Raw genomic sequence first — 144,179 nt, forward strand, 5'->3', positions numbered from 1 at the left:
ATACATGTATCACTAGCCACTTTAAACTATGCCACTTTATGTTTACATACCCTACATTACTCATCTCATATGTATATACTGTACTCTATACCATCTACTGCATCTTGCCTATGCCGTTCTGTACCATCACTCATTCATATATCTTTATGTACATATTCTTTATCCCTTTACACTTGTGTGTGTAAGGTAGTAGTTGTGGAATTGTTAGGTTAGATTACTTGTTGGTTATTACTGCATTGTCGGAACTAGAAGCACAAGCATTTCGCTACACTCGCATTAACATCTGCTAACCATGTGTATGTGACAAATAAAATTTGATTTGATTTGATTTTTCTCAGCTCTCCAGAACGCCTGCTCTCAGCTCTCCAGAACACCTGCTCTCAGCTCTCCAGAACGCCTGCTCTCAGCTCTCCAGAACGCCTGCTCTCAGCTCTCCAGAACGCCTGCTCTCAGCTCTCCAGAACGCCTGCTCTCAGCTCTCCAGAACGCCTGCTCTCAGCTCTCCAGAATGCACTCAGCTGTCTCCTGACAATTGTTGTTCATTCATTATTTCATTCTGTGAATTGTTTTCCCTTTGATTGTATTTAAAAAAAAAAATCTATTCCCTATTACATATGTCACCAGTAAGCCAAGTAAATGTACCGTTAATCCCCCGTCATTTGGTTACATACATTTCTGTTAATACGTGTATTAATTACAGTCATGTACCTGGCCTGCTGTGTGCACATGCAGGACAGTGCCCCTTTGGCAGTTGTCTTAACTCCCCACAGTAGAGAGGTGAATGTGATTAAAAAAAACAGAATTTTCATCAGGATATTTTTGACTGTTTATCGGCTTTAGGCTTATGCATTTTACTTAGTTAAAGAAACCTACTGCTGCATTGGCCTATAGGCTATGTATCTCTGAGGTCTATGCGCTTATTTCTTTAGCCGCTTATGGACCACGGTGTATCAATGTGTCCATATGACAGAGCCTGTTGCTCTTGCTTTAGTTGAACTTTAACTTATAGATTTTTATAATTGTATTCATTGATTAACCACGTGACAATGATTTTGCGATACGAAACGTTTTTACTAAAATGTAACTGTTCCACAAAAATGCACATAGAAAAATGGTCATAACTGTCACTCAGATCGGTAGAAATGGTAGGCTAAAGCTTAGCCAAACTTGAAAGCTTATTACAAGCTTAGCCAAACTTGAAACTCACGAGCTGCAATGATCTACTATAAGACCCATGAAAAAAAATTTGTAAACACACAAGCGCATGCACACACAGAAGGTCCCGTGAAAAAAACGTCCCCACCTATGGATATCAAAGGCCCGTCCAACTGATTCGCTCTGTCGCCGGCCCTGCCTCAGACTCTAACCGAGCCTCATCTATCCTGAATGGACGAGGCATCAGGACCACTCTCTCCACAAACTGCAGTGGTGCAGGCTTTTCAAAGAATTCAACCACGGTCTATGTAAAAAGCAGTGAGTCTGACGCAAATAAAAACGTTCAAAAGGTTTCTCCGTTTGACCTTTTATATAGTAATGAAAAGTTTACAATGAAAATGAATTTAACATGTTCAAAAACGGTATTCTTCTCATCTACTGATTGAAGCAGTGATGTCAGGGATATGACGTCATTTGGATTAAACCAAATGGAGCATCTAATCAAATCAAATCGTAGAGGGGGGTGGCAATGCAAATAGTCTGGGTAGCCATTTGATTAGCTGTTCAGGAGTCTTATGGCTTGGGGGTAGAAGCTGTTTAGAAACCTCTTGGACCTAGACTTGGAGCTCTGGTACCGCTTGCCGTGCGGTAGCAGAGAGAACAGTCTATGACTTGGGTGGCTGGAGTCTTTGACAATTTTTAGGGCCTTCCGCTGACACTGCCTGGTTTAGAGGTCCTGGATGGCAGGAAGCTTGGCCCCGGTGATGTACTGGGCCGTACGCACTACCCTCTGTAGTGCCTTGTGGTCGGAGGTCGAGCAGTTGCCAGTGATGCAACCAGTCAGGATGCTCTCGATGGTGCAGCTGTAAACCTTTTGAGGATCTGAGGACTCAAGCCAAATATTTTCAGTCTCCTGCGGGGGAATAGGTTTTGTTGTGCCCTCTTTACGACTGTCTTGGTGTGCTTGGACCATGTCAGTTTGTTGGTGATGTGGACACCAAGGAACTTGAAGCTCTCAACCTGCTCCACTACAGCCCCGTCGATGAGAATGGGGGCGAGCTTGGTCCTCCTTTTCCTGTAGTCCACAATCATCTCCTTTGTCTTGATCACGTTGAGGAAAGTTGTTATCCTGGCACCACACGGCCAGGTCTCTGACCTCCTCCCTATAGGTTGTCTCGTCGTTGTCGGTGATCAGGTCTACCACTGTTGTGTCATCGGTAAACTTAATGATGGTGTTGGAGTCGTGCCTGGCTGTGCAGTCATGAGTGAACAGGGAGTACAGGAGGGGACCGAGCACGCACCCCTGAGGGGCCCCCGTGTTGAGGATCAGTGTGGCGGATGTGTTACCTACCCTTACCACCTGGGGGCACTATGGCGTTGAACGCTGAGCTGTAGTCAATGAATAGGTTCTCACATAGGTGTTACTTTTGTTCAGGTGGGAAAGGGCAGTGTTGAGTGCAATAGAGATTGCATCATCTGTGGATCTGTTGGTGCAGTATGTATATTGGAGTGGGTCTAGGGTTTCTGGGATAATGGTGTTGATGTGAGCCATGATCAGCCTTTCAAAGATGTTCATGGCTACAGATGTGAGTGCTACGGGTCGGTAGTCATTTAGGCAGGTTACCTTAGAGTTCTTGGGCACATGGACTATGTTGGTCTGCTTGAAACATGTTGATATTACAAACTCAGACAGGGAGGGTTGAAAATGTCAGTGAAGACACTTGCCAGTTGATCAGCGCATGCTCGGAGTACACGTCCTGGTAATCCGTCTGGCCCTGTGAATGTTGACCTGTTTAAAGGTCTTACTCACATCGGCTGCGAAGAGCGTGATCACACAGTCATCCGGAACAGCTGATGCTCTCATGCATGTTCCAGTGCTACTTGCCTCGTAGCGAGCATAGAAGTGATTTAGCTCGTCTGGTTGGCTTGTGTCACTGGACAGCTCTCGGCTGTGCTTCCCTTTGTAGTCTGTAATAGTTTGCAAGCCCTACCACATCGAGCTTCGGAGCCAATGTAGTACGATTCGATCTTAGTCCTGTATTGATGCTTTTCCTGTTTGATGGTTCGTTGGAGGGCATAGCAGGATTTCTTATAAGCTTCCGGGTTAGAGTCCCGCTCCTTGAAAGCGGCAGCTCTGCCCTTTAACTCAGTGCGAATGTTACCTGTAAATCCATGGCTTCTGGTTGGGGTATGTACATACAGTCACTGTGGGGACAACGTCCTCGATGCACTTGTTGATGACTGATGTGGTTTACTCCTCAATGCCATCGGAAGAATCCTGGAACATATTCCAGTCTGTGCTAGCCTATACAAAGGGGGATTCATATACAAATAGATATACATATTCTAAATATGAACAAATGTACAAATACATAATACTGTAATAACTTAAAATATAAAAATGCTATTTTCTACATCATGGCTCTGACATCAATACCACTAACTGCGTAAAATATTTAGGCAGATGAGTTTTGACAGGCAGTCTAAGTGAGATAATGACAAAGACATTTAGTTCTCTCCCTGCAAGAGAAACAATCTCCTCTGTTTGATTTGGAATGAGTGATTCCCTCCGTACTCAGACAGAGTGGTCTCTCGCTTGATTAGGGCACAAACAATCTGCCTAAATACCCATATTAATCCAAGTGTTCTGCCTAATCACTACACCCCTTGTCCATTGGTCCATGGAACAAACTCTGGACAGACACCTAGGTCAAATCATTTGCCAAACAGTGTACACCTGGCCAGTGGATAGAGCCGTCGGGCCTCATGTCCGCTTGGCTGGCACGCTCAGTCTGACACACTGATTGTCTCAGTCTTAAAGGGCTCCAGTTGAACTCATTACAATGGCTCACAGCACATCAGTTATCAAGTATCAAGGTAAGACCCAAGTGCAGACTGTATGAAGTAACAATGTTTATTGTAACAGAGACAGGCAAACGACAGGTCAAGGCAGGTAGGGGTCAATAATCCAGAGTAGGAGCAAAGGTACAGGACGGCAGGCAGGGACAGCCAAAGTGGTCAGTCGAGCGGGTACACGGTCAGGACAGGCAAGGGTTAAAAACCAGGCGGACGAGAAAGGAGAGCCTGGGAAAAGACAGGTGCCGACAGGACAAACGCTGGTAAGCTTGGCAAACAAGACGAACTGGCACAAACAGACAGGAAACACAGGTATAAATACCCAGAGGATAAGTGGGGAAGATGGGCGACACCTGGAGTGGAGAGAGAGAGAGAGAGAGAGAGAGAGAGAGAGAGAGAGAGAGAGAGAGAGAGAGAGAGAGAGAGAGAGAGAGACGAACACAACGTCCTGAGCAGAAGCCAGATTGGATTTCTAAATTTTTTTCGTACAACAGACCACATTTACATCCTCCACACTCTAATTGATAAACAAGTTAACCAAAACAAAGGCAAAATCTACTCGTGTTTTGTAGATTTCAAGAAAGCATTTGATTCAATTTGGCACGAAGGTCTTTTTTATAAACTAATAGAAAGTGGTATTGGAGGGAAAACATATGATTTTATTAAATCAATGTACACTAAAAACAAATGTGCGGTTAAAATTGGCAACAAGCAAACAGACTTCTTCTCTCAGGGCCGGGGAGTGAAACAGGGCTGCCCAATAAGTCCAACATTATTTAACATCTACATTAATGAATTGGCAAAAACATTAGAAGAATCGGCAGCACCTGGTATCACCCTACACAACATTGAAATCAAGTGTCTGCTGTACGCAGATGACCTGGTGCTGCTGTCTCCCACTAAAGAGGGGTTACAGCAGCACCTAGATCGTCTTCACAGGTTCTGTCAGACCTGGGCTCTGACCGTTAACCTAAAAACAACAAATATAATGATATTCCAAAAAAGATCGGGAAATAAGAATGACAAATATAAATTCTATTTGGACACAGTTCTATTAGAACACACCAAAAACTACACATATCTAGGACTAAATATCAGCAACACAGGTAGCTTTCACATGGCTGTGAATGAGCTGAGAGACAAAGCAAGAAGAGCATTCTATGCCATTAAAAGGAACATCAAAATCGAAATTCCAATTAGAATCTGGCTCAAAATTTTTCAATTAGTTATAGAACCAATTGCTCTATATGGCAGTGAAGTATGGGGTCCACTCTCTAATAATGAATTTACTAAATGGGACAAACATCCAACTGAAATATTGCATGCAGAGTTTTGCAAGACTGTATTGCAAGTACAAAGAAAAACTCAAAATAACGCATGTAGGGCAGAATTGGGCCAATACCCCCTCCTCATTCGAATAGAAAAAAGAGCCATCAAATTTTACAACCATTTAAAAACAAGTGACCCTAAAACATTCCATCACACAGCTCTACAATGTCAAGAGATGAAACCAGAGAAGAGTCCCCTCAGCCATCTGGTTCTGAGGCTCAGTTCACCAACCCAAACCAACCCCATAGAGCCTCGGGACAGCCCTCAGAAAATCTGGCCCAACCAAATCATCACAAAACAAAAAGAAAAATATATAACCTATTGGAAAGACACCACAAAAAATCAAAGTAAACTTCAATACTATTTGGCTCTAAACAGACAGTACATGGTGGCAGACTATCTGACCACTGTGACTGATAGAAAACTGAGGACAACATTGACTAGGTACAGACTCAGTGAGCACAGTCTGGCTATAGAGACCGGTCGCCAGACAAACCTGGCTGCCCAGAGAGGACAGGCTGTGCTCACTCTGCTCCAGGGGAGAGGTAGAGACAGAGGTGCATTTCCTACTACACTGTGACAAATACTCAGACCTAAGAGCATATTTCTTTCCCAAAATTATAACTCAATACAAAGAATTTGAAACTATAAAATATGAAGAAAAAATCTAATATTTATTGGGTGAAAAGCCAAAATGTGCAGTTTTGGCAGCCAAATATGTGTCCTCCTGCCACAACCTGAGGGACAGCCAGTGAAAAATGCAAAGTAATGTTGATAATATTTCCCATTTGTTTTGTCTTTCATACCAGGTCATGTGTCTTCTCAGTCATGTTGAGACTGGTCTACTACCAGGTCATGTGTCTTCTCAAGTCATATTGACACTGGTCTACTACCGTTGCTTTAATGTATTGTTGTTCTGATTAATATTGTTGTTGTAGTTGTTGTTAATGGTAATCCCATGTCCACTACTACTAGTATTATTACTGTTGGTCCCACCATTTATTTATATATAAATATATATATATATTTTGTATATACATATATATTTTATTTTTATTTTTCGATATGTATACTTTGACAATGTAAGGATATGTATGAGGATGAGGATATGAAGCATCAGACCAGGAGAGTGAGGGACTCATTTGAAACACAGTCAAGCTGTTACTGTGAGCAAGACCTGCCCTCTGGTGGGGGTTCTTCAACATCACAACTATTTCAGTCATAGTTTAGTCATGATATAACAAGGCAACCGTAAACATCTCGTCCCCCCACAATAATGTGCATATAATGGTGTAACTAAAGTACCAACAACTTATGAAATAATTCTATTGAGAGTCATTTAGCCAACATATATTTTATTAATTTCATATAAAAACAACAAATATTTAAAAAATCAAAACAGGTGCTTATTTGAACCTTTCTTCACAGGGATTCAAATTTTAGAAGCCCACCACAGTCACACAGTCAGTCCCAGATAGGGCAGAACACCAGGGCCAGACTCACACATCATCACTTTGTAGGCATCTCCAACTTGTAGGCAGCTCAAATTCATTACAACCAGTTAGGCAGTCGTTTGGAAGCAAGATGCTACAGCAACCCTCCACTAGGAGGCAGGGTGAACCTATGACATTTCACTTCTCTCATCTCCATTCCTCCCTCCCTGCCCCTTTCTTTCCCCATACGTGCCTGCCTGTCAGTCTCTCTCTCTCCCTCCATTCTTTTCCCCCATTCTCTCCCATTCTCTCACCCTTCTCTTTCAGCCCTGAGCTCTTTTGCTCTGATTGGTTCCAGACCTGCCACTGAGTTCTTCTTTTCGACTCAACATTACATTCCACAGTTGGAGATGACAACACACACACACGATCACCCCCCCCCCCCCCCTCCATCTCCATCTCCTTCCATCTTCCCTCCCCCTCTCTCTCCTCAGCCCCATTCGTCCGCTTTACAGAGCAGAAAAGAGCTGGTTTTGAAGCGTGGCTCACTGGCCCACCGAGAGTTTCTATCTCAAACTTCTCCAAAGAATTCCACGGAGCAGGAGGACAGAAATCCGGTCACGAGAAGGAGGGAACCGTAGGAGGAGGAATGTTATGTGGGGGAAGAAAACATCTGTTTTTGCCTCCTATTCAAATGGGAACCCAGAAGTTAGGGTTTTGGTTGATTCCCTGCATTGAATCTAGTTGTGCTCTGTTAGAAACCTTACTTTCGTCCACCCAATAATGTACAACACACGGTTAAGACATGACAAGGGGAAATAAGATGGATGAGTTGCTCTTTCTATTTCCTAATATATAACGTATGTGGTGGATCATTTCCCTTTTCAAACTAGTTCTTTGGTTTTCCTAGCTGTATTTTGCATTGATATAGAGGTTGCCCCTTAAGTAAGGTTCTCTAGTACCTTGTGGAACATACCACATACAAACGACAAGTTTGTGGCAACATCCAGAACTGTAATACTGTATATACAGTACCAATCAAAAGTTTGGACTCATTCAAGGGTATTTCTTTATTTTTACTATTTTCTACATTGTGGAATAATAGTCAAGACATCAAAACTATGAAATAACACATATGGAATCATGTAGTAACCAAAAAATTGTCCTGTTGTTTTTTTTTAACACTTTTTTGGTTACTACATGATTTCATGTGTGTTATTTCATAGTTTTGATGTCTTCACTATTATTCTACAATGTAGAAAAAAGTCAAAAATTAAGAAAAACCCTGGATTGTGTAGGTGTGTACAAACCTTTGACTGGTATTGTACATGTTGACTCATGTCAGATGTGTCACTTTCAAGTGAACGACCTACAGGTGACCTAAGTTACATGACATGACCAAAAGTTTGTGGACACCTGTTCATCGAACATCTCGTTCCAATATCCTGGGCATCAATATGGAGCTGGTCCCCCCTTTGCTGTTATAACAGCCTCCACTCTTCTGGGAAGGCTTTCCACTAGATGTTGGGACTTCCATTCAGCCACAAGAGCATTATTGAGGTTGGGCACTGATGTTGGGCGATTAGGCCTGGCTAGCAGTCGGTGTTCCAATTCATCCCAAAGGTGTTCAATGGGGTTGAGGTGAGGACCTCGCTTTGTGCACAAGGGCATTGTCATGCTGAAACAGGAAAGGGCCTTCCCCAAACTGTTGCCACAAAGTTGGAAGCACAGAATCGTCTACAATGTCATTGTATGCTGTAGCGTTAAGATTTCCCTTCACTGGAACTATGGGGCCTGAACCCTGAAAAAACAGCCCCAGACCATTATTCCTCCTCCACCAAACTTTACTGTTGGCACTATGCATTCGGGGAGGTATCATTTTGCTGGCGTCCGCCAAAGCCCAGATTCGTCCGTCGGTCTTCCAGATGGTAAAGCGTGATTCATTACTCCAGAGAATGCGTTTCCACTGCTCCAGAGTCCAATGCCGGAGAGCTTTACACCACTCCAGCCTACGCTTGGCATTGCGCATGGTGATCTTAGGCTTGTGTGCGGCTGCTTGGCCATGAAAACCCATTTCATGAAGCTCCTTACAAACAGTGATTGTGCTGACGTTGCTTACAGTTACAGTTTGGAACTCAGTAGTGAATGTTGCAACCAAGGACAGACGATTTCTACACACTACGCGCTTCAGCACTCTGTGGTCCCATTCTGTGAGCTTGTGCGCCCTACCACTTCGCGGCTGAGCCGTTGTTGCTCCTAAACGTTTCCACTTCCCAATAACAGCACTTGCAGTTGACCGGGGCAGCTCTAGCAGGGAAGAAATTTGACGAAAGGTGGCATCAAAGTCACTGAGATCTTCAGAAACGCCATTCTACTGCTAATGTTTGACTATAGAGATTGCATGGCTTTGTGCTTGATTTTATACACCTGTATACATATACAGGTGTGGCTGAAATAGCCGAATCCACTAATTTGAATGGGTGTCCACATACTTTATATATATAGGGTATGTTTTCCATGGCTGCAGGTCAGTGTGTAATCGTACCACCAACAAACACAGACATTAACATGGGAAACCTAACCATCCATACCAGTCATGAGACTAACACAGACGTTCACATACTTTACACCATGTTACCCATCCAAAAGTCAAAGGAAGGAAATAACACAAAAACAATTGAAAAGTACCTTAGTAATAATGCATAAACAAAGGAGTAAATGCACTGTCCTTTGTTTAAAGTAACTGACTAGAGGCCTCCTGAGGTGCCACTACAGGCCCAGGTTCAATACCAGCCTGTGTCACAACTGTTCATGCCCGGGAGTTCAATAGGGCGGCGTACAATTGGCCCAACGTTGTCCGTGGAGGGTTTGGCCGGGGGGCTTTACTTGAGTCATTGCGCTCTTGTGGCAGGCTGGGTGCCTGCATGCTGACTTGAGTAATTAGTTGAACAGTGCAGCTGGCAGGTGGGTGTTGAGAAGTGTGGTTTGGCAGGTCATCTTTTGGAGGACGCATGACTTGACCTTCGCCCCTCCTGAGCCCGTGGGGGAGTTGCAGCGGTGAGACAAGATCAACAAAAAGGAACTGTCTCGTGAAAATCTCACTTTTTTTCTCTTCTGTTAACTCATAACCAAGTAATGTTGTTGACTTATCCTATACTCGTATTTGTGGTCAAAGCATGAATTGGAGAAAAACTACTTCAAAAACCGCACCTCAAACCTGTATCTCAAACGGACTGTTTAAAAAACGCTTGCTACTTCCTCATAGAAGATGATTTCATCCTCCTGAGGAGGATGTGCTGGCCAATCAGCGGTCTACTCGCATGAATTTTTTTTATGACCCGATATACTCCCACACCATTTTGTTGTTGGGGTACGCCCACACCATTCCAACACAGAAAAGCTGCTTTTTAACATACCTAATTACAATTTTTATAAGGAAAACTATTTCACTCATTTTGTAATTCATTTTAGGTACTATTTCATAGAAATCTGGAAACACTGGACAGTTACTTAAAGTAATAAATGTTGGTTCTGCTCATGATGGTGGTAGAAAGTACTAAAACAAAACCCTCTAGAATGTTACATACTGAAATATAATGGGTGTCATACCCTTATCGACCCCATCACACTGTGTCAAGACAACAAAAGACGGTATTAGTCTGTATCAAGTCAAATTTCTGTCTCCCCCCCTCTCTCCTACTGTATGTGCAGTTGTGGTGAACAGGCCAGGGACCCTTTAAAATCACTCTAAATTCATCACTCTAAAAATCACTGTCCTCTTCTCTTTCACACCGAAGTAAGTATTGCTTTCCAACCAGGCTCTGCTGACGTGTCAGTCAGAACAGAAGGGAGGGAGGGACGGGGACAGGCAACAACAAAAGCTTCACTACAACAACCAGATTTAGAAGGAGGATTCACTACAGATTCACTACAGCTGCACTGGACAAAAAACACACAAACAAACCAAAAGGAAATATACAAAACAAACCTGATGTTAACCTCAGGTAAATACTGTCACGGTCTCGAAGGAGGTTGTGTTGATATTTGGATGATACTGAGTCTCCTGACAAGGGAAGAACTGGTGCAAAGCCTTTGTCTTTGGCTTTTGGCATCTGCCTTTTAGACTTAGCGACCAAAAAGAGGAACTTGTTTGAAATGAAATGTGAAACTGACATCAGAAACATTATTGCTATACTACTAAGAAAAGCAGTTCATATTGTAATTTGCATATTATTAACCCCTTTGGAGAATGACTGTTTAAATGGAATTTGATTAGCATCTGCTGCGCTCCACACAGCACAGACATTCAGCATCTTCAACATCTTTTCAAACAGAACAGGGACATAAAACGTAGAAGCAGAATGTGAATCAGTCAGACAGTGGGTCAGTCAGTATTAGGAACTCCCAGGTGTTTTCTGCCCCGGGGGGAGGGGCCAGCCCTGGTTGGCTGTGCTACTCCGGCTGCTCGTTGAGCTCCATGTCAGACACCAGGATGTTCTTCTCGGCCTGTTCGGAGGGGTTGGACTTGGTACGGCTGTAGCGCGCCCCCTCGTAAGATCCCCGGGAGCCTGCCTGGCGCCGGCGGTACAGGTAGATCACGCTCACGATGAGGATCACCAACGCCAGGCCCGTCACCATGATCACAATCAGAGTGGGCAGGTGGTCCTCTTCAGCTGAGACAGACAGGGAGGGAGGGGGATAGAGAGAAGGAGAGAAAGAGTGAGAGCGGGAGAGAGGGAGAGAGAGAAAGAGGGACTGTTTTTTTTTGTTTTTTTTACAGATTAGCATTACAGATTTAAACAAATCTAACATTTGATGACTTGAACAAACATAATAGGATATCCTATCCATACTTACAGACTACCGCCAAAGCCTCAGCACCTGCAACGGAAAAGATAACATTCAAGTTGTGTTGTCAGTTCAGAGATTGCTGTTTGCAGTTTTAAGTGAAGCACAATAGGGGGTCATACATCTTTGCTATCACTGTGTACAAGTATGACATTTTCCATAGTGTTATTTGTCTGCGCTACAGGGTGAGGCCTTCCTTACTGCGTGGCCGTTTGCAGATGACTCCGTGTGTGTGGTTCTTGCAGGAGCCTGGTTTCCAAAGGCCTGTGTTGCTCTGGATCCAGAAGCAGGTGTTGGGAAACAGCATGCTCAAGTTGGTGCCCTGCACCTCCCAGTTAGTGAACTTCACCTCTGCACTCTCAGACCACATCAGACTGCCCCCTGCAGGACAACACCAGGAACAACACACACACACACACACACACACACACACACACACACACACACACACACACACACACACACACACACACACACACACACACACACACACACACACACACACACACAAACACACACAAACACACACACACACACAGACACACACAGACACACACAGACACACACAGACACGCCTCTCTGAAGAATACCTTGAAATATCCCTGGAAAACCCTATTGCAAAAAGTTGTGTACAAATCATGTATGTAATATATGAATGAGTATATGGATAGCATATGTCACTTTGACAAATGACTCTTCTTACAGTGCCTATTAGATTATATGACCTTGCAGTATATGATAGTTACATGTTTTTAACAGTTGGAGTCATCTGTGTATACTTTTCCCTGTGTACATCCTGAGGAGCTCCTTACCTTTGGAGTTAAAGGTCATACCCAGCCAGGCTCCGTGGGCCTGCTCCTGGTAGCCCTGGATGTGCTCCCACACAAAGCCATTCTCTGTTTCATCCAGGACCGACAGCAGCTGGCCACCCACTGGAGGGGAGAGAGGGGGGTATAGCGAGAGAGAAAGAGAGAGAGAGCGAGAGCGCGAGAGAGAGAGAGAGAGAGAGAGAGAGAGAGAGAGAGAGAGCGAGCGAGAGAAGATCAGATAACCATATTGAGATAATTAAATGCGGTCAGAGAGGAGTTGACAGACAGAGGGAGGTGTGAAACAAGGAAAGAGAGGGGTGATAAGGAAAATGAAAGTGGGAAATCGTGAGATAATAAAGCGAGTGCATTTCAATAACAGCTCAATGAATCACTGCTAATTTAGACTTATTGACGTATTTGGTCATTGACGTCAGTGCTGAGCGCTGAAAGCTCTCTCCGTGACAACAGCGATTGAGTGGAAAGAGCTGTAATGTACTCTGTGATCTTTTAGTGTCACAATGTGCATGTAAAGTGTCACATATAGAGACTGTTTGTATTTGTATTTATTATGGATCCCCATTAGCTACATATAGAGACTGTATTTGTATATATTATGGATCCCCATTAGTTATATATAGAGACTGTATATGTATTTATTATGGATCCCCATTAGCTATATATAGAGACTGTATTTGTATTTATTAGAGATCCCCATTAGCTATATATAGAGACTGTATTTGTATTTATTAGAGATCCCCATTAGCTATATATAGAGACTGTATTTGTATTTATTAGGGATCCCCATGTCACGCCCTGGCCTTAGTTATCTTTGTTCTCTTTATTATTTTGGTTAGGTCAGGGTGTGATGAGGGTGGTTTGTGTGTTTTTGTCTCGTCTAGGGTGTTTGTACTGTCTAGGTTTCTTTTGTAGAGTTATGGGGTTGTGTTCATTATAGGTGTTTATGTAAGTCTATGGTTGGCTAGATTGGTTCTCAATTAGAGGCAGGTGTTTATCGTTGTCTCTGATTGGGAACCATATTTAGGCAGCCATGTTCTTTGGGTATTTTGTGGGTGATTGTTTCCTGTGTCAGTGTTTGTGCCACACGGGACTGTTACGGTTTGTTCACGTTTATTGTTTTGTATTGGTGTTCATAGTTCAGTTTTCTATATTAAAACATGGATACCTACCATGCTGCGTATTGGTCCGATCCTTGTTACACCTCTTCAGAGGAAGAAGACAGCCGTGACACCACATTAGCTATATATAGAGACTGTATTTGTATTTATTATGGATCCCCATTAGCTATATATAGAGACTGTATTTGTATTTATTAGGGATCCCCATTAGCTATATATAGAGACTGTTTGTATTTATTAGGGATCCCCATTAGCTATATATAGAGACTGTATTTGTATTTATTATGGATCCCCATTAGCTACATATAGAGACTGTATTTGTATTTATTATGGATCCCCATTAGCTACATATAGAGACTGTTTGTATTTGTATTTATTATGGATCCCCATTAGCTACATATAGAGACTGTTTGTATTTGTATTTATTAGGGATCACCATTAGCGGCTGCCAAGGAAACAGCTACTCTTCCTAGGGTCCGGCAAAATGAAGGCAGGTATACAATTTAAAAAAACATTACAATACATTTATAAAAGATTTCACAGCACACTAAGTGTATGCCCTCAGGCCCCTACTCCACAACCACATATCAACAACAGATAATCCATGTGTATGTGTGTATGTTATCACCTGTGTGTATGCATGTGTCTGTGCCTATGTTTGTGTTGCTTCGCAGTCCCTGCTGTTCTATAAGGTGTATTTTTATCTGTTTTTTAAATCTGATTCTACTGCTTGCATCAGTTACCTGATGTGGAATAGAGTTCCATGTAGCCATGGCTCTATGTAGTACTGTGCGCCTCCCATAGTCTGTTCTGTGAAGAGTGTGAAGAGACCTCTGGTGGTATGTCTTGTGGGTTATGCATAGGTGTGCATGGGTGTCTCAGGGCTCCCCAGTAGCGCAGCGGTCTAAGGCACTTCATCTCAGTGCTAGAGGCGTCACGACAGACCTTGGTTCGATTCCAGGCTGTATCACAACCGGCCGTGATTGGGAGTCCCATAGGGCGGCGCACAATTGGCCCAGCGTCATCCAGATTAGGGTTTGGATGAGGTAGGCTGTCATTGTAAATAAAAATTTGTTCTTAACTTACTTGCCTAGTTAAATAAAGATTAAATAAAATTAAAAGTCTGAGCTGTGTGCTAGTTGTTTAAACAGTCAACTCTGGCATCTAGGTCCCCAGGCTGCTCGTTAGGGCGCACACCTGTCACCAGCGTTACGCGCATAATGACACTCACCTGGACTCCATCCCTTCCTTGATCACCTGCCCAATATATGGCATTCCCTTTGGTTTCTTCCCCAGTTGTCATTGTTGCTGTTTCATGTTGGTGCGCTGTTTGTGTTTCTTGTTTTGTTCATTTATTTATTAAATGTATTCACTCCCTGAACTTGCTTCCTGACTCTCAGCGTACATCGTTACAGAATGACGACTCAAAAGCATCAGAGAGTTTTTTGTTTTTGTGTTGGAGGTGATATCGGGTCCGGGTATTGGAGCCAGCGCTACCTGCCTCAACCGGTTTGTAAGCTCCCATGCCTAAACTGGGTGAACAGGTTCCTGTACCTCAACCGAGGCAACCAGGAGGTCTCAGCCGGTTCGTCAGGTTTCTGTGCCTCAGCGGAGGCAACCAGGAGGTCTCAGCCGGTTCGTCAGGTTTCTGTGCCTCAGCGGAGGCAACCAGGAGGTCTCAGCCGGTTCGTCAGGTTTCTGTGCCTCAGCGGAGGCAACCAGGAGGTCTCAGCCAGTTCGTCAGGTTTCTGTGCCTCAGCGGAGGCAACCAGGAGGTCTCAGCCGGTTCGTCAGGTTTCTGTGCCTCAGCGGAGGCAACCAGGAGGTCTCAGCCGGTTCGTCAGGTTTCTGTGCCTCAGCGGAGTCAACCAGGAGGTCTCAGCCGGTTCGTCAGGTTTCTGTGCCTCAGCGGAGGCAACCAAGAGGTCTCAGCCGGTTTGTCAGGTTTCTGTGCCTCAGCGGAGGCGACCAGGAGGTCTCAGCCGGTTCGTCAGGTTTCTGTGCCTCAGCGGAGGCGACCAGGAGGTCTCAGCTGGTTCGTCAGGTTTCTGTGCCTCAGCGGAGGCGACCAGGAGGTCTCAGCCGGTTCGTCAGGTTTCTGTGCCTCAGCGGAGGCGACCGGTCCGCTCCGGATCATCCCTTCGGTTGGCGTCCTGCAGCCGCAGCCGAACGCGCCGGGGAGGGGGTACTGTTACGCATGCTCTTTCTCCGGGGCTCTAGGTCGTCATGCTCCCGTGCCTCAGCCAGATCGACAGGTTCCCGCGCCTTAGCAGAGGTGACCGTTCCGCTCCTGATCCCCGGGATTGTCTTCTTGGTCGGCGTCCTGCGGCTGGTGCCGCGCGTCGGGTAGGAGGTCCTGTCACGTGTGCTCCCCTCCGGCCTCTAGGTCACCAGGCTGCTCGTTAGGGAGCACACCTGTCACCAGCGTTACGCGCATAATGACACTCACCTGGACTCCATCCCCTCCTTGATCACCTGATCATCATATGTCCCTCCCCTTTGGTTTCTTCCCCAGTCGTCATTGTTGCTGTTTCATGTCGGTGCGCTGTTTGTGTTTCTCGTTTTGTTCATTTATTAATTAAATGTATTCACTCCCTGAACTTGCTTCCTGACTCTCAGCGCACATCGTTACGTTTCAACATGTCAATACCTCTCACAAATGCAAGTAGTGATGAAGTCAATCTCTCCACTTTGCGCCAGGATAGATTGACATGCATATCCAAGGGCCAGTTGTGCTGTCCTGTTCTGAGCCAATTGCAATTTTTCTAAATCCCTCTTTGCAGCACCTAACCACAAGACTGACAGTAATCCAGGTGCGACAAAACTAGCCTGTAGGACCTGCCTTGTTGATAGTGCTGTTAAGGTAGAGCAATGGTTTATTATTGACAGACTTCTCCCCATCTTAGCTACTGTTGTAAAAAATATGTTTTGACCATGACAGTTTACAATCCAGGGTTACTCCAAGCAGTTTAGTCACCTCAACTTGCAATTTCCACATGATTTATTACAAGATTTAGTTGAGGTTTAAGGTTTAGTGAATGATTTGTCCCAAATACAGTGCTTATAGTTATTTCTGAAACTAATTACAGCTCTTAAGTGTTGCAGTCATTTCAGCCACTGTAGTAGCTGACATGTATAGTGTTGAGTCATCCGTATACAAACACACACAATGGCTTTAAAGCCAGTGGCTTGTTGTTAGTAAAGATTGAAAAAAGGGGCCTAGACAGCTGCTCTGGGGAATTCCTGATTCTACTTGGATTATGTTGGAGAGGCTTCAAATTAAATAACACCCTCTGTGTTCTGTTAGACAAGTAGCTCTTTATCCACATTATAGCAAAAAAAGCCATAACACATGTTTTTCCAGCAGCAGACTGATCAAAAATGTCAAAAGCCGAACTGAAGTCTAACAAAACATCCCCCACAATCTTTTTATCATCAGTAATTTGTGTAAGTGCTGTGCTTGTTGAATGTCCTTCCCTATAAGCGTGCTGAAAGTCTGTTGTCAGTTTGTTTACTGTAAAATAGCATTGTATCTTGTCAAACACAATTTTTTCCAGAAGTTTACTAAGGGTTGGTACAAGGCTGATTGGTCGGCTATTTGAGCCAGTAAAGGGGGCTTTGCTATTCTTAGGTAGCGGAATGACTTTTGCTTCCCTCCAGGCCTGAGGGCACACACTTTCTAGTAGGCTTAAATTGAAGATATGGCCAATGGGAGTGGCAATATCGTCCGCTATTATCCTCAGTAATTTTCCATCCAAGTTGTCAGACCCTGGCGGCTTGTCATTGTTGATAGACAACAATCATTTTTTCACCTCTTCCACACTCACTTTACAGAATTCAAAATTACAATTCTTGTCTTTCATAATTTGGTCAGATATACTTGGATGTGTAGTGTCAGCGTTTGTTGCTGGCATGTCATGCCTAAGTTTGCTGATCTTGCCAATTAAAAAAATCATTAAAGTAGTTGGCAATATCAGTCCGTTTTGTGAGGAATGAGCCACCTGATTCAATGAATGATGGAGCTGAGTTTGCCTTTTTTCCCCAAATTTCATTGAAGGTGCTCCAAAGCAATTTACCATCATTCTTTATGTAATTTATCTTTGTTTCATAGTGTAGTTTCGTCTTTTTTATTCAGTTTAGTCACATGATTTCTCAATTTGCAGTACGTTTGCCAATCGGTTATGCAGCCAGACTGATTTGCCATCCTTTTGCCTCATCCCTCTCAACCATACGATTTTTCAAATCCACATCAATCCATGGGGATTTAACCGTTTTTACAGTAATTTTCTTAATGCTTATTAGTAACTGGGATAAGCAATTTCATAAATGTGTCAAGTGCAATGTCTGTTTGCTCCTCATTACACACCATGGACCAACAAATATTCTTTACATCAACAACATGGGAATCACTACAAAAGCTATTGTATGACCTCTTATACACTACATTAGGCCCAGCCTTTGGAACTTTGGTTTTCCTAGATATGGCTACTATATTGTGATCAGTACATCCAATGGACATTTCTGCAATGCACATTTCTGCAGCATTAGTAAAGATGTGATCAATACATGTTGATGATTTCATTCTACCCTGGTAGGTTGACTGATAACCTGAATCTGGTTACAGTTTGAAGCTTTTTCTTGAGTGGGCAGATTGATGAAAGCCAGTCAATATTTAAATCACCCAGAGAATATACCTCTGTTGATATCGCATACATTATCAAGCATTTCACACGTTATCCAGATACTGACTGTTGGCACTTGGTGGTCTATAGCAGCTTCCCACAAGAATGGTCTTTAGGTGAGGCAGATGAACCTGTAGCCATATTACTTCAACTGTATTCAACATTATGTCCTCTCTAAGCTTTACAGGAATGTGGCTCTGAAAATAAACAGCAATCCAGAGCAGGGACGGAAGGTTGCAGGGGTCAACTTCAAAATCGTAGGGGAAGGAGTAGGAGTAAGCACTGTCTTTGGTTCCACGGCTCGAGACATGCGACCATCGTTGACTGCCATGCTCCTCTTGCTGTGCTCCTTCGACTCCGCTATCAGAAGGGGGAGGAGAGGCAGGAGATGGCTCCCCTGGTGAACGAACGCCTGGCAACACCGGCCTAGTCGGATCACGACAAACGACAAGGTCGGAGGTGCATCCAACAAGGCCGAACGCCGTCCAGCCACCGTCGTAGGAAAGGTAAACATTCCGTTTTCTCTAGTTTTTTACGTGGGCTGGCGACCTGCGTAATCAAGGAAGCCACTTCAAGCCTATAATCCTCAGCAGCTCCTACAGGGCTGGCACCGTTCGTTCACTTCTCCGGACAAAAGGGGCCCATTGGAAAACTAATCTGGGACTAACTTTGTTAGCTTGATGGCTAGCAGCTTTCAAGCAGACTTGAAACCTGTCAGTTAAGCGGGATTCCAGGACAAGAAATAGCGGTCCTCGCTGCTAAAATCTAACCACGTCACGGAATCCACTGTTGTGCGTCCAAAATGTCCAAAATGGCATCCTATTCTCTATAGGGCTCTGGTCAAAAGTAGTGTATTACATACGGAAAAGGGTGCCATTTGGGACACACTCAATGTGCATGTATAGAGACTAAGGAGTGTCTGGCTGACTAAGGTCATATCTGGACTGTGTGATTGGCAGTTGACAGAGTGTCCTCCTTACCCTTCCTGCAGGAGGAGTGGGCGTCGGTCTGCAGCCGGAGGCTCTGCAGGTTGAAGGAGTAGCAGTGGTTCCTGAAAGGCACCCAGGCCCAGTCGCCCAGAGAGTGAGGGCACTGTCCTGGGAAACTCCACTTGTGCACCAAAGCCTCCTCTGGGGGGGGGGGGGGGGGGGGGGGGGGGGGGAGGAGAGAGAGAGAGAGAGAGAGAGAGAGAGAGAGAGAGAGAGAGAGAGAGAGAGAGAGAGAGAGAGAGAGAGAGAGAGAGAGAGAGAGAGAGAGGACAGGGCTTACACACACTATATACACACATGTTCATATACTGTATTACACACACGGATGCGCACACACACACACCTGTATTCATCTGACAGATGGCAGCATCCAGTTTAGCGTCACAGGGGGTCATAGTCCACTGCCCCACCGTGGTCATGTGACCACATCCAGACAGCGTATTAGGCTCCCCAACCCGCCAGGCAGTGTAACTCAGGTCCTCCTCGCCCAACCAGCTGAAGCTCCGTCCCTGAGTGTGGAACAGAGGAGGAGTTAATCCTAATCTTCTGACCCCAAGTCTTACCTCATTGGTCAATCTAGTTAAATCAATCTTTTGAAGATCTGATTATATCAATGTAATATTGATTTGTAGTGATGCAATTATCTCACCCTACATGTTACCATGTTGTTGTATCAAAACAAAGCAATAAAAGATCTCGTAGAAGTGCATAACTCCTCCCAGCTTGTCATGTCCAGGGCCTCACCCCATAGTTGTAAAGGCCGATCCATGCTGGGAGGTGTAGGCTGTTCATCAGCAGGGTGAGGTAAGCCTGTTGGTAGGGGTCTCTCACTGAAGCCAACGTCCCGTTCAGAGACTCGCACACATGCAGCGCCCCCATCCAGTCCAGGCGCTTCTTCACTATGCGGTACGACACTCCACCCAGGTCCAGGGCTCCGGACAGGGAGGAGGGCAGGAGGGCAGCGCCAGGGGGCAGAGCTGGGTCTAAGGAGACCAAGATATATCAGTATATAAAGGAAACTGTTTCTGCTGACTGATATAAACACAACTGTTTAATATATCGGGTATGTGTTTCAGTAGGTACAGTACTATGTACTAGATTCACACAGGAATGCTTGTCCGTTACATCATTCACTGGTTAGTTATGTCATGCACTGTTGAATTGCGAGTGGCTGTGCCGTTTGGAGGTGTGACATGTCCTGTACCTTGTTTCTTCCGGCAGATGTAGCCATGTTTCTCCATCTCACAGGCCCGGGATGCCCACATGCCAGTATTTTTAGCTGGGTTCCCATGGATCATCACCACACAGTTCCTCTGTCAGGTGACAATGATGAACAATGGACATGACCAAGACTGGACCCACGGACCAAACGTGCGTCCCAAATGGCACCATGTTACATATATAGTGAACTACTTTTGACTAGTACCCTGGTTCTGAAGTAGTGCACTATGTAGGGAATAGGGTGCCATTTGGGATGCCGCCCAAAGACTGGATTAATACAGAAAAAGATTAGACCAGGGTGGTATGTACCGGAGCCTTGTTGTGGAGTGGTCCACTGTTGTCCAGGGGTTCTCCAGAGGCCCAGTTGGTGTAGCTGAGGAGTCCAGGACGAGCCCACTGGAAGTGGCCTTTAGAGTCAGACGTGAGCCCCACCCACAGGTCAAAACTCACGTTGGACAGCAGAGTGGTGACAAAGGCTGTGGGAGACAGCATGCATGATGTTATTCAGTGCTTCCCAAACTTTTTCAATCAAATCATGCCCCTCTTTCATCGTTGGGGAACTGGGACACGTTACAAAAAGCTCTCTAGGGCAATAACTGACACAACAAGAGCAAAACTGCCGATGCATCACCCAATTTCGAAACTTTCAAGGGTATGTTGAAAGACCGACTGAGTTCCTTAAAAAGTATGTTTTCCTGTATGTTCATCTCCCCCTACCTCTCCGCCCCCCCTCTGCCGACCGCCCGACAGTTTGGGAACCACTGATGTTTATTGATGGTGTATGTGTGTGTTTGCCCTTGTGTGTGTATGTGAAACCGTGCGTGTGTTTGTTTGGTTGTGTGTGCGTGTGTGAGTGAGTATAAAACTACCTTGCTCCACGTGATTGGGCACCACAGCCAAGGCTCCTCCCTGTGACTCACACATGAGCCTGGCTCCTGACCATGTGGCCCTCCGGCTCTCCTCATGACCAAACACCTTATAACACTACACACACACAAACACACAAAGGAAGGTCAGAGGTCAGGAAGGACCATCATGCTCTCACACATAACATAACCCAGGAGAAACCAGTACCTCAGGTCAGAGGTCTGTTTGAGATCTAATGTGAGATCTGGTAACAACTGAGAGGCTAAAATGGAAGATCAAATCATAACATAACACCGTCATGTCACATTCATGTAACTGGCATATCTTCATCAGCACAGTAGAAACTACATAACCCAGAAGCCCTACCTTGTGCAGGAAGGGGCCCCAGCCATCGGGGCAGCCCGCGAGGGGCAGGGGGGTGGAGGGTGTGGGTGGAATAGTGCCTGTGACATTCACTCTCTTACAGATGTAGGGCAGGTCTGAGTGACATTTCTGATCTGCCCACTCCGCTGTAGAACGTTTTAGAAGGAAAGATTAAATATTGTTAAAAAAAACAAAACACTAAATATGCTATAGACGGGACAAACATTACAGCATCCCACAATCCTCACCTTTGCTGACTGACATGTGGACACACTTGCGGTCGCGGCTGAGTGGGTGTGGCCTGCCGAGAGCCCAGGACACATAGTTGAGCACAGAGTGGTCTGACCAGTGGAAACGGCCATCGTTCTCATACGTATGAAGCCCCACCCACCAGTGGTCCCCCTCTACCTTGGTCATCTGCAGGTGAGAAAACACACACGGCCTCTAGTCGTACACACTTGACCTCCAGTGACATGCAGCGATGTACAGTACAGCATAGACTATTGGCTTGGATAAAATAACACGTGGTGGCTGGTAGAGATATGAAAATGCCCACGTGGATGTTTCATCCTGTTACGTTCTTCATGAACATGAAGTAGCTATAAAACGGTTACAACTTGATTTATGAAGGATTATAAAGGTTATGTTGTGCACCTTGTGCAGTATGTCAGCCAGGAAGGCCTCCTTCTCAGCAGTGGATGTGTTACTTTATGAAGAGTGATAAAGTTGTTGTAACGTTTTTGTAAAAGCTTGTGTGTGGTACCTTATGCAGTGTGTTGGCAAGGAAAACCTCCTCCGCAGAAGAGTGGATGGAAGCCAGAGAAGCATCGAACCAGGAGCAGATCCTCTGGGCTTGGTCCCACGTAGACCGGTGGTCAAAGAACTTATACTCTGCCTCCTGGAAGCCCACCCACTCACTGGCAGTAGGGGCTGGGGGGGATGAGGAGAAATAGGAGAAAGAAAAGAAAAGTTGGTGGTAGTGGGTTATGATGGAAGACTATGAAAATAACCGAGACAATGAGAGGAGTGTGGTTTTCAAACTGACCTTCAGTGGGGTTTGGATCCTGATCAACTTTTCCTGAAACACAAAACAAAAAGTGGTCTGAATTCATAATTCAGAACAAATGCATAACACTAGTGCTGAGTGATTAGTGCTTTTTGAGGTCGGTTCGGTTTCGGGTTTTCGATTTCAGTTTCGGTCATTTTTTAAAACATTAAATGCATTATGAAGTAATGAATGACATTAAAATGATTTTAGAGCGTTTTAATGGAAATTACAAAACCCAAAAAATTGTGAACATTCAATTGCCAAAACATTGAAAATATTCCATTGTCTTGTCAGGTCCACATTGGGTAGACGTCAATAGAAAAGTAGGAAATTACTATGAAATAATACAATATTTCAGGAGTGTACAGTGCATTTGGAAAGTATTCAGACCCCTTCACTTTATCCACATTTTATTATGTTATATTCTAAAATAGATTAAATACATTTGTTTCCTCATCAATCTACACACAATACCCCATAATGACAAAGTGAAACAGGTTTTAAGTATTCAGACCCTTTGCTATGAGACTCGAAATTGTGCTCAGGTGCATCCTGTTTCCATTGATTATCCTTAAGATGTTTCTACAACTTGATTGGAGTCCACCTGTGGTAAATTCCATTGATTGGACATGATTTGTAAAGGCACACACCTGTCTATATAAGGTCCAACAGTTGACAGTGCATGTCAGAGCAAAAACTAAGCCATGAGGTCGAAGGAATTGTCCTTATTTTGGGCTTATTTTGGACCGATTTGGGCGAGAGTGAAACCTCTCACTTTGCCTCTTCTCTGATCCTGTCTTTGTCCGAGTCAGAAAAAACTGGCGCAGTGGCTTATGGTCATTGTAGTTAATTACAACATTTTTGTGCTGAACTAGGTTGAATATGTGACTCTGTGATGGAAATGTAATACTTGTGCTTTTCTGTCTACCAAATTCTATGTTGCATGTTTGTGCTTTTCTGTAAACTAATTTCTGTGTTCATGCAAGTGACTGACTGTCACACCCTGACCATAGAGAGCTTTTTATTCTCTATGTTGGTTGGGTCGGGGTGCGACTAGGGTGGGTCATCTAGGTGTTTGTGTAGGTGTTTGTGTGTCTATGTTGGCCTGTTATGGTTCCCAATCAGAGGCAGCTGTTTATCGTTGTCTCTGATTTGGGATCATATTTAGGCAGCCATTTCCCCTTTGTGGGATCTTGTCTATGGATAGCCTACCACGCTGCACCTTGGTCCATTCATAATGACGATCGTGACACTGACTGAACGAATCCTCACATCCTCATCAGTAGCTGCAATTTGGCAGTACGCCCAGACCTTTGTTTTGAGAACGAAAGATATCTTAGTTTCAAGGTCTCAGCTTAGAGAGAAGAAGCCTTGTGAGGTATTGGTATGTCACATGTTATAAACCAGTATCGGTCGGTCGCATAAATGAAACAAGACGATAATGATGAATGAATTATGCTAAATCATGCAAATATAACTTGTCTGTGTAAAGCCACATATAAGACAACTGCTGGGACTGCCCCAGCAGAGCTTCTGACAGACATTCCACTATGGTGCATTGGGTTTGTTGGAACCTCTCCAGCACAGTGTCAATAAACAACGATTCATTTAGAATTGACTTTGATTGTCCCTGTGTAAGAATTTCCACAACATCTCATTTCAGGAAACTAGGCGTATGTTGTATGTATGTACTACTTCACAGGAGAGACATTTGAACGTAAACATACATTTTTTATCAAAATGCGTTTTTTAGCAGAAATGCCTTCTGGAACATGTGAACCTTTATGTGCCTTAATAACAAACGTGTTTGATATCTGTAAATACGAATACAATTGTTAATTTACGAGCCTAGTTGGTTTAGACACGGAAAAGACAGGAATCTTCCGGCTAGCCATAATTGCCTGAGATAATGGATGGGTTGGAATGCCGAGAGTTCGGATTGGTCTGCCATGTAACAGGCTTTTGTCTACAGTCGTGGCCAAAAGTTTTGAGAATGACACAAATATTCATTTCCACAAAGTTTGCTGCTTCAGTGTCTAGATATTTTTGTCAGATGTTACTATGGAATACTGAAGTATAACTACAAGCATTTTATAAGTGTCAAAAGCTTTTATTGACAATTACATGAAGTTGATGCAAAGAGTTTGCAGTATTGACCCTTCTTTTTCAAGACCTCTGCAATCCGCCCTGGCACGCTGTCAATTAACTTCTAGGCCACATCCTGACTGATGGCAGCCCCTTCTTGCATAATCAATGCTTGGAGTTTGTCAGAATTTGTGGGTTTTTGTTTGTCCACCCGCCTCTTGAGGATTGACCACAAGTTCTCAATGGGATTAAGGTTTGGAGAGTTTCCTGGCCATGGACCCAAAATATCGATGTTTTGTTCCCCGAGCCACTTAGTTATCACTTTTGCCTTATGGCAAGGTGCTCCATCATGCTGGAAAAGGCATTGTTCGTCACCAAACTGTTCCTGGATGGTTGGGAAAAGTTGCTCTCGGAGGATGTGTTGGTACCATTCTTTATTCATGGCTGTGTTCTTAGGAAAAATTGTGAGTGAGCCCACTCCCTTGGCTGAGAAGCAACCCCACACATGAATGGTCTCAGGATGCTTTACTGTTGGCATGACACAGGACTGATGGTAGCGCTCACCTTGTCTTCTCCGGACAAGCTTTTTTCCGGATGCCCCAAACAATCGGAAAGGGGATTCATCAGAGAAAATGACTTTACACCAGTTGTGAGCAGTCCAATCCCTGTACCTTTTTCAGAATATCAGTCTGTCCCTGATGTTTTTCCTGGCGAGAAGTGGCTTCTTTGCTGCCCTTCTTGACACCAGGCCATCCTCCAAAAGTCTTCGCCTCACTGTGCATGCAGATGCACTCACACCTGCCTGCTGCCATTCCTGAGCAAGCTCTGTACTGGTGGTGCCCCGATCCCGCAGCTGAATAAACTTTAGGAGACGGCCCGAGCGCTTGCTGGACTTTCTTGGGCGCCCTGAAGCCTTCTTCACAACAATTGAACCGCTATCCTTGAAGTTCTTGATGATCCGATAAATGGTTGATTTAGGTGAAATCTTACAGGCAGCAATATCCTTGCCTGTGAAGCCCTTTTTGTGCAAAGCAATGATGATGGCACATGTTTCCTTGCAGGTAACCATGATTGACAGAGGAAGAACAATGATTCCAAGCACCACCCTCCTTTTGAAGCTTCCAGTCTGTTATTCGAACTCAATCAGCATGACAGAGTGATCTCCAGCCTTGTCCTCGTCAACACTCACACCTGTGTTAACGAGAGAATCACTGACATGATGTCAGCTGGTCCTTTTGTGGCAGGGCTGAAATGCAGTGGAAATGGTTTTGGGGGATTCAGTTCAGTTGCATGGCAATTAATTGCAATTCATCTGATCACTCTTCATAACATTCTGGAGTATATGCAAATTGCCATCATACAAACTGAGGCAGCAGACTTTGTGAAAATTTATATTTGTGTCATTCTCAAAACTTTTGGCCACGACTGTATAACATGAGCTGCTCAGTATGTGTAGGTAATCCTTTTTAATGCAACTTTTTTTGAAAGATACCACGAAAAAACTGCAAAAGTGTTGCTAATGCTCTCCACTTTCAAGATGAAGCGAGTTTTGAAATCAGTGGAATGTCCGGTGGAAGCAGAGTATGATAGCTAAGGAGATTCTGCCGTTTGAAAATTCTGCTGTTCAAATACGCGGTGGGAGTCAAAAGGGATACAGAAGGCTGTTGTATAAAACACCTGTCTCTGGATTACATCTTTAAACTAAGGACAACCATGGCATCTGTAACAGGGAGGGAGAAGCATTCATCCATGTATACGGATAAGAGAGTCTAGCTTGCTACATTTTCAGATATTATACGTTTCTCTAATTTTGTCATAAAGTTGTTTTCATTGCATGTTGAAGCGCACTGTTAGCTAGCTAGCTAACATTAGCTGGATGGCTCACTAGCTAACACTACGTGTATGATCTGTGTAGTAATATTATTTGTATCTCAGAGCCATTTGCATTGCTAGATATATAGCCTAATGTGAACAAGCTAGCTATCTTTGAACCTAGTTGTTTAGCATTAGCTACCTGCAGATTCATGCATGGTAGTAATATTATGAGTTGGGATTATGGTTCTTTATTTAGCTAGCTAGCTACATGTCTAAACAAAAGACTCAACTATACAAGTAACCATTTCACTGTACCGTTTACACTTTCTATATCCTGTGCATGTGACAAATAAACGTAGATTTTATTTGATATAGTGTGTATTTACCAGAGACAGTAATGTGAGAACAACATGACCTGCACCAATGTCAAATTAGTATATGATGTTAGGCCAACAAGACAATGTCCAAGTTCTAAAATTCTCAGGTAGTATGTCCTGCTTTTATTTGTGACCGTAAGCTATTTTCTGTCATTAGCTCGCCAATAACTTGTAAATAATGATCTTGTTTTGAGTTTACTTTCCTGTAATAATGAATAAAAATTGGCTAAAGTTAAGACGTCAGCTATATGATATGGTCATTATTTGAACTGGCTAGCTAGCTAACTTAACTTAACAAACCAAAACATTGTTTCGAAAGTTGCTTTTAGTTGCCTAGTTTGCTAGATTGACATATACTAAATTCATTTTTAAACAGATGGGTTTATTGGTGTTAAAATAGACAAGTTATGCTATTTTAGGCCACCAGACTGCTCATGTTTGTGTTTATACTTTTTAATAACGACATCGAAAAGATAATAGAATATTGAATAGAATATTCATGATGTCACTTCAACAACTGTCGATAGAAGTAGTATAAACCATCCTTTAGTCTTAAAATCTTTGGTTGTTTAGTACACTACCGTACTCAATCTGTTTAGCACATGGCCTCACATGTGAATCTTTAAAGAGATGGGTGGGGCTAAGGCTTAAGAGAGTGTGAACAATGCTAAATGGGTGTAGATAAAGAAGAGCTCTCCTGTAGGTGTACCAAATATTCAAGGGCCATTTTCTCAAAAGTGGTGTTACAAGTTTATCAACTTCCAAAGCAGAATTACTTTCCTATTGTTCCTCAACTGTAACCAGTGCTTAATTTGAGCTAATGGAACAGGATCCGGGACCTCACTGTTTTGGACTATTTTGATCCCGAACCAATTTGGCCGAATCCGGTAAAAAATTGCAATGTGAATAAAAGCGATCGAAGTTCATTCGAGTTGCCTCTTCGTTAATTCTCCTGCCCCCACAAACAAACGTGGTGCAACATTGTAACCTACTCTATGTGTGAGACGAACAGGTGGTGGCTGTGTGAGACGCATGCCTGTATCTCTTACATACGTAACTAGGATGAGATTCACTTTCTATTTTCTCTCTCCCTCTCTGCTCTGATAGACATGAGCCTGCAACTCTCATCTCTCAAGTGTTGCACTTCATAATTTATTTCCTTATAGAAGGGTTCTAGAATAACTGCTGTCTGTTCATAAATAAATGAAATCATTCCGAATAGCCTACACCATGAGAAGGATCAATAGCTTACATTTACATTTACATTTTAGTCATTTAGCAGACGCTCTTATCCAGAGCGACTTACAGTAGAGTGCATACATTTTATTACATTTTTACATTTTACATATTACATATTACATTTTTACATACTGAGACAAGGATATCCCTACCGGCCAAACCCTCCCTAACCCGGACAACGCTATGCCAATTGTGCGTCGCCCCACGGACCTCCCGGTTGCGGCCGGCTGCGACAGAGCCTGGGCGGAACCCAGCCCAGCCTGGGCGCGAACCCAGAGACTCTGGTGGCGCAGCTAGCACTGCGATGCAGTGCCCTGGACCACTGCGCCACCCGGGAAAACCACCCGCTTCTTGTGGGTTGTTGCCCAATAACAAGGAATAGCCTACAGTCGCAAACGAGTGGCAAATTTGTCAGTGAACAAGCAGCATGCAGACAAAGACAAATACAATCGAGGGAAAACAGAGGTTGGAAAGCAAATGGCTCCTGCTGAAAAGAGAAGACTATGTTGCAGGCTACCAACATATTTGATCAACTTCCAAATATTGTTTTACAAAGTTAAACAAGCGAGAGACAGGCTTTTGGCACGAGCGCATTGGCCATCACCAGCAAGTGAGCTGCATGTCATTGGGTGAGTCAGTGAAACTGGAAAGTATTTTTAGGACTGTAATTTCCTCCTCATATTGTAGCCTACAACATGCGTCTCCACACACCTAGGCCTAGGTCATTTTTGTTGATCTCAGATTCTCATTTGTGCTGTATTAGAAATATCCTGCCAAAGTCTCCCGTCACTTAGAATTGCATGAAATGTGTTTAGAAAAGGCCACATTCTTACCGGACCCTAGGCTACGAAAATGTTCCCCAATGTGTACAACTTCTGCAAGTGCCTCGACTCTACTGCTCGATATCACTAACGCAAATGTGATGATATGCATGCAACACTTTATTATAAAGGTGGTTTTATTTTCTCATGAGTTCCGGTACCTCAGAACTCTTCAACACCCCTCTCGTGCTCCATTTTTGTTCCAGCACCTCCCGAGTTACAAATTAAGCGCTGACTTGCAGTGCAAGACATCAAATGTTCAAGCTCCGAGTCTCTACTTTTATCCAATGTAAAAAACACAATTTCCAAATTTTGCTACATAACATCGAATCGAGCCGGCCGGTCACATGTTTGCTTAATGAAAACTACAACTCCCTTCAACATCCCACAAAGTTATTGACTGGATTTCTCTCCTGAAGTATTTGATTTCTCTCCAGAGAAACGGTGCATTTGGCTCCACCCCCCCCCCCCCCCCCCCCCCAAAAAAAAAACTAAATGGAATTCAAGTAATTGAACCGACGTCAGACAATTAGTTGTTAAATAACCGATATAAAAAATGTTGGGGGTTAATCGCTCAGCACTACATAACACAGACTTGAATATTCAAAATGAAAGCTTTCAGGCAATAACAAGGGCCCCTTGTGTCAGCGTGTCTCTATAGTGTCTGCATACAGCAGTAGCGTAGCACTGCTTTGTGACTGTATCTGTGTCTATGTGTGGTTCCGTTGTCTTGCTGTTACCTTTGGGGATCTTGCAGATCCAGTCCAGTTCAGTGCCGCAGTCCATGGCCAGCCAGGTCATGGTGCCCAGGTCTGCTGCTGCACACTGACGGACGTTGTAGTAGTAACGTCCAAAGTTCTGGTACGTATACTGACATACAGATAAAGATGGGTTAGAGGACGTTACAAAATGAGCTTGAAAAGCAGGTAGCTATATCTCTAAGCTTTGAGGCACACGTATATGGTGCAAGAGGCTGTATGTTGTTGCAGCTGGGCTGTAGCTATCGGTAAATCAAGGTCGCTGTGTTAAGCTGGGTCAATAATAGAGAGTGCTGTGGTTTGGCTACTCGAATTAGGTCCATGCTGTGATGTAATGCTGTGGCTGGATGACTGGATGGTGATGCTGTGACTCACGGCCAGTCCATCGCTCCACTTCCAGCTCCCGTTGTCCATGGGGTTCCTGCGGTTCAGGCCGATCCAGAACCAGCGTTGCTCATGGTCCTCTGACTCCCTGTGGACCATCATCATCATCATCAGCAGCAGCAGAGTCGTCGGCATCATCATCATTGTCATTATGATCATCAGCAGCAGCATCATCATCATTACTATCATCATCACCATCATCAGCATCCTAGTCTTCGCCTGTGACCCCACTCCCTGAGGGTATCTCAGGGGGAGTTGGGATATGGAAAAAAACATTCCCATTACAGGCTGTGTAACAAGACAAATATAAGCACCCCCCGAAATTCTTCTTATATATATTTATTATTTTCATCCTCATCATTACCACCACATTCCCTCTTTAAATTACAAACCCATCCCCTTTTCAAATAAGAACCACATTCTCCCTCCATCCAGTCTAGGCCCCTGTAATAGAGACCCATTCATACAACCCATGCATGATCAAGGTGGAGTGTCCACCCACCCAAAGGCTTCGTGTAGTATCTGCAGTATGAAGTGCTCCTCCTCTGGGCCACTGACACTCAGCAGGTTGGCTCCATGGTGTCTTTGACAGGCTAGGTGGGCCTGCAGCCAGCTCAGCTTCTGGTCCATCTGGGCTGAGCTGAACACCTGGGATACACACACATGTAGGCAGACAGGCAGGCACGCACACACACACACACACACACACACACACACACACACACACACACACACACACACACACACACACACACACACACACACACACACACACACACACACACACACACACAGAGAGAGAGGCGTTAGAGGCAAATAAATGGTATCGATATTGACTAAACTAATACATATCCTTAAAATAGACACTACCGTTCAAAAGTTTGGGGTCACTTAGAAATGTCCTTGTTTTTGAAAGAAAAACACATTTTTTGTCCATTAAAATAACATCAAATTGATCAGAAATACAGTGTAGATATTGTTAATGTTGTAAATGACTATTGTAGCTGGAAACTGGTGATTTTTAATGGAACATCTACATAGGTGTACAGCGGCCCATTATCAGCAACCATCACTCCTGTGTTCCAATGGCACGTTGTGTTAGCCAAATCCAGTTGATCATTTTAAAAGGCTGATTGATAATTAGAAAACCCTTTTGCAATTATGTTAGCACAGCTGAAAACTGTTGTCCTGATTAAAGAAGCAATAAAACTGGCCTTCTTTAGACTAGTTGAGTAACTGGAGCATTTGCATTTGTGGGTTTGATTATAGGCTCAAAATGGCCAGAAACAAATAATTTACTTCTGAAACTGGTCAGTCTATTCTTGTTCTGAGAAATGAAGGCTATTCCATGCGAGAAATTGCCAAGAAACTGAAGATCTCATACAACGCTGTGTACTACTCCCTTCACAGAACAGTGCAAACTGTCTCTAACCAGAATAGAAAGAGTGGGAGGCCCCGGTGCACAACTGAGCAAGAGGACAAGTACATTAGAGTGTCTAGTTTGAGGAACAAACGCCTCACAAGTCCTCAAATGGCAGCTTCATTAAATAGTACCCACAAAACACCAGTCTCAACGTCAACAGTGAAGAGGCACCGCCGGGATGCTGGCTTTCTAGGCAGAGTCGCAAAGAAAAAGCCTTATCTCAGACTGGCCAATAAAAAGAAAAGATTAAGATGGGCAAAAGAACACAGACACTGGACAGAGGAACTCTGCCTAGAAGGCCAGCATCCCGGAGTCGCCTCTTCACTGTGTAGTAATATCAAGCAGTGGTAAAGGCGTAGGATACCTTGTAGCAGTGGTGCAGCTTGCCGTTTGTCTTCCACCCGTTGGGGCAGGATCCAGTGAGGCTGGGGGTGGGGTGCGGGGCGGGGGGCTCAGAGCTGAGGGACGTGTCCTGGTTCAGTCTACAGATGAACTTAGCCCGGGCCGACGCACAGTCCTTAACCTCCCATAGGCCTGTGGCGTAGCCTGTCTCCATGGTTACACAGCCCCCTTTGATGTTTCCTCCTGACAGAGGAGATGGGGGAGAGAGTGGTCTATGTTACGTAGTTGTATGAGCCTGGGTCTGGGAGTAACTGACTGACTGGCACACCAGTGGGGATGGTAGAGATCATGGCAAAAGATGGTCTTGAAAACGCCAAACAAATCACCTGATTAAGTCATTGGCAATTTATCCACAATGAATACTCAAGAGATAAGTGTTTATACCATATCTAGTTTTGACTTTGCTCTGGGAATATGGCACAGACAGGTATCCTGAAGACTAGTACAAGACCAACGTGTCCGTCATGATAGCTCTGTGGGCAGATAGAGAGACAGAGGTCCATGTCCCACCTGGCTGGTCTCTGTTCCAGTTGGTATAGGCCACTTCATCCCCGCTGAGCCAATGGAATTGCCCGGGGCTGTTCTGGTCAAGCAGGGCTATCCAGAATGAATCCCCAGAACGGCCAAACACCAGACTGTTGACAAATGCCTGCTCAAACCTACAACATCGCACATGGACAAGGCTCAGGGGTCAGAGGTTACACTAGGTATGTGTGTTTGTGTCTGTGCGTGCTTGCGTGCGTGCATGAGTGTATGTACAGGAACGCATGTCTGTGTGCGTACCTATTGGTGATGGTGATGAGGGTAGCTCCGCTGCCAGCGCAGGCCTTCCTGCCCTCCTCAAAGGTCACCTGCTCCTCTCCCACCCAGTAGCAGGCCGGACTGTGCCATTTCCAGCCCTGACGAGAGAGAGAGGTAGGTGGAGAGAGAGGAGAAAGGTTGAGTAGGCGTAGAAATAATAACTAATAACTGTCCAAAGAGATCTATCTATGTCCAGAGACTTGCATGAAAACACAACCAGATGAGATGGGAACGTATAAACGCATAAAGTACTATAAACAACACATGGCTAACGAGGAGAGGGCAATTATTTGTCCCTACTTATAAACCCGGGGCAGGACAGAACAAGTCCAGGCTCAGAGCTATGCTCTCTCTCCACCGCTCTCTCTCTCTCTCTCCTCTCAGTGTTTATCTGCAGACGTGTACAGACCGAGAGCACAGCCAACACACAAAAAGGTCCCAAGGGTTTGAGTGTGTAGTCGTGTAAATGTGTGCGTTGAAGTGAGTGCGTACGTGAGAGATGGAGAGAGGGGGGGCGGGGTCACTTTGTGTGATTCAGTCCAACTTCAGGCGTTTGCACAACTGCACTTGGCAGGGAGGGAGAAACCTCAAATACTTCCAACTGGCGAGCAGCACTCCTCTATACGAGAATCACACTGGAGAGGCAGATGCGTATGTTATCTATTTCTCTCTCTCTCCTGTCACATGACCCACAATGCAACACTGTCTGGGGATCTCGAGTGTTACAGTTCCCTGAGCCGATGAGCCAATGAGCTATGGATCACATAGACCCTATAGTTCCGACAGAACTGCAGAACCGCAGAACAATTAAGTCCGTAACTTGGTTGTCTCACACCTTCTCTTCAGACGTTGAGTTAACTCAAAAAAGAAGCGAGCATTAACTCAGACAAAATCGCACAATGCACTCAACTCCACGGAGAAGTTGGCCAAGCAGGAGCCAAGCTTACAGCAGTAACTCATTTGCCACGAGGCATTAGCTGGGCTATCCATCATGTCTAGTGAGGGATGGAGGGAGCACATAAACACAAAATTACTGAAGCATCAGGATCAAACAGTAATACCTCTGCCTGAGTAAACGTTTTTACCCTTTAAACAGGAGGAGAGGGTTGAAATATAGCAGGAGAGGAGAGCACGCAACTACGAGGGAAACTAGTCAAAGATAAGAAGAGAATTACAGTCTGTGAAATTGCAGAGAGACAGACAGAGAGACAGAGAGAGAGAGAGCGAGAGAAAAAGAGAGATGGGTTCACCAGATGTGAGACCTGTGGATATGGTTCATTTATGTGTGGGTATTTTTGTGAATGTGAACACATTTGTGGGGTTGTCTGGGGGTAGGGTTTCTGGCTGATCTCCCTGGCCCTGAGGGAGTGATTCAGAGCAAACACAGACTGGGGCGGAGGGGTGGTCAGAGGGCAGAGGGGCGGAAGGTGGAGGGCGGAGGGGTGCACAAGGAGGGGGGAAGTGTGTGAGGGGGTGCACTCAAATATTTACAATCTGCATTCAGAGTGCCAGTGCTGACTGTCTGCATCTGGTGTTTGAACAGCGTGACGCTGCTAAAACTGCGAATAGAACGTTTCTAGACAGACGGAGAGGGGGACGGAGAGACGGAGATAAAGGGAAACAGATAAAGGATGGCAGGGAGCGACAGATTAGAGAGAATAAGAAAGATACAATAGATACAGGAGGGGAATAACAGATGGAATTGTTTGCCTTCAGCAAGCACACTAATGAGTGGGGGAGTGAGAGGAAGGAGTGAGAAAGAGAGAGAGAGAGAGAGAGAGAGAGAGAGAGAGAGAGAGAGAGAGAGAGAGAGAGAGAGAGAGAGAGAGAGAGAGAGAGAGAGAGAGAGAGGAGTTAGAGAGAAAGAAAGCAGAGAGAGGGGGGAGGGAGAAACAGAGGAGAGACAAAGAGAGAGGGAAAAAGAGAACGTAGAAAGAGTGAAATAAAGAAAGGCACTACAGTAAATCTTACTGGTTTGCACCCGTGGTTCTGTGCCTGTCCGTCAGTCTTCTGGGCTGCTTTCTTACAGATGGATGGCAAGGTCTGGTTACAGGGACTGTCATTCCAGCGGCCTTCCTGTACACACACACACACACACACACACACACACACACACACACACACACACACACACACACACACACACACACACACACACAGACACAGACACAGACACAGAGAAAGAGAGAGGGCACAGCTGCAGAGTATAAACAATAGTTTTCTGTAAGGCTTGTTGGCAGTGAGAACACACTGCTGTGAGATGACGAAGGGTCCAGACTATAGGGGTCAAAGGCCAAGGGTCACTCACGGGTCCCCAGATGGTGACACAGTCCTCGGGGGTGTTTTGGAAGTTGTTGGGCTCAAAGGGGTGCCAGTAAGTGAAGATGACGGGCGTGTGGTCTGTCCACTGGAAGTCCATCTGCATAGCCGTGTCATGGAGACCAATCCACAGCTCCTCCACATCTGACACACAGAGATATGACGATAACTATCACAGAGCAGGGAGGAGGAGACACTACAGCAATCACATTAGGACAGAAACAAGATGGGAGAAGCAGTGAGTGGATTGGAGTATTAGACGATCTTCAACAAAAATGTTCCAAAAGGTTTCTTCGGCTGTCCCCATAGGAGAATCATTTTTTGTTCTAGGTACATCCCTTATGGGTTTCATGTAGAGCCCTGCGTGGAAAGGGTTCTACTTTGAACCCAAAAGGGTTCTACTTGGAACTAAAAGGGTTCTTTCTACCTGGAACCAAAAAGGGTTCTTCAAAGGGTTCTCCAATGAGGGTAGCCGAAGAACCCGTTTAGGTTCTAGATAGCACCTTTTTTTCGAAGACTGTAGGTAGGGGGGAACTACAGCGAACCCCTGTCCTTATAGTGCGGTGGTGCACAAAGTTGTAAATAACTTATTATATTCAGTACCAGTCAAATGCTTGGACACACCTACTCATTCAAGGGTTTTTCTTTATTTCTACTTTGTAGAATAATAGTGAAGACATCAAAACTATGAAATAACACATATGGAATCATGTATTAACCAAAAACTTTCCAAACTTTTGACTGGTACTCAAATTTTTTATTTCATTTCATTTTTGTTGTTTCAGGTAAACGACCTAAACAAATTGTACATTGGTGCTATATATAAAAACAAAACAATAAACAAGATCAACTGTCTCCTATGAGAGAAACTGTTGACACTGAAGTTGAAGCTTCCTTTCGTGACATGTACATTGTTGTACTATCTGTGTAGCTACCTGTCTTCAGGTTGAGGTACCTTTCCATGACGTGCTGTATTATCTGTGTACCTCGCTTGATGTTGTTGATGATGAACTCTAGTTCAGGCAGGGTGTGGAGGCTGACCAGGTTGGCTTCCATTTTCTGACAGGTTTTCTGAGCAGTGTCCCAGTCCACCTTCTCTGACGTCAGTCTGTAGCAGCCTGCCTGGAACGCCTGCCAGCCCACATCACACTCGTACTTCTCATCATCCGCCCACGAGTCTGCAGCCCACAGAGCAGAGACAGAGAGCAAACAGAAGGGAAATATACCCTATATTAACTATTTGTTAATACAGTAGCGAGCATATAACCAGATGGTAACACAAATCGATGATTTATTTTATGACTCTAACTGCTCACATACAGGGGATGTAACTATCCATGAAACAACAAGCTACAGATGTATCTTAACTTGAGACGGTTTGCTACAGCGGAAAAATAAGCCCGCAGCAACAGGAAATGTAAATTCTTATGTGGATTGTAACAAATTTACATTTTGTAGGGGTTGATACATTTAACGTAAGGGAAAATCAAGTCTGAATTTTGAAAGTGGAAATTACAAACATTAAAAGCCTTTCTAAAACTCAAATATACAAAAAAAATTGCTTTTCCTGCTTTGCAGGAAAATTCTCAGCAACTGAAGAGTGATCAAATTAAGCTCCTACAGCTGTAAAAACTTTAGCAGAGAGGATTTGATAAGGAGGTCTAGAGTCTCGACCGGTGACTAGGCAGACGTACCAGTGGTGAAGGGGTCCAGGGTGGCATTGGGTCTCTTCTTACAGACATAGGGAAGGGCGACAGAGCAGTCTCTGTTCTGCCAGCGGCCAGACGACTCTGTCCTGATCACCGCACAGTTCTCCTCCTCCACATGGCTCGGCTGGTCTGGGATTGAAATAGAATAATAATTGTGAGATAGAAAGAAGGGAACGCTTAGATGTTATCTGTGTAGTCTGTGGTGTTAGTGTTGTAAACAGATGGTAGAGGTTGGGTTGGGTTAAAAGGGTGGTTGAGGATGGTTGAGATTGGGTTAATAGGATGGTTGAGGATGGATGAGGTTGGGTTGGGTTAAAAAGATGGTTGAGGATGGTTGAGGTTGGGTTGAGTTAAAAAGATGGTTGAGGATGGTTGAGGTTGGGTTTAGTTAAACTGATGATTGAGGATGGTTGAGGTTGGGTTGGGTTAAAAAGATGGTTGAGGATGGTTGAGGTTGGGTTGGGTTAAAAAGATGGTTGAGGATGGTTGAGGTTGGGTTGGGTTAAGCAGATGGTTGAGGATGGTTGAGGTTGGGTTAAAAAGATGGTTGAGGTTGGGTTGAGTTAAACAGATGGTTGAGGATGGTTGAGGTTGGGTTGGGTTAAAAAGATGGTTGAGGATGGTTGAGGTTGGGTTGAGTTAAAAAGATGGTTGAGGATGGTTGAGGTTGGGTTGGGTTAAAAAGATGGTTGAGGTTGGTTGAGGTTGGGTTGAGTTAAACAGATGGTTGAGGATGGTTGAGGTTGGGCTAAACTGATGGTTGAGGATGGTTGAGGTTGGGTTTAGTTAAACTGATGGTTAAGGATGGTTGAGGTTGGGTTGGGTTAAACTGATGGTTGAGGTTGGGTTGGGTTAAAAAGATGGTTGAGGATGGTTGAGGTTGGGTTGGGTTAAAAAGATGGTTGAGGATGGTTGAGGTTGGGTTGGGTTAAAAAGATGGTTGAGGATGGTTGAGGTTGGGTTGAGTTAAACAGATGGTTGAGGATGGTTGAGGTTGGGTTGAGTTAAACAGATGGTTGAGGATGGTTGAGGTTGGGTTGGGTTAAGCAGATGGTTGAGGATGGTTGAGGTTGGGTTAAAAAGATGGTTGAGGTTGGGTTGAGTTAAACAGATGGTTGAGGATGGTTGAGGTTGGGTTGGGTTAAAAAGATGGTTGAGGATGGTTGAGGTTGGGTTGAGTTAAAAAGATGGTTGAGGATGGTTGAGGTTGGGTTGGGTTAAAAAGATGGTTGAGGTTGGTTGAGGTTGGGTTGAGTTAAACAGATGGTTGAGGATGGTTGAGGTTGGGCTAAACTGATGGTTGAGGATGGTTGAGGTTGGGTTTAGTTAAACTGATGGTTAAGGATGGTTGAGGTTGGGTTGGGTTAAACTGATGGTTGAGGTTGGGTTGGGTTAAAAAGATGGTTGAGGATGGTTGAGGTTGGGTTGGGTTAAAAAGATGGTTGAGGATGGTTGAGGTTGGGTTGGGTTAAAAAGATGGTTGAGGATGGTTGAGGTTGGGTTGAGTTAAACAGATGGTTGAGGATGGTTGAGGTTGGGTTGAGTTAAACAGATGGTTGAGGATGGTTGAGGTTGGGTTAAGCAGATGGTTGAGGATGGTAGAGGTTGGGTTTAGTTAAACTGATGATTGAGGATGGTTGAGGTTGGGTTGGGTTAAACTGATGGTTGAGGATGGTTGAGATTGGGTTGGGTTAAAGGCAGTGTTCTCTCACCGTTCTCCCAGTTGAGGTATTTGAGCGGGGAGGAGTCAGCCCACTGCCAACCTCCGCTAATGTCCAGGTCATTCAGACCGATCCACAGAGCAGCACTGTAACCAGTCAGCAAACCTACAGCAGCAGGGAGAGACTTCTCTTAAAAACGTAAGATGTCCTCATATAAACAGAGACAAGATCACACTCTACCTCTTTAAAACTATTAAAGATGTAAGTTGGGAAGAGATGGTAACACTTGATTTTAAGGTATGCTTTTAAATGGCTTATAAACGCTTAATACATAGTGGTTTACCAGTAATGTTTGATACCAGTTCATAACAGACCTATAAACACATTTCTATCAAACCGAGAATAAGGAAGAAAACCGCTCCCGTGTTCTAGCATAGAGTACTGCATTTTAGACTCTCCTCTGGTCTCTTACCGTTGATGTAGGTCTGCTCATGCAGCTTGGTGATACTGAGCAGGTCTGCCCCCTGCTGTTGGCAGCTGATGCGAGCCTCGCTCCATGACAGGGTGGCCTGGAAGTTGAACTGGTAGCAGCTGTCTGTCAGGGGGTCTGTGTCCCAGAACGTCTCACAGTCATTGCCTGGGAGGGGGCGAGAGAGCGAGGGAGAGGGGAGGAAAAACAGAGATCATTGTAAGGGGAAAAATCCGAAAGAGCCATAGAGTCTGTGGTGTGTGTGTGGAGGAGGAAGACAGTGACTCACTCTTAACAGGACAGAAGCCCCAGCGTTCGTCCTTGCCATAGTCGAAGGTGGTGGCACACCACAGGTGACCGTCCTCTCTGCCAATACTGGTGCAGTTGTGGAACCACTGGCCATCGTACATGAAGGGCAGGTAGCAGGGCAGACCGCGAGAGTTCCCCTGGATAGTATAGATCTCTGCAAAGGCACACGATGGAAAGACTTCACGTCCCAGGATGCACTGAAGCGCCACTTTCTGTCCCATGTTGATTTGTGTGGATCGTTTTACTGAGTAAACAAATCTGTGTACTCAAAGACGTGCAATTAAAGGTGATAAATAAATATAAGATATATTACAGGAAATGAAGACACACGCCAAAGTGTGATTTTGGACCAAAAGGTATGGGAAAGCTCATCAGAGGTAAACAATAAGCCAAAATAGACCAGATAATGGAAAAATAATCAAACGATTTTCATCTGAAAAATAAATACATCAGGACAAAGCTTTATAAAAACTCAATATACTGTCTATGTATGCCAGAAAAAGTTATTTTTACTAGCAATTGACAAGGGTAGAAAGGACACTTTTTCCAAAAAACCTTCTCTAAAATAATAAAATAATGAGTTTAATTTATAAGCAGCTGTTTTAGTTATTTTCCCAGTCTATTATGAGACTGCCATGTATAAACTAAACTCCATTATTCTTTGAGAGGTGAATGAACATTATTTTGAATGAAACCTGATCTCCACAGTTTGACAAAATGCCCAGGGGTTGCCACGGTAGCCTCTGCATTCCACTGGACGGCGGGGTATGAAGGAGAGGGCAGAAGGGGGAAAATGCAAATCAATTCTCCAAGACATGGTGGAGAAAGAGAGAGAGAGGGAAGAGATCGAGCGAGGAAAGATAGATAGAGCGAGGAGAGAGAGAGAGAGAGAGAGAGCGAGAGAGAGAAGAGCGAGGAAAGAGAGAGAGAGAAAGGGCGAGGGAGAAAGGGAGAAAGAGAGCGGTAGAGAGAGAGAGAGAGAGCTGTAAAAGAGAAAGACTAGAAGGGTGTTTGCGTGTTACCAAAACACACAGAGAACTAGCCAGGCCCATGGAAAGTAGGGCATATGTGTTAAAAAAGGGGGAAAGGCCTAGAAAGTTCCTTCCCTCCCTCCTTCATTTCCCTCTCTCCTCCACCAGTGGCTGGTTCGTGTCAAGCTGCTAGCCTGCTAGCTACACAGCAGGATGACTAATGTCCGTGGCATTCATTATTCAGCAGCCTGTTGACTTCACAATAGCAAGTTGTGAGGAATGGCAGTTAAAAGTTACAAATGCCTTTTGCCTCGCCAAAAAAAAGGAAAGAAAAGGAGAGGAAAGATAGAGGACAGTGAAGAAGGAGAGGAAAGATAGAGGAGGAAAGTAAAGAAGGAGAGGAAAGATAGAAGAGGAAAGTAAAGAAGGAAAGGAAAGATAGAGGAGGAGAGGAAAGAAGGAGAGGAAAGATAGAGGAGGAAAGTAAAGAAGGAGAGGAAAGATAGAGGAGAGGAAATATAGAGGAGGAGAGGAAAGAAGGAGAGGAAAGATAGAGGAGGAAAGTAAAGAAGGAGAGGAAAGATAGAGGAGGAAAGTAAAGAAGGAGAGGAAAGATAGAGGAGGAGAGGAAAGATAGAGGAGGAAAGTAAAGAAGGAGAGGAAAGATAGAGGAGGAAAGTAAAGAAGGAGATGAAAGATAGAGGAGGAGAGGAAATATAGAGGAGGAGAGGAAAGAAGGAGAGGAAAGATAGAGGAGGAAAGGAAAGAAGGAGAGGAAAGATAGAGGAGGAAAGGAACGAAGAAGAGGAAAGATAGAGGAGGAGAGGAAATATAGAGGAGGAAAGGAAAGAAGGAGAGGAAAGATAGAGGAGGAGAGGAAAGAAGGAGAGGAAAGATAGAGGAGGAAAGTAAAGAAGGAGAGGAAAGATGGAGGAGGAAAGTAAAGAAGGAGAGGAAAGATAGAGGAGGAGATGAAAGATAGAGGAGGAAAGGAAAGAAGGAGAGGAAAGATAGAGGAGGAAAGTATAGAAGGAGAGGAAAGATAGAGGAGGAGAAGAAATATAGAGGAGGAAAGGAAAGAAGGAGAGGAAAGATAGAGGAGGAAAGGAAAGAAGGAGAGGAAAGATAGAGGAGGAAAGTAAAGAAGGAGAGGAAAGATAGAGGAGGAGAGGAAAGAAGGAGAGGAAAGATAGAGGAGGAAAGTAAAGAAGGAGAGGAAAGATAGAGGAGGAAAGTAAAGAAGGAGAGGAAAGATAGAGGAGGAGAGGAAAGATAGAGGAGGAAAGGAAAGAAGGAGAGGAAAGATAGAGGAGGAAAGTAAAGAAGGAGAGGAAAGATAGAGGAGGAGAGGAAATATAGAGGAGGAGAGGAAAGATGGAGAGGAAAGATAGAGGAGGAAAGGAAAGAAGGAGAGGAAATATAGAGGAGGAAAGGAAAGAAGGAGAGGAAAGATAGAGGAGGAAAGTAAAGAAGGAGAGGAAAGATAGAGGAGGAGAGGAAAGAAGGAGAGGAAAGATAGAGGAGGAGAGGAAAGAAGGAGAGGAAAGATAGAGGAGGAGAGGAAAGAAGGAGAGGAAAGATAGAGGAGGAAAGTAAAGAAGGAGAGGTAAGATAGAGGAGGAAAGTAAAGAAGGAGAGGAAAGAGAGGAGGAAAGTGAATAACTCGTTTTCTGGACTTAGGTTGTAGGAGATCTGGTTTTAATTGCAGTCAGACAGGCTAGAGACAGTATTTCACAGACTAAGCCCGGCAGAATGACTGTCAGTGCAACTTAAATTATGACATTTGATATCTGTATGAATAATAATAATAATAATAATAGCAGGGGCTTCAACTCCTAAGTCCTACATAAACACTAACATACCGTAGGCTAGAGCTGGGCGATATGGACAAAAATCCAGATCGTGATAAATTGCCTGAATTGATACGATGACGATAAATAGAAGGATAGTTAATAACATTAATGTGCAACAAGTTTTTTAAACATTTCATTTAAACTACTACTAGATTGATGGTTGTAACCATCAACTGTCCCATTAACAATCACCATATTAACACACTTATTTCAATTCAAACTTCACATTTCTCTAGTACAGGCTACGTATCGTAATGAACCATATCAGGAAAATGCCCGCGATAAATGATTGTTATCGTCGGTGTCGATAATTTCCAGTATAATGTCCCAGCTCTACCATAGTCTGTGAGGGCATTCCACTGTTTACATCTTGAGTTTACGAACACAGAGAGAGAGGGCTTTCCTTAGCTGTCTAGCTGGCGGGCTGCCAGTCAGTCATACAGTCAACAGAGAGGCCCAAGGCAAAAAATTGCAGCATGCGTCTGAACAGATACAGCTGTACCCTCCTCAACAGTACAACACAGCTGACTAACCCTGCCTCAGCATTTAATTTACAAGCACTGTTGGGAGAAATAGAGACAAACCATATCCTGGCTTGTATTTTCTATTGCAAAATGGCTGACTCCCCCGTTCTACCAGATTCAAACTAACGTCTTGTTGCTCCATACCGAAACAAAATACTGTTATTTTACTTGTCAACCAACAAGTAACCACCACCATCACTTTACATAATTACAGTTGAAGTCGGAAGTTTACATACACTTAGGTTGGAGTCATTAAAACTCGTTTTTCAACCACTCCACACATTTCTTGTTAACAAACTATAGTCTTGGCAAGTCGGTTAGGACATCTACTTTGTCATTTTTCAAAAAATTGTTTACAGATAGATTATTTCACTTATAATTCACTGTATCACAATTCCAGTAGGGTCAGAAGTTTACATACACTAAGTTGACTGTGCCGTTAAACAGCTTGGAAAATTCCATAAAATGATGTCATGGCTTTAGAAGCTTCTGGTAGACTAATTGACGTCATTTGAGTCAATTGGAGGTCTACCTGTGCATGTATTTCAAGGCCTACCTTCAAACTCAGTAACTCTTTGATTGACATCATGGGAAAATCCAAAGAAATCAGCCAAGACCTCAGAAAATAAATTGTAGAGCTCCACAAGTCTGGTTCATCCTTGGGAGCAATTTCCAAACGCCTGAACGTACCACGTTCATCTGTACAAACAATAGTACGCAAGTATAAACACCATGGAACCATGCAGCCGTCATACTGCTCAGGAAGGAGACGCATTCTGTCTCCTAGAGATGAATGTACTTTGGTGCAAAAAGTGTCAATCAATCCCAGAACAGTAAAGGACCTTGTGAAGATGCTGGAGGAAACAGATACAAAAGTATCTATATCCACAGTAAAACGAGTCCTATATCGAAATAACCTGAAAGGCTGCTCCAAAACCACCATAAAAAAGCCAGACTATGGTTTGCAACTGCACATGGGGACAGAGATCGTACTTCTTTGAGAAATGTCCTCTGGTCTGATGAAACAAAAATAGAACTGTTTGGCCATAATGACCATCGTTATGTTTGGAGGAAAAGGGGGGATGCTTGCAAGCCGAAGAACACCATCCCAACCGTGAAGCACGGGTGTGGCAGCATCATGTTGTGGGGGTGCTTTGCTGCAGGAGGGTCTGGTGCACTTCACAAAATAGATGGCATCATGAGGGAGGAAAATTATGTGGTTATATTGAAGCAACATCTCAAGACATCAGACAGGAAGTTAAATCTTGGTTGCAAATGGGTCTTCCAAATGGACAATGACCCCAGCATACTTCCAAAGTTGTGGGAAAATGGCTCAAGGACAACAAAGTCAAGGTATTGGAGTGGCCATCACAAAGCCCTGGCCTCAATCCTATTGAAAATTTGTGGGCCGAACTGAAAAAGCGTGTGTGAGCAAGGATCCGACAAACCTGACTCAGTTACACCAGCTACATTAGGAGGAATAGGCCAAAATTCACCCAACTTATTGTGAGAAGCTTGTGGAAGGCTACCTGAAACGTTTGACCCAAATTAAACAATTTAAAGGAAATGCTACCAAATACTAATTGAGTGTATGTAAACTGCTGACCCACTGGGAATGTGATGAAAAAAATAAAATCTGAAATAAATAATTCTCTCTACTATTATTCTGACATTTCACATTCTTAAAATAAAGTAGTGATCCTAACTGACCTAAGACAGGGAATTTGTACTCGGATTAAATGTCAGGAATTGTGAAAAACTGAGTTGAAATGTATTTGGCTAAGGTGTATGTAAACTTCCGACTTCAACTGTACATGTCAGTCATTTCCTGGCCAAAATGACTTGCTCAACTTACACTTCAATTTATCAGACAAAGAGTGCCGAAATGGCCTCATCAACCTTTTGTAATCCACTAGAATTACTTTGTAAACCAGAAGCAGAAGCTTTTCTCCTTACCACGATAGGTCCTAGAACAAAGGTCCTGATCGTCCCCAAAGAGCCTCCACTTGAGCCCCTCTCGCGGGGGCTTGACATCCCAGGCCACCACTGAGGAGTTAGCGGAGGGGTTAACAGGATGTGAGGGTGACGGCAGGTACAGGTTGAGGTTCTCCAACACATGGGCACAGTACCAGGTCCAGCGAACCCCTGGAGGCTCTCTGTCACAGGGGTAGACACCCAGCGGTGAGACGTCCTCCCTGGAGCTGTAGTTGCCTGTTGTCAGGCCCAGGCACAGAGAGGAGCCTAGGTTGAAGAGCCGGCCCCGGGTCACCCACTTCCACTTCTGGGCGCCATCCTCGCAGGACTCGGACAGGGACAGGGAGTGACCCTGCACCCCTAGACAGCCCTGAGCCCCCTCGTGGAAGAACACAAACACATCACCATTCACAGGCTCTGTGAAGAGAGAGATAGAGAAACCGAGAGAGAGAGACACACACATAGAGAGATACAAAGAGAGAGAGAGAGAGAGAGAGAGAGGACAGTCAATAACACTGTTCAGAAATTATTCCATCTTTAGCTGCTAATGTGGAGAGAGCCAGAACACGATCAATATCACTGTTAATGGATGTCCTGCTTTGTTAGAACAAGCACATTTCAGCTGGCTGTGGTGCTGTCGAAAGGCTAGCTTTCTCACAATGATACCTAGCCCACTGTCATATCTCCTCTCACATCTATGACAAAACAGACAAGAAAGTTGGAGAAAGAAATCATTTAATTTGCGTATTTAAATGACCATAGGAGGCTCACAAACCTGTATCAACTTAAGAAGACATTGACCCAGGTTATGTGTCTAGACACGTGTTAATTGGACGGGCCTGCTGCTTTGAAAATGTGGTTGCACGTGTTTGTTCACGCGTCTATTAACGTTGGTAATGTCTATGTGTTTGTTATTTCCTGTCAGATTCTGGGATATTTGCCCCCATTTCAGACGTGTGACCTGGAATGGCCTTTCTCCTCACGGGGAGTCTGTGGTCTGAATGTCATGTGAGGGAAGGTTGGCTGAAGAACGAAATGAGGACTGGGCGGTCTGGGGGTTTTGGGGGGACTGGTTTGGAACTTTATCAGGAGAAAATGTCTGGTTTCATATTTGAAGATGTTTTTGTTGTCAATATCGGATAAAATACATGTCATTACTTTACTTAATTATGGCAGTGATTTACCCAGACCGAGTGACCCTACAGTTAATCCTCAAAAAAAGTTACAATGAAATGTCTTGAACTGTACCTTGGCTTCGTTGATCCTTATGTAGTAATGTATATGTCAATGTGCCATGCGCATTGGGTCTCTACTGTAAGCTCTGTGTAATATAAGAGTAAGTATACTGTACACACTGCAACCCTGTATGAACTGAAAAGAGGAGGAGGTAGAGAGAAAGTGAGATATTTAACTCTAAGCTAGCTAGGCGATACTGGCTGGACTCCAGCCTCTATGACTGGAATGTCGGGAAGAGAACCCAACAGCCTTCCCAAAAACCCAGTGTGGTTTTCTCTCATTCCCACTTCTTCTCCAATATTTTATTTTTATTCTCCTGCAAAGGGGGGGTTATGGGGATTGGGAGGTTAAGGCCAGGTGAATCAAAAGTGTGCGCACTGGTGGAAGAGAGCGAGAGATGGAGCGAGAGAGATGGAGCGAGAGATGGAAAGGGAGAGAAAGAGAGGAAGAAAGAGAGGATGGGGAGTGCTGCTGTGATGTTAAGTGAACACAAAGAGCAAGGAGAAAAAAGGAATGACTCCAAAACAAACAGAAGGTCTCCTTCGTGAATCTGGGTCCAGAGAAGAGAAACAGAGAGAGAGACCGTCAGCATTCCTCCTTCACGGGGCCCTCCGAGGGGCCAGGATGTGAGGAAGGTGGGAAAGATCACTGGGCGTTGGGCTGAACATAGGGAAAGGGGGATACCTAGTCAGTCGCACAGCTGGAGGCATTCAACTGAAATGTGTCTTCCGCATTTAACCCAACCCTTCTGAATCAGATGGCTCTGGTATGGGGGTACTTCAGTCCACACACAGAATAGGTGTCCTGGCCTGTAGTACAAAAACCTCCTCAAGTCATCTACTCAGTCCACTGTAGCTCTCTCACAGAACTAGCAACACTAAAACGATGGAGAATCTCCATAAAAAGAGTCCCTCCAAAGTGGTTATGAAGCAGACCTTCAATCAGTGTATTGCACTAGCTTTTCTCAGACTCACACAACCTCTGTTGCGACGTTGTTGAGAAATAATAGTCAGCTTGTGGCCTTGGTCGGCTTCCAGATGCTGCGAACGCTGTAGTTACAAAACACAATGGCTGAGTGGTTCCACAGAGCTGTGAGAGCCTCCACTGGCAGTGCTTTGTACAGTGTAACCAGACACAATTACCAGCTGGTGCTGACTGCTGCAGACGTGTCGTTGTAGCAACCTGTTGTTAGTCCTGTTTACTGTCCACTAATTGTGATGCAATAAAGAGTCAGAAGTCAAAATACCCTTTTTTTCACATGGTAATGGTGCACCTCTGGAAAAATCTTTACTCTGCACTCATAGAAAAAAAGGGTTATTTAAAAAAAAATAACTAGGCAAGTCAGTTAAGAACAAATTCTTATTTACAATGACGGCCTACACCGGTCAAACCCTAACGACGCTGGGCCAATTGCGCACCGCCATATGGGACTCCCTATCACAGCCGGTTGTGATACAGCCTGGAATCAAACCAGGGTCTGTAGTGACGCCTCTTGCACTGAGATGTAGTGCCACTCGGGAGCCCAGTTCTGCAGTTGTCGCCATTTGAAGAACCCTTTTTGGTTCCAGGTAGAACTATTTTGGGTTCCTCTGTGGAAAAGGTTCTACCTGGAACCAAAAGGAGTTCAAAGGGTTCTCCTATTGGGACAGCCGAAGAACCCTTTTTGGTTCTAGATAGCACCTTCGTCATTGAAGTAGAAGAATGAGGGGCAGATTCCAACAGACAAAAAGCAACTGAATGTCTTACCATTGACAAGTCTGCCTTTCCATGAGTTTATAATGTCAGACTCCTATTATTAACGTAACACAATCCATTAACAGTCTGGAATAAAAAAACTTTCCATGGATTCATTTCTCTCCAGGGAACTCATTGTCTGTCATTTCCATTAAACGGCATGTGTTCAATAACCTTGCTACAGTTAGTCAAGCATTCTCTACAGTTCTCCAACAGCAGAGACAAACTGAGTCCTGTTAATGCCGTACCGTATGGACCCTGTAGATCAGACAGTTCAGCAAAGTCACTCAGTCTGTGATGCCTCTCAATTCAATGATCTTTCTTAGCTTGTGGTCCATGCCAAAACTTTTAGCAGTGCTCCCAGCTACCTCGGTCTGAAAATCCAACCATTCTATTTGTTCTTTTAATTGGCTCTACTCTGTCATGACAGGCAATCCACCCCAGCTGTGCGCAGATTACAGGATCAACTTCGCCCCTCCTAAATTTGTCAAAACACTGTACAGAACAATGAATTCATTTTGGACATCTACAGCGCTGACTTAAGCCGGATGCTCGGAAGCAAGCAGCGGTGCTTCCAGTGGTGTGTGATTTCCTTGACACGGCTTACAATAACGATAGTTGTGGCCATGCTAACGCTTGGCTTAGCAACACTCACGGCGGTGTGGTAAGAGGAGTTTTTAGGAGACGTGCATTTTTATTAAAAGCCGCCTGGTGTCATTTTGTCTTTTGTCATGATGAGAATAAGAGCCACCACAAAAGGAATGTTGGTTTTCTATTGCTACCAAGGCAGTAAAACGTAGACCTTGATTGTTAGACCTTGATTGGACTTGATGACTAATTTCCCACAGGCCACGACTAGTACCCAACAAGCTGGGTGCTGATGTTACTGGTGTTGTGAAGTAGTAGCTCTTAACATCTCAAAGTGTTCAAACCTGGGCCCTGCAGCTGTGTTTTGAAGTGCTGGTTCAACCTCAGACGGCTCTGCTAAGTAAAAGACAAACTTTGAATGTAATTCCAGAAGCGGATTTGAAAATGTTTGATGCAAATACAGTAAAGCACAGATCAACAGCTTCACTGAATCTTGGCGAAAGTTAAACCTTGGGGAAATACAACTAGAACAACACCCATCTAGCCTGATCCCTCCTCTCCCTCTCTCCCACTCCCTGCCCCGTCACCCTACTTAGACCCACGCCAGTTTCCTGCTGCAAAAGAGAGAGGCTTAAACCTGCAGCCAAGAACAACGGAACACAAGGAGCCAAGAGCAGAGAGGTTGATGTTCCCAGAACCACCTTCTTCGCCTCCAACTCTGGCTGGTGTGTTGATGAGGTCTCTCTGGGCGTAGGGGTGTGAGCAGGGCACTGGAGCTGGAGCACAGAGGTCCAGTGGAGGCTGAGGTACATGAAACAAAGGTGACTGACTTGATCCACACTGAGGTGAGACGTACTGTAGAGATGGAGGCACTGGGACTGGGAACCATATTGTGATAGAAATTTGAGATAACAAACATTTGACTCCCGTAGATTTTAAAGCAAAGTGGAGTAACTGTGTGGCTGGATGTTAGTGGATAAGAACAACAACGATGATAGATTCTGGTATCAGGTTAAAGACCCCCAGGTCTAGATGAAGGTGTGGTGGTGGGACCAAAGGATTGTCCTTGAACCTTTTTCTTATTTTGACAGATGTTTGAGATGAAAGGGGACGCTTGTTTTCCGGGTAAGCTTTATAAAACAGAACATGTCCTTGTTCAGTAAAAACAGCAACCAACAAATTGACAGGAAATTCCAGCCTGTTAGTGTGTTTGTTTCTGTTTATTTTATGACGGTCCAGGCCAGCCTCTGACACTGCTGAAGCTGTGGTAGGCCCCCACCCAGGAAACATCTCAGTGGGAGGGGAGGAGAAGCAGCAGTGAGTGGGTGGGATTTGTTAGGGGCTGATCAGCCCTTTAGTGGGTGGTTGGGGGGGGGTGATCAGGCTGTTGGCTTCCTGCTTTCTGTTCAGCTTGAGTCCAAAGACACAGGGGTGGTACCTGAAATTCCTCCATGATCCTAAAGGTAAGCCCGAGCCCCAGGAGATAGGGATTGTTCTGAGACCTGTACACTCAGGAAGACCTCAGGGTGTGAATAAGTGTCTAAAAGACAGAATAAATAGAAATGGTGGAAAACAAGAATGAAAGCCTGTGAATGAGAGATCTGCCTTGCCTTTGCAGTTGGCAAACAAACCCAGTAACATCTGCACTGCGACACAAAAACATATCTGGCCCTACATGACGTTGTGTTGAGATGAGAGCTGACGCAACTGTGCTTTCAGAGATATCACACGGAAAACAAAAACAATGACTGTAATAATACAGTAATAACAGAACCTGGTGAATTACAGTATATGATTGTCTTATTTACTTCATCACCTTGAATCATCATGCTCAGCTTTGTTTACACCCCTCCCTTGTACTAACTGAACTCATTCTGACCCCATAACACACGGAGTAGACCTCCATATTAAAGAACTGAATACATCTTGTTGAAAGTTGAAATCTCTCTGGATTTGTGATACAGGGTTGGCCAAGTAAGTTTAAGTTCTGTTTCCACTTGGGAGGAATTGAGAATTTCAGTTTTTAGTTAGGCCCACCTCGAAAAGTTGTCTACACTGTCAGGTTGGTTACTGGGCCTACTTTGTCTTCATTTCAGAGAGACAGTGCGGTATTTCTCGAAATAACTGTTATAACCTAGTGTTATCCGTCTTCATTATCATATTATACCTTTTTTTAACCTAGATTTAATCTCTACAAATCGACCCATAGCATGCCTTGGAGTGAGGCAGGTCAGTGTTCAAAAGCGAGAGGTCACTGTCGTGCCAAAAGGCCTACAAGGTAGTGAGAAAAACTCAAAAGGGGACCGAGAAGAGATAGACATAATTGTATAACAGGATGTAAAAGTTACATCTGCCTGCGGGGTGACAAATACATGCAACGCGTCAGTCCCATATCAGTTTACAGAGGAAGGACACGGAGGTGTAGGACATGTATACCATTTTAAGTTTCCAAAGATGACAAAGTATATTTGCACTTCACTTCAAGTTTCCAAACGAGAACCCCCCCCCCCCCCCCCCCCCCCCACGCACACGCACACACACACACAGAGACACACACACACACACACACACACACTCACACACACATCTGGTTCCACTCAGAATTTGGACTTTCGTGGCATTCCAATGCATCAGGGAATTTCAGATAAAAAAGTACCAGTAAAATCCCACCAGGTCTCCTACCCCAAAACAAAAAAGCTAAATACGCTTTAGGTGGATATTCAGACGTGCCATAACAAAGAGAGTCTACGACTCTCGGTCTCCAGAGTTTTCCTTGAATGAAAAGCCGAGAAGCATTCGACAGCAACATATTGATCTTACCTGAAGCGCTGCTGTTTAGTTCCAGACTAAAGATGAATAAATATAAAGTGCATTTGTAAAAGTGAAGGCATTTTTTCCATGTTCTCCTCGAATCCTTGTTTCGGTCGCAGCGTGGCATGCCCGCTATTGCTCAGCAAATTGTAAATCGGAGCAAATCTTTTTGAAAGCTTTCCTTTCGGGACGGATGGGTAGAGTGGTGGTGAGTATGATGGGGTGCAGAAGAGAGGAGGAGTAGAGTGGGCTCTGTGTCTTTTTAGTGCGTCGTTAAAAGTGAAGTTAGCAGACGTGTTGCGTCAGCGTCACCATACTCTAGCCCGCCTCACATGCATACACAGTTGTGCACAAACTAGATACATTGTATTGCAAATATGCAACATTGTATCTCAGAATCGCAGACTTGCAACATTGTTACCTTGCATCTTCTTGAGATTTGCCCCGCTGTTACATTGTAACAACATCCCTGCTTGTGATACGCTACATGCTGCAAATATGTAGCCTAGCTAGCCTAGGCCTATTTGTTTCCTTCAAAATAAGGTATTGGCATTACAAATATAATTTAAAATAATTGTACACCTATATACACTCGATTTAGCTTATTTAAAACTACAGTAAAGATTGAAAACATAAATGTTTTATTTTACTAGATTCTGACTCAGAATCATTCCCCAAGTCAGCAGTGGGGTGACAGTTATGCACACAGATCATCCACGTGAGATTGCAACAAGAAACACGTCCAAAGCCAGAGACCCAAAACCAACTCATAAATATGTGTAATAAATACTAAAGTGATGGCTTCTTGGCCTCCACTGTTGTGAAGAAAGTATTGTGGATGATTTAATTATCACAGTATTGCTGTCCCTTCCTCGTGAATCAATGAAGATGCCATGGTGCACATAGTTTCACATGGAATCGTCTTTATTCACCCCTGGAATGATTCCGTGTTGGGTATTGTTAGTGGTGGATGTGGGGGAGAGTTGAAACAATCCAATGTCAATCTGTTGGGAAATGCAAGAATGATGCATCAATCAGAACAATCTTACATTGGTGGATAATGTGTGTGTGTGTAATTTTACATTGGTGGATAATGTGTGTGTGTGTGTGTGTGTGTGTGTGTGTGTGTGTGTGTGTGTGTGTGTGTGTGTGTGTGTGTGTGTGTGTGTGTGTGTGTGTGTGTGTGTGTGTGCGTGCACAATCTGCACACGTAGCCTATCAGTTCAAAGCTGGTGTCACTGATGTGTTAGCTTCATCCTCTCTCTTGTGAACACAGCCGTTGTTGGACCATTAGCAGTATGCATGGCTTAGGGCCCTGGCTGTCTCCCTGTCCACTGATCATTATTGATCTGTGGCTTTGGCAGTGCACTGCACACAACCACACTCAGTTTAATTAACACACATTTTAAACAACGTGCGAATGCACCGTGCAAGGTAGTAGGCTACCCACAGAACTAGATTGAGCTTCTATCTCTATGGCCTACCCATACATTTTATACCAGTGTGGTTCAATGGTAGAGTGATCATCGCTCATGGCATCAATTCAGCACTGCGTGAGCCCAATCATTCATTCAATAATGTGACAGTTGTATTATAGATAATTACTTCAGGGTCTCTCAAACGTTTTTTGGGCCGGGGACCCCTTTTGTGATAGCAAATTCATCAGGGACCCCGTCATAATCAGAACACAACTGGAGTGGGATAAAAAATAGAATACAAGGAGTTCTACTTTGACTTTGGCAGTGCATGGCTGGACAAACCATTTTAAAGCTCCATCTCCTGGCATCGGAGAGAAGCACATTTCCTGCAATTCTACATATTTTGTCATGGGGCAGAGATTTTTTGTTGTTTCAGCTTTAAAGCGTATATCCTGCAATTCTACAAATTTTGTCATGAGGCAGAGAGAAAACGTTTCAGTTTTAAAGCTTAAAGTACAGTGCATTTACGTAAACTAAAATAGAATAAGGATGGAGTTGATAATGGGTGGAGTACTGTGGATACCAATATCAAGGCCCATGTTGCCCAGGGTTAATTATTAAGAAAATCAATTGCAGATGAATCATATTACACTGTATTGTATTACACCCTCAACTTATTCTACAGATCTCTTGGACAAAATTCATTTAATCTGTTTTTTTGTAATATTCATTTAAAAAAAATCGAATGTAAAAAAATATATACAGTGTATAGAAAGAGAGATGTTGAGATCTGACCGCGGACCAGGTGCAGTACCTTGGGGTCCGTGGACCCCACTTTGAGAACCCCTGGGGAGCATAGACGGGTTGGTTGTTTAGCAACAAAACACATAAGCAAAAATGGGGCAAAACAGACAGGGTTGGTTTAGATTGTTGACAATGTAAACTATATTTTGTCTCAAAATGTTTATTGAAAACAAATACATTTGCACAAGGAGCACTTGTCTCTCAAATACATCAATACAGTTGTTGGTTAGCTAGCGAACTTGAGCCATATTAGCATAGACATGAGTCAAAACACCTCAACACAGTATCAACGAGATGAACCTAGCCACCTACGACTCCCCACATGGTTGTTTGCTATTTTAATCATACCATCACATGGCCTTCTTCCTCATCGATGTGCCCACATTCTCGTGACGTTGTCAGCCAACCCGTCTCTAGGTCATTCAGACTTTTCCATCAGGTTTGGTTTCCCCCACTTCGTTATATTAATTTAATATTTTTGTCATTTAGCAGACGCTCTTATCCAGAGCGATTTACAGGAGGAATTAGGATTAAGTGCCTTGCTCAAGGGCACGTCGACAGATCTCACCTACAGTTGAAGTCGGAAGTTTACATACACTTAGGTTGGAGACATTAAAACTCGTTTTTCAACCACTCCACACATTTCTTGTTAACAAACTATAGTTTTGGCAAGTAGGTTAGGACATTTTTCCAACAATTGTTTACATACAAATTATTTCACTTATAATTCACTGTATCACAATTCCAGTGGGTCAGAAGTTTACATACACTAAGTTGACTGTGCCTTTAAACAACTGGGAAAATTCCAGAAAATGATGTCATGGCTTTAGAAGCTTCTGATAGGCTCATTTACATCATTTGAGTCAATTGGAGGTGTACCTGTGGATGTATTTCAAGGCCTACCTTCAAACTCATTGCCTCTATGCTTGACATTATGGGAAAATCAAAAGAAATCCACCAAGACCTCAGAAAAAACATTGTAGACCTCCACAAGTCTGGTTCATCCTTGGGAGCAATTTCCAAAATGTCTGAAGATACCACGTTCATCTGTACAAACAATAGTACGCAAGTATAAACACCATGGGACCAGGCAGCCGTCATACAGCTCAGGAAGGAGACACCTTCTGTCTCCTAGAGATGAACGTACTTTGTTGCAAAAAGTGAAAATCAATCCCAGAACAGAAAATGGCATTTTGAAGATGCTGGAGGAAACAGGTACAAAAGTATCTATGTCCAAAGTAAAACGAGTTCTATACCGACATAACCTGAAAGGCCGCTCAGCAAAGAAGAAGCCATTGCTCCAAAACCGCCATAAAAAAAGCCAGACTACGGTTTGCAACTGCATATGGGGACAACGATCTTACTTTTTGGAGAAATATCCAATGGCCTGATGAAACAAAAATAGAACTGTTTGGCCATAATGACCATCGTTATGTTTGGAGGAAAAAGGAAGAGGCTTGCAAGAACACCATCCAAACCGTGAAGCATGGGGGTGGCAGCATCAGATTGTGGGTGCACTTCACAAAATAGATGGCATCATGAGGACGGACAATTATGTGGATATATTGAAGCAACATCAAGACAACAGTCAGGAAGTTAAAGCTTGGTCGCAAATGGGTCTTCCAAATGGACAATGACCCCAAGCATACTTCCAATGTTGTGGAAAAATGGTTAAGGACAACAAAGTCAAGGTATTGGAGTTGCCATCACAAAGTCCAGACCTCAATCCCATAGAAAATGTGGGCAGAACTGAAAAAGCTTGTGCGAGCAAGGAGGCCTACAAACCTGACTCCGTTACACCAGCTGTCAGGAGGAATGGGTCAAAATTCACCCAACTTATTGTGGGAAGCTTGTGGAAGGCTACCTGTTTAACTAGGGTAAAACATTTCAATTTAAAGGTCAATGCTACCAAATACTAATTGAGCATATGTAAACGTCTGACCCACTGGGAATGTGATGAAAGAAATTAAATAAATAATTATCTCTACTATTATTGACATTTCACATTCTTAAAATAGTGGTGATCCTAACTGACCTAAGACAGGGAATTATTACTAGGATTAAATGTCAGGAATTGTGAAACACACTCAGTTTATGTAAACTTCCGACTTCAACTGTAGTCAGCTCTGGGATTCGAACCAGCGACCTTTCGGTTACTGGCCCAACGCTGTTAACCGCTGGACTACCTATCTCCCTTTCAAAGATGTTCTTGATTATTTGAGTTCTTCCTCGATAGACCTTCTCCAGCTGTATCTGGGTCTTCCCGGTTTCCTTTTCCCCCTGGAAATTCCAGGTTACAGATAATAAATATTACACAAGTGTGCTTTTGTGTTGTTGATGCAGAGAAATGAGCTTGCCGTGCTTTCTGAGAGTAAACAACCCAACCAGAACCCCCCCCCCCCCCCCACAAAACACTCAGATCGCACAGTTTAACCAATAGTATTTAATGGGTTATGCAATTCTCTGCTAAGGCCCAATCTCCTCGCAACAGTACAGTACAATGAGTAAACCAGTCCCTTGCATTTTATTGGCAAAAAATTCAATAAAACAGACCTAAATAAATATGTGTTTTCATGAAGGGGCAATTACTAAAAAGAGAACAGGGGAAAAAAACAAAAGAAAACAAATTTAAAAACCACCAATTGCTTTTTTCCCCTTAGAATTGATAAAATGTAAAAGTAACAATTCTTAAAAAAGGGACCATTCATTCGTTTTCCACGTCATATCATGTAACACAACTAGAACCAATATAAAAACTGCAGCGGAACAGTGCCACCATCTGGAAGTTTTAAGCTTTGGTCACAGGATTTAAAACGGGGGGGGGGGGGGGGGGGGATGTTTCCCTTCAAAAACTACCTGGACCCAGGAGAGTGGCTTAAAATGGATGAATGCCATAGGTCTTGTTCAGGTCCAGTCTAAAGGCAGGCTAGACTGGTACTGTCAGTCAGGGGAGGGGGTTGGATGACAACCAAAGCATTTATCAAAGGAGAACCCAGAGCATCTGGGACGACTCCGAGGCATGGTGTGTAGGAGATGGAAAACAGTCCCTTCCATTTCTCAAAGCTAATGCAGCCCTGTTCCATTCTTTTCATCTTAACATTTTAGAATTTCCCCATTTCTCATCAGCTCAGTGCCATGCCCCCCTCCTCACTGTGGGGGGACCCTAGGGCTTTGACCCCCAGAACACCACCCCCCCTCAGGGGAGGGAGAGACAGGGAAGCTGGGTGGGTGGACATGGGGGACGGAGGGCTCCAAGTTGCAGTTGGAACACTGATTACCCCACATCTCCCCCCCTCCACCTCATCCATGATTCCTCACGCTCCCCCTGCCTGCACCCCAGAGGTTTCCCTGGGGTGCTGAACCCATGGCGGGACATAAGCAGGATGGGAAGTGGTGAGGGGGCTGAATCAGGCAGCCACCCCCACCTCCACCTTCCACTCAGGTCAGTCAGTTCGTAGTGAGATAGATAGTGAGGGCTCAGTTTGAGGCGCTGCTGTTGGAGGAGCTGGAGGTGGAGGGTATAGCCGTGCCAGAGGCCCCGGACGTGGCCACAGACTTGCGGATGTGAGGCATGAGGAAGGGGTCACTGGCTAGCTGGTGCACATCGATACGGTCCTCCTTCCGGTAGACCAGACAGCGCCTTATAAAGGCCTGGAGAGAGATAAGGAGGGGACATTTAGAGACGTTGTGACAGGGGAAGAGTTTGTGCACAGAGCAGAAAGGGATGAATGCGTAAAGTAACAGACCAGTGAAAGAGGGCTGGAGTAACAACACCAGGCGAGGAAGAATTTAAGGAATGGACTAACAAATGACAGAAAGGTGAGGGAAGGACAGACAGAAAAAACAAGCAGTACCTTAGCTTCTGGGGTGACTACTGGTTTGGGGGGAAACTGCACCTCTGTTGCCTTCAGTATGGTGTTCTCCTGGAGGATGTCCTGTTGGGACTGGTTATGGCCAAAGGGCTGGGGGCGAAGACAAAGAAAGAAAAAAGGCAAAAGTTAGCAACACAAAACATCCTCATCTCTTAAATGGAGTATAAAGAGTATGAATAGAATTCTGAGAGGAGTTAGTAGCGTGTGCGTGCTTGTATTACCTTGCGTCCGTACAGAGCCTGATAGAAGATGACTCCCACTGACCACACGTCCACCTTGTTGGAGATTTTAGGAGGCTCTTTACCCACCACAAAGCATTCTGGGGGAAGGTACCTGCAAGGGAAGATCATTTGTTAGAGAAACACTCATTCCACAATAACAATCACCCAAACAAGACAGTCGTTCTATTGTTGTAGTTTGTGCGGCGCCTCACCAGTAGGTCCCCGCACCCTGCGAGGTCAGCTCCATCCCGTCCACCGAGTTGTAGCTGTCGTCGTCCATGATCTTGGACAGGCCGAAGTCGGTGATCTTGATCTCACCACAGGCTGTGCCATTCACCAGGAGGATGTTGCCTGAGGAAAAGACAAGTCAGAGGGTCAAGACAAAAAAAAAAGGTCATAATGAACATTTCTCAGTAATACGTGGTCAAGGCTGGTTTATAAAATTGGTCTAACGACGTGTCTGTAGACAATTCGAATGCGACAAGATTCGCTGGTCCAAACAACATTTCATATATACTCCGGTGGAACGTCTATAGACTGTCTCTGAGACTTTTCGGTTTCCTTGTCACAGACCGATGAAAAAAAGTGTGTTGTCATGGTTACCTGACTGCGGCAGCAATGAGACAAGCAAAAACAATATCCGGTAGAATGCCCTGCATTTAATACGTCACACTCGCAACCGTAAGCTATTTTCTGGAATTAGCTTGCCATTGCCTTGAAAAATGATCTTGTTGTGAGTTTACCTTCCTGTAATAATTAATAAAACTGTACTAAAAAGGTAGCCTAGTGGTTAGAGCGTTGGGCCAGTAACCGAAAGGTTGCTGGATTGAATCCCTGAGCTGACAAGGTAAAAATCTGTCGTTCTGCCCCTGAGCAAGGCGGTTAACCCACAGTTCCCCAAATGCCGAAGACGTGGATGTCGATTATGGCAGCCTCATGCACCTCTCCGTTTCACAGGGGTTGGGTTAAATGCGGGAAGACACATTTCATGCATTGAATGCATTCACTTGTACAACTAACTAGGTATCCCCCTTTCCCTAAAAAGATGTCACCTATGCTCTGGTCATTATTTGAACTGCCTACCTTCTAACACGCTAGAAACTAACCAAAACATTGTTGCGTGGTTAGTTTATAGCTTTTAGTTGTCTGGCTTGCTAGATTAACATACACTGCTCAAAAAAATAAAGGGAACACTTAAGAGAGCCAGTTTCATCATAGCGCTTGATGGTTTTTGCGACTGCACTTGAAGAAACGTTCAAAGTTCTTGAAATGTTCCGGATTGACTGACCTTCATGTAATGATGGACTGTTGTTTCTCTTTGCTTATTTGAGCTGTTCTTCCCATAAAATGGACTTGGTCTTTTACCAAATAGGGCTATCTGCTGTATACCACCCCTACCTTGTCACAACACAACTGATTGGCTCAAATGCATTAAGAAGGAAAGAAATTCCACAAATGACCTTTTAATATGGCACAACTGTTAATTGAAATGCATTCCAGGTGACTACCTCGTGAAGCTGGTTGAGAGAATGCCAAGAGTGTGCACAGCTGTCATCAAGGCAAAGGGTGGCTAATTTGAAGAATCTCAAATATAAAATGTGTTTTTGATTTGTTTTTTGGTTAATACATGATTCCATAAGTGTTGTTTCATAGTTGTGATGTCTTCACTATTATTCTACGATGTAGAAAATAGTCAAATAAAGAAAAGCCCTTTAGTAGGTGTGTCCAACTTTTGACTGGTACTCTACGTGTAAAGCAAGTTGAAACGATGACAGCAGACTAAAACGAGACAAGATACCTTTTCACTCAGTTATCTTTTGACTCTTAAGGCTGGCTTACAGTTGGTCTGTCGACATCGACAGTCTGTAGGCTGTTGTCGCAGTGACATCCTGAACGTTCTATCGTTGTCCGACATCGAACTTGTCGTTGTTGTCATGATATGCATGACAGCAGCCTGGTGGTCCAAGTAGCATAACTGGTGTATTTTAACACCGATTAACCCATCCGTTAATTGGATATACAATGCTCAAAAAAATAAAGGGAACACTTAAACAACACAATGTAACTCCAAGTCAATCACACTTCTGTGAAATCAAACTGTCCACTTAGGAAGCAACACTGATTGACAATAAATTTCACATGCTGTTGTGCAAATGGAATAGACAAAAGGTGGAAATTATAGGCAATTAGCAAGACACCCCCCAAAACAGGAGTGATTCTGCAGGTGGTGACCACAGACCACTTCTCAGTTCCTATGCTTCCTGGCTGATGTTTTGGTCACTTTTGAATGCTGGCGGTGCTCTGACTCTAGTGGTAGCATGAGACGGAGTCTACAACCCACACAAGTGGCTCAGGTAGTGCAGTTCATCCAGGATGGCACATCAATGCGAACTGTGGCAAAAAGGTTTGCTGTGTCTGTCAGCGTAGTGTCCAGAGCATGCAGGCGCTACCAGGAGACAGGCCAGTACATCAGGAGACGTGGAGGAGGCCGTAGGAGGGCAACAACCCAGCAGCAGGACCGCTACCTCTGCCTTTGTGCAAGGAGGAGCACTGCCAGAGCCCTGCAAAATGACCTCCAGCAGGCCACAAATGTGCATGTGTCAGCATATGGTCTCACAAGGGGTCTGAGGATCTCATCTCGGTACCTAATGGCAGTCAGGCTACCTCTGGCGAGCACATGGAGGGCTGTGCGGCCCCACAAAGAAATGCCACCCCACACCATGACTGACCCATCGCCAAACCGGTCTGGATACTACGCTGACAGACACAGCAAACCTTTTTGCCACAGTTCGCATTGATGTGCCATCCTGGATGAACTGCACTACCTGAGCCACTTGTGTGGGTTGTAGACACCGTCTCATGCTACCACTAGAGTGAGACCACCGCCAGCATTCAAAAGTGACCAAAACATCAGCCAGGAAGCATAGGAACTGAGAAGTGGTCTGTGGTCACCACCTGCAGAATCACTCTTGTTTTGGGGGGTGTCTTGCTAATTGCCTATAATTTCCACCTTTTGTCTATTCCATTTGCACAACAGCATGTGAAATTTATTGTCAATCAGTGTTGCTTCCTAAGTGGACAGTTTGATTTCACAGAAGTGTGATTGACTTGGAGTTACATTGTGTTGTTTAAGTGTTCCCTTTATTTTTTTGAGCATTGTATATCCAATTAACGGATGGGTTAATCGGTGTTAAAATACACCAGTTATGCTACTTGGACCACCAGGCTGCTGTCATGCATATCATGACAACAACGACAAGTTCGATGTCGGACAACGATAGAACGTTCAGGATGTCACTGCGACAACAGCCTACAGACTGTCGATGTCGACAGACCAACTGTAAGCCAGCCTTAAGAGTCAAAAGATAACTGAGTGAAAAGGTATCTTGTCTCGTTTTAGTCTGCTGTCATCGTTTCAACTTGCTTTACACGTAGAGTACCAGTCAAAAGTTGGACACACCTACTAAAGGGCTTTTCTTTATTTGACTATTTTCTACATCGTAGAATAATAGTGAAGACATCACAACTATGAAACAACACTTATGGAATCATGTATTAACCAAAAAACAAATCAAAAACACATTTTATATTTGAGATTCTTCAAATTAGCCACCCTTTGCCTTGATGACAGCTGTGCACACTCTTGGCATTCTCTCAACCAGCTTCACGAGGTAGTCACCTGGAATGCATTTCAATTAACAGTTGTGCCATATTAAAAGGTCATTTGTGGAATTTCTTTCCTTCTTAATGCATTTGAGCCAATCAGTTGTGTTGTGACAAGGTAGGGGTGGTATACAGCAGATAGCCCTATTTGGTAAAAGACCAAGTCCATTTTATGGGAAGAACAGCTCAAATAAGCAAAGAGAAACAACAGTCCATCATTACATGAAGGTCAGTCAATCCGGAACATTTCAAGAACTTTGAACGTTTCTTCAAGTGCAGTCGCAAAAACCATCAAGCGCTATGATGAAACTGGCTCTCATGAGGACCGCCACAGAAAAGGAAGAACCAGAGTTACCTCTGCTACAGACACATCTCAACATCAACTGTTGACAGGAGACTGCGTGAATCAGGCCTTCATGGTCAAATTGCTGCAAAGAAACCACTACTAAAAGACGCCAATAAGAAGAAGAGACTTTCTTGGGACAAGAAACACGAGCAATGGACATTAGACTAGTGGAAATCTGTGACTCAATGATCCAATACACCTCCAGGCTGTAAGGGCTATTTGACCAAGAAGGAGAGTGATGGAGTGCTGCATCAGATGACCTGACCTCCACAATCACCTGACCTCAACCCAATTGAGATGGTTTGGGATGAGTTGGACCGCAGAGTGAAGGAAAAGTAGCCAACAAGTGCTCAGCATGTGGGAACTCCTTCAAGACTGTTGGAAAAGCATTCCAGATTAAGCTGGTTGAGAGAATGCCAGGAGTGTGCAAAGCTGTCATCAAGGCAAAGGGTGGCTACTTTGAAGAATTTTCTTAACACTTTTTTGGTTAATACATGATTCCATACGTGTTATTTCATTGTTTTGATGTCGTCACTATTATTCTACAATGTAGAAAATAGTACAAATAAAGAAAAACCCTGGAATGAGTAGGCGTGTCCAAACTTTTGACTGGTACTGTAAGTGATCGCATCAGTGTTGACCTGGTACTAATATTGCAGTGTAACTGCTGCCATGCTAGTGTCCGTGTGATCTGCTGTTTGTACCCACCGGGTTTGAGGTCGTAGTGGATGATGGGTGGGCGGATCTCGTTGAGGTACTTGAGGGCGTTGACCATCTGCATGATGATGGAGCGGGCCTCCTTCTCCGACATCAGCTTGTGCTGCTTCAGGTAGAAGTCCAGGTCGTTCCCCTCACAGTACTCTAGAACCGTACAGAACCTGGAACACAACGAGACGGAGGAACCTACGATGAGGTAGTGTTTTAATCTCGAACCGTACAGACCCTGGAGAGAGAGGATGTGGTACTGTTAAGCTCTAGAAACGCACAGAACCTAGAACAACGACAGTTCATTCGGCTGTGTGGTACTGTTTTAGTTTAGAAACCGTACAGAGCCTGTTCCACAACGAGAGACAAAGGAACCAACTGTTAGGTACCGTTTCAAAACAGTAAGATACAGAGTTGAAAGAAAAAAATAACACCGGAACTAGAAACCCCCCAAAATCTCAGGTTCTATTCCAAAGATGTGTTGGATATGTTCTGCTGCTGTTTGGGACTTACGAGTCTGTGTCGAGTGAAAAGTAGTCGTAGAGTTTGACTATCCGTGGGTGGTCCAGCTCCTTATGGATTCTGTACTCTCGACATGCGTGTCTGAAAAAGAGACCACGTTAAACGCCAATGGTAAAACCAAAGTGCTTCTGTTACCCAGATCACTCGGAGGGGAAAAAAGATTTGTCTATGATAAGAAAAAGGGAACTCACTTGTGGTAGTTCTCTTTCTTCTCGTCCCTCCAGTTCTTGTTCAACTGGTGGATTTTGACTGCGACGTATCTCTGCTCCGTTAGGTCAAAGGCCTTCAAAAACGTGAGACATGACATCAATTACAAACAAATCATTCTATCACATCCATTATTCTTTATCATATCTGAGCGAAACCTGGCAACAATATGAAACCTTGGCACCGACTTTAAAAAATGGATTCAGGTGAACATCAAAAGTTCATCGTTATGAGAAATCCTTTAGACTATGTAGTCGCTGTACTTAGTTCAATGGGTCTACAACTATGCATTTGACCATGATGACAATAGGTCAGTTCCAATGAGTGCCCTCACCTTGTAAACTTCACTGAAGCCACCTCGGCCTAGTAAGTAGAGCAGTAGGTACCGGTCGTTTAGCGTTGGGTGGTCTTTGAACCTGTTGCGGAAATCAGACACATTTCGATTAAAAGGTCAAACAGAGAGATCACAAATAAGAGAACACCGGTAGAGAGCACGTACGTGGAGTTATCCTCGTTGTGGATCCTCTTGAGCTCGCGGATGTGCAGGTTCCGTACTCGCTCCAACCTCTCCAGCTCAGCCTGGATCTCTGCCTCCTCCTGCAACACACAGCAAGCGTATTAGCAACTTTTACAGGAACCAACAGATAAACAGTACACAAACTATATACACAAAATATATAAACATTGCAGGTAAACGGCACACCACCTTCTTGAGATGGCCCAGTCTTAGTTTGAAAATCTCCTCTTGCTCGTGATACTCGGCCTGTGATAACCTGGAAGAAGAAGAAACTCACCATCACAAACGGAAGCAAACCAGGGAAAATGGATGCATTTAAACAGAGAGGGGAAGAGGCGGGGTAACGTACGCGTCGCTCTCGGCTCCGTTGGCCTTGCTCTTGCGTTTGTTCTGCTCCAGGCTAAGGGGCGGGGTTTGGGCCATTGAGGGCGGTTTCCTCTTGGCCAGGGCCTTCCTCTGTCTCTCTATGTCCTCTCGCTGGGAGTTGATCCTCTCCTGTTGCCTAGAGACGAGACACACAGACAGGTGACGGGGAGGGTCAGTGCTGGTATGAGAGAGAGAAAGATTAAAAACAACAGAGGAGGGTAGAGAGGAGTATGAAGGAGGATGAGATGCAGAGTGAGAGAGGCTTTTGAGTGACCCTTACTTGATAAGGTTCTGAAAGGCATATCCGTCCGTCCACTGTTCTGTGAATGAGGCACCATGTCGGACGGTGGTGAAGTGACCCAGACGAAGACGGTCCTGCATGCTCTTGTCGCGACACGCCATCTTCTCCTGCTTCGACTGGGGGAGGGAGAGAAGACACACACACGTTATACTTGGGGAAAGCTAGTCCTTGGTCGAGAAAATAGACATGGGTGACGGTATTCTAGACTCCCAAGCCTGTTGTAGGGACAGAGGGAGAACTCACTTTCTCAATCAGCAGCTTCTTGCTCATGGTCACGCATTTGTTCAAGCGTTCTTTGTACCGCTCCAGCATCCTCTGCTGCTCATCCAACTGCCTTCGAAGGTCACAGTTCGCCTGAAACAGAACGGGTCAAAATCCCATTCATTAATAGTCCTTTTAAATGAAACAAAGCTGTTTTAAAATGTCAGTTAGTAGGTTCTGAAGAGATCTGTTTCCATGTCTGGAGCATCATGCCGTCTCATGACGAGGCCCACAACATGTTATTCCATTAGAAGACAGAATGGGAAAACAAGGGCACGTTGATGGCAGATGTGTTCCCACCCGCAGTAAGTCATCGATCCTCCCCTCCTTCTTCTCCAGGTCAGAGTTCTTGTTGTTCTCCATAGCAGTTAGCTTCTCTACCGTCAGGTCAGACTGCAGGAGGAGAACCAGAGGACGAGAAAGAGAGATGAAGTCAAACATTCACCAGAGACGTGTCATATTATACAGGAAGTTATTACAGACATCACCAGTGCTCTGTGTGTGTGTGTGTGTGTGTGTGTGTGTGTGTGTGTGTGTGTGTGTGTGTGTGTGTGTGTGTGTGTGTGTGTGTGTGTGTGTGTGTGTGTGTGTGTGTGTGTGTGTGTGTGTGTGTGTGTGTGTGTGTGTGTGTGTGTGTGTGTGTGTGTGTGTGTGTGTGTGTGTACAGATGGTGTAAGGTAACAGCTACCTGTGTGGCTTTGTGGTTCATGTATAGGGAGACAGGCTTTAGGGAACAGGATGAGTGCTCTGTGTTGGCTGAACCCATAGAGGACGGGCTGCCCTGCTGCATCTGGGATACAAAGACATCCACATACCACTAACATCATGTCATGGACCACAGTAACATTCTGCTTTGCATTCAGGTCAGTTTGAAGGACACGATGGGTTCGTTAGGAATGGGGGGGGGGGGGGGGGGGAGAAAAAAGGGCACGGTGAAAAGGGAGGCAGAAAAAGAAAGGAGAAGTGAGGGAGCACGCTCACTGTGCCTGGGGGGTTGGAGAGGGAGTGATGTTGTGGGGAGGAGCGGACAACTGGAGGGAGACTCCTGGCAGGACTGGTACCAGGACCGCTACCACCCACAAACTGACAGATTTAATGGAAAAGTCAGAAGAAGGGCGAAGGAATTCAAAGCTATGGATGAGTCTTGCCAAAAAGTGCACCTTGCACACTCACCTCAAAATAATCACTAATTTTCTGTCCTCTTGCTCCTCCTTTCCCTGGAGAAGAGAAAAAAAGGCTGAAAATCTGTGGGCCGTTGATATATTCTGACAACAAAATGGCCGCCGGCAAGGCACAACTGAGGTGAAAGAGAGAGATCACGGAGGAAGGGAGACAGACATCTCACCTTGGCTGCCGTCGTACGGCTCTGCTTTCCTCTTCCTCGTTCTCTGGTCGTTGGGCTTTTTCTCTGGGGTCTGGAAAACGAGTAGGAGAAACACATTGTACTTTAAGACAGTGGAAGATGTATAAAATAATCATATAACAAGAGTGAAAAGATTTATGGCGCCGTTGCTGTGGGACACTGACCTCCAGCTCTTTGTCACTGAGAGAGCCCACGCTGCACAGGCTCTGATTGGACGACTCATTGTGGCCTGAACCCTGTTCAAAACAAACAAACAAACCCACACAATTACACGTCAGACAAAGAGTGGAAGGATATGCCAAGGGCTAGGAGGGACTAAACTTAATCCACAGTTAAACCAGGGGTGTGGTAGGGAGGGATGGGGATTATGCTTTCTGCTTTCATTTGACTGACTCTTTCTCCCCATGGCTACTCTCTGGTGAACAGATAAGGTGAGTGATTGTTTGTGAGAGAAAGAGAGAGCAGAAGAGAGTCGGAGAGGAATAGGGTTGAGCTAATATCATCCCCATTCGTCTCCACACTGTGTACCTACCCTATCAATTCTAAATGTCTGTTGCCTAGGTGATGCCTGTCACTCAAATGACTCACTTTTGAATTCACCAGACTCTGCCATATCAGAGAAATATACTTAGTCATTCTGGACACATAATGCTGCTCCCTCTAACTAAATTGAACCTGAAATTGCTGAACATCAGACATAACTAATGCAGGTGGGAGTAGGTCTCTCAATCTTTTTCTCCCTCACACTCTCGCCTTTCATTATTTCATCCTCAATCTCTCCAGCCTTATTAAAATATTTTCAAATCCTACTACTCAGATAGGGTATTGGAAGGCTTTCAGTGTTTCCCTTGTATTCACTTAGCAGTGGCGCTGCTAAATGAAATACATTTTAAGGATGGACAGAATGTAGAAAATATAAATTGACCTATATATTGTTATATAATCTTTGAGAACTAGAAATCCCCAAAATAAAAACTACCTAGACAGTCAGGGAGAATCAAAAATTCCAAAAACGATTTATTTAATACTATTTTTGGAATGGCTGGATTACTGACGTGGCATGCAGGGTACATGCCAAGGGGCCTCGATTGGGGTCCCCATAGGTTATGTTCTAATGTTTAACCATAAGAACACAGAAATGCTTAGAATTGCAGGAAATTTGCTTTCACACTGCAAAATTCTCTCAGCGCCATGGAAAAAAATGGATAGAATTGCAGGAAATTAGCCGAAAAACAGCACATTTCTCTCTGACGCCAATTCTGGACCGATTTAAGCCGCGCCCACAACGCTTATAAGGCAGCTCAGGATGACTGATAGGGAGCAGAGCTACAGGGCTGTTCAAGGTCGAGAGACACAGGTTGAGCTGCCCCCACCACATCCTGGGGCTTTCAGACCTATAACACCAGGGCATGCTATATGTCGCTCATCTCTCTCTAGGCTAATACTTCCTCTCTCTCTCTCCCAGTCTTTCCACACACTGCAACTCTGTCAGACAGAACCTGGTCAGACCGATTCGGCCGTGGCGTGACGCTTTAGCGGGAGCCGCCATTTTCTCTGCGACAGCACCGTGCTCTTGGCTCAGTCCTGCCTACGGCTGGCATAGAGCCCAGTCCTGGCTCTCATTCACTCTCTGGGCTCCGGATCCCTTCCCACAAAGGCAGCTCTCTAAGATGGAGTCTACCTCAGCACCACCAGGCAGGACCTCTAATCAAAAGCCACCGCGCTACTGCCATAACATCTGGTCAGGGTTTCTACACGTATGAGAGTGACAGGCATTCCTGCCCTTCCCTGTCCCACTTCCCCCTCCTGCCCGTTCCCTTCTTGGCAGCCCTCCGCACTTGCATATGCAGCCGCCACATGATGAGCCAGTAGGAGAGGATACCATGTCACACCAGCCAACAGACACACAGCTCTACATTCTCAAGAGAGAGAGAGGCGGAGGGGGCTAGCCTGTCCCTGACCAAGCTCAACCAGAAATAGAGAATCAAACAAAGAAAGGGAGAAACAAAGAGAAGGGGTGAGAGAGAGAAAGAAAGACAGATATGGCCCTGAAATAAAAGTTCACTATTGAGATCCTGTTGTCAGTCCTACATTAGTAGAAAAGGTGGAGCGGGAAAGGAGAAAGACCCTATATAGGCCTCTCTCATCTCCAACGATATAGTGTAGTAACACAGACCTTAGCCACGCCGACCCCAGTGAAGCGAGCCTCCAGCAGCTCCTGGCGTCGCGGGTCCAGGCTGTGCAGTTCTTCCATCATGGCTGCAGGGACAATGAGCAAGAAACACACAATTTGATATCAGATCTGTTTACTGTCCATAGCACAGACAAACATCATACAGAGTAAGAATACAAGGGGCTGGAAATCGTCTAGCAACAGCTTGAGGATTTAGTGACACAACCAGTTCAGGGTTGCCTATAGATGAATGTGTTGATGCATGCAACTATAAATTCGTAGAAACTGACTCACGGATAACCTCAGACACACCTGTTTTTTAAAGAATCAGGTCACCACTACCACTGATTCCAACACAGAACTTGATCAACGACAAGAAATGAAGTAAAGACTAAACAGGCAAGAGCTGAGCATACTCTTGTGCTGACAAGGGACATTTCAGCAAATATGGTTTCAAAACTGTCATTACAGTATCGTGATAAGATTAGTGGATCGGATTGAGTCATTTTCCCCACATAGCTTCGTTGCTTAGCTAGTTAGCTGACAGTTTTGGCAAGAAGGGTCAGGCCAGCGACCAACCAACTTGTTAATAGTATATCAAATCAACTAGCTAGATAACTAACTAGCTAGCTGATCAAAGAATACAGGCAGCGTGCCATCATCCACTTGCAGGTGACAAAATACTAACAATGAGAGTAACATGATAGACATTGTCATGACTCATGATCATGTGTTCATTACATTAGTTGACATGTGTCAATAATTCAGGTTCCCCCCTTGGTTAGTCTATGGGTATGGCTACCTTGTTGGTGATGGCATTCCAAACATGTTTTTGTTGCTAAATGCTTGTTAGCTAGCTAGTTAACTACAGTAGCCAGCTGACGTCCGACGTAAGCCACCTGGTGCAGCTAACTATTAACTAGCAAGTTGGTCACTTCGTTGGCAAATATGTCTGATAGGTAACTAAAAAAAACAGCATTTTATATTTCCAAATTATAACTACTTGCAAAATTGTCAATTTAAGAAGGGGAATAGATCATTAACGTTACTAGGCTAAGGGTGATGGATAGCGACATGGCAAATATCTAACTAACATGTAAGGTTAGCTAGCTAGCGTTAGCTAGCCAGCGTTAGCTACATGAAAACTGCTGTTTTTCAGGAATATTATGTCCCAACCCAAAGTTATGTTAGAAATAAAGCATTAATACAACTCGACTAAGGTTACCTGTTGTAATTATATTTTCCACGGGTCCAATCTTTTAATGTCCACGATTCTTGTCTCCCTACTTCGACACTGTCAAACGAGGCCTCATCCAAATCCCCGTTCTTCGGTGTTGATTTGTTACCAGTTAGGAGACGAGCGTCTGCTTGGCCCCCCAATAACGACGGATAGTTCCCTTCTCCGCCTAGAAGTCCTGGGGTATCCCGAACCAGGCTTTCCGCACTCCCTACACCGGTATCCCCAGGTTCACATTCCTTTCATCAAGGGCCGTACCATGCCTCTTTCGGGTATTTTATCCCGAACAATGACCATCACTTGCCCTTTTCATCGCGAATATGCTCCAACAATGTGGGTATTTTGTGTTATAATGTTGTCCTCCGATCTGATATGTTCGGTCTAATTCTGTACTCAATCAGAACAAAGTTGGTGTTCGGCTTCACCTTCCTCGCCCTAGCAAACAATCTGTTACGGAAATTGTGTTGTTCCGATCATTTCAGTTTAATCTGGATTGGTTCGGTTTCTCTTTTTTTTTGTAATAAAACAATAATCGGTAAATCTCCTTTATTCTCGTGAGATTGTTCAAATGTGTCTTTCCACCTCCACCCCAACCACGCCTGCCCCCAAAACCGACTGTAGACCAATTGAAATCGATTTACAAACTAGCTACATGCAATCTAAAACTGCCCATAACTTTTCAGGGAGACAGAAACGCAATCATCTTTTGAAATGTGAAGTGAAGGCAATTATCTGAAAGGAATCATGTGACAATGATGGGATTACACATCGTTTTTTAATCATCTTGAAAGTGTTCATGTAAAATATTTTTTAACTCATACAGCACAATTAATCTAAAATAATGAAAAATGGCAAACAGTCTGTTGAATGTAAACATTAGAACATTGGGTTTCCAGACCTTTTTTCAGGTTTCATTAGCTCATCATCCTTTTCTATATGCCGTTTCTGAGCCAGAGCTGTGAAAACAAATGGCTGAGGGAACCCAATAGCAAAACATGTCTTATGCTTTGCACACACATCACCCCTCAATCCATCTCCAATTCTATCTCTCCCTCCCAGGGGTTGCAGTCCCACATCTACCTCAGACACTAGTTCAATGATAAGCCACAGTGTTCTCTCTGCTGTTCCTGGCTCACTCCTGTGTCTCTGGCGGTTGGGTATGAGGCTTGCGGTACTTGCATTGGATCCAGACACGGTACATGGTCAGCTGCTTGCCTCTGTTCACCTGCAGCCGCCGGTCCACCATGTTCTGGACCTTCTCCAGACCCGCTTCACTGAAGTAGTCATGTAGCTCATCTGGAGAGAGATGTCATGGAGATATTATACACATAAAAAACAGAAAGTGTCTAGTGTCTGAGGTAGATGTGGGACTGTAACCCCTGGGAGGGATGGATAGAATTGGGATACCTCCATGAGACCATTGTGACGATGGACACCATGGAGATGGATTGAGGGGTGATGTGTGTGCAAAGCATTAGCCATGTTTTGCTATTGGGTTCCCTCAGCCATTTGTCTACACAGCTCTGTGTTCCCCCAGGTGCTTAGATAAAAAGGTAATATAATTTAAATATAAATAAAAACAGACTTGCAAATTACCACTGTTAAAAAGCAGTACATACTAGCCTTTTGATTTGATTGATTTATTACCTTGAGTGAAGAAATAGACTCGCGTTCCATCACCCCGGACATAAAAGTTATCTGACAAACACCTTCCTGAAAAAGGAACATTCAATAATTCAATCGATTTTCCCCAAAACATGTACATATCGCTAATCACAATTTACAAGCATTTCGCTACACACAAGCATTACGCTACACCCGCAATAACATCTGCTAAATATGTGTATGTGACCAATATCATTTGATTGGATTCCACACAGTCCCACGCACGAGTGCCTATGGTAACTAACCTTTCTTGAAGCGTAGCTGTGCCATGTCATAGCGCCCATAGTCCCTGAGCAGCAGCACTCCTCCAGGCTTCAGCAGCCGAGCCAGTCTGCTGATGGAGGCCTGCATCCTGACAGAGGCAAAGAAAGACATGGGAATTTGATTGCACTTAATTTTTCCATATCGCACACATACACACGCACCCAACACTTGCTTGTTGCCACACTCAAACACGCACATCATACAGGGGTGTCTTACTTGTCAGGATGCAGGGCTGAGAGCACGAAGATGAGCACTATAACACCCAGGCTGGCGTCTGGGACAGGGTAAATAGCTCCCTCATCACCCAGGTCATGAACAAAGGCATAGCAGCGCCCGGGGTCATACTCTGAATTAGCCTGGTGGTGAAAGGGACAAGATTAATTCATCTATTTATCAGCCAACTAATGACATCATCTATCAAGCATTTCTCCTTCTCACCTTGACCAGCTCTACAGCGGTGCTGGAGAAATCACAGCAGTAGACAAAGAGTCCGGGGTCGCTGTCACACACAAAGAAGACAGGGTCACGCAACATGGAGGTGCGAACCGGGTTGCATCTAATACATATTGAGATCTGAATAGCAGATATACAGCATGTGCATACGAAGAGGGTAGTAGCTAGTATAAACAGTCAAACTGATCAGGCTGCATACTGCATAAATGGGACTGCTCAATACACGTGGTCCCAACCACCACTCACTTGTTGGTCTTCAGAATGGGAAAGACAGTGTTGCCAACACCACAGCCAACCTATTGAATCAAAAGGACATAGGTTAGCCTACTCTATGCCCGAGGGCCACATATACTTAGCTGGACCCATATCTGTTTGTGCTCTTGCCAACTCTATTGCTCATTCTCACGGGCAAACATGTTTGACATTACAATGAGTGACAATGAGTTGGCATAACACAGACTGGCACTCAAGCTAACATATACTACAGTCACACTATGATACAGTATTCCTCACCTCCAGTATGCGATGCATGGCACTGGATCCAGGGAAGTCACCATCTACAGGGGCCAGAGGGGTGACTTCACTGCTTTGACCCTGACTCTGTTCGAGACCATGTGGTTCACTGTCCTCAGCTCTATGGTCCCCAATACAGGAGTCCCGGGTGAGGCGACACTGTGGGGCCAGCTCAGGGAACTCTGTGAAGAGCCAGTGGCGGTCTTTGAAGAAGCGATTCTCATGGATGGTGTAGAATTCATTCCAGAACTCGTTCGCCCGGCACTCAAATTCCTCTGTTGAAATGAGTGGAAGAGATGCAAATTGACTACTACATATACTATATCTTGTTCTGGTACTTACACTACATGACAAAAAGTATGTGGGCACCTACTCGTTGAACATCTCATTCCAAAATCTTGGGCATTAATATGGAGTTGGTTCCCCGCTTTGCTGCTATAACAGCCTCCACTCTGGGGAGGCTTTCCACTAGATGTTGGAACATTGCTGCGTGGGCTCGCAGTCAGCATTCCAATTCATCCCACAGGTGTTCGATAGGGTTGAGGTCAGGGCTCTGTGCAGGCCAGTCAAGTTCTTCCACACCGATCTTGACAAACAATTTCTGTATGGACCTCACTTTGTGCATGGGGCATTGTCACGCTGAAACAGGAAAGGGCCTTCCCCAAACTGTTGCCACAAAGTTGGAAGCACAGAATCATCTAGAATGTAATTGTATGCTGTAGCATTTATGATTTTCCTTCACTAGAATTAAGGAGCCTGAACCATGAGAAACAGCTCCAGACACTTTATTCCTCTTCCACCAAACTTTACAGTTGGCACTATGCTTTCGGGCAGGTAGCATTCTCCTGGCATCCGCCAAACCCAGATTAGTCCGTCGGACTGCCAGATGGTGAAGCATGATTCTTCACTCCAGTGAATGCGTTTCCACTACTCCAGAGTCCAATGCCGGGGATCTTTACACCACTCCAGCCGACGCTTGGCATTGCACAGTGATATGTGCGGTTGCTAGGCCATGGAAACCCATTTCATGAAGCTCCTGACAAACAGTTATTGTGCCGAAGTTGCTTCCAGAGGCAGTTTGGAACTCGGTAGTGAGTGTTGCAACCGAAGAGAGGTTATATATATATATATATATACAGTGGGGAGAACAAGTATTTGATACACTGACGATTTTGCAGGTTTTCCTACTTACAAAGCATGTAGAGGTCTGTAATTTTTATCATAGGTACACTTCAACTGTGAGAGACGGAATCTAACACAACATTCCAGAAAATCACATTGTATGATTTTTAAGTAATTAATTTGCATTTTATTGCATGACATAAGTATTTGATCACCTACCAACCAGTAAGAATTCCGTCTCTCACAGACCTGTTAGTTTTTCTTTAAGAAGCCCTCCTGTTCTCCACTCATTACCTGTATTAACTGCACCTGTTTAAACTCGTTACCTGTATAAAAGACACCTGTCCACACACTCAATCAAATAGACTCTAACCTCTCCTCAATGGCCAAGACCAGAGAGCTGTGTAAGGACATCAGGGATAAAATTGTAGACCTGCACAAGGCTGGGATGGGATATAGGACAATAGGCAAGCAGCTTGGTGAGAAGGCAACAACTGTTGGCGCAATTATTACAAAATGGAAGAAGTTCAAGATGACGGTCAATCACCCTCGGTCTGGGGCTCCATGCAAGATCTTACCTTGTGGGGCATCAATGATCATGAGGAAGGTGAGGGATCAGCCCAGAACTACACGGCAGGACCTGGTCAACGACCTGAAGAGAGCTGGGACCACAGTCTCAAAGAAAACCATTAGTAACACACTACGCCGTCATGGATTAAAATCCTGCAGCGCACGCAAGGTCCCCCTGCTCAAGCCAGCGCATGTCCAGGCCCGTCTGAAGTTTGCCAATGACCAGCTGGATGATCCAGAGGAGGAATGGGAGAAGAAGGTCATGTGGTCTGATGAGACAAAAATAGAGCTTTTTGGTCTAAACTCCACTCGCCGTGTTTGGAGGAAGAAGAAGGATGAGTACAACCCCAAGAACACCATCCCAACCGTGAAGCATGGAGGTGGAAACTTCATTCTTTGGGGATGCTTTTCTGCAAAGGGGACAGTACGACTGCACCATATTGAGGGGAGGATGGATGGGGCCATGTATCGTGAGATCTTGGCCAACAACCTCCTTCCCTCAGTAAGAGCATTGAAGATGGGTCGTGGCTGGGTCTTCCAGCATGACAACGACCCAAAACACACAGCCAGGGCAACTAAGGAGTGGCTCCGTAAGAAGCATCTCAAGGTCCTTGAGTGGCCTAGCCAGTCTCCAGACCTGAACCCAATAGAAAATCTTTGGAGGGAGCTGAAAGTCCGTATTGCCCAGCGACAGCCCCGAAACCTGAAGGATCTGGAGAAGGTCTGTAAGGAGGAGTGGGCCAAAATCCCTGCTGCAGTGTGTGCAAACCTGGTCAAGAACTACAGGAAACGTATGATCTCTAATTGCAAACAAAGGTTTCTGTACCAAATATTAAGTTCTGCTTTTCTGATGTATCAAATACTTATGTCATGCAATAAAATGCAAATTAATTACTTTAAAATCATACAATGTGATTTTCTGGAATTTTGTGTTAGATTCCGTCTCACAGTTGAAGTGTACATATGATAAAAATTACAGACCTCTACATACTTTAAGTAGGAAAACCTGCAAAATCGGCAGTGTATCAAATACTTATTCTCCCCACTGTATATATTTTTTTTTTCTCCCCAATTATGTGATATCCAATTGCTAGTCAGTCTTGTCCCATCGTTGCAACTCCTGTACGGACTCGGGAGAGGCGAAGGTGAAAAGCCATGCGTTCTCCCCGAAACACGACCCCCGCCAAGCAGCACTGCTTCTTGACACACTGCTCGATTAACCCGGAAGCCAGCCGCAACAATGTGCCGGAGGAAACACCGGAAAGCTAGCGACCGAAGTCAGCATGCATGCGCCTGGCCCGCCACAAGAGCGCGATGGGACAAGGACATCCCGACCGGCCAAACCCTCCCCTAACCCGGACGACACTTCAGTACTCAGCGGTCCAGTTCTGTGAGCTTGTGTGGTCTACCACTTCACGGCTGAGCTGTTGTTGCTCCTAGACGTTTCCACTTCACAATAACAGCACTTACAGTTGACCGGGGCAGCTCTAGCAGGGCAGAAACTTGACGAACTGACTTGTTGGAAAGGTGCCATACTCTGACGGTGCCACATTGAATGTCACTGAGCTCTTCAGTATGGCCAGTCTACTACCATTGTTTGTCTATGGAGATTGCACGGCCGTGTGCTCGATTTTATACACCTGTCAGCAACGGATGTGGCTGAAATAGCCGAATCCACTCATTTGAAGGGGTGTCCACATACACTATATATATACAAAAGTATGTATCTAGCAGGCCTATGTATGGTTGTTTGTTTTATCACTTATCAGCGTCTAGCGCTGAAATAATTGATACCATACTCTCAGTTGGTGAAACTGTTTCCACAATTGGTTATTGTCCATGGGAACACCCACCCCTCAACACCACCCACCTGCTCTCATGGATTAACGGGGTGCAATGAACCAACCTGAACTAAAATTTGGGCTTACACGAGACATTCTCCTTTAAACCTAGGAAGCAACCATTCAGCAGCTTTTTAAGCTTAAAGGGATACTTCAGGATCTACTTTCCCAGAGTCAGATCTACTCTTGGATACCATTTTTATGTCTCTGAGTGCAGTTTGAAGGAAGTTGTTAACTAGCATTTGCGCAATGACTGGAATTCTTTCGTAACTGCTAGCATGCTAGTAGATACCATAGACTTCCAGTCATGGTGCTTACGCTAGTTAGCATTGGCTCGCAAAACTCTTTCTAACTTCATTCACAATGCATGCAGAGACATAAAAATGGTATTCATTAGTTCATTTGACTCTGGGGAAGTAGATAAAGAGATGTCATTGCCAAAGTATACCTTCTAATGTCAATATACATTTGGTACTTACCAAAGAAAGGAGTTTCACTGAGCAGCTATCGTCATTACTGCCCTACCCAAAAATTGTCTGTGTGACAAACAACTGAAAAAATGCCTTATATGGAAATAATCTTGTTGTTGAACAAGTGCTCATGTGCCAAATCCACCTCATTACTGCCACCAGAGATGTGTATATAATGACGAGATGCTCATGTCTCCGCCCTAACAATGGGAGTTGTTGTCCCAAAGCCGGGAACGCAGTAGACAAGCTTAGGTCCAAAATAAGCCCATTGGGTTTATATTTGGACTGATTTTGGCGAGAGTGAAACCTCTCGCTTCGCCTCTTCCTCTCTGATGCCACGCACAGATTAGCTGATCCAGCAGCAGGAAAGGGAATTGATTGTATAAGGTACGTTTTTAGTGATTGCATATTTCAAGGCTTTCTTTAGTGTATTTTAATTATGTCACTAATATTGCAGAAGGTGCAGAGGTGGATTTAGATTATTTCCAGAAAAGGCATTGGACATGTCCGAGAGCATTAAAACTGCAATGTATCATGGGTAAATTGTGACTGACTGACTGATCTTCAAATAATAATGGGTTGTTACTTATGATGCAAGGTGATTTGTGGATCAGTCAGTCGAGACATTATATACAGATCTCTGATGGCAGTAATGAGGTAGATTTTTTCAGTTGCATGTAACTTTCAATTTAGACCTTTTTTGGAAGTACGTACTGTCTGGGACGGCAGCGATGATGATAGTTGCTCAGTGAAACTCCTTTCTTTGGTAAGTACCACATGTATTTTGACATTATTAAGCTTGAAAAGGTGGTGAATGACAAGTTGAATGGATGCTTCTGGGCTTAAAGGAGGACCGTCTCCTGTAAACCCAGATTCTGGTTCAGAACCAACCTTGCTTCTCTTGAGGGAGGGGCTGACTGTTTTCTTGGACCTTCTTCTTGGCAGCTGCCTCTTGCTCCTCTGTCCACTCCACATTGTCCCTGAAAGTGAATGGGACACCAACACCACTAGAAACCAAGAGGAAGACATGCTACCCATGCCTAGTTATGTTCTGTCCACATGTTTGCCCAATAATAGACTAATGAATCCTAAAGTTACTCCTTACAGTCCAAAGACCTTACATGTTCTGTTGTGAAGCAAATGTACAAAAATGTGATAGAAGACGCAGATAGTTAATCTGTTTTCCGTAAACAAGCGCTTTAACATGGACATATGACCGTGTGGGAACCCTAACCCTATATAAAAAGCTGTGTATCAATTTAACCTTGTTTTGATTTCTCGCTGATATGAAACGTAAGGTCTTTATGCTTCCAAAGCCGTACCGCAAGCGATGCATGTAAATGTTCAGACCAAGCCTTGGGGCTCTTAACAAAACACACATGTACAGAAGACACCTTCATCCAATGACTCTTGTGTAATGTAATGGAACTGAGAGTCATGATCAAGGGCTATCCATGTGTGTGTACTACCACCAGTAGTATGCATGCTAAAATACGAACCATGCGTTATGTTGAAAAACTTGACGTGGGTCTGTCAGGAAACGGGTTCCGAACTGAGGTCTTTTCAGTTCTCCAGATGTGGATTCTGATAATATTTGTTCCGTTTCAGTGATGTTTTGCTCCACTATCCCTCCCACAGTAACGGGCGCTGCCATGTTGAATTGACGCACCGGAAGGAATGTCCAGAGAAATTGAAGCAAAGACTACATTGTCAACGAGATATCCCACTATAGTCAGTAAATCAGCATTGCCTGTGAGTACTCTGTTACACCATTTGAGCGCGCCATAGCCCTACATTTGGCATTGTGATCGAGAACGTGGCTGCTGGTGAGATCTCCGCGTGGGGATGAAGGGAGGTAGGATGAAAGATGATGGCGGGCAAGGAAAAAAGTGCAGCAGATTAATATATATGGAGTGTGGGATTGCACAAACCTTCTGGAAGATCTGGTGAAGGAGAAGATGGTGGATAAGGGAAAAAGGGGATTATGTTTTGAGGGAATAATGAATTGAGATTTGCACAGAACTTTTGGAAGAGCTAGAGTAGGAAGGTGAGGGTGAATTCATTGTGGTGGCAGGTGCAGTGATGACCACCGAGAAGAAGCTGAGTGTAGAGGGCAGCAGTGTGGTGAGGGAGGTTGGCGCCAAGTGCAAAAAGAGGGATAGGTCCTATAGTAGCTCAGAGGTGGAACCTGACGAGTTTATGGATGTAGTACCTGCGGTAAGGATCGCCGAGCGTCCCGAGGATGAAAAGGATGATTCTGGCCCAGTAGGACTGAGATTTGTGGAGGGAATCGATCCTTGCATTTTGACTAATCCATATGTTGTGTCAGGTTGGATGGAGAAGAGGTTGGGGACTGTTGAAAGTAACTCTGAGTGGAATAGTGATGATTTATTGTGTTTCTTCAGTCCAGAGGGAGCGGGCGCTCCGGATCATGCGGTTAGGGACAAGAAATGTGACTTGCTTTGCTCTCTGGAGCAGGGTGGAGTTGAAATGAGTGATAACAGGGATGCCATTGTGTTGAGGAGGATCAGTTGAAATGGAAGATTCGCGGTGTCTGTGATACCCACCGTATGGTGCGACGCAGACCCGGTGGAGAGCGTGGGAAAATTGAGAAGACATTGTCTGTCCTGCTGAGTTTTGATGTAGAGTCTTTGCCCGACAAGGTCAAGTTAGGAAGTGTAAGGTATCCCGTGAGAGATTTTGTTCGTGAAAATACGACAGTGTTTTAGGTATCAAGCTTCTGGGTATGTTACAGCAGTGTGTAGGAGGGGAGATTCCTAAATGTGAGAAGTGTGTCAAAAATGTAATGTAGGTAGGTCGTGAATGGCCTCACACACCAGTATAGTAGGTGGTTGTGAATGCATCTAAAAGTTGGATGCACTCCGCCAACCAAATCCTTTAGAACAGGGGTGTCAAAGTCAAATGGACGGAGGGCCAAATAAAAAATTTAGCTACAAGCCGAGGGCCGGACTGTTCGAATGTTCATTGAAAAAATTTTAAATGACGCATATAGTCTAGTGAACCTAATTGAACCTACTGAAAACCTAACAAATATATTCCAATATGATCAGATAAATAAAGCAATATTTTCTTATGGCTCTGTCAGTAATCTTTAATTTTCAACAGACACAAAAGACAAATTTCCTTTATATAAAAATCCCCATAACATGAACATTAAATGAAAGAAACCGGTATTCAAGGCACCATCAGTAGCCTATATTTTCTATTTTAGCAAAAGTGGGCTAAATTTACTTCAAAGAAAAAAACAATAATAGCAATTTTCTATCATCCACTCAACTGAAATATTTTTAAAATATAATTGGATTGAAATACAATAAAATAAAGTGCAAAAATCTATTAATCAAAAACAACACTTTGTTTAAGGAGAAGTAACATGCAGTGAAAACAAATATTAAACTTTAACTTTTAAACTTGAACTGAGTAAAAACTCTAAATATGTGATTGCACAGTAATGTTCACTTGTTTGAGGTTGAGGGTGATACTTGGTGGTGTCCCATCTTTTCCACAAGTTCATCAATGTTCGGGGTAAGGCTCTGAGCTGAGGAAATCCTCAGAATTGAGTGGAGGTGTTCAGCAGTAAGTCGACTTCTGTGTGATGTTTTGTTCAGGTTCATCAAAGAAAACAGTTGTTCACACAGGTATGTGCTGCCAAACATAGACAACGTTTGAGCAGCCTGGATGCGCAGCTGGGGCATTGTGTCGGGGAGGAAACGGGCGAACTCCGCAGCACCCACTGCCGCATATTTTGCCCTCAGTGCATCATTGCATTGGAGGTCAATCAACTCCATTTGGAGGTTTGGTGGTGAGCTTTCCACGTCAACAGCAAATGGGTTACCGAGCAGTTCCAACCTGCTTTTTTGTGCTTCAAAGTCAGCAAATCGGCGTCGAAAGTCAGCGGCAAGCATACCTATTTTATCAGCCAACTGTGCGCTCGGGAACGCACTGGTAGAGAGCTTCTCTTTCATGGTCTGGCAGCTGGGAAAGTGGCTCAAATTTTCTTTCCGCATCTGCGTCTCCCACAGAGTCAGTTTGGTTTTAAATGCCTTCACTGTACTGTACATATCAGAGATGACATGATCCCGACCCTGCAGCTGCAAGTTCATTGCATTCAGATGACTCGTAATGTCACACAGAAAAGCCATTTCACACAGAAACATTTCGTCTCGGAGTTGTGTTGTGTCTTTCCCTTTGCTGTCCAAGAACAGACAAATCTCCTCACGAAGCTCGAAACATCTTTGAAGCACCTTTCCCTGGCTTAGCCATCGCACCTCTGTGTGATAAGGCAAATCACCATGCTCCGTTTCTAACTCCGTCAGAAATGCCTTGAACTGGCGGTGATTCAAACCTTTGGCTCTGATAAAGTTAACTGTGCGCGTGATGATGCTCATTACATGCTCCATTTTCAAGGCTTTACCGCACAACGCTTCCTGGTGTATGATACAATGATAAGCTGTCAGCTCACCTGTCGCGTTTTCCTCTTGCATCTTTTCCCGTATCTTCGCCACCAGTCCGCTCCTGTGTCCACACATCGCAGGTGCTCCGTCGGTTGTCAAACCCACAAGTTTTTCCCAAGGCAGCTCCATCTCATTTACACATCTTGACACCTCTTCATACAAATCATGCCCCGTAGTTGTGCCATGCATAGGACGTAAAGCCAAAAACTCCTCTGTCACGCTTAGGCTGGAGTCCACTCCGCGGATGAAAATTGACAACTGGGCAATGTCAGAAATGTCGGTGCTCTCATCCACAGCCAAGGAATATGCAATGAAATCTTTTCCCTTTTTCACAAGCTGCTCTTTTAGATTGATGGACAACTGGTCTACTCTCTCGGCAATGGTGTTTCTGCTCAGACTCACATTTAAAAAGAGTTGCCTTTTTTCTGGGCAAACTTCGTCACAAACTTTAATCATGCAGTTTTTGATGAAATCCCCCTCCGTAAATGGCCGGGCTGATTTAGCGATCTCTTCTGCCAAAATAAAACTGGCCTTGACAGCAGCCTGGCCTTGTGATTTGGCTTTTTTGAACAGAGCCTGTCGAGATTTGAGGCCTCGTTTTAATTCCTCTGCCTTTTGTAGCCTTTGTTCCATGTCCATATTCTTGTTTTTGTCCGCGTGTTTCGTTTCATAATGTCGTCTCAGATTATACTCTTTCAGTACCGCCACACTTTCTCCACACAGAAGACACACAGGTTTTCCAGCTACCTCCGTGAACATATACTCCGACTCCCACCTTGTTTGAAACCCCCGGTTCTCAGTGTCCACCTTCCGTTTTGCCATTTTTGATGGGTATCTGAAAGTTAATTTTACTGTGATGCTGACGACTGCTGTGCCAATAAATATTGAAATGAAGCAGCCTACTGCTCGGTGCGTCACCGTTGCATTGTGGGAAATGTAGTATTGGTGCGTGTAAAAGATCTGCGGGCTGCCGGCTTGCTGCGGTCTGCGGGCCGGTTCTAATAATAAATCAAGATCATCCCAGGGGCCGTAAAAAACCTTCTCGCGGGCCGGATGTGGCCCGCGGGCCTTGACTCTGACATATGTGCTTTAGAAGATAAATAAGACTTTGCACCGCCCCTCTGGAAATCCTTGGGATGTCCCTCTACCCGGCTAACATATGGAATTGTTTTAAGATGGTCATACCAAGGATAATTTAGCTATTTGATTTAGAATTTTACGACCCCTTTAGGTATCAAAAATAAATATAATACAATTTTTTTGATGAAACATTGAATTTGGCCTGCTATTGTCCCATTGAAACGCATTGAATAACAGATTCATACATGGAAAAACAGATAGTGAAAAAATCGAAACAAAGTTTGTTTTGAAGTGTCTGGGCTACCTTCTGACAAGTATTGTGTGGCTTGTGGGAATCCTAGAGCAAAACAACCGAGATGTACAGTACCAGAAATTAATAATAGAAATGAATGTAACCAAATGATGGGGATTGCCTGTACATTAATTAGGCCTACTGGTTACATATGTAATGGGAAATTGATCATAATAAACAAGGGGCAAGCAATTCACACAATGAAACAATGAAACAATGAATGTGCAAGAATTGGCGGGTGACAGCGGAGCACATTCTGGAGAGAGCATGCATTCCTCTTCTGCTTGTCTCAACATTTAAAATTATAGTCGAGACACATTATCTTCACACATTTTAAATGCTTTTTACTAGCAGCTGCAACTCAATAATCAGCTAAGCCTATTGCCACACGCACCAAATTGCTGGCTTCCCTAATAGCCATAGGCCTACGCACTTGTAATTTGAAACAATCCACAACATATATATATATATATAAATAAATAAGCTAATAGTCACCTATGGCTAAGTCAAGCTCTCTCGTAAAGTTTTTTGAATAATTTTATTTAGACAGAGGTAATTATATACCTATGGCAAAACACCAATGTACTTTAGGGGTTAGCCAGCATTTTAGCAGTGCACTGTGCACCTGCCAGTGTAACTTTTTAATTCGCAAGTGTCTGAAACCGGAGATCTGTATATAATTACGAGATGCTCATGTTACGGTTGGGTGAAGCGGCAAAGGAGCGCTGAGCAACAGCTACATAGGCAGCGGAGTGGAAATCCTGCACATGCGCAGAAATCTCCGTATCTTTATCCATGGCAAATCGTGTTTGTACTGGTTTGCACAATGTGTTATTGATACTCATTCAATTACAAACATGATGTTATATATAAAAGCAAAACGCAAAAGCAGATCATTTTTTTTTTAAATGTTTCTCAGCAGAGTGAAATTGCTAAAAAAAAAAGACAGAAAAATGGATGAGTGATTTCACTTTTTTTTTTAATCAACATAGTAAAACCAATCATCTAACCAAAAAGCCACTCATTCCCAAAACACATTAAATGTAACATTTCCATATTTTAACATACAGCATAAATTGGGCACCAGCACCACTAAACTAAACATCATTCACTCATGATATCCCATGTGGCTATTTATTACAGGTATTGGACTTGACTTTTTTGTAATACAGTGTGAATACCTGAGTTCAGTGTCACAACGCAAGTAAACCGTTGGCAGTGGAAGCAAGCAGTTTGGTTCCATAATAACATACTACAACCCGTTTGTTGGTAAAAGAGGCCTGTGGGCAAGTGTGCTGTGGTGTGTGCAGTGCAATTTCATGAAACGCCTACAGAGCATAACAGTCTTTCTCTCTAAAGTTAGGTTTGGGATCTCTGAACTATACCAGGCCTTATTATGGGAATGACGTCACACTTTGTGGGTGAAATAGGGGTCCTCGAGGCCCTGCCATAATTTGGACTGATATCGAAATGTTGGATAAGGCAGTTGTAATGCTTTGGTTTTTACATGATATATACAATACCATCACTACAGTGTAATATCAACAAACGTATTTCACTGACTGTAGAGTCAGCACACTTTATCACGACAGTGGAGAGGGTCCGCCTCACCAACCCCCTCTGTGTCACTACATTGCATCTCTCTTATAAACCCCTGAGTTTTGCTGATTGTGATTGGTCAAAAGTCCCTCAAGAGTTCCCACGGTAGGTGACATTGGTGAAAGTGGTGGTGGCTCCTTTGTACAAGGGGTTGTTAGCCTGGAAAATAGAAACAAATAGAGGACGTGTCATCTTGACATGGATAAATATTCTGGCCATTCATATTTTCTCCATCAGATGGCAGCTTTGTCTTAAAAGCATAGTCGGACTCACCGTATCCCATTTGGCCTTAGCCCTCTCCTCCTCAAACTTGGCGAACTCTCGGCGGTCGTGGATGCTGACCAGCAGCTTCCAGATGAGCAGGCCAGCCAGACCCAGAAACAAGATGGCCCCCGCCACTGCCATGAGAACCACCAGGATATCAGGCCCTTTAGGGCAGTCTGAAAGAGAGAGAAGAAAACAGGAGGAGAGAGAAGAGAGAGGATTGAGCAGGGAAAAGAGATGGAGAGAGATGAGGAGGAGGGGAGGGTTTGGGTGGATGACATTTGTGTCTGCAATAGGGGACTAGCGTTAATGCACCTCGCTCTGGCTTTGGGGTTGACTTTGTTCCTCTTGGGTGCGTGTCAGAGGGGAGAAGACTACCAGGGGTGGCAGGGCTGAGTGCTATTATCAGCTTTAGAGAACCATTCTGCCCCCTCTGTACCTGCTCTACTCTCTAGTGGTGTCTGCCAGCCACAAAGACAAAGACTGACGTGGCACCCAGGAACACACTATTCTTAGCTAGGGAGAAAAATCGACTCCTCCTCCGGCTTTAGTCCTATGCACACATAGTAATGCACATTATTTCGACACACACAACTATTCTCCAGATAACTAAAGGAATTCACTCTCATCCAGACCCTGCCAAACGCATATCACATGCTGTACATATGAGCACAGAACTCAGACCCATTCACACACGGATGGACACACTCACCAGGCTCCATGACATACAGGATGGACTTTCCGCTGGCATCCTCGTAGTACTGGAAGCGCTCTACACAGTCATTCTCATCCTTATAGGTGCAGTTCACAGCATTCTTCTCATAGAAGACTGGGATGAAAGAGAGGGTTATAGGGGGTTAGAACCAAGTGGAGGATAAGGAGAGAGAGAGAGAGAGAGAGAGACAAGATGAGGAGCTGGAGGTTAATTATATTTATTTTGCAGCACATAGTAAAATCAATGGACACATATCATTAAATATACAGACAAACAAATACAATATAAACAGCAGTGTCCATAGGAATTAGACCTCTAAACCAGACATGAATAAACCAGTCTGTACCAAAACAGTACAGTCCTACCGCATATTGAGAAAGCTAATAGCAGCTGTGTTGAAGGAGAGTTTTGAGCTATTTGTTTTAAACCTTGGGAGCCTGTATCTGCTCTCTAAGGGAAGCATACAGAAATGTATCAAACGGGAGATGCTAGGAGTCTCAGAATGGATGGCTCCTTGCGTATGATTCATGTATGTTGCTGGCGAGAAAGGTCCGTTACTGTAAGTTCATACCAATGATCCTGCTACCTGGTTTCACAATGTTACTCAGCCTGTTCTGGTTCTTCAGGTTTAGATTACCGAATCAGCAGATCATATTGAATGTTAACATGGATTCGATGAATGATCTCCAGAAAATGGTCATCAGCGTCATATCCACCCTGAAACTGCAGAGTTTCCTCAGGAAGAACAAGCTCTGATACTGTAGAGAAATTGGGGCCTCAATGTGGGTTGTTAACACCCAGTTTATATAACATGCTTTAAACTACTTAAAGGAACAATTAGGGTTAAGTGCTTTGCTCAAGGGCACATTGACAAACATTTCACGTGGTCGGCTCAGTGGTTCGAACCAGCAACCTTCCAGGTACTGGCCCAGCGCTGGCCCAGCCCACTAGCCCACTAGGCTACCTGCCGCTCACATCATAGGAAGATGTGAGATCATCAAGCACGTTAACACGCACTGTAAATAATGCAATCTGTTGCGTGGAGCGCATGTTGAACACACAATAAGGGAACATTGTGTAAAAGTTCTTACCTAGTTCTTCCACCTTCTGAATTTCATCCCTGCAGATTCGGGCACAGCTTTTCTCCTCAAAGAGACGGCCTCTCTTGAAGTGCTTACATTCAACACATTCCCTGCAGATACAACACAATGTTAATACATCATCATCAACTTCTTCATCATCACCAGCAGCATACCACCCTGCATACCACTACTGGCTTGCTTCTGAAGCTAAGCAGGGTTGGTCCTGGTCAGGCCCTGGATGGGAGACCAGATGTTGCTGGAAGTGGTGTTGGAGGGCCAGTAGAAGGCACTCTTTCCTCTGGTCTAAAAAAAATATCCCAATGCCCCAGGGCAGTGATTGGGGACACTGCCCTGTGTAGGGTGCCGTCTTTCGGATGGGATGTTAAACGGGTGTCCTGACTCTCTGAGGTCATTAAAGATCCCATGGCACTTATCGTAAGAGTAGGGGTGTTAACCCCGGTGTCCTGGCTAAATTCCCAATCTGGCCCTCAAACCATCATGGTCACCTAATAATCCCCAGTTTACAATTGGCTCATTCATCCCCCTCCTCTCCCCTGTAACTATTCCCCAGGTCGTTGCTGCAAATGAGAATGTGTTCTCAGTCAACTTACCTGGTAAAATAAAATAAAAAAAATAATCATCCTCCTTTCCCTTATTGCATCACCATTTTATCATCACCCCTATCACATGTACTCATACAGTATCTGTGTGTAGGCAGTTATACTGCCCCCTGTATTTACTCACTTCTTGATGCTGCAGGCATCAGGGCAGGTTGGACACCTCTCACAAGTGGCCCCGTAGGCCCCTGGCTGGGTGCACTCACAGGCCCCACACACACACTGGCCCCGGCCGCTGCACAGCAGGCCCATGCTGGACATGCAGGTGTCTGTCCGGGTTGTGCAGTTACAGTTCTCCCCCATCCAATCAGAGCCACACTTGCAGAAGCCACAGTCACATTTCCCATGGCCTGGCAGAGACACAGAGAGTGAGGATGGGCCATTTTTTATGGACATTTTATGTCTAACTTAGAGACAGTAATAATGTATATTTTGTACATTAGGTTTATCTTTCTCTTATACATCACGTTATCAGTACTGGACAAACCCATGAGTGCAATTACAACCCTGGCCTGGAATGTTTTGAATTTCTAAGCAATGTGTATGTGAGTGGTTGTGCATGTGTTTTTGCCAGATTGTATCTATACTTAACTAAAACAGAAACCCAACATGTAAAGTGTTGGTCCCATGTTTCATGAGCTGAAATAAAAGATCCCAGAAATGTTCCATATGCACAAAAAGCTTATTTCTCTCAAATGTTGTGCACAAATTTGTTAACATCCCTGTAAGTGAGCATTTCTCCTTTGCCAAGATAATCCATCCACCTGACAGGTGTGGCATATCAAGAAGCTGATTAAACAGCATGATGATTACACAGGTGCACCTTGTGCTGGGGGACAATAAAAGGCCACTCTAAAATGTGCTGTTTTTCACTCAACACAATATCACAGATGTCTCAAGTTTTGAGGGAGCGTACAATTGGCATGCTGACTACAGGAATGTCCACCATAAGCCGTCTCCAATGTCGTTTTGGAGAATTTGGCGTCCAGCCGCAGACTACGTGTATGACGTTGTGTGGGTGTTGTTACTTTAATGAGTTAATGAGTTAATGTTTACAGTTAATTCATTGAGCTGTATCTAAAGATATTTTCTTTCGAGTTATTTACATATGGAATTGTATTAGAATTCGTGTGATGGAGATTGAGAGAACTACATACATATTGTGTTGTATTGGTTAGTATTGCATTACGCTATTGACGGCAAGTTCCAGAAGGCCTTGCGACAGGAGGTAGAGAGAGAGAACGCGCCAGTTATGTACAAGTGACAATTGATTATTCTGACTTTCACTAGCAACTTTCTTTTTTGTTTTGTAGAATCTGAAGTTGTTAAATGTAACGTGAACAAGTAGTATTACTAAAAGAAGCTTTCGTTTCAAACCCAACGTCCCAAGTCATTACTTTGAAGATAGTTATTCTACAGTAGTTATTCTACTGTTATTCTTCAGTGAGCGGTTTTCTGATGTCAACATTGTGAAAAGATTGCTCGATGGTGCTGATGGGATTATGGTATGGGCAGGCATAAGCTACGGACAACGAACACAATTGCATTTTATCAATGTCAATTTTAATGCACAGAAATAACGTGACGAGATCCTGAGGCCCATTTTGAGGCCCATTCTTTTTAAGCTGTCTGTGACCAACAGATGCATATCTGTATTCCCAGTCATGGGAAATCCATATATGAGGGCCTAATGAATTCATTTCAATTGACTGATTTCCTCATATGAACTGTAACTCAGTCAAATCTTTGAAATTGTTGCATGTTGTGTTTCTATTTTTGTTAAGTATAATTGTCAGCAATTCTGCATGTGTTTGTCTTTGTATTAATGAGTGTATTGAGAGCATGGGCAGGCAGGCACATGTGTGATGAGTCCATATTGAGTAATAATTCCCAAAACATTAAGTCATCAATTCATGACCAGACAGTGCAGACAATGGCAGGATAAGCTCCCTTCTTAATGAAGCAAACTGGTAATCCATCCCACTCATCCCCTCCCAACACTGGGACAATCTCTGGATGTGATGACCACACCCTGGAGCCTCCACAATATCTCTCAGACCAGCCAGCAAAATTGAGAAATGATTGTTTGATTGCCCTCAGACAGACATACCGGCTGAAGGTTAATGCAACAGGGCTGGGCAATGAATGACGAAGAGCAGAGACAAACTGAGTCACTGTCTCAGAGCTCAACTGGGTTAGAGTGTCCGCTGGAAACTGAACAGAGGTCTGTAAACTGTAAAAACAGGCCCTCAGAGACATGGGCATTGTTGTTTTCAGGTGAAACCACCTCCGTCAGCAAAATTCCCCAGTCCCCACACCCTACTCTGTCATCACTATGAGATAAGTGAGTGTGTGTGTGTGTGTTTGTAATGAAAGAGGCAGCTAGGTATAAAAAGTCGCTTTACCGTCTTGCAGGCACATAAGCTGTCTGAGTCGAGCTGGTTAATGTTTTACAGTATGTATCCCACAAACAGAGCACGAACCCAACTGAATGCTTTTGACTGGGACACAATCAATACATAGTAAAGAAAGTCCCGGTTTTCCTCTCTTTAAAACGTTCTTGTGTTTGGCTAATGCTCCTTATACTCTACCTCATCCGTACAGTGAGTTCATGCTTGTGCCTTGTTCTCTCTACTGTATTTGTTGTAGGGTCGAGTCAGAGACATGGGAATGAGTTTCTAGGGATACATCCCAAATGGAACCCTATTCCCTACACAGTGCACTACTTTTGACGTGAGCCCTATGGGCCCTGGTCAAAAGTAGTGCACTATATAGGGAACAGGGTGCCATTTGGCATGCATATCTAAATAATCTGCCTCGGTCTGAGACGGCACTCTAATCCTCCGGTTTATCAAGTCGTAAACATGAACTACAGAGACACATAAACATGGAGTCCAGGAGGGAGGACAGAGCGAATGAGAGCGAAGCGGTGGAGGAAGTCATAGACATAAATATAAAGAAAGAGAGAGAGAGGGAGAGAAAAAGAAAGAGCACGAGAGAGGGGGGGGGGTACTGTAAAGACACCGATGAGAGAATAATAAAACATTTAAAAGAGAGAGGAGATGAGTGGGAGTATTTGTGATAGAGATTAACTTTAAAAGAGGGAGATAGAGAGGATAGAAAGAGAGAGGGCAGGGTGCCAGAGGAATGCTAACTTTCCTGTTCTCTCTTGTCTGTTTGTGTGCCCTGTCAATGTGCTTGCTGACTTCTGCTCCATTGTGCTCCACTTCCACAGCCACAGCCCCAGCTCCAGAGCAGAGGGAAAAATACACACCCTCTGGGGGATGTGGGAGGGCCTGTGGTTGGGAGGACAGGGGAGACTCAAACTGAGCTGGGCCCAGGGACTCTTATACTATACTGTTCGTCACACAGCAATGACGTAATGCCAACAAGACTCCAGAGACACAGGCTGACTAAGTTGAGTCTCCTTCAGCGTGCTCTACTCACTAAATATGGAGTTCTGGACTGTTGCATTTCTGTGCCAACCATAGACAAGAGTACATCTCAATGACTAAGACCACAATCCCACAAACAACATATTTTCCACTGACGAAACCATAGATAATGCTGAGTTAAGACAGTAATTACTGTTTTAACATCAATATATCCCACTCCCAAGTCCTGACTTCACCCTAAGCACCATACATAACATTTCACACATAGCATACATTTCACACAAAAAAAGCCAACCTAACCAATTGCTTACTCAGCATTATTCTGTGAATTGAAGGCAAATAAATGTAGCTAATGTGTGAAGGTTTGTTCATTCAACAAACTTTGCTCACATTGAGCTGAATGTACATGAACTTGAGACGAACTACAAGTTCATGTTTTCCTTTGGAGTAAAATTACAAATATGTTTGCTAAAAACCACACCCATCGTTATTATATTTCCCAGCATGCTCTATTGCAGGTTGATTTTCAGAATTGTATGTTTCAATATCTCTGTTTTTGCATGTACATTGATTGATTGATTAATCTTATGCTACACAAACATAAAAAAATGTACATTTTCAAAACTAACCGTCACACCCTGACTTTAGTTATATTTGTTTTCTTTATTATTTGGTTAGGTCAGGGTGTGACACGGGTGGTTTGTTTAGTTTTTGTATTGTCTATGGTTTTTGTTATCTATGGGGATTTTGTCTTGTCTAGGGGGTTTTGTTATCTATGGGGATTTTGTATTGTCTAGGGGTAATTAGGTTGATGGTGGCATGGATGGGTTCCCAATCAGAGACAGCTGTTTATCTTTGTCTCTGATTGGGGAGCCTATTTAGGTTGCCATTTTCCAAGTTGGTTTTGTGGGTAGTTGTCCTTGTTAGTTGCCTGGATGCACTATGTTGGCGTCACGTGTCGGTTTGATATTTATTGTTTTTGTTGGCGACACCGGTAAATAAGTATGTACGCTCAAAACTCTGCGCCTTGTGCCACTTCTTTAAACGGCCGTGACACTAATCCAATCTGTTAGTAGTTGGACTTTTTGTACCCGTTACTGAGATGGCTGTTCCAGTTTATATGATTTAGGTTGTCTCAATAATCAATATTTTCTACCCTGTCAGTAATTCTCAAGGCAGGTTGTGGGTGATTTGAAAGTTCCAATTGTTGGGTATCCTCACTCTAAATGGATTCAAATAGGAATTACACATCATAATGTGACTTGCAGGCTTGATGTGACCTGTACACCAGGAGTTTCAGACAACTGCGTTTGGGTGTAACTAGGCCCTCAAAGAAAGGCCTGAGGATATATGTAATATACTGTCGTGAAGAGTTTCATTTTACACTGGGAAATATGCAGATAAAGTAGAATAGAATGTATGTTGGTTCAGCTATATGCCCAAACATTGACCAAACTCACAGTCCTATTGCAGCTGGTTGCCTTAGGTACGTTGAATTAAAAAAATATATTCCGGTGCACATTACCCCTCTTGTTCAGCCTTTGGGAAGGCCCTTTTTATAGTGCCTTCCCAAAGGGCCAGACTGCTTAGGTTAAGAGATGCTGTCTCACATGACTCAGACCTTCCCGTCTAAATCCCTGTGGAGGCATGCTATGGCTGGGTGAATGGAGAGAGGAATGAGGAAAGGTCTGGATAATGTGAAAACAAACATGTGAAGCGGTTGACCATGGGAACATCCTCATTCCTAGGACGACAGACTCCGGGCTACGCTGGGAACTAATGGCAACCATCTATTTGACAACAAGGGATATCTTATGGAGGCAATCAAACAGTGTATTTTCAGTAAAAATTACTATAATAGACCACATAGCTCTTTCCCTGAAAGAGGAACAGACATAACTTCTCTACAGGTATCCAGTGCCTCTCATTCTTTCAGTGATTACAACAGCGATTGGCCAATCTGACTTCAACCTCTGTTACCATAAGCAAAGTCTTGGTTGTCTAATAAAGCTCAGTCCATCCCTAAGGGAACGGCTGTGGTTAAAACAGAGTTATAGCTACAGCCAACACATACAGTACCAGTCAAAAGTTTGGACACACCTACTCATTCAATGGTTTTTCTTTATTTTTTACAATTTTCTACATTGTAGAATAATAGTGAAGACATGAAATAACACACATGAAATAATGTAGTAACCAAAGAAAGTGTTAAACAAATCAAAATATATTTGAGATTCTTCAATGTAGCCACCCTTTGCCTTGATGACAGCTTTGCACACTTTTGGCATTCCCTCAACCAGCTTCACCTGGAATGCTTTTCCAACAGTCTTGAAGGAGTTCCCATATATGCTGAACACTTGTTGGCTGCTTTTCCATCACTCTGCGGTCCAACTCATCCCAAACCATCTCAATTGGGTTGAGGTCGGGTGATTGTGTAGGCCAGGTCATCTGATGCGGCACTCCATCACTCTCCTTCTTGGTCAAATAGCCCTTACACAGCCTGGAGGTGTGTTGGGTCATTGTCCTGTTGAAAAACAAATGCTAGTCCCACTAAGCGCAAACCAGATGGGATGGCGTATCACTGCAGAATGCTGTGGTAGCCATGCTGGTTAAGTTTGCCTTGAATTCTAAATAAATAAGACAGTGTCACCAGCAAAGCACCATCACACCTCCTCCATGCTTCACGGTGGGAACCACACATGCGGAGATCATCCGTTCACCTACTCTGCTTCTCACAAAGACATGGCGGTTGTTACCAAAAATCTCATATTTGGACTCATCAGGCCAAAAGACAGATTTCCACCGGTCTAATGTCCATTGCTCATGTGTCTTGGTCCAAGCAAGTCTCTTCTTATTATTGGTGTCCTTTAGTAATGTATCTTTGCAGCAATTCGACCATGAAGGCCTGGTTCATGCAGTCTCTTCTGAACAGTTGATGTTGAGATGTGTCTGTTACTTGAGCTGCAATCTGAGGTGCAGTTAACTATAATGAACTTTTCCTCTGCAGCAGAGGTAACTCTGGTTCTTCCTTTCCTGTGGCGGTCCTCATGAGAGCCAGTTTCATCATAGCGCTTGATGGTTTTTGCGACTGCACTTGAAGAAACTTTCAAAGTTCTTGAAATGTTCCAGATTGACTGACCTTCATGTTTTAAAGTAACGATGGACTGTCGTTTCTCTTATTTGAGCTGTTCTTGCCATAATATGGACTTGGTCTTTTACCAAATAGGGCTATCTTCTGTATACCACCCCTACCTTGTCACAACACAACTGATTGGCTCAAACGCATTAAGAAGGAAAGAAATTCCACAAATTATCTTTTAATACGGCACACCTGTTTAATTTAAGTGCATTCCAGGTGACTACCTCATGAAGCTGGTTGAGAGAATGCCAAGAGTGTGCTAAGCTGCCATGAAGACAAAGGGTCTCTACTTTGAAGAATCTCAAATATAAAATATACTTGAATTTGTTTAACACTTTATTTTTGGTTACGACATGATTCCATGTGTGTTATGTCATAGTGTTGATGTCTTCACTATTATTCTACAATGTAGAAAATAGTAAAAAATAAAGAAAAACCCTGGAATGAGTAGGTGTGTCCAAACTCTCGAATGTCACTGTATATAAACGCAGCAACAGCACCATGACTCATCTGCTATGCAGCAACATTCAATTATCCAATGACAGGACCTATTGCAATGCTCTACTTTGATTTCACAACGGGTGTGCTGTGCAGGCGTGCAGTAGGGAGAGATGATCAGTGATGACACCTCATACTTCATTCCCAAGAGTGGGTAGAAGATTGATGGAATCAGTGAGCGCTGTGAGCTCGTTTACTACGCTCAAATGATCATGGGAAGAAGACGTGGTTTTGATTCGAAAAATCTGAATAACGTCTTGTGAGTAAGTATATTGTAAACATGTTCCGTCACCCTCGTAATACAATCTAAGTGTAAGAGCAGACTAGGTATGTCCATTGGCGCTACAGTGCAGTAAGCATAGTGAATTTGAGCAAACGTTAGAGGTCAAAGTCATCGACCAATGGTGAACCACTGCGTTCTCTGTTTATTGCTACATAACATTGTGTAGTCTTCTCGGTCTTTTTCAAAGCCAACAACGTTCAGTATATGGCATATAATAAGAATGTGGAGTAACACCTTATTTTACAGCTTGGTTTAAGCCGATATTTATCTACTATTTACAGTGGCAAGAAGAAGTATGTGAACCCTTTGGAATTACCTGGATTTCTGCATAAATTGGTCATCAAATTTGAACTGATCTTCATCTAAGTCACAACAATAGACAAACACAGTGTGCTTAAACTAATAACACACAAATTATTGTATTTTTCTTGCCTATATTGAATAATAATATTTAAACATTCACAGTGTAGGCCAGAAAAAGTATGTGAACCCCTAGGCTAATGACTTATCCTAAAGCTAATTGGAGTCAGGAGTCAGCTAACCTGGAGTCCAATCAATGAGACAAGATTGGAGATGTTGGTTAGAGCTGCCCTGCCCTATAAAAAACACTCACAACATTTGAGTTTGCTATTAACGAGAAGAACTGCCTGACGTGAACCATACCTCGAACAAAATAGATCTCAGAAGACCTAAGATTAAGAATTGTTGACTTGCATAAAGCTGGAAAGTATCTCTAAAAGCCTTGATGTTCATCAGTCCAAGGTAAGACAAATTGTCTATAAATGGAGAAAGTTCAGCACTGTTGCTACTCTCCCTAGAAGTGGCCGTCCTGCAAAGATGACTGCAAGAGCACAGCGCAAAATGCTCAATGAGGTTAAGAAGAACCCTAGAGTGTCAGTTAAAGACTTACAGAAATCTCTGGAACATGCTAACATCTCTGTTGACGAGTCTACGATACGTAAAACACTAAACAAGAATGGTGTTCATGGAAGGACACCATGGAAGAAGCCACTGCTGTCCAAAAAAAACATTCATGCATGTCTGAAGTTTGCAAAAGTGCACCTGGATGTTCCAGTACCGCTACTGGAAAAATATTCTGTGGACAGATGAAACTAAAATTGTGTTGTTTGGAAGGAACACACAACACTATGTGTGGAGAAAAAAAGGCACAGCACACCAACACCCAACTGTAAAGTATGGTGGAGGGAGCATCATGGTTTGGGGCTGCTTTGCTGCCCCAAAGTTCGGTGACGCAATTTCGGTGACGCAACAGGACAACGACCCAAAACACAGAAGTAAATCAACAGCAGAATGGCTTCAACAGAAGAAAATACATCTTATGGAGTGGCCCAGTACTGACCTCAACCCGATTTGAGATGCTGTGGCATGACCTCAAGAGCTGATGATCCCAAGAATATTGCTGAACTGAAACAGTTTTGTAAAGAGGAATGGTCCAAAATTCCTCCTGACCGTTGTGCAGGTCTGATCCACAACCACAGAAAAAGTTTGGTTGAGGTTATTGCTGCCAACGGAGGGACAACCAGTTATCAAATCCAAGGGTTCACATTCTTTTTCCACCCTGCACTGTGAATGTTTACACGGTGTGTTCAATAAAGACATGAACATGTATAACTGTTTGTGTGTCATTAGTTTAAACAGACTGTGTTTGTCTATTGTTGTGACCTAGATGAAGACCAGATCAAAAATGTAGGACCAATTTATGCAGAAATCCAGGTATTTCCAAAGGGTTCACATAGTTAATACCATATACAGTGGCAAGAAAATTAAGAAACTGTAGTAGCAATGGATCAACTACGATTAAAGCCAAGCTAATAATGGAATAGGTTAAATGAACAGTAAAAGAGAGAGGTCTGGATACGGGTCAACTGAGGCATTGTGGACATGTTCTATGGAAATCTCCTCTATCCTGCTAAAACCAGAAGTCTGCCAAAAACCCTGTTTTTTTAACCCCTTTTTGTAACATTCCTTGTCTGTGTTTGCTTTAGAGCAAACACAGACAAGGAATGTTACAAAAAGGGGTTAAAAAAACACACAAAAAGAAACCAACATGGCTGCCTCCTTGACAGACACCACAGTGGTCTATCCACTCACCTGAGCAGATCTCTCCTTTGAAGCGCAGGCAGTTGAAGTCGTCACACTCGCAGTATTTGCCCCACACCTTTCCAAAGCCACTAGTGTGGCAGGAGCATTGTCCACACACACAGTTTCCCCTCCCACTGCAGATGGGGTCCTCAGGTTTGGGGCTGCAGTTGCCCTGGTCTGAGGGCCTGTAGTCCCCGTCGGCACACTCACAGCGGTCTCCCAGGCGCCCCGGGTGACACTGGCACACACCACACTCGTAGGTCCCATTTCCCTGGTTACAGAGAGGGCTCTCGGGCTGGGCTGTGGCCTCACAGTCACACCCGCAGGCGAAGTGGACCGTAACCTCCAGGGCGTCCTTGAAGCCCACGGGTTTAATGGTGAAGGTACGGTTCTTCTCCTTAGGGCAGCCGCGTAACCTGGCCTCCACACTGAACGACACCTGGGGTAAAGGTGTGTGATACAGCAGGTTACATTTGAACTTTGCAGTAAGAACAGAGCATTATTCCTATACCTAAGATCTGACACTAGGCCAGCATTTATCATCCAGATGGTGAGTGGTACAGGTACTGACTGTGTCTCCGATCTTAAGTCCGGAGCAGGACTTGAGTCCCTGGATGAGCTCTCCGTTGAGGCAGGTGGCGTTGAAGGACAGAGCCAGCTCCTCTGGAACACCCAGCAACTCCAATTCCACCTTGGAACGGATCCTCTACTCCACAGGTCAGGGGTCAATGGGCAGAGGGCAGAGGTCAGAAAGAACTCAATCAGAAACATAAACGATTCAGAAAACCTCTACTTTTAGTCACTGTGGAAATGGATACAGTGTGTATATACAGTGTTCTATCTGTCACACACAGCCTCGTGGGAAGTCAAATAGACTGTTTGAGAATTTAAGGGGGGCTGAACTCACTCCTTTAGCCTCACTTTCCACGTCCTCATTAAGAAATGCTAGAAGCAATGAGAGTTTGAAGTGGGAGTGTTATGTTCGCTAATGTTGTGTGTTCCTCTTGAAATATCTCAAACAGCCAATGTACGTGACGAATGGCTTAGCAACGCATGACGCAGCATGACAAGCTCGAGGCATTTCCTGCTTTCTAGAGTATCAGTATTTTTTATGGCAGTTGTTTTTGGTGATGTTTGCTCCTGTCCTTTCAACATGACATTGTCTACGAGGCGCTACATGCTAACGGGTAGTTCTGTTGTCTGTAAATGGCCGGGCTGTAGGCTGATTCTGCTGCTACGACTGGATAGAGAGCACTCAGTGCAGCTGTCTCTCAGTGCATGACAATTCTCCCTAGGTGTTACCAACTCGTGTTAATGGTAAAGTGGGCATGACTGGGCATGATTGAAATCAAAACCCAACTCGCACATATACGGCTGTCTCTTACCTCGTAAGCATCCAGGATGAGTTGGATCACATTCCCAGAGTCATCCGACAGCGTTCCAACTGTGGTGCCAGGAATCAGCTGGCTGTAGTTCTGAGGAAAGAGGGTCCAGGGGGACATAATAGGTACTGTACCATAACCCTACACCTAGTAACCACGGTGACCCTGATAACAGTCAGGTGTACTCACCTGGTAGAGGGGCACCACATTGTTGGTCACAGCGAAAATGAGGTTGATGTTGTTCTCCGACATCTTCTCTGTGATCAGAGCCAGAGAGGGGTAGTCCTGAAGGAGGAGACCATGGTTATCGTAACGTTTCTCTGGTGATAACAGAAGAATAGAACTCCAACACAAACTCCCTGACACACGCCACTCACCAGGGTTGACGACTTGTCATAGTTGTTGTCTCTGCCGATGTGACACTGTCCATCATTGGGCTGCACTAGACCAGCCAGCCGGCCGTCCAAGGCTATGTGTGTCGTAGCGTCGGTAGTGAACACCAACAGGTGGGAGGCATCCCCACGCCAGCCTATCTTGTCCTAGTGACAGACGGAGGGAGAGAGAGGGAAAGAAGAGGAGAGGAGAGAAATGGTATGTATTCAAGTTTGTGTGCTGTTTTCTAAACCACTGTCTGTGTGTGTGTGTGTGTGTGTGTGTGTGTGTGTGTGTGTGTGTGTGTGTGTGTGTGTGTGTGTGTGTGTGTGTGTGTGTGTGTGTGTGTGTGTGTGTGTGTGTGTGTGTGTGTGTGTGTGTGTGTGTGCCTGTATGTCTCTAGGTGTGTGTGTGTATTTATCACCTTGCACACCACTGCCTGTATGATCGCGTCGAAGCCTCCCTCTGGAGAGTCTCTGTTACGAGACACCTGCTGCTTCGCCACCTCCTCGGTGAAGCGCTCCACCTGCTTGGTCAGCGACAGCACGTGCTTGTAGCCAAACTGAGGCAGGCACCGCGTCTGGATCCTACACATCACACCCCATGCCATGCCGGAAACAGGGAATTGACAAAAAAAGGTGGCGAGAGATGGAGAAAGATAATTACATTGCAGTTAGACACAATTTGACAGCTATTAACAAAGACACATCCCGAGGAAGTTTGAGCTTCAACACAGAATATCAACCCTTTTAGAATCAAAATCCACTCTGAACAATCTCCTCCTCCTCTCCCTCCTCCTCCACCTCTCTGTCCCCTCCACCCCCCACTCACCCAAGGCAAGGGTTACTGATTGCTTCCTCAGGGTAGGTATACATATATGGGGACAGGGGCTTGTCCACAAAGGCCCCAAAGCCCATACGCAGGTTGCTGGTGGTGCGACCCATGGCTGCAGCCAGCTGGTTGCCCAGGGAACGCAGGCGGGCCAAGTCGTCCTTCATGGAGTAGGAGAGGTCCATCAGATAGTACAGGTCAACCGGGTAGTCCTCCACCTGCTTCACTGTCACTGTGAAACGCCTGGCATCATCTGAGAGAGAGAGAGAGAGATGTGGGAAAATGTCAAAAGCGGTGGGGGCAGGTAGGGTACAAAGGATAAAAAGGAGGTGGATGAATTTGTGAGAGAGGAGAGGCGAAATATGTACTTCAATGTACTTTAGATGAGTTGTGAAGCCAATGTATATGGGTGTTCGCATGTGAGCCTATGCTGTGTTAGTGTACCTGGTCTCAGAGTGAGGCTGAGTTTCTGGGGTCTGATCTGGGTGACGTCGTCAGCCGCCCCCGATGCCTTGTCACTGAGGGGCGTGTTTTCTTGCACACTGAGGCTACTGAGGGGGAACTCTAGCCCCCCCTTCGTACACCCCCCATCCAACAGGTTCTGCTTCAGGTCACACCGGGACACACTGGAGCCCCCTTGGCCAAACTCCTGACCCCAGGAAAACAACACACACACACACTGGTGAGAGTAACACTTCCCAATGAGACAACCAGTAAAGGGACAGTGATCAATTAAAAAAGTGCATCTAAATGCAATACAATGGAAGGGGGGTTCAGTAGATGAATACAGAATTTGGACAGTGACACATGTTTTGTTGTTTTTGACTCTGTACACCGGAACTTTGGATTTGAAATGATGCAACGACTATGGTGTTAAAGTGCAGCATGTCAACTTTAAGTTGAGGGTTTTTTCATCCATATAGGGCACAGGTGTCAAACTCATTCCATGGAGGGCCGAGTGTCTGCGGGTTTTCGCTCCACCCTTGTACTTGATTGATGAATTAACATCACTAATTAGTTAGGAACTCCCCACACCTGGTTGTCTAGGGCTTTATTGAAAGGAAAGACCAAAAACCTGCAGACACAAGGCCCTCCGTGGAATGAGTTTGACACCCCTGATATAGGGTGAACCATTAGGAAATGACAGCACTGTGTGTGCATAGTCTCCCAGGGGTATACTTACTTCCTTAAAGCACCAAGCACAGCTAGGGTGGATAGCCAAACACTGTCTGCAGGTGCTCACCCCTCGAGATGTGCAGATGTTTGAGCCTGAAGTACACACCAACATAAACATGAGTGAATCGGTAGGAAGGTCCAGTAGTGGGAATCAAAGAAGCTATATATGGACACTTGAATAGAAATCATATAGGCTATGTGCTGTATGGACACTTTTAGACTGATTCTTTATTAGCTTTGAGTGTTTCTGACAATGTTATTCTACTTGCTGTTTTGCCCAGTAATTGTGGCTCATGACCTTTCTCCACACTGACTCTGCATTTAAACTACACTTCTTCTTTGCTCACGACTTCAGTAGTTAGTTGGGCCACATACGGTTCCGTTTCTCTACCACACACACTCTTTTCTCTCTCTGCTGGTTCCTTCTCCTCTGCCTCCTCTCTGCCCCAGGCTCCACTTCTCTCCTCTTCTGTTACGCCACACTGCTTGCCACTGCTTGCTACTGCAAGCCTGTCCTGTCACGCACAGTGTTCTGTACAACAGCTGTCATGCAGGCAATTCGATACTAGTGAAAGAGGCACACACTGCAGGGATTTCCACCACTGTATGACGCTAAAATGTGTCATGTTGACGCTGCTCAATAAGTCTCTGATGTTAAACATTACGTCTTGCAACAGTTGGTTTAAACCTGATTGCAGTCTTATAAAAAAAAAAAGTTCTATGAGATGTATACGCGTTGTCTGTTCGGTGTATTGAGGTTTAATTATGTGTTAGATATCCTTTTCTAGTATTACTAGTATTATTATTAGGCTATTCGCTATTGTGCATGTTGAAGTGATTTCTTGTCTATATAGCACTGTTTCTATAAAAACAGGAGGCCGAAACAAATACTATGTGAAAGTGTTATCTTCTGATGCATAGGTGTGGCCTGTACAAATATGAGCGCACTCTGGCACAACGTCTCGCGAATTAGTGATCCCTTTAAGGAATCAACATGTCCAATGTTCCATTCCAGTAGCGCAGTACAGTTCATTGTTATAGCAAATAGAATCGTTTCTGAGTTTTTCTGGAACTTGAGATGTATTACTTGTTAAAAACATAGGATAAAACAAAAAGTATAATTAAAATTCAGTCGGCATTCTAGAATAGAAAACGTCTTATAGAATGGCAATGAAAAAACGTATTACATACAAATGAATAAATGAAAAGGAAAATACTTACCAAAAACTTCAGAAGAAGCTAATAATAAACCAGAAAATATCCATAGTCGGTCAAAAAAAGTTCCCATGTTGGAGAGACCGGTTAGGACTGACTGCTTGACTTTCTCCGCCTGCTCCACCTCTGTAGTAGTATTCGTAGCCTGCTCTCAAACCAGTGGACCACCAATTAGAATGCTTTTCCTCATTCTTGCAAAATGCAATGCTGATTATGATTCAGAGAGGCTCTTGACATACACGTGTACGCGACTTTATAGAAATAGAATTGTAAGACATAATATGTAGACTAGAGTGTGGATATGCATTATATTAAAGAATATGCTGTTGGCCTATTCTCCACACGTCAGTGGCATAGATGTGTCTGTCACTATAATGGTAGCAAGCATCTGTGTGATTCTTATCTTTTGAAGTCTTTTCGACAATACCCCCCCCCCCCCCAAAAAAAAACAGAAATAAATGAATGATCACATTTATATATAAACTAAACAAATGTATGGATGAAAATAAGATACATTAAATAAAAAATGGATAGAAATAAGAAAACATATTGTCAAAAACAATACACTGTTATAACAATGCAGAGAAAAGTGTTTGTAATCATTGTTGTGTGCATCTTTGTTTAGTTTTCAGATAAAGCTTTACGGGGCTTTGAGCATATTTTGCTTGTTGTGTATGTGGGCATGTAGGCTGGACTATTTACAACCATTCTCTGCCATCTCTTCTTTAGAGAAGGATTCAGTAGACCTGTTTGATCCATTCTTCCTTTATCTGAATCTGACCTGTTTAGTGGCCCTCCCAGGCCTGTCCATTGTGGAGTGATGGAGCAGGAGAGAAATTGTGTACCTCTAAAAGTGCAGGGGGGGATAAAAACGAGGGGGGGGGGGGGGGGGGGGGGGAGTGGGAGCCAGACAATGTCTCTGTCTCTCTCTCTCTGCCTCTAAGCTTGTCCATTTATTGAATCACTGTCCCTCTCCCTCTATACCGTTATTCTCTCTGTCTCGCTGGTTGCTAAGCTACTGCCACCAGCCAGTGTTCTGGAATTGCGGCGAGGTGGGGTGATAGAAAAAGAGAAATAGATAAGCTGTAATACCCAGGACGGGAGGCGGTGTGCTTGCATTGGGCTCTGATTGCTCCTGGCTGTGGGTGGGGGATAATGCTCCATGGCTCACATTGTACTGGTAAAGAGCTAAAGAAGGGGTCAGATGGCACCCAATTAAGACAGTGAGCCGGACCATTGGGGGGGGGGGGGGGGGGGGGGGGGGGGGGGTCTTGACCAATCACATTGTCAAGCTTTTCACTGAGTCTGAGAATGTAATCGCTCTGCCAATATCTGTGTTTGGATAACCAACCGCCACCACGTCACCCCTTTCCTTTTCACTGGGTCTGGATATAATGAAGACCACCTCATTATGTTAGAGGGGGGTCCACCTGGGATTTGTTGCAACTCAGGTAGTCCATATGTCATTGGGGTTTACCTTAGGAGATGTGGCCTAGCTCTTCTCATGGCGGACATGTTGTTTGTGTTGTGACGCTGTGCCTCCTGACCCGCTGACCCCCTGCTTCTCTGGCTCGGAGAGCACTGCTCCTCCCCTCAACAGGTGTCCCGAGGTAAAGAGCAACTCAAACGAGAACGCATAGGTGAAAGAAAGACTCTTAACTGGCATTGTAACGGAGGGGAGAAATGGATAGAGGGATAAAGAGAGGGTGAGCATTTTTCTTCCACAGGCTCTTTTTAAAATCATATCCACTCTCTGGCTCAATGGGGTTGTTTCATAGCCTGCTGTGTAACACAGAAAGACGGAGACAAAGAGAGAGAGAGAGGGGGAGGGAGGGAGGGAGGGAGGGAGGGCGGAGAATAAGATACGGTGGGAGGGAGGGAGGGAGGGAGGAGGCGAAAGAAGGAGAGGAATCAAGTTAGAAAGTTTAATGAGAGATGTGTAGATCTGCCAACATATTTAGGCCAGGAGATTCTTCAATGGGGGAAGTGTGGGAGACGTTGTCCCTGGAGATAGGAGGCAGAAAAAGCAAGTTAATTCAATTAAGGCCATGCAATTCAAATTCACTGCCCTCAAACACACAAACAGATACGCTCACTCAAACAAATGGGTGCGCACACACACACACAGGACAACGCTACAACAAATGAAGGCAATGAAGCCATTATCTCCCTGAAAAAACTTGAATGACTAATGGATGCAGCCTGTGAAGGGGTTGTTGAGAGGAGCAGTCAGAAACACTCTGCTGCTGTGCACCTGGAGTCTCTGTCAGGGGGAAATTAATGACTACATTTAGCTCTATGTCATTAACTGTCCCACAGGTGACAGTGCCCACAACCACAGACCTCTCTCTCTCTCTCTCTCTCTCTCGCTCTCTCTCGCTCTCTCTCTCTCTCTCGTTCTCTCGGTTTCTCTCTCTGTTTCTCTCTCTCTCTTTCTGATTCTCTCTTCTATACTCCCTAACCTTCTCTCTGTTTATTTGTGTTTCCTGCTGGTTAATCCCCTCACTCTCTCATTTAATCTTGACCTCCACTCACACACATGCCCGTCGCACACACACACACACTTTGTTCATCTAATGAAGACCTAGCTGTAGGTAATCTATTAGACTAATTGAACTTGATCAACATCCTAAGAAGTCTGCCCCCAGCTGCACCTCTGGAGAAGGGATGTGGAGATGAAGGGGTTGGGGTGGGGGATGGAGGAGTGTATGGAGGGTGTGGGCTTCTACTCTGCTGTGTTCAGGTGCTGCCATGCCGTGTGTGAAGGCCTCTAAAGACATGGGTGGAGGTGGAAGGGAGAGGTGGGAGGTATGGGCCAAACCCCTGCGTGTTGCTAGGGGATGTCTTTACTTAGTTTGTGTTGCTAGGCTGCCAATTCCCCCGTGCTAAGTGGAAGCGTTTTGCCTTCTCCTTCGTCCAGGCACCCCATCTCTCTCTCTCTTCTTCCCTCCCTCCTTTTCTCAACCAAAATAACTTTACCAACCATCTATCACAAAGCTCACAGATCTACTGTTGCTAAGGAACAAGTCTGGGACACACATACATGTCTATATGTACTTTCCATATCTATTTATATCTTTATACACAAGCCTACATGCTGTGTGTCATGATATGAAATAATAATGAGCTCATGCCACCTGTGACCTGTGTTGAGTTCTGTATTGCATCTAGTGTCACTAATGATGTCGATCATTTACTTTTAAACTTCTTCAGGATCGGTGTGTCCCCCACAGGCTGGTTGAGCTAACTTTGGCTAATGCGATTAGCATGAGGTTGTAAGTAACAAGAACATTTCCCAGGACATAGACATATCTGATATTGGCAGAACGCTTAAATTATTGTTAATCTAACTGCACTGCCCAATTTACAGTAGTTATTACAGTGAAGGAATACCATGCTTTGGTTTGAGGAGAGTGCACAGTTTTGAACATGAAAAGTTATGAATAAAATCAAATTAGGGACTTTTGGGCAGTCTTGATAAAATATTTTGAATAGAAATACAATGGTTCATTGGATCAGTCTACAACTTTGCACATACCATCTAGTGGCCAAAATCTAAATTGCACCTGGGTTGGAATAATACATTATGGCCTTCTCTTACATTTCAAAGATGATGGTAAAAGAAATACAAAAAAAGGTTGGTTTTCTCTTTGTATTATCTTTTACCAGATCTAATGTGTTATATTCTCCTATATTCCTATCATATTTCCACAAACTTAAAGTGTTTCCTTTCAAATGGTACCAAGAATATGCATGTCCTTGCTTCAGGGCCTGAGCTACAGGCAGTTAGATTTGGGTATGTCGTTTTAGGCGAAAATTGAAAAAAAGGGGCCGATCCTGAGGTTTTAACAGAACGTGCTGCTTCTCAGAAAATATAACTTCTGTATTTCACACATAAGCCTCAGTTTTACCAACAGGTTGTATGCGGCAAATGAAAGAAAAATATAATGAATTGACTTCAAAGTCTGCTGAAATGTTGTGAACGAGTCTTTGTAAGCAGCTTCATATCAAAATGTTCGAAAGTAACAGAATTTTAATTCAAGATCTTTCTCTTCACTTTGATTCAGGAATTAAAGTCCCTGGCTGTACTTTGTATTGTAACCGTATTTAACTTTGCGTGGGCTGCTGTTTAACGTTTCATAAATAGACGACAGTGTGCTTTATTGTTAACCCGGAGGCAGGCTGTATTTCCAAAGGAATCAACATTTAAATCCTTGTCTGTGTCTATAATTACAATACACTATTAAATGAATGAACAGAAGGACATCTACACAGCATTAGATGATACCGCCAACTGTTGTCATTGATCGAAATGAGAAAAGTCTAATAGGATTATTCCAGCTTGGTGGACACCAAACACTTTGTTTGATCTCCAGTTATTATACAGTGATAAATAAACTGTAATTGACCCCCTAGAAGTGTAATTAAATATTTATGTAAAGAGCTAATCGTTGTTTGTACACACGCTTGTCAGTTCGCAGCCTAAAGCCGCTTATAACCAGACATATCGTGAGCATCCTAAATTGGCTTTTAAAGGCTTTGTTGAGCAGACAAACAGAAGATTAGGTCTGGGGGCTTTAATATTCTCTCACATTATCCGAGGGAGTATTTTGAACGCATCATCGTAGCGTACACCTGCTCACCATAACGTCGGTGCCATTGCTTCTTCATATAATAGCCTACTCTACAATGCCCAGGGACAGGACAAGCATAAATGACTGTAAGGTTATTATAATACTCCTATTCAAATATAATAAAGACTGAACCGTGGAGGTTCTACGTGAATAAAAGTAGTGGTCTGGTCTATGATGAGAAATACTGTTTAATGATAGCACTGCTGTTCCAAGTCAATGTTCTCTACAATCAAAGTCATTGTGGAGGCCAGAGATGAGGACCTATGAGAATACAGTTCTCCGTTTGGCTATTAAAGAGGGCTTGATGGTACTAAAGATAACAGATGGTAATGGCAGCAGGAGAATAATATTACTGTAGCAGGTGGTCATCACGAGAAGAAGAACATGAACCGTTGGATACAGTTTGCCTCTTAAGGCTCCTCGTGAGGTCCTCTATCTTGACACACGTTCAACACCGAAAGACAAACTGGGAAGGGAAAAAGTCCTAACAAGCCATTGAAGATATGCATAATGTGAGCCCTGGATACTCTTTCAGTAACTAGAATATGTATAGCCAATCCTATAGCCTATCACTAGGGCACATGTACGTTGTTCAATACAAAGGCATGGTTGATAAAGGTTGAGTCCATAGGAGGCAAAGACAATACGCTCTCATACCCAATCTTCAGTCTGCATGTAGATGATGGTGATTTATGGTTGCTTTCAGTTTGTCAGAGCATCTAAACCTACGCATCTCGTTGACAGGTATAGGCTACAGTACCGTATAGTACAGTACCGTATAGTACAGTACCGTATAGTACAGTACCGTATAGTACAGTACCGTATAGTACTGCAGAGATCCTACTGTTCGTCGGGGGTTGTCTGAACTAGCTTGACTGTGCACTTGAGTGAGAAACTGATATTTGAATAAGGCATGTTAATAAAACAGAGAGAGGCTGCTTCCCGGCAAGTTAATCTCAGCGAAAATAGCACTGGCGTCTACACACACGGGGAAAGTATGGAGAGAGAGAGAGAGGAGGAATGGAAATAGACTTCTCTGCTGGAAAGTTTGCCCAGATTCGATCAACTTGATTACATTTCTCCATCTCTCAATTCAAGTAGTCTGTCTCTGAATGTGTCTCTCTGTGACTGTGCTTACTCCAATGTTATACTGTTACGGTGGCATTTAGAGGATGAGTGCAGAACTGAGCCCTCCGTTGTTGTTACGCCTCCCGTTTATTGTGCAGTGGATATTAGAATGTTGGCACTTCAGGGAGAAATGCAGCTTGAGCAAAGTGTTGTAGAGATTGATACATCCATCTAACATAATTAAGGTTACAAAGCATTGCCACATTCTACATCCATCAGAAATCATATAATGGGAGTTCTTCAGTGGTGGTGACAGACCATAACCAATACTTATGCCTTTGATTACATATTCTAATAATAACACTCCAATATAACTGCCTGTCGCTGACAGTCGATGAGGGTTGGATAAATCGTTCAATCGTCTACCCCCCCCCCCCCCCCCTCATGGAGAGCGGAATTCATCATCTCTTTAAAATGCACGAGAGACTTGGCACGAAAGCGCACTCAAGCGGGCACATGTGCGCATGCAAGGCAGTCTTACGTACAGATTTACACCTCCTTCGAGATGTCCAAGGGGACCCGCTTGAGAGGTTCGAGCGACGTAGAAGTTGTGTTCAGTTTATTACTTTGACTCGCAAGAATGATGCTGAATAGGGCATCTGGTTAGGATTGTGATAGTTTCTCTCCGCTGATACGCACCGACATATCAGCTTTTGGCCGTGCTGCTATTATCGAATTTAAAAGAAGATTATATATTTCTCATTTGATTTTTACTTTGGTTTGTTTTCCCAGGTTTTAGCCGTGAGTGTGTTTCTGTGGAACCGCGTGCGCCCATAGCTGCCAAGCGCTGTCAGACTGACATCCACGGAGACATGAACAGCTCCTTCTTCAACCAAGCCCAGGGCGCACTATTCAACAGGAGCCAAGTCCTCGCTGGTACTCTGGTGAACTGCTGCAACGCGACCGACGTGGCAACCAGTGACGGCGGCTCGCTGGCGCTACCTCCGGACGAGCGGAAACTCTTCATCAGTCGCGTCGTACAGATCGCCGTCCTGTGCGTACTGTCGCTCACCGTCATGTTTGGTATCTTTTTCCTCGGCTGCAACCTCATGATCAAATCGGAGAGTATGATTAACTTTATGGTGAAGGACCGGAGACCTTCCAAAGACGTAGAGGCGCCGGGGATGATAGGACTCAGCTAGTCTCTGGCGCCGGGATGGAGAATGGTGTGTAGCAGCGCGCCACGGACCCATAGCCTCACCACGCTGTCTTTGGAGCGGCACGATGATATGCAATGCGTTTGATTTCCTTACGAAGTATGTTTGCCAATAAAGACTGCGATTGCAGTCAAGCGCGGACAATTCCTCACATCAAAAGTTCAAGGAGAACAAGGAATGCATCGTTGTTTACGCATAAGCTGTTGGATATGGTTTTGTTTTTGACTGTCAACTTGAACAAAGTAATGGACTCTTGTGATATAAGTGTTTACACGTTGTTACCTCAAATTCTATTTGCAAAAGTCGATATTTCATCATTGTTTAAGTAACAAAGCTAACTCGTTAGCAACTTTACGCATGCAGATGTTATTTTGTTTTCCTTTCCAGTTCTGACAGTAGGCTATACGTTTTGGATGTGGGATTTCTCTGAAAATATATTTTTCTTGGTCCCGTTGCTTAGTAGCATGTCGGGCAAACACTCAAGGTGCTGGGATCGTGCATGTTTAACTAACCCCATCGCTGCTTCAAAGAGTGTTTTCTTGTCCATCACCACCTTCCGGAGACACCTGAAACCCCACCTCTTTAAGGAATACCTAGGATAGGATAAAGTAATCCTTCTAACCCCCCCTTAAAAGATTTAGATGCACTATTGTAAAGTGGTTGTTCCACTGGATATCATAAGGTGAATGCACCAATTTGTAAGTCGCTCTGGATAAGAGCGTCTGCTAAATGACTTAAATGTAATGTAAATGTAAATGTCAAGTTCAGCATGCACGCGGCTTGGTCTGTAGCCTGCAGTACAAGGTGGTATTTGGACCTACTGTTTTTGCACTTTTTGAAAGCACCTGATGCTGCATGACTTTTGTACCAAGATGAAACTTGAATGAAAAGTGCAGCATGCTACGAATAAACGTGACGTTGTCGTATCTCTTCATTGATATCCATTGTACATAATGTACCTAGGCTACCTGTTGCAGAAGATTCAATTTATTTATGTATGGCATAGGCCTATCGCACAAAGCAGCATAAATATGCAGTATAAATTAAACAAGTGAATTTACATTTAAATGTGATCGAGGATCTTGTGCATATTATACTGCACTGTAACAGGAATACCAATCACAATAATATAAGGTAGTAATAATAAAAATAATAATGTTATTAGTCTATTATAATAATCTATTATAAGGATGCATATTAATTGTTTATAGACACAAGTCTAAACTATTCACCATTTGCACACAGTTACGCACGTAAATAACTGTGTGTAAAATCTAATATTGTTCAAATGCATAGATTTTAATTGGCTGTAAAACTAGTCCGTTTTAATGCACAGGTGAACAATTACTCAAGACTATTACATGTTGTGCACTCATGCCTTGACTTTTATCCAAATGTATTTGTGAATTTCTTATATGACGATAAAGTGGAGATAATCCACGGAGGGTATGATCCATAGAGGCCTTCTCTCTATGAAATCCATGCAGTCAAATAAAGTCAAGGTTGAGTAGAGACATAGCCCACTGGGCAGAAACTGGTTTAATCGACGTTGTTTCAATGTCATTTGTGCATTTATTGTGGCATGGATCTACCTGCAAAACACATTGGGTTTGAAAAAAGTCATCAACGTAAACATGTTTTGAGGATGGAATTTCAACCGAAGGATTATGTCATAATTGTAAACAATTTTCAACATAGACAAACCTTGTAGAAAATATTTTGAATTTGTACCTTTAAAACAATGTCAGATCTTCAATGTTATATCCACTATAAAAAAAAAAACGAACAATAGGCTGGGCTCCTACTGGTCGCCCATCCAGACTTTTACCCAAACTCTTCTCGTTTTTCATATTTGTCACTGGCTACTACCAATGTGCTATCATGAGAAGGATTATTGATCTCTAAATAACTAAATATATTCACTGTTGTTATCAAAGTCAGTCCAACGAGTAGGTTTAAATAGAGCAAATAAAATGTAACCACACTATATAAGTCATATCATCAATATTATACTAGTTATTCCTAGATAGCATTTGCAAGTCATCAACAGCTGTTGTTTCAATTCAACCCGTGGTTCAACTAAAAATAGTCAATACATACAGTATAGGCCTATGGTTTCAAACTTTGGTTGGTTTCAAATGTCATCTTCAAGTTAATCATTAATATGTTGGAGTCACATCTCCAACTCAACCAAAAATCAAAGTTAAAGCATAGCGCTAAATCAAATCAAACTTTATTTAAAGTGCATTCAAAGTTTGATCAGATCATTCACGTAGATTTAGTGCTATGCTTTAATAAATTCGATTTTTTGGTTGAGATGGAGATGTGAATCCGACACATCAATTATTAATGTGTAAACAAACTGGATATTGAATTGTGTTTGGTTGTCATCGCAACCAGATATCAACGTTTGAAAGAGAGGTATCTTCAGCTCGGATAGTTCCATCTGTGCCACTGATTTACGCACCGTCCAGACGCCGAATTTATGACGAGTTGAAGTGCGTAGAAATGAAGAGCGAGCCGTCACGGTTATAAGCTCCGCTTGACGTACGGATTGGTTTCTCAGCTCAACACTGCAGCGATATCTTTGTCGGTTTTGGGTCGAATTCAGGCATAACAGCGACCTTTCACAGAAGTCCTACACCTGCGAATTCGAGACCCTGATTGTGCTTCCGTTGTGGGTGTGGTAGCGAAGCAACCTCTTATTTGCATGCAATTAACATGTGTTAATATGCATTACCATGTCTTCCGACAGTGGAAGAACTGCTCTGGTGCGCCACATGAAACAGGCGTGCTTCACCCGCACTGCGCCGAAAGAGCGGCAGAGGCTGCTTGAACTATCATCACAAGTCCGACGAGGCGCACTTATAATTGTTTCAGGCAGCACTCGATCCCCGTTCTTCCAGTGAGAAAGTGACGTTTTAGAGTGGTGTTTGAACTAGGGCTAAGTCTGGCTTTAATTCCACTTTGTCTACAAATTAATAATTGATATGTTGGATAATGAATGGACCTTATATAACGGTTTGATTTGATTTAGTCCTATTCTTTAACTTATATTTTTTGGTTGAAATGGAGACATGAATCCAACATATCAATTATACATTTTTAGACAAACTGGAATTAAAGCCAGACTAAGTATGTGGCACAAAATATACATCTCCTGTTTTTAAAAATGATTGACAGTGCAGTGGTAACACATTTAGATGACAACTAAACCAAAAATCTGATATTATTTTTCCATTGAAATTTGGTTGTGCTTTTAGATGGTTGAAAGCATAGTGCTAACACGTCTGGAATTCAACAAATCTCAAGCTGTCTTTTTGAGTGGGTGAATAAAGGTTGACATCTCATTGATTCATGTCTAGACAAAATGTTACCCAAATTTCAGGTTGAAAGGTTGTGTGCCCAGTGCGACAGTAACCTCTGTGGTTCAGACTTCAACGTCAGACTGAGGTATGCCTGCAAGTCTGGTCAAATACTCTTAGCACTCAGCAAGGCGCTAGGTCTTCTCTCAAGGCAGGCTCCAGTCCATGAGACTCTTTGGTTCACTCACACACACACACACACACACACACACACACACACACACACACACACACACACACACACACACACACACACACACACACACACACACACACACACACACACACACACACACACAGTATGGGGGGCTCATGAACCTCCAAAGTTATGAGGAATATTGGGTAGTGAACAGCTAACATTGTGAACACCTAACATTGTAAACAGCTAACATTGTATACAGCTAACCATATACTCCCAGTCCGATGCCTACAATCTAAACTCTAAACTGAATAAGCGCTCGTAAACCTAATAATAAAACCATTTACACTGTCTACCTTGAGATGTGAGCCCAGCCTCAGCTAAAACCCATAGTACTGGACTGACACCATATTGGATTCACAGGATTTGACCAGTTCTCTGTTGTCAAACCCTGCAATTGACTGACCGCACCAGTTGACCGCAATTACGAACCCTTTCACCCCTCTACACCTCCTCACACCCCTGGGGCATCTATCTACTGGACCCTAAGGACTTTGGTCCAGGCACACTGTCTGTCCTCAAGACATCCACATTAATCTCTTTCCCTCAGGATCTAAACAATGCTGGGGCAGAGAGAGAGAGAGAGAGAGAGGAGAGGAAAGACACAGAGATAGGGAGACCAACAGACAGACAGAGAGCGATGGAGAGACAGAGAAAGAAAGAGGGAGCGTATGCAACTGAATGCCATCTCAGAATGGCTGACATCTCTGGGCATTATAGAGCCAAGAAACAGCTTGTCAAAGCACCGTCAGACATCTATCCTTCACTTTCTCTTTCTCTCCCTTCCTCTCTCCATCTCTACCTGCTGCCACGTCTCTTAAAGCAGACCGCACTCTGTTCACCCCATCACCAAAAACCCATCATTATTTTTCGCTCCATCATACTTTCCACCACTTTCCCCGTCTTCCTTGAAGTTTCTTTGCATTTCAAGGAAATCATACCGAGTAGAGTCTACGTCAAAATCTATCCCCCATCTTCCTCTCTTTCTTTGCCTCTCTCTCTCTCTCTCTCCCTCACCCATATCCCTATCTCTGCTCTCCTCTCTGCTTTCCCCTACCCCCTCTACTTTTCTCACTCCCTCTCCGACTCCCTACTCAGAAGCAACAAATGTTCTCATTATTATTTTATCACTTGTCAGGGGAGCTGAGTCTCTAAGAGGTGGATGAGTACGTCCACGCACGCACGCCCGCCCACACACACACACACACACACACACACACACACACACACACACACACACACACACACACACACACACACACACACACACACACACACACACACACACACACACACACACACACACACACACACACACACTAGCTCCTTGTCCACTGAGGCATCCACATACCCTCAGGCGGAAATCCATTTAATCAAAAGAAGTGAAAGAAAACAACACACCACAACGTCCTGATGATGTAGGCCCGTTGACATGGAGACCACAAAACCCTTAGACGTAGGGTTGAAGCCCACGAAACTTGAAGCCCTTTGCCGTAGATATGACCATTCTGTGATCACTGGCTAACCTCTGCTTATAAGGCACAATAACAGTTATGGGATGGAGATGTTTCTTCATGGCCATTCTGTGATCTGGAGAACAAACACACTGTAGTGTTCTGAGATACAGTCGTGATCTGCAGGTGAATGCTGATTGAGAGAGAACAACGCGTTGCTCTATATTTAGAAGAAAAGGCGGTTCACTTCTTAACTAAATTACATGAGACCCCAGACTGCCTGGGTGAGGGAGGGAGGGAAGGAGGGAAGGAGGGAGGGAGGGAGAAGGGGGTGAGGGAGGGAGAGAGGGAGGGTGAGAGTCCAGCACACTGTTGTGTCGGAGGAAAAACAACATCTATCATGAACCACTAGTTATAGCAGGGAAGATGACAATAACGGGAAAACACTCTTAGATGTGAAAAAAAGAAAAATGCTTAGCTACAGCACTCACTGATGGATCATGGAAACAATGGGACCTAATTGGAACTGTCATATCTGAAGTCCCTTAACGAAGATTAAATGGGAATGACATGCTTTAATTATGCAAATTCCACTTTGAAGGATTGATTGATTGTGTGACAAGGATAAATTAAAATGCAAATGATATGGCGAGGAATGGTGTGGGAGAGATAGGGATGATTGTTTCAAAACGGTTGATGGGGAAGATTGAGAGGCATCAAGATCATTGGATCGCTATGCTGTGTGAACACACAGTAAGTACACTGTACTGTTGCAGGGGCTGTTTCTCATGCAGTCATTCAGTGCTAGACTGACAGACGTTAACCCTTCCCCTTTGTGAAGAATGTGGCCCTTTTATTGCTCTGGTACACTGCTCGGAGCGCTCCACAGAGCTATATTAGCTTGTCAGGCAACGTCAGGGGTGACCTTTAACAACAGAAACAGCAGTGGATATAATGAAAGCTACACCAGGACTGGAAACATGCCAGAAAAAAATGGTGATTAAGCCACGGTTGGTATTTAACACTTAGCGGAATAATGCATTAAATGATTCAGCAGCATAGAAACTTTATCTGGAATGAAACTTTCACATATTACATTGGTTTCTAGTGTTACCGAATATGTTCTGTCTGGGAATGGTTTTGAGTATTTGAGAAATATCCAAAATACAAAATTTGCCAGGGAGAGATGAGTCTAACCTTTTACAAAAACAAGTAGCTATTCTCCTTGTATCTTGGGGGAGAGCAATTCACAATAGACACCATTTCTGTGCCGGCACCAGGCTTACTAGAATTTAAGTGGCCTTTCTCAACCCAATTCAAGTCATTTCTAATGGGACGTGCTGTAGAGAACGGAGACAGAGAGAACGGAGGCATACCAGTGACACTAGACAATAGCGACATAGAAAAGGGGTTTTACTATTCCATCTCTCCCCCCTGCATCCCCCTTTCTGATTCTTCTCAGATAGACAGAGATGCATTCCTATTCAGCCATTTTCTGAGGCTGGTAGCTAGGGTTGCACATTTTGGGGAATATTCAGAGGTGGAAACTTTCTGTGGGAATTAACGGGAATATATGGGATTTAACGGAAATGTATGCCGATTTAATATTAATACTATTTAAATGTAGATGTTTACCATATCATGTGGAGACAGAAACATAAACCTTTTACCTTTTAACAAAAGTAGACATAATTGCAAATGAATTAAATCCTTCCAATAGAAAAAATGTATTAAAGGAGTTGACTCTTCACATGGGATGATTTCACTGAACAACAAAAGAAAGGGAATATTGAATGATCCCCAATGATCCATCGCATCTCCCTAAAACGTTTTCAATATGCATCTGTAAAATGATAGGAAGACAACCAAAGCTTTAGTTTCTAGACTATCAGGCTTCCACGTCTTCTCCCTGGACCTCCTCAATGTCCACCTCTTGAACATCAGACTCTGAGGCCTCATCTTCACTGTCCCTTTCCAACCTTGTTGAGGATGGCTCGTTGTCAGGCTCAAAAAGCCTCAAATTTGCCAGGATGGCCACCAATGTTTCAACCATTGTATTGCTCAGCCTGTTGCGTGCTTTGGTGTGTGTGTTCCCAAACAAGGATCAGTTGCGCTCTGAGGCGGCTGATGTTGGTGGGATTTGGAGGATGACGGGGACAACAGGGGAAAGAGCCTCAGATCCACAAAGTCCCTTCCACCAGGTGGCTGATGAGATATGTTGGCACGACTGCCATATTGACTCTCCATCCCAAAGCCCTTGCTTGGAAGTGTACTTCGCCAGACTGCCAAGAACCTTGCCCTCATCCAGGCCAAGGTGGCGAGACACGGTAGTGATGACACCATAGGCTTTGTTGATCTCTGCACCAGACAGGATGTTCTTGCCAGCATACTTGGAGTCCAACATGTACGCTGCGGAGTGTATGGGCTTCAGGCAGAAGTCTTAAGTCTTAACGCTTTTTGATGTACAGTTGAAGTCTGAAGTTTGCATACACCTTAGCCAAATACATTTCAACTCAGTTTTTCACAATTCCTGACATTTAATCCTAGTAAAAATTCCCTGTTTTAGGTCAGTTAGGATCCACATTTTATTTTAAGAATGTGTAATGTCAGAATAATAGTAGAGAGAATTATTTATTCACATTCCCAGTGGGTCAGAAGTTTACATACACTCAATTAGTATTTGGTAGCATTGCCTTTAAATTGTTTAACTTGGGTTAAATGTTTCGAGTATCCTTCCACAAGCTTCCCACAATAAGTTGGGTGAATTTTGGCCCATTCCTCCTGACAGAGCTGGTGTAACTGAGTCAGGTTTGTAGGCCTCCTTGCTTGCACACGCTTTGTCAGTTCTGCACACACATTTTCTATAGGATTGAGGTCACGGCTTTGTGATGGTCTCTCCAATACCTTGACTTTGTTGTCCTTAAGCCATTTTGCCACAACTTTGGAAGTTTGCTTGGGGTCATTGTCCATTTGGAAGACCCATTTACAACCAAGCTTTAACTTCCTGACTGATGTCTTGAAGTTGCTTCAATATATCCACATAATTGTCCGTCCTCATGATGCCATCCATTTTGTGAAGTGCACCAGTCCCTCCTGCAGCAAAGCACCCCCACAACATGATGCTGTGCTTCACGGTTAGGATGGTGTTCTTCGGCTTGCAAGCCTCCCCCTTTTTCTTCCAAACATAACGATGGTCATTATGTCCAAACAGTTCTATTTTTGTTTCATCAGACGAGAGGACATTTCTCCAAAAAGTACCATCTTTGTCCCCATGTGCAGTTGCAAACCGTAGTCTGGCTTTTTTAATGGAGGTTTTGGAGCAGTAGCTTCTTCCTTGCTGAGCGGCCTTTCAGCTTATGTCGTTATAGGACTCGTTTTACTGTGGATATGGATACTTTTGTACCTGTTTCCTCCAGCATCTTCAGAAGGTCCTTTGATGTTGTTCTGGGATTGATTGCTGCTACTCTCTGTTTATCATATATGCATAGTCACAATAACTATACACACATGTACATACTACCTCAATTTTCCAAGCTGTTTAAAGGCACAGTCAACTTAGTGTATGTAAACTTCTGACCCACTGGAATTGTGATACAGTGAATTATAAGTGAAATAATCTGTCTGTAAACAATTGTTGGAAAAATTACTTGTTTGGTGCACACACTATTAACCGACTTGCCAAAACTATAGTTTGTTAGAAGGAATTTGTGGAGTGGTTGAAAAAATAGTTTTAATGACAATCTAAGTGTATGTAAACTTCCGACTTCAACTGTATTTCAGAACTGCAGTTTCCTCTGCTTGGAGCAAGTGGGCAGGGCAGTACAGATTTCTTCTCTTACATCTGCAAGCAGAGTCTAAACATCAGACAGGATGGCATTGTCTCCCTCAATCCGTGCAATGGCTACTGCTTTAGGTTTCAGGAGTTTCAGGCTGCTTACCACTCTCTCCCAAAATACACTACCGTTCAAAAGTTTGGGGTCACTTAAGAAATGTCCTTGTTTTGAAAGAAAAGCACATTTTTTTTGTCCATTAAAATAACATCAAATTGATCAGAAATACAGTGTAGACATTGTTAATGTTGTAAATGACTATTGTAGCTGGAAATGGCAGATTTTTAAATTGGAATATCTACACAGATGTACATAGGCCCATTTATCAGCAAACATTACTCCCGTGTTCCAATGGCACGTTGTGTTAGCTAATCCAAGTTTATCATTTTAAAAGGCTAGTTGATCATCAGCATCCCGCGGCCGCCTCTTCACTGTTGACGTTGAGACTGGTGTTTTGCCGGTACTATTTAATGAAGCTGCCAGTTGAGGACATTTCCTTCAGTAGAAATACCCAGGGGATAAGTGAGGAAGATGGGCGACAACTGGAGGGGGGTTGAGACAAGCACAAGGACAGGTGAAACAGATCAGGGTGTGACATTTACAACATTAACAATGTCTAGACTGTATTTCGGATCAATTTTATGTTATTTTAATGGACAAAAAATTTGCTTTTCTTTCAAAACAAGGACATTTCTTAGTAACCCCAAACTTTTGAACGGTAGTGTACATCATCCAGGAGGATCCTCTTGATGGGGCTGTCCATATCGGCAGACTGTGATAGGGCCATTTCTTGGAGAGACTGCAGTAGACTGTCAAACATGATGACAACAACACCCCAATGGGTGTTGCTGGGCAGCTTCAATGTGGTGCTCTTATTCTTCCCACTTTGCTTGGTGATGTAGATTGCTGCTATATGACCCTTCACATACCTAACCATTTCCTTGGCTCTCTTGTAGTGTGTATCCATTGTTTTCAGTGCCATGATGTCCTTGAGGAGCAGATTCAATGCATGAGCAGCACAGCCAATGGGTGTGATGTGAAGGTAGGACTCCTCCACTTCAGACCAAGCAGCCTTCATGTTCACAGCATTGTCTGTCACCAGTGCAAATACCTTCTGCGGTCCAAGGCCATTGATGACTGCCTTCAGCTCATCTGCAATGTAGAGACCGGTGTGTCTGTTGTCCCTTGTGTCTGTGCTCTTGTAGAATACTGGTTGAGGGGTGGAGATGATGAAGTTAATTATTCCTTGCCCACGAACATTCGACCACCCATCAGAGATGATTGCAATACAGTCTGCTTTCTCTATGATTTGCTTGATCTTCACTTGAACTCTGTTAAACTCTGCATCCAGCAAATTAGTAAACCCCTTGGTTTGTGCTGTGGTGGAGATCTTTGTGGGTTATACTCGGCCTTGTCTCAGGATTGTAAGTTGGTGGTTGAAGATATCCCTCTAGTGGTGCGGGGGCTGTGCTTTGGCAAAGTGGGTGGGGTTATATCCTTCCTGTTTGGCCCTGTCCGGGGGTATCATCGGATGGGGCCACAGTGTCTCCTGACCCCTCCTGTCTCAGCCTCCAGTATTTATGCTGCAGTAGTTTATGTGTCGGGGAGCTAGGGTCAGTTGGTTTTATCTGGAGTACTTCTCCTGTCTTATCCAGTGTCCTGTGTGAATTTAAGTATATTCTCTCTAATTCTCTCCTTCTCTCTTTCTTTCTCTCTCTCGGAAGACCTGAGCCCTAGAACCATGCGTCAGGACTACCGGGCATGATGACTCCTTGCTGTCCCCAGTCCACCTGGCCTTGCTGCTGTTCCAGTTTCAACTGTTCTGCCTGCGGTTATGGAACCCTGACCTGTCCACCCAGACCTGCTGTTTTCAACTCTTAATGATCGGCTATGAAAAGCCAATTGACATTCATTCCTGATTATTATTTGACCATGCTGGTCATTTATGAACATTTTGAACATCTTGGCCATGTTCTGTTATAATCTCCACCCGGCACAGCCAGAAGAGGACTGGCCACCCCTCATAGCCTGGTTCCTCTCTAGGTTTCTTCCTAGGTTTTGGCCTTTCTAGGGAGTTTTTCCCAGCCACCGTGCTTCTACACCTGCATTGCTTGCTGTTTGGGGTTTTAGGCTGGGTTTCTGTACAGCACTTCGAGATATTAGCTGATGTACGAAGGGCTATATAAAATAAACTTGATTTGATTTAAAGCTTGTCTGGTTGGAGGGGTGTATGCTGGGTGAAGAACATTCAGAAATCTCTTCTAATACACATTGCCTGTGAGCATCAGATGTGAACCAGTTTGAGCAAGACATTCATCAGCATTTCTCTGACGTTCCTGCATTGAGTCAAAAAAACGTCGGATTCCAGGAGGACCATGAGCTGCTGCTATCGATATGGTGTCTCATTCATAATTTTCATCTTGAGTAGAAGTAGAGGGACTTTTGTCAGAGGTTGCTTGTTGTGAGCACTGAGGGAACTTTATGCACTTGGCCAGATGATTCTGTATCTTTGTTGCATTCTTCACATATGATTTGGCACAGTATTTGCAAATGTACACAGCTTTCCTTCTACATTAGCTGCAGTGAAATATCTCCACACATCAGATAGTGCCTATGACATTATCCTGTAAAGATTAGGAAAAAATGAATACAATTCCATGTACAGATAAATAGTTCAGCAGTTAGATTAAACAACTCCTTAGTAAGATAAATGTTTTAAAATGAAACATGTATGGAAACAGGTGAATTAACACTCCTCAGTTAGCAGGCTCAAGCAAGCTAAAACCCACATGGTAGCAAAAACAAGTTAGAAATGATTTAAACACACCTTGTTGTAGGCTACTATTTACTAGACAACAAAAAAACAAAACATATATATTCACCAAATCCAGTATTGTAATCAAAACTTACCAGAAAGCATGCAGTCCTTGGCTCAGACAGTGTAGTAGTGTGGGCTCAATAGCATCTCGTTAGTGTGCAAGATCTTGAGAATCAGCTGTACATGTGATGGAAAAGTGCCCTGCACATGCGATGGAAGAATGCACTGTGCATGCAGCGGGTTGCAATTCCATTGAATTGGGGATAGTGTAACCAAAATATGCCACAAGACCTATGCCTTATGTGTATCCCACAAAAAAAGGTTCACAGTTTTGATTAATTTAAGAAAAATTCCCAAAATTCCAGGGATTAACTTTGCAAGAAAATTTTCTGAAATTTCCCGGAAAGTTTCCGACCCTTTGCAACCCTACTGTTAGCCATATTGTAAGGCTGGAAGCTATTTTGACGCCGGTCTTCTTCTCGAGAAATACCCACACGCATATTACATATTCAGCCAATTAAACAGTCAATAAACTAACACATGTACTCTTCCACTGCGTCACATTTTCACAAACTTCAATATTCTTACTATAGTACAGTGAGAGGGGAAGGTTTGGCCTGTTGAATACGTGGTGATGGTAGTTAATTGTATGTGCAGTATACTGGCATGCTGTCAAATATGAACCGGGTGGATTCTTCAGCTCCAGGGTGAAGTGTTATTTACCTGCACAGTCTTGAAGCTCCTTAGCTGTCAGCATGTCCTGATGTTCTCCTCTTTCCTCCTCCTCACCATCCTCCTTCCTGCTTCTTTCTTCCTCAGCTTTCCATCTGCTGTTCTACTCTCCACCAGCCAGCCCTAGCCCTGAATTCACGTCACACAAATGTAGAAGACATCTTTTAGCACCATGCAGCAGGTGTACCAGGTAACAATTGATGAGACAGATGCTTTTGGTGGATTTGAAGAGACTTCAAACTGCGGGATATGAAAGGAATGATTATGGAAATTCAGCCAGCTAACTCAGCGTTCAGTTTGCCATTCGTCTCCACGGTTACACCTAAACCAATATGGAATACAGGTCCTCTAAAATACAGATTCGTATGAAGTAATTGACGATGTTGACGCTTGCAATGAAGTTCACCATCATTATAGGAAACTGAATAATGGGCAGACTATGTCTATGACTCCCTCTCATAAATTGACATTCAGACCTCTTGACTTCATTCACCAAACATATAGGATTCTGAATGTAATAGATCTAATGATACTCTAACCCTATGAACGTTTGAGACTGAGCATTATATTACTGCGGCGCTCGTTGTCTGCAGAGGCAGCCCTTTGGCAGTGTGGCCAAATCAAATCCCCATGAAGAAGAATGGGCCATCAGAGACTATATTGCCCCATCTTTTATCTCTGTTTCTGTATTTAGCTGAGGAGCACATCCAGATCAGCCCTATGCTGCAGGATAGAAATAAACAGATGCACAATCACACTAACAAGCTAAAAGGGTTATAGCGCGGGTGTCAAACATACGGTGCGCGGGCCGGAGGGGGTCCAATCTGGCCCGCGGGTGGTTAGAGTTACTTAAAATGACTAAAATATATAATGGACCTACATGTATAATGGACCTACATGTACACAGTTTCTTGACTATGTCTAGCTTGCTAATAACCACCGGAATTAAAGCCAGACAGTCAGGGAATATATGGGTAGAGGTAGATTTTTTGTACATTTCGACGAGGAAATAACACCTTTTTTTGTGCGGTCCCCAGACCTCATTGAAAACTGAATGCAGCCCCTGGGGCAAAATGAGTTTGACACCCCTGGATTAAAGGGAGAATTTGTGTGTTTACATACGGACTGGAATCTTTCTTTCACTAAAGTGAATCACAATGGTCTTGGGGGGGGGGGGGGTACTTTCCATAAGGTATCCCCCACATCCATTAGCACCTTACAGCAACTTATGAGCAGATCTGAGATCAGTAATGGCAAAAAAAATTACTAGACATCTCTTTAATTATCCCTTCAGGATGGGAGTAGAATAAGGACGGGCATGACAGCTCTGCCACATTCACTGCAGACAAAGGCAGGTATTTTTCAGTATTAATGGGACTCAATTTCTGTGCCTGCCTGTAAAAAAACATGAAACAATCAACAATGGGTTCTGGAGAGCTTAGAATTGCCAGGATGATGTCTGAGACAATTGACATGAAAGTGTCTCTCTCTGACCCCTCTATCCCAGGAGAACTCAAAGTATTGTACCATTGATTTCCACTGAAAATCACCAGTAATGAGCTTGCATTCCCCAACTCCCCAGCGTTTCCCAGCTCCCTCAAAGACCAAATGAAATTGGAGTCTGTTGCTAACTGGGTAATGCAGTATTCAAGAGCTGAGTGTGTGTGCAGAGACGTGCTAATTAGAAGCAGTCGGTGGTGGGGTGCGCCACACACATGCTGCCTGCTACCACGCAGAGTGTGTGTGAATGTGCGTGTGTGTGTGTCTGTCATTCAACTATTCTCCTTGGGGTACTGACAAGAAAAAGGGAGGACAGACATGTATTCATGGCCTTATCTCCCTCCCTCCGAAATTCCCTCTCGCTCTCTTTCAAAAGTATATGTCAAAGAAAGAATAACATTTACTTACTCTCTCTCTCTTTCTCTCTCTCTCTCTCTCCCTCCCCCTATCTCTCCCCCCCCCCCCTATCTCTCTTCTTCCCTAGTTGGGTGCATTAGTGTTTTAAGGAATTATGAAGAGATTTGTGTGTGTGTGTGTGTGTGTGTGTGTGTGTGTGTGTGTGTGTGTGTGTGTGTGTGTGTGTGTGTGTGTGTGTGTGTGTGTGTGTGTGTGTGTGTGTGTGTGTGTGTGTGAAACCAAGCAAGTGAGATAGATAGAGATGAAGACTGAGAAGGAGAGATTGAGTGTCTGTTCCAAAATAGCACTTATCTATCCTAACTGTAAACATATTAATTTCTGTTATACCAACAAACCCCACTGAGCACACATAGTGTCACTGCTACCACCATTACCTATGGGCTGCAAGAGCAGGGTAGGGTTGCCATAGGAACCAATAACGGTAATGGCCATGTTTTTGAGCACATGCCGCAGGGGGTGAGGGGGGCAAAGGAGGGGAGGGGATGCGGGGGGGGGTGCAAGTGAGTCAGAATAAGGACCAATGATGAGGGGTTGAAGTTAAAAAAGCAAAAGCTTCTCTAATCTACACATTCATAACCGCACCCTCAACATTACTCAACAACACCAGCACACAAAATGAACTCACTAATAGGATAACATTTACAGTAATGTGATAACATTTGCAGCGTTGCCACTCTATTTTCTATAATGTATTCAGTGGAGGATTGAGTTAATGCTGTGTCACGCCCTGGCCTTAGTATTCTTTGTTTTCTTTATTATTTTAGTTAGGTCAGGGTGTGACATGGGTAATGTTTATGTTTTGTTGGTGTTGGGTGTTTATATGGTAAAGGGGTTATGGGGTGTAGTATATGGTTTTGTGTTGAGTGTAGATGTCTAGCGTTGTCTATGTTGGTTAATTATCTAGGAGAGTCTATGGTTGCCTGAATGAGTTCCCAATTAGAGACAGCTGATTTCGGTTGTCTCTGATTGGGAGCCTTATTTAGGGTAGCCATGGGCTCTCATTGGTTGTGGGTAATTGTCTATGTAGAACGTTTGTAGCCTGTATGTATGTGCACAACGTTTTTAGCTTCACGGTCGTTTTGTTATTTTGTTGTTTTGTTAAAGTGTTTTTGTGTCGTGTTCATCTTCGTGTTAAAATAAAAGAAGATGGCATATTTTCCAACTGCTGCATTTTGGTCCGTTAATCCGCCACACGATCGTGACAGAATTACCCACCATAGGACCAAGCGGCATGGAAGGCGGCAACAGGACCTACCTACACAGGATTTCTGGAGATGGGAGGACGAATTGGAAGGAAAGGGACCTTGGGCTCAACCTGGAGAATATCGCCTTCCTCGTGAAGAGCTGGAGGCAGCGAAAGCCGAGAGGAGGCGATATGAGGAGGCAGCAAGGAAGCAAGACTGGAGACCCGTGAGTAATACCCCAAAATTTCTTGGGGAGGGGCTCATGGGGAATGTGGCGAGTCCAGATGGGAGAACTGCGTCAACTTCCCGTGCTTCCCGTGCTTCCTCTAAGAGGGAACCTGAGCCAGTCGGGCTGAGATTGGAGGGGAGCAATGGGAATGATGCAGAGACGGTTAAGGATTTATTGGGGAGGTTGGAAGAGAGTGAAATGAGGGAGCTGCTGTGTTGGTGCGTGAGGCACAAGATCCACCCGACAGAGCGTGTACGGGATGTGAGGTTACCTGAGTCAGCTCTACATGCTCGTCCTGATGTGCGTGCTAACCGTCTGGAAAGGACAGTCCCACGAACCAGGCCTCCTGTACGCCTCCCTAGTCCTGCACCTCCTATATTAGCCCTATGTACTAACTCTCCTGTGACGGTCCCCAGCCCAGTACAACCAGTGCCTCCTCCACGCACTAGCCTTATGGTGCGTGTCTCCAGCCCTTTACCACCAGTGCCTAAATTACGCACCAAGCCTCCTGTGTATACCCAGAGTCCTGTGCGTCCTGTTGCTGCTCCCCGCATTAGCCCTGAGATGCGTGTCCCCAGTCCGGTACCACCAGTTCCGGCCCCACGCACTAGGCCTAATGTGCGTCCCCAGGGTCCAGTATGCCCTGTTCCTGCTCCCCGCACTAGCCCTGAGATGCGTGTCCCCAGCCCGGTACCACCAGTTCCGGCACCACGCACTAGGCCTAATGTGCGCTCCCAGGGTCCAGTATGCCCTGTTCCTTCTCCCCGCACTAACCCTGAGATGCGTGTCCCCAGCCCGGTGCCACCAGTCCCGGCACCACGCACCAGGCCTACAGTGCACCTCAGCCGGCAGGAGTCTGCCGTCTGCACAGCGATGACTGAACTGCCCGTCTCCCCAGCGCCATCTGAGCCATCCGTCTCCCCAGCGCCATCTGAGCCATCCGTCTCCCCAGCGCCATCTGAGCCATCCGTCTGCCATGAGCCTGCAAAGCCGCCCGTCTGCCATGAGCCTGCAAAGCCGCCCGTCTGCCATGAGCCTACTGAGCCGTCCGCCAGACAGGAGCCGCTAGAGCCGCCAGCCAGACAGGAGCCGCTAGAGCCGTCCGTCAGACAGGATCTGCCAGAGCCGCCAACCAGACAGGATCTGCCAGAGCCGCCAACCAGACAGGATCTGCCAGAGCCGCCAACCAGACAGGATCTGCCAGAGCCGCCAACCAGACAGGATCTGCCAGAGCCGCCAACCAGACAGGATCTGCCAGAGCCGCCAACCAGACAGGATCTGCCAGAGCCGCCAACCAGACAGGATCAGCCAGATCCGTCAGCCAGCCATGAGCAGCCAGATCCGTCAGCCAGCCATGAGCAGCCAGATCCGTCAGCTAGCCATGAGCAGCCAGATCCGTCAGCTAGCCATGAGCAGCCAGATCCGTCAGCTAGCCATGAGCAGCCAGATCCGTCAGCTAGCCATGAGCAGCCAGATCCGTCAGCTAGCCATGAGCAGCCAGATCCGTCAGCTAGCCATGAGCAGCCAGATCCGTCAGCTAGCCATGAGCAGCCAGATCCGTCAGCTAGCCATGAGCAGCCAGATCCGTCAGCTAGCCATGAGCAGCCAGATCCGTCAGCTAGCCATGAGCAGCCAGATCCGTCAGCTAGCCATGAGCAGCCAGATCCGTCAGCTAGCCATGAGCAGCCAGATCTGTCAGCTAGCCATGAGCAGCCAGATCAGTTAGCCAGCCATGAGCAGCCAGATCAGTTAGCCAGCCATGAGCAGCCAGATCAGTTAGCCAGCCATGAGCAGCCAGATCAGTTAGCCAGCCATGAGCAGCCAGATCCGTTAGCCAGCCATGAGCAGCCAGATCTGTCAGCCAGCCATGGGCCGTCCCTCAGTCCGGAGCTGCAGTCCCTCAGTCCGGAGCTGCCATTCCTCAGTCCGGAGCTGCCCTTTACCCTGGAGCTGCCCTTTACCCTGGTGCTGCCCCTTACCCTGGTGCTGCCCCTTACCCTGGTGCTGCCCCTTACCCTGGTACTGCCCCTTACCCTGGTACTGCCCCTTACCCTGGTACTGCCCCTTACTCTGGTACTGGACCTTAATCCGGTGCTGTCCCTTAGTCCGGAACTGCCCCTTAATACAATGGGGTTAATGTGGAGGGGGGTCGTTTGGAGGAAGCCTAGGAGGTGGTTAGGTACTGTGGTGACGTGGGGACCGCGACCAGAGCCGGAGCCGCCACCGTGGAGGGAATCCCACCCAGACCCTCCCCTAGACTGTGTATGGTGCGCCCGGAGTTCGCGCCTCAAGGGGGGGGTTATGTCACGCCCTGGCCTTAGTATTCTTTGTTTTCTTTATTATTTTAGTTAGGTCAGGGTGTGACATGGGTAATGTTTATGTTTTGTTGGTGTTGGGTGTTTATATGGTAAAGGGGTTATGGGGTGTAGTATATGGTTTTGTGTTGAGTGTAGATGTCTAGCGTTGTCTAGGTTGGTTAATTATCTAGGAGAGTCTATGGTTGCCTGAATGAGTTCCCAATTAGAGACAGCTGATTTCGGTTGTCTCTGATTGGGAGCCTTATTTAGGGTAGCCATGGGCTCTCATTGGTTGTGGGTAATTGTCTATGTAGAACGTTTGTAGCCTGTATGTATGTGCACAACGTTTTTAGCTTCACGGTCGTTTTGTTATTTTGTTGTTTTGTTAAAGTGTTTTTGTGTCGTGTTCATCTTCGTGTTAAAATAAAAGAAGATGGCATATTTTCCAACTGCTGCATTTTGGTCCGTTAATCCGCCACACGATCGTGACATGCTGAGTTAATGTTAATGATGTTATCTGTGATGAGAAGGGGAGCTGAACTCATCTCAGGCATGAGGTTTCATCAGGGGCTTAAAGCATTAATAAATGATTCGTAATGGGATGGAGCTAACCCTTAACCCACACTGTCCAGTGTATTTGTGTTTTCATTAAATATTACTGAAGATAATTTAAGCGTAATTCAGATCCAGGCAGCACACAACAGGCATTGGAGATTTATTTAGGATAGCCTACCTGTCACGGCCGTCGTAGGGAGGAGACCAAGGCGCAGCGTGGTATGCGTACATTCTCTTTAATATAAGAATGAACAAAACAACAAAACGAAACGTGAAGCTATACAAAGAGGGCTGAACAGGCAACCAAAAGGGAAAATGGCAACCTAAATAGGATCCTCAATCAGAGACAACGATATACAGCTGCCTCTGATTGGGAACCAATTCAGGCCACCATAGACCTACATATGTCTAGACCCCATGACATACAAAAACCCTAGACAAGACAAAACAAGCATACCCACCCTCGTCACACCCTGACCTAACCAAAATAATCAAGAAAACATAGATAACTAAGGTCAGGGCGTGACACTACCTGTTAATGTAACGGGCCAAGTGTATATTCACTTAATTGACCACTCTAGTTTAACTGTATTGAATAGAATTACTTGATTTTTCCAGAAGGATCTTCCGTTTTGGCAAATCGGATAAGACAGCAACATTCACACATGACTACAAATGCTTACTCGCTGCACATTGTAACAATGATATATGAACGCTTCCATACAGCCCTTACATCGTAGCTAGTGGAAAGCCACGGCAGCAATTTTTCAACTCTCGACTCGGAAGAAACAAAGCCTATTATAAACTTCTGTGTCCAGTTGCAGGTGGAAGTCCAAAAACCAGAGAATATTCAGAAAATTATTAAAACCACTTTTTGTATCGAGTGAGAAAAACCTCTTGCATGTGTGTAGATCTTTGTTTTGGTTGCACCGTGAAATGACTAGTTCCTGCAAAGATGTTGGGAAATGCAAAATGTCTGGCTGCTAAAATGGCGAGGGGAACTCGGGTGGATGGATTATCTTGGCAAAGAAGGAATGCTCACTAACAGGGATGTAAACAAATTTGTGCACAAAATTTGAGAGAAATAAACTTTTTGTGCTTGTGGAAAATTTCTGGGATCTTTTATTTCAGCTCATGAAACATGGAACCAACACTTTACATGTTATGTTTATATTTTTGTTCAGTGTATTGAAAAAGGGGCCAATGTGTGACATAAGGGTCAACATTTCTAAATGGTTTGATATACATTTAAATATGATTGTCTTGTAGCTTCACATGTGTAGTTACAAGAATAAGAGTTTAGATCGGCACAATGAGTCCGTAACTCTTAGCAACAACAAAACATCTACAAGTCATTTAACATGTCACTTGCTTTAGTCAAATTCTCTATCATTTATAGATTTGCTGAACCTTCCAGAAGAATGAAAAAGATAAACAACAGCCTTTCTATATATTTTTTTATAGTTTATAATAATTCAATACAATAATATAATACAATGGGTTCTATCAATCAAATAATTTACAATAATAATAACCAATAATGAAATTATTATAATCAGTAAACTTTTCAAGCTGTGTGTGTGTGTGTGTGTGTGTGTGTGTGTGTGTGTGTGTGTGTGTGTGTGTGTGTGAGAACTAGACATCATATTCTTGCTTTCTCTTCCCTCCACTCCCCTAATATGCTTCGAGAGGGAGGTGAGGAATGGAGGAAACAAGGGGAGAATCTCAATTGCATTTCCTTCATTCCTCACATCCTCTCTCCTCGCCTCCTTCTCAAAACCCATTAGATAAGAAGATGAGAGGGGAGGGACCTCTGACCTTTTCATCCAATAGTTCTTGAGAAGGAGACGAGGAGAGAGGATGCAACGAATCAAGGAAATGCAATTGAGGACAGAGGAAGCAAGTATTTGACAGTTATACCTTTTTTTTTTACAGTGCCAGACCTAATACCAATGGCCTGTCCAGAAACAACCCCTAGCCCCTACTGCCCAGAGTCTAGACACTTGTCTAGACACTGAGAGGGATTGATGGGTGGTGACATGGTGAGAGCTCCACCTTACCCTCTGAAAGGCTCGTGGAATTTTGGCGGTATTGCTTAAATCTGTCCAATTCTCTCAGATCTCCACAGTGTCTAGGGGTAGTGTCTAGGGGTTGTTTCTGGACACGACCCCACAAACATTCGGGTGTGGGGTGGACCTACAGCACGACACTTGAGGCATTGGTTGGATGTTTCATTCCATTGCTATATAAAACAAATGTGCACAGATGTAAACTGGACACACCCACGGCACCCTATCAGGCTGATCAGGCAGGTCTGGGTAGCCGGAGACTTGCTGTAAACAGTGAACTGAAGACCTGCTGCAAACAGTGAAAAGATATATTTACATGTCTACTATTCACACCTTTGCTTCATTCCAGCTAGTTAGATGTGCAACCACTGACCAGTAGCAATTTCAGCATGTCAATCTTGGTGGGGCAAACTCCCAAAATGTTTTTTCAATGGATGCCAGCAAAGACACTACACAACACAACATTAAACAATACATTAATTGCACTATAACGGTGACAAATGGTACCCATAAATTGTTAGGGCCTACATAAAGCTGTCCTAACAGCAGAGCTTTCTTTTCAGCACCATTAAGTGAATCTTTACCGCCGATACACCTGGCTAACAGCGGAGCCTTGTCTGGCAGCGAAACAGTTAATTCAGCCTCATTTACTGCCTTTTAAAAAAACAGAGCTGATGTGGTTGACTTCCTTAAACAAATGTGGTTTCTACTGACAATTGAGAGGTACAAACTATGGCATAAGGGAACCAAGGAACCATGAGCGCAATCCGTATTTTCGATTAAGACATTAATGAGCAAGCTAAGATGGACGTAGTCAATATAACTATTTGTTCAGCACTTTTGAAATGTACAGCGACAGAATTGAGAATATGGGCCGTTCTTACAGTATTCTCCCTGTACACCGAGTCAGAATTGTTGGATAAATAAAGGGGGCATATAAACAGACAATGAAAGCTCTTATAATATTTGATGATGACGTTTCTCTAAAACAGGCTATAGGCTACATGTGCAACACCAAGTCAGAACAGTAGGCTAAGTTATGGGGGGGAAAGGGACCAAAATATTAGGGTGAGGCAAATGGGCTACTAACAGCTTACTACACAACATACACTTAGTATTACTTACTTAGCTACAGTATACATATCTCCCTGGCATATTACATCCTTTATGCAGCAGCATACCATACATTTTTGGACTCACCTTGTCGTGCTGTGCTCACTTGAACAGGAAGGTTGCGCAGCGGTCCTTCCTGTGATCAAACTAGGGGCATATGTCTAGTCTAGAAATAGATACTGTTGTAATGGCTGTATGTCATCATTTAATAAGATTACCAAAGGTTAGTCAAGTAACTAGGATATATCAGTCAGCTAACCATTTACAGTAACAGCAGTTCACTAATAAGTCAATACACACTAAATCTTAGGCAGAAAGTGACCTTACCTTATCTTGGCACTGTGGCATGTTATGAGCAGCTATGAATCAATTAATGAATAGACTAATAGATTCATGAATGGAGTTAGAAGGGTGACTTCCTACTTTGAAAGGACAGGAAGTGTTGGCTGTGCCCTTGACCAGGTATTCCACATTTAACCCCACCTACATTTTAACATTGAAATACCAAGACATTTTTTGGTTTTATATGCAGAAACAAAAACACGAACAATTTTCAATTTGTTCATGCTCCCCCATTATTCCTTTGCCTGGAAAACAAAGGACCAAAATGTACACAGACCTTAATCTTACCTCAGGAATCTTGATTTCATGTCATCTATGGAGTAGGCAAATTACCTTGACCGTCTAACAACATAGACACAAATGTTCTGTCAATCCTCAAGATCAACATTAATTCCTGCACTTTGGCTGTTTTTAAATTGAGTGCAGTATCACACAATGTCTTAATCACTTGATGTCATTCAGACTAAAAAGTGAACCTGGTTTCAGAGCATTTCGTATTATTCTGTATGTTAATCCGAGGACACTCCATTTAGTATATGTTATGAATTACAATTCGTACTATATGTTATGAATTTGCAAAATGTACAATATGTTATGAACGATACCAAACGTCACATACACATGACCTAATCGTTGAACATCTCATTCCAAAATAATAGGCATTAATATGGAGTTGGTCCCCCCTTTTTCTGCTATAACAGCCTCCACTCTTCTGGGAAGACTTTCCACTAGATGTTGCAACATTGCTCCTGGGACTTGCTTCCATTCAGCCACAAGAGCATTAGTGAGGTCGGGCACTGATGTTGGGCGATTAGACATGGCTCGAAGTCGGAGTTCCAATTCATCCTAAAGTTGTTTGATGGGGTTGAGGTCAGGGCTCTGTGTACGCCAGTCAAGTTCTTTCACACCGATCTCAACAAACCATTTCTGAATGGACCTTGCTTTGTGCATGGGGGCGTTGTCATGCTGAAACAAGAAAGGGCCTTCCTCAAACTGTTGCCACAAAGTTGGAAGCACAGAATCGTCTACAATGACATTGTATGCTGTAGCGTTAAGATTTCCCTTCCCTGGAACTAAGTGGCCTAATCTGAACCATGGCAAAGCTCCAGACCATTATTCCTCCTCCACCTAACTTTACAGTTGGCACTGTGCATTGGGGAAGGTAGCGTTCACCTGGCATCCGCCAAATCCAGATTCGTCTGTTGGACTGACAGATGGTAAAGCGTGATTCATCACTCCAGAGAACGTGTTTCCACTGCTCCAGAGTCCAATGGCGGCGAGCTTTACACCACTCCAGCCAACGTTTGGTATTGCGCATGGTGATCTTAGGCTTGTAGGCTGCTCGGCCACGGAAACCCATTTCATGAAGCTCCATGAACAGTTCTTGTGCTGACGTGGCTCCAGAGGCAGTTTGGAACTTGGTAGTGAGTGTTGCAAACAAGGACAGATGATTTTTACGCGCTACGCGCTTCAGCACTCGCCGGTCCCGTTCTGTGAGCTTGTGTGGCCTATCACTTAGCGGCTGAGCCGTTGTTACACCTAAATGTTTCCACTTCACAATAACAAGACTTATAGTTAACAGCACTTACAGCACTTGCAGTTACAATTGCAAGGCTGTGTGCTCGATTTTATACACCAGTCAGCAACAGGTTTGGCTGAAATAGCAGAATCCACTAATTTGAACGGGTGTCCACATACCACATGTAATGTGTCATACTAATTTGAGTGTCCCGGATTTACATTTACTATGTTTTTTCTTGTTTATGAGACCAGGCTGCAAAAGCACATCAAACAACTATTATGCATAATTATTAAAGAACCTCACTAAATGACAGTATCTATTTTAGTTGTATTAATGATATTAAAGCTACTATTTCTGTTTTGAAGCATTGGAGTTTGCAATCACATACATTATTTTGATTATGTGTACCCATAAAAACTGTTTTCACACCATAGGGAGATAGGGAGATACGAAATGTTAGGCGGTTACAGTACACTTCTGGGACCTCCTTTTTTTATTTTTTAAAGAGTCCGACAGCAATATCCAGGAATTTCACAGGATCAAGGTCAATGTTTTTTATGTCACACGATTTTTGCCAAATCTGCAAAGACTCCAAGCATGAGAAAGGGTTTTAAACATAGGTTTTGGTTCAACTCATTAACTATGTTGAATGTATCTATGTTCCCCCTTTATATCTTAATGTAGCCACTTGAAAAAAATCGAATTATTATTAATGACTTTGTAACCGCTCCAAACAGAGAGAGAAATGTTAACTGGTACCCCAGTTTATAGAAAGACCCATCAGCAGATTCCTCTATGTCAGTCGTTGACAGTCACTCAATTAGCCCATGTCAGCTAACATTTTATAGTTGCTAGGTACGTTTCTAGCCATGTAAACCGCGTAGTAATCATGGCCAAATCGCAAGGCACATGCCCAGCAGTCAACTTAGGAATTAAACTAAAATCACAATTCAATAATATACCACTTTTAAATGTTTCAACAACTTCTCAATAAACTGAAAAGTAGAAGCTATTTATTTCAAAAGTGTTTTAGAAATGTTTTATTCAAATCACTTCCTGAACTGACTGCCTTCAATTCGAATTGAGCCCAACCCTGGTGTCCAGGGGCCCCGTTGATTTTATTAGTCACTCTCACTCAGAATTACAGGAATTAGCTTTAAAACGGAAACATTTTATCTCCATCCCATGACAAAATGTGTTGAACTGTGTCACGTTCCTGACCTATTTCTGTTAGTTTGTTGTATGTGTTAGTTGGTCAGGACGTGAGTTTGGGTGGGCATTCTATGTTTTCTGTTTCTATGTTGGTTTATGGGTTGCCTCTTAATTAGAGGCAGGTGTTTGGCGTTCCTCTAATTAAGAGTCATATTTAGGTAGGTGTTTTCACAGTGTTCGTTGTGGGTGGTTGTCTCCTGTGTCTGTGTATGTCCTTGCGCCACAAGGGACTGTTTTCGGTTTGTTTGTTTTTCGGTTTATGTAGTCTGTTCCTGTTTCATGCGTTCTTCGTTATATGTAAGTTCTTATGTTCAGGTGCGTCTACGTCGTTTGTTGTTTTGTTAGTGTATAATCGAGTTCGTGTTTTCTTTAATAAATATGTCTTCAAACTCCGCTGCATATTGGTTTAATCCCTGCTCCTCCTCTTCTGATGAAGAGGAAGAGGAAAGCCGTTACAGAACCACCCACCGATTCAGAACCAAGCGGCGCGAAGTCGAGCAGGATACTACACAGGAATCATGGACTTGGGAGGAAGTATTGGAAGGTAAAGGACACTGGGCTCACATTGGGGAATATCGCTGCGCTCGTGAGGAGATGGAGGCAGCGAGAGCCCAAGAGCGGTGGTATGAGGAGGCAGCAAGGAGACGTGGCTGGAAGTCAGAGAGGAGACCCCAAAAATTTCTTGGGGGGGGGGAGGCTAAGAGGTAGTGGGCCAAGAGGTAGTGGGCCGAGGGCAGGTAGGAGACCTGCGCCCACTTCCCAGGCTTACCGTGGAGAGCGGGAGTACGGGCAGGCGCCGTGTTACGCAGTAGAGCGCACGGTGTCTCCTGTACGAGTGCATAGCCCAGTGCGGGTTATTCCACCTCCCTGCACTGGTAGGGCTAGATTGGGCATTGAGCCAGGTGTCATGAGGCTGGCTCAACACGTCTGGTCTCCAGTGCGTCTCCTCGGGCCGGCTTACATGGCACCAGCCTTACGCATGGTGTCCCCGGTTCGCCTACATAGCCCAGTGCGGGTTATTCCACCTCCCCGCACTGGTCAGGCGACGGGGAGCATTCAACCAGGTAAGGTTGGGCAGGCTCGGTGCTCAAGGGAGCCAGTACGCCTTCACGGTCCGGTATTTCCGGCACTACCTCCCTGCCCCAGCCCAGTACCACCAGTGCCTACACTATGCACCAGGCTTCCAGTGCGTTTTCAGAGCCCTGTGCCTCCTCCACGCACTCTCCCTATGGTGCGTGTCTCCAGCCTAGTGCCTCCAGTTCCGGCACCGCGCACTAAGCCACATGTGCGTCTCCTAAGTCCTGTGCACACTGTTGTTTCTCCCCGCACTCGTCCTGAGGTGCGTGCCCTCAGTCCGGTACCACGCACCAGGCATATAGTGCGCTTCGAGAGGTCAGTGTGCCCTGTCCCTGCTTCCCGCACTAGGCTTGAAGTGCGTGTTCTCAGTCAGGTGCCTCCAGTTCCGGCACCACGCACCAAGCCTACAGTGCGTCTCAGCCGGCCACAGTCTGCCGTCTGCCCAACGGCGCATGAACTGCCTGTCTGCCATGAGCCTGCAAAGCTGCCCGTCTGCCATGAGCCTACAGAGCCTTCCGCCAGACAGGAGCAGACAGAGCCTTCCGCCAGACAGGAGCAGTCTGAGCCATCCGTCTCCGCAGCGCCATCTGAGCCATCCGTCTCCCCAGCGCCGTCTGAGCCATCCGTCTCCCCAGCGCCGTCTGAGCCATCCGTCTCCCCAGCGCCGTCTGAGCCATCCGTCTCCCCAGCGCCGTCTGAGCCATCCGTCTCCCCAGCGCCGTCTGAGCCATCCGTCTCCCCAGCGCCGTCTGAGCCATCCGTCTCCCCAGCGCCGTCTGAGCCATCCGTCTCCCCAGCGGCGTCTGAGCCATCCGTCTCCCCAGCGCCGTCTGAGCCATCCGTCTGTCCCGAGCCATTAGAGCCGCCCGTCTGTTCCAAGCCGTCAGAGCCGATAGTCAGTCAGGAGCCGCTAGAGCCGCCAACCAGACAGGATCTGCCAGAGCCGCCAACCAGACAGGATCTGCCAGAGCCGCCAACCAGACAGGATCTGCCAGAGCCGCCAACCAGACAGGATCTGCCAGAGCCGCCAACCAGACAGGATCTGCCAGAGCCGCCAACCAGACAGGATCTGCCAGAGCCGCCAACCAGACAGGATCTGCCAGAGCCGCCAACCAGACAGGATCTGCCAGAGCCGCCAACCAGACAGGATCTGCCAGAGCCGCCAACCAGACAGGATCTGCCAGAGCCGTCAGCGAGCCATGAGCGTCCAGAGCCGTCAGCCAGCCATGAGCGACCAGAGCCGTCAGCCAGCCATGAGCGACCAGAGCCGTCAGCCAGCCATGAGCGTCGAGAGCCGTCAGCCAGCCATGAGCGTCGAGAGCCGTCAGCCAGCCATGAGCGTCGAGAGCCGTCAGCCAGTCTTGAGCTGTCCCTTAGCCCAGAACAGCTATTTACCCAGAACTGCCCCTCAGTCCAGAGCTGTCTCTCTGTCCTGAGCTACCTCTCTATCCTGAGCTACCTCTCTATCCTGATCTATCCCTCTGTCTTGAGCTATCCCTCTGTCCTGAGCTATCCCTCTGTCCCGGTGCTGCCCCTGTTGTCGATGTTACCAAAAGGATTTAGTGGGGGTAAGATGAGGGTGGACATTCATAGGGGGAAATGGAAGCTGGGATTGACTATGGTGGGGTGGGGACCTCGCCCGGAGCCTGAGCCACCTCCGTGGTCAGATGCCCACCCAGACCCTCCCCTAGACTTTGTGCTGGTGCGCCCGGAGTTCGCACCTTATGGGGGGGGGTTATGTCACGTTCCTGACCTATTTCTGTTAGTTTGTTGTATGTGTTAGTTGGTCAGGACGTGAGTTTGGGTGGGCATTCTATGTTTTCTGTTTCTATGTTGGTTTATGGGTTGCCTGGTATGGCTCTTAATTAGAGGCAGGTGTTTGGCGTTCCTCTAATTAAGAGTCATATTTAGGTAGGTGTTTTCACAGTGTTCGTTGTGGGTGGTTGTCTCCTGTGTCTGTGTATGTCCTTGCGCCACACGGGACTGTTTTCGGTTTGTTTGTTTTTCGGTTTATGTAGTCTGTTCCTGTTTCATGCGTTCTTCGTTATATGTAAGTTCTTATGTTCAGGTGCGTCTACGTCGTTTGTTGTTTTGTTAGTGTATAATCGAGTTCGTGTTTTCTTTAATAAATATGTCTTCAAACTCCGCTGCATATTGGTTTAATCCCTGCTCCTCCTCTTCTGATGAAGAGGAAGAGGAAAGCCGTTACAAACTGCAAGAAATGTCTCTATGCCCCATGGCACATTATTTTGGAAGTGCAGAACATTCACTTTAAAGCTGCGATTTTTTTCTGTCCTCTGCCAAGAGGGGGGCCACTAAAAGGTTTTGTCCCCGAGGTGGTGGGGCCCCACAAACAAATCTCACATAGGGCCCTAAAAATGCTAGAAATGGCCCTGGTGACAGAGCTTTTTAAAAATAGAGGCGATCATTCCCGAGATGGCGCACAATTACACCGTTTGAAATGCTGCGGTGGGGGCGGATGGGATCCGCGTAGGAGACGGTGACAGCATGTAGGAGATGGAAAGAAGAGAAGAATCACTGAGGAGAACGGAGATCGAGAGAGTCAGAGCGAAAAACTCGTCAAATGGAAGCTGTAATTAGTGGTATATGAAGTGAAAGAGAGCTGGCCCAGGCCTATCCCAGGTGTCCATAACTTAGCCCACTCAATTTAAAGTGAGAGACCTACGTAGCGGTGGCCCACCTGTTCCCTGCCCCTCCTGTCAAGATTGATGCATGTGACCATATGGACTTGCCAAGCTCATTGTCTAGGGGCGGGAAATCCCAATTATAGGCTACTTTTGTGAATTCACTCACTTAGCTACATGGAAGAAGGCTACCTTTGTGCCACAGCTGTCAAAATCAATTAAAGTGGGACCACCTCATTTGCTCTTTTGGAAACGTTTAGAACTCGATATAGGCCTAAATGGTAAGAAAATAAACGTGATAAAATGAGCGACTAATTAGTCCTAGTTTAAATATCCCATTGCAGCTAAGCATTACAGTAAGTGACGCACTAGCCTATATGTGCGCAACAACCTGCGCATATTTCTAGCATTTGTTGTTTGCGCTTTGAAGCCTTGGCAACCCAACTGGTGGGTGTATACTCCAAGCCTGGGTTGGATTAAAACAAGGTTTATCTTCAGTTACTGTTTACAGCTCTATTTTTACCGACATATGAAACTCAATGGCATGGACAGATGATACTTACCCACAGTTTCAGCAGTGGAACCAGGACGCACAGAATGTGCAGATAATTCAACAGCCTGTAAGTGTGGCCAATAGGGATTTTTTTTCAATAGCAAAAAAACACAGTTGACCTGTTTACTTGGCATATCATAGAGACTGTAATTCTATGCGATAACCCACGCTCTATGCGATCACCCACGCTCATTTACAGAGAAAGTTGGCTCTCTATATGCCATTGACTTCCTTTGCAGCATCATTAAGGGAGGCATCTTTAGCTTCCAACAGCTGTGATTTGAGTATTGTTGTAATAGCTTGATGAGTCATATCTTCTTGATGCATATCTCCGGCTCACTACCTTATAGTTTTAATTAGATGTTTTATCACGCATTGCTACTGTTAACTATATTGAGAGAGTGGGCTGATATTGCCTACCTTTTAACAGTAGTTCAACCATGGCAGTATTAGATATGGGAGATAGATATTCTCCCTGGCTATATGCCTCCAGTCAGCGAGCCTCATTAAAGTCTCATGCCTCCGTCCCAGGCTTCCCAGCAGCCCACCATCATCCTACAGCAGCTCCCTGCTGCTGTGTCATCTCCCACTCCCTCCATCCGGCCAGGACACGTCAAGCAGGGTGCGTATGGCAGGCAGGCTGTCAAGATAACTTTTCAGACAGAGCCCACGTCTCTCAGCTTCTCTGACCTGGCTTTCTGCCTCCAACACATGTGTGCAATATTATACATTGTATTTTCTCACCTCACTCGTTCTCTGTGTGTGTGTGTCTGTGAATGAAACTGTGAATGTCACTTCAGGTGCCAGCTGGACCTAAGGGCCAAAGCTCCACCATCTATAATGGCGGTCATGCTCTTTATGGCACTTCTTCTCCACCTCTAGCCTCATCATTGTCTGTCTGTTGGTCGCTCAGGCCAGGGCACTGATTGTTTGCTCTGACTGACATCCTTCTGACTGACCCTTTCTGCTCTTCTTACTTTCAACTCACTTATATTGAGGTTCATTTCAGTATTGGCATTATTTCTGATATTATTCAATGAGTAGTCCGGATTCCTCTCATTCTGACAGAGTTGTATAATATGGTGTCGTTTTTCTATAATGTTGCATCAGGCTGTCGCCAGAGTACCCTGACAAGCATCCAGCGGGCAAAATCTGTATTTTCATATTGCTGGAAGGATGTCAGACAGAAATTGAGGAAGGGAGAGGATGGAACATTCAGGATGTCAGATTTGATTTAGAACTCGTGATTGGACACCATGCGGGTTGAAACGGGTTGATTGTCACTTAAAGGATAAAGGACAGCACAACAGGCATAAAGAAGAAGTTAGCCTCCGTGTGTGTGTGTGTATAACGTCACTCTGCTATTTTCCAGACCTGGTGGAGTTGATGATGATCCAGAATGCCCAGATGCACCAGGTCATCATGAACAACATGACCATGTCAGCCCTCAGCTCATTTGGCCATTCCCAGCCCCAGCTCCACCCTCCGTCTACCTCTGAGGTACAGTCATTTGGCTATTCCCAGCCCCAGCTCCACCCTCCGTCTACCTCTGAGGTACAGTCATTTGGCTATTCCCAGCCCCAGCCCCACCCTCCGTCTACCTCTGAGGTACAGTCATTTGGCTATTCCCAGCCCCAGCTCCACCCTCCGTCTACCTCTGAGGTACAGTCATTTGGCTATTCCCAGCCCCAGCTCCACCCTCCGTCTACCTCTGAGGTACAGTCATTTGGCTATTCCCAGCCCCAGCCCCACCCTCCGTCTACCTCTGAGGTACAGTCATTTGGCTATTCCCAGCCCCAGCCCCACTCTCCACCCCTGAGGTACATTTACTGTTAGTCACATGTGCCAACTTATCATCCAGCCTGTCCGTGTGCAGCACACTCATCTTACATTATTCATCTGAAAACATGTGTTTCAGTAGGTAGAGACATACCTAATCTGATATGACAATCTGGAAAAGTAAACAGACCGAGGTCAGAGTGGCTCCTCACATTAGCTAATGCACCTAAAAGTTATTTTTGGAGTCTGTTTTGGGTCACTCTGTTCCTTGTCAGTTTAGTGGTTGTGTTGAGGCTCCATAAGCAGTAGGTCGTCCAACCCATTGAAGTGGAGAGTGAGCATGAGCCCCAAATGGCACCCTAATCCCTATATAGTGCACTATTTTTTATTATTATTTTTTAATAGGGAATAGGGTGCCATTTGACACATGCAGTGTCTGAAGGGGCTGTTTTTATCCTCCCCTCCAGGCCAGCTGGCCCCCAGTGATTTTTACAGCTCCTGAGTGGCGCATCTCAGTGCTAGAGGCGTCACTACAGACCCTGGTTTGATCCCGGGCTGTATCACAACCGCCGTGATCGGGAGTCCCATAGGGCGGCACACAATTGGCTCAGTGTCGTCTGGGGTTAGGGGAGGGTTTGGCAGGGCTAGGACGTCATTGTAAATAAGAATTTGTTCTTAACTGACTTGACTAGTTAATTAAAGGTTAAATACTGCAGGAGGAGGAGGAGGAGGATCCAGAGGTGTACCACTACCATTACCAGCCTACCCCGGCCTACCTGCCCTACCCATCCTGGTTGCTGCCCCCCCAGCCTCACCCTAGCCTGGTCTACCGCAACACCCCTGAACCCCTGGAGCTAGCACCCTCACCACACAGAGACACCACCAGGTGATTCACAACACAACCCCATTCATAACACCTACCGTACCCACACTTACATAGACTGATGTTGTGACACAATGCGGGCCGGAGATAACAATGATACGTACGCATGTGTGATGTCATCCAGGAGGGCGGTCCCACCTCCTCCCCCACCCAGCGCTACCAGGACCGTCGGGGCTGACGTCCCTCCAGCAACAGGTACACAACTGGGACACTCTGTACATCTCTGCTGTATGTCTGCATAACACATATCGCGGCACTAACGTCAACACATGGGTGTCCATAGCAGAACACCAGATAAAACATTGGGAGGGAGTTACCATAGAAATAGAATGACTCAATAATCTGTGGTACTGTACATACAGAACATTGAGTTGGGGGATGGGAAGTATCAAAGCCCTTATTGGGCATGTAAGGGTCTGTGTAACGGTCTTCTAACATGTAGGCTCTAAGCATATATATCTTATTAAATTACTACTACTACTAATTCCTAATTCTATGGATCTAACATCCCAATTAGCACCCTCTGTTAGATGATGTGAGAGCTCTGTGATGCTGGTTGGTGGGGGATCATAATGATGCTGATGAGGTTGCTGACAGTGCTGCTGATTGCGATACTGTGGGTTCATAACGAGGCTGATTATACGAAACACTTGTGAAGAATGCGTTCATCGGATGCATTCCATGTCTCTCTTTTGTCTCTTGAATGTGTAGATTACTACGATGCTGCGGAGAGAAGACAGTGACAACAAGAGCAGAACTCTACAGCATCCATTCATCGTTAGCCTTATTTTTTACAAGATCGAATCCTTCTAAACGTGTCATTAGTAAACAGAACTACATGTCAGAGGCACTGCAGTTTTGTTCTTTTATAGTAGTTATTCATAATATCATGTTTCTGTATCTTGTAGAAATCGTATAATGCTCACTATAGTTCTGTTTCTTTACACATTTGAATGTGGGTCTTTTTAGATTTGTTATTTCAAGTAAAGAAAAAGCCAAGATTATCATTGTTCAGTGTTGTTCAATGCTTTTAAGCTCACTTCCAGACTTGTACTGTAGCTCAGTTGGTAGAGCATGGCACTTCTAACACTAGGGTTGTGGGTTTGAATCCCGACACCACCCATACATAAAATGTATGACCGTAAGTCGCTTTGGATATATGCCTGCTAAATGACATATATTATAGTCGTTTTGGCCTTATTTCTACATGCATTACACAAAATACCCAGCAGGGAGCAGCATCATCTTTGTCATGACAAAGTCAGAGGGCGCATTTCTATGAGCGTGTGAGTTATGAATCTTGATCTGGAGGCAGCTCTGCAGAGTGGTCACTAGCTAACACAGCCACAAAGTCATAAAATCCGTTTTTAAACCTAGCCTTAACATTAACCACACTGCTAACCCTAATGCCTAACCTTAAATCAAGACCAGAAAGCACATTTTTGTATTCATACATGTTTGCGATTTAGACAATTTTGACTTTGCAACTGGCCCATCTAGCGGAAATCGCTCAGTTTTGCCTACAGGGCAAGATTCACGACAATAAATGTCAAGCTGCTCGTTTATATTCATGTCCACCAGCATGTCTATCAGCTTGTCACTTGTTATTTCAGTGAGTTTCTGGCAAGTTCATATATACACTACATGACCAAAAGTATGTGGACACCTGCTCGTTGAACATCTCATTCCATAATCATTCATATGAAGTTGGTTCCCCCTTTGCTGCTATAACAGCCTCCACTCTTCTGGGAAGGCTCTCCACTAGATGTTGGAACATTGCTGCAGGAACTTGCTTCCATTCAGCCACGAGCAATAGTGAGGTCGGGCACTGATGTTGGGCGATTAGGCCTGGCTCGCAGTCAGCGTTCCAATTCATCCCAAAGGTGTTCAATGGGATTGAGGTCAGGGCTCTGTGCAGGCCAGTCAACTTCTTCCACACCGATCTCGACAAACCATTTCTGTATGGACCTCGCTTTGTGCACGGGGGCATTGTCATGCTGAAACAGGAATGTCGGCGAGCTTTACACCACTCCAGCGGACACTTTGCGTTGCGTATGGTGATCTTAGGCTTGTGTGCAGCTGCTCGGCCAAGGAAACCCATTTCATGAAGCTCTCAACGAACAGTTCTTGTACTGACGTTGCTTCTAGAGGCAGTTTGGAACTCGGTAGTGAGTGTTGCAACTGAGGACAGACGATTTCTACGCGCTACAGCACTCAATGGTTCCTTTCTGTGAGCTTGTGTAGCCCAATACTTTGCGGCTGAGCTGTGGTTGCTCCTAGATATTTCCACTTCACTATAACAGCACTTACAATTAACCGGGTCAGCTCTAGCAGGGCAAAAATGTGCGTATTGACTTGTTGGAAAGGTGGCATTCTACTGCCAATGTTTGTCTATGGAGATTGCATGGCTGTGGGCTTGATTTTATACACCTGTCAGCAACAGCAACAGGTGTGGCTGAAATAGCAGAATCCACTCATTTTAAGGGGTGTCCACATACTTCTGTATATTTAGTGAATGTCAAAAATGTGCATATTCTATTGCATATCTAAGCATATTCCTTGAGCTGTCTGTATCCTCCAGACTAGTTGTTATTTTTTTAAAGAAACTAAATATGGTTCTCTACATCTCCTCTAAAATCTGGGTAAAAGATTGAAAGGAATGTGAATTATTCTGTGCATTTTGTTATTGCTTGCTTTTCTAAAGTTTACCAATCTTACCAGCAGGCATGCCAGCTAAGATTGATAGCCTGAATTGACTTATTGGTAGCTAGTTAAGAGGATGGGAGATTAGGAACCTATCTGGGCTAGCTAAAGCAAACTTCATCAAATTGCTAGGTGGCTAGTAGTATTACAGAGAAACAACAACAAAATGAACAACAATTATATATTTTTTAAACAGGACAAATCTGAGGGGGCCACCGTTCCCCAAAAAATGTAACAAGATAAATAATTTTGTATGTTATTTTCTTTTAACTTTTCTTCTCTCTGTGTTTCATAAATGTCCTTCAATTCGCAAGAGGCTGAATGTATCTCACTGGAGAAAGCATCCGAGTGAACGAAACAGCGCCCCTCTGTCTCAGTATGTGTAGCCCATCTATCTGATGCTGTCTGGTCAAAAAGAGTATGACATGGTTGTCGCTTGCAGCATTGAATGCAAGGGAAGCTAGCGAGCATTTGGCTTCCCTTGATATTTAAAAATAATAATAACAGCCAATCAGTGTAGAGCAACAGAGACAACGTTGACAGCACTAGCAAACATTTGTAAACCGTTGTAGGAGGAATCATGGACCAAGAAGAGGAAGACAGAAAGGTGAGTTTCTGAGGAGGAATGGAGGCGGAGAAAGAGGTTGAAGAGAATGAGGAAAGCAGAGGTTGGATTTGAATCTGAGGAAGATGGCGATAAACATGGAGATGGGGTGGCGAAGAAGATTGGTGTCAAACAGAGTGAGCCGTGCACCAGACCGAGTTCTGGAGGTAAAATGGAAGTGAATGAGGGCAAGTTAAGAGAGGTGGAAGGTGTGGTGAAGAGCTCGGAACCCGAGCCAGGCATTAATGAATAAAGAAGAATCTGGTCCAGTAGGAGTGACATTTTTGGAGAAAGTGGACCCTTGCCTTTTGGCGGATCCATTTGTGGTTACAGGGTGGGTGAGAAAGGAGTTTGGTGTTGTTGAATCAGTGAAGGTAACCTGTAGTGGACTTGTGATCTTTGTTTGTGTTTCTTCTGACCAGAGGGTCATGCAACTTGGGTAAAGATCAGTGCTGGTAATCGAAAATGTCTGGTGTGAGAGAGGCAGGTTGAAGTAGCCAGAGTCAGAGCAGTGGAGGAGGTGTAGTATGCTGTGGCAGTGAAGAGAGTAGAGGAGGATGGGTCAAGGGTCAGGGATCCTGCGAGAATCCCAGTGAGTAATAGATTTGTGCCAGCATAGAGGCATAGACCAACGAGTGAAAAATGCTTCAGTAAGGCTGGTTTCTTAGCGTTCTGTCGTCAGAAGAGTTACAGGGTGTGTTGAGTGGGGGTGTCCCATCCTCTCAGGCTATTGGCATTGTGCAGGAGCAGACAGGGTCAAAGTAGTGGAATGGGGCAGTGGGTTTTTAATGAGCGTAGGTGGCAGCTGCAGAGAAGTACCTGAGTGAATGAGATTTTACTGCAGATATATGATGTTCTGAGGTATGTGTATGTCTATTTCATGTGTATGAAATAGTGGTATATACAGTTGAAGTTGGAAGTTTACCTTAGCCAAATACATTTCAACTCAGTTTTTCACAATTCCTGACATTTAATCCTAGTAAAAATTCCCTGTCTTAGGTCAGTTAGGATCACCACTTTATTTTAAGAAAGTGAAATGTCAGAATAAGAGATAATGATTTATTTCAGATTTTATTTCTTTCATCACATTCCTAGTGGGTCAGAAGTTTACATACACTCAATTAGTATTTGGTAGCGTTGCCTTTAAATTGTTTAACTTGGGTCAAACGTTTCGGGTAGCCTTCCACAAGCTTCCCATAAGTTGGGTGAATTTTGGCCCATTCCTCCTGACAGAGCTGGTGTAACTGAGTCAGATTTGTAGGCCTCCTTGCTCGCACACGCTTTTTCAGTTCTGCCCACAAATGTTCTGAAGGATTGAGGTCACGGCTTTGTGATGGCCACTCCAATACCTTGACTTTGTTGTCCTTAAGCCATTTTGCCACAACTTTGAAAGTTTGCTTGGAGTCATTGTCCATTTGGAAGACCCATTTGCGACCAAGCTTTAACTTCCTGACTGTTGTCTTGATGTTGCTTCAATATGTCCACATAATTATCCGTCCTCATGATGCCATCTATTTTGTGAAGTGCACCAGACCCTCCTGCAGCAAAGCACCCCCACAACATGATGCTGTTCTTCGGCTTGCAAGTCTCCCCCTTTTTTCTCCAAACATAACGATGGTCATTATGGCCAAATGGTTCTATTTTTGTTTAATCAGACCAGAGGACATTTCTCCAAAAAGTACGATCTTTGTCCCCATGTGCAGTTGAAAACCGTAGTCTGGCTTTTTTATGGCGGATTTGGAACAGTGGCTTCTTCCTTGCTTAGCAGCCTTTCAAGTTATGTTGAT

At 44.4% G+C, this 144,179-nt stretch overlaps 5 protein-coding genes across 6 annotated transcripts; 2 read left to right on the top strand and 3 right to left on the bottom strand.

The window, feature by feature from the left end:
- Positions 1-6,678: 6,678 nt before the first annotated feature.
- LOC129833019 (C-type mannose receptor 2-like) lies at positions 6,679-51,252 on the bottom strand. The gene is made up of 29 exons (XM_055897234.1): positions 51,009-51,252; positions 44,613-45,047; positions 39,289-39,462; positions 39,003-39,167; positions 38,582-38,695; positions 36,855-36,998; positions 36,147-36,338; positions 35,150-35,304; positions 34,813-34,917; positions 32,824-32,939; positions 32,551-32,699; positions 32,003-32,223; positions 30,718-30,863; positions 30,207-30,303; positions 29,814-29,943; positions 22,734-22,766; positions 22,452-22,618; positions 21,937-22,105; positions 21,692-21,834; positions 21,328-21,442; positions 20,768-20,934; positions 20,442-20,550; positions 19,982-20,220; positions 19,581-19,746; positions 19,229-19,378; positions 12,434-12,553; positions 11,823-12,002; positions 11,631-11,654; positions 6,679-11,446 (listed from the first exon to the last, which is right to left on the bottom strand). The coding sequence occupies exons 1-29, from the start codon at positions 51,124-51,126 to the stop codon at positions 11,226-11,228; spliced, it is 4,464 nt and encodes a 1,487-aa protein (XP_055753209.1). The 5' UTR covers positions 51,127-51,252; the 3' UTR covers positions 6,679-11,225.
- Positions 51,253-55,649: 4,397 nt separating this feature from the next.
- Positions 55,650-77,558, bottom strand: LOC129833020 (serine/threonine-protein kinase tousled-like 2). Of its 2 annotated transcripts, XM_055897237.1 has the most exons (28): positions 77,373-77,558; positions 76,765-76,853; positions 71,871-72,145; positions 71,604-71,653; positions 71,343-71,403; positions 71,121-71,260; positions 70,886-70,992; positions 70,623-70,688; positions 67,742-67,824; positions 65,730-65,801; positions 65,548-65,617; positions 65,376-65,419; positions 65,184-65,285; positions 64,891-64,992; positions 64,503-64,595; positions 64,185-64,295; positions 63,921-64,057; positions 63,624-63,776; positions 63,464-63,530; positions 63,257-63,354; positions 63,092-63,173; positions 62,742-62,833; positions 62,542-62,631; positions 62,032-62,201; positions 57,527-57,665; positions 57,315-57,426; positions 57,076-57,183; positions 55,650-56,872 (listed from the first exon to the last, which is right to left on the bottom strand). In XM_055897237.1, the coding sequence occupies exons 1-28, from the start codon at positions 77,525-77,527 to the stop codon at positions 56,699-56,701; spliced, it is 3,042 nt and encodes a 1,013-aa protein (XP_055753212.1). In that variant the 5' UTR covers positions 77,528-77,558; the 3' UTR covers positions 55,650-56,698. The 2 variants fall into 2 exon arrangements, with proteins under 2 accessions (XP_055753212.1, XP_055753211.1); XM_055897236.1 differs by lacking the exons at positions 70,623-70,688; positions 70,886-70,992; positions 71,121-71,260; ... (3 more) ...; positions 76,765-76,853; positions 77,373-77,558 and adding an exon at positions 68,964-69,595.
- A 5,120-nt stretch (positions 77,559-82,678) lies between these two features.
- On the bottom strand, positions 82,679-100,533 carry LOC129833021 (integrin beta-3-like). The gene is made up of 15 exons (XM_055897238.1): positions 100,398-100,533; positions 99,184-99,269; positions 98,445-98,649; positions 98,001-98,253; positions 97,594-97,756; positions 97,175-97,336; positions 96,987-97,082; positions 96,801-96,890; positions 95,987-96,121; positions 95,425-95,854; positions 86,125-86,347; positions 85,390-85,490; positions 84,296-84,412; positions 83,593-83,759; positions 82,679-83,478 (listed from the first exon to the last, which is right to left on the bottom strand). The coding sequence occupies exons 1-15, from the start codon at positions 100,462-100,464 to the stop codon at positions 83,410-83,412; spliced, it is 2,364 nt and encodes a 787-aa protein (XP_055753213.1). The 5' UTR covers positions 100,465-100,533; the 3' UTR covers positions 82,679-83,409.
- Positions 100,534-106,579: 6,046 nt separating this feature from the next.
- LOC129833022 (reprimo-like protein) lies at positions 106,580-108,244 on the top strand. The gene is made up of 2 exons (XM_055897239.1): positions 106,580-106,683; positions 106,886-108,244. The coding sequence occupies exons 1-2, from the start codon at positions 106,659-106,661 to the stop codon at positions 107,293-107,295; spliced, it is 435 nt and encodes a 144-aa protein (XP_055753214.1). The 5' UTR covers positions 106,580-106,658; the 3' UTR covers positions 107,296-108,244.
- Positions 108,245-136,068: 27,824 nt separating this feature from the next.
- Positions 136,069-140,092, top strand: LOC129832741 (proline-rich protein 29-like). Its single transcript, XM_055896739.1, has 6 exons — positions 136,069-136,490; positions 136,955-137,045; positions 137,796-137,923; positions 138,922-139,088; positions 139,210-139,280; positions 139,797-140,092. Exons 1-6 carry the CDS (start codon positions 136,410-136,412, stop codon positions 139,826-139,828), a joined length of 570 nt encoding a protein of 189 aa, XP_055752714.1. The 5' UTR covers positions 136,069-136,409; the 3' UTR covers positions 139,829-140,092.
- The last annotated feature ends 4,087 nt before the right edge of the window (positions 140,093-144,179 follow it).

Source organism: Salvelinus fontinalis, chromosome 34 (assembly GCF_029448725.1).
Source record: "Salvelinus fontinalis isolate EN_2023a chromosome 34, ASM2944872v1, whole genome shotgun sequence".
Lineage (NCBI taxonomy): Eukaryota > Metazoa > Chordata > Actinopteri > Salmoniformes > Salmonidae > Salvelinus > Salvelinus fontinalis.

Excerpts from the sequence above, each read along its gene's own strand:
- LOC129833019 (XM_055897234.1), bottom strand. The coding sequence starts at position 51,126 with ATGCCACGCTGCGACCGAAACAAGGATTCGAGGAGAACATGGAAAAAA. Across the intron at positions 32,224-32,550 it reads CTGGAACAGAGACCAGCCAG|GAGGAAACATCAAAGGGGGC; the intron begins GTGGGACATGGA and ends CTCCTCTGTCAG. Across the intron at positions 20,221-20,441 it reads CATCTGCCGGAAGAAACAAG|ACCCAGCTCTGCCCCCTGGC; the intron begins GTACAGGACATG and ends TGGTCTCCTTAG.
- LOC129833020 (XM_055897237.1), bottom strand. The coding sequence starts at position 77,527 with ATGGCAGCGCCCGTTACTGTGGGAGGGATAGTGGAGCAAAACATCACT. Across the intron at positions 64,993-65,183 it reads TCTCCAACCCCCCAGGCACA|ATGCAGCAGGGCAGCCCGTC; the intron begins GTGAGCGTGCTC and ends TTTGTATCCCAG. Across the intron at positions 57,184-57,314 it reads AGGCTCTGTACGGACGCAAG|CCCTTTGGCCATAACCAGTC; the intron begins GTAATACAAGCA and ends CTTCGCCCCCAG.
- LOC129833021 (XM_055897238.1), bottom strand. The coding sequence starts at position 100,464 with ATGGGAACTTTTTTTGACCGACTATGGATATTTTCTGGTTTATTATTA. Across the intron at positions 97,757-98,000 it reads ATCAGTAACCCTTGCCTTGG|GATCCAGACGCGGTGCCTGC; the intron begins GTGAGTGGGGGG and ends TGTGATGTGTAG. Across the intron at positions 97,083-97,174 it reads ATGACAAGTCGTCAACCCTG|GACTACCCCTCTCTGGCTCT; the intron begins GTGAGTGGCGTG and ends CTCCTCCTTCAG.
- LOC129833022 (XM_055897239.1), top strand. The coding sequence starts at position 106,659 with ATGTCCAAGGGGACCCGCTTGAGAG. Across the intron at positions 106,684-106,885 it reads CAAGGGGACCCGCTTGAGAG|GTTTTAGCCGTGAGTGTGTT; the intron begins GTTCGAGCGACG and ends TTGTTTTCCCAG.
- LOC129832741 (XM_055896739.1), top strand. The coding sequence starts at position 136,410 with ATGGCATGGACAGATGATACTTACCCACAGTTTCAGCAGTGGAACCAG. Across the intron at positions 136,491-136,954 it reads TGCAGATAATTCAACAGCCT|GCTTCCCAGCAGCCCACCAT; the intron begins GTAAGTGTGGCC and ends CCTCCGTCCCAG. Across the intron at positions 139,089-139,209 it reads CCACACAGAGACACCACCAG|GAGGGCGGTCCCACCTCCTC; the intron begins GTGATTCACAAC and ends GATGTCATCCAG.